The sequence below is a fragment of the Dermacentor andersoni genome, chromosome 11 (assembly GCF_023375885.2).
Source record: "Dermacentor andersoni chromosome 11, qqDerAnde1_hic_scaffold, whole genome shotgun sequence".
In the NCBI taxonomy this organism is placed as follows: domain Eukaryota; kingdom Metazoa; phylum Arthropoda; class Arachnida; order Ixodida; family Ixodidae; genus Dermacentor; species Dermacentor andersoni.
The window spans coordinates 81,653,694-81,797,872 of NC_092824.1; the positions used below are offsets into that span (position 1 = coordinate 81,653,694).

A 144,179-nucleotide genomic window follows, 5' to 3' on the forward strand; every position below is an offset into this window, starting at 1 on the left:
GGGTGTTCGGACCTTTAAGGCCCCCCGGCGGAGGCAACACACCTCTTTGGCCTCTGCTTCACGTAGACGGCACCCCCGGACTGACCCACCCGGGGAAAATCGGTAGTTGCCTTTTCCTGTCTCTCTCTCTCTCTCTCTCTCCCTACAACCTTTGTCTTTTCCTTACTTTCCACCTTTCCTGTTTCCTTCTCATTTCTTTATTACTTCCGACCTTCCTGGCAGCAAGGGTTAACCTTGTGTGAGTAGCCAACCTTGGTTATGTCATATTGGGTTATAGTGGCAACGTACAGCTGGCGTTTGCAGGCCCTGTTTTTCAGGCCCTGCAGCGTCCCCTTGTTGGACTCCATGGTGGGTGGCTGGCGTTGCTGCCGAAAAGTACACTTCCACACATGGCTACTTCCTTCCCTCCGCTACCTGATCGCCCTCAGAAAAGAGGGCGCACCGATGAAGTCTTCCAATTTTTTGGCCGCCAAAAAGAATCCTTCCCGCGTTTCCATGTCATCCATTCTGCAAAACCAGATAAACCAGTAAGAACTATCTCACCCTTCGTTGTTTCGAAGTCACTGACTGAAGCCTTTGGTCCTGGATATAAGGCGTCGAGGATGTCTAGCGGTGATCTCCTCTTGGAGCTCCGCGATCAAAAACAATATGAAAAATTGTCAGCACTAGTGCCATTTGGGGAAACCCAAATAATTATAACCCCGCACCGCACGATGAACACCACCCGTGGTGTCTCTGACGATGACTTGATGGAGCTCACTGAGGCTGAACTTTTGGAGGGCTTCAGTGACCAGAATGTTATCAATGTTAAACGAATTAAGATGAGAAGAGATGGAAAAGAAATCAAGACGAAACACCTGATACTCACTTTCGGTTCAAGTGTCCTTCCCGAGTCCATCGAGGCTGGTTATATCAAACTTCGTGTTCGGCCATACGTTCCCAATCCTCTCAGATGCTTTAAGTGCCAACGTTACGGCCACAGTTCCCAGAACTGTCGAGGCCGGCTGACTTGTGCCAAGTACAGTGACAATGAACATTCCTCCGAAACGTGCCAGAACACTCCACACTGTATAAACTGTGATGCCGAGCATGCCGCATACTCGCGCGCCTGCCCGTCCTGGAAAAGATAAACAGAGATTGTGACAATCAAAGTCAAAGAAAACATATCTTTCAAGGAGGCACGTAGGCGGGTGTCATACCTGTCTAAGAGCAGCTTTGCCGATGTGGCGCGTAAGGGGGCAGCGTCACAACGGACTCCGGCGGCTGTCCGACCCACAGGCAGTGAGTCGGCAGTTACGCCATCTGCCCCCGCGGCGGTTGTAGTTAGCGCTGCTCCGTCAACACAGCAAGGGGGACTATCGACTCCGAAGGTGGGTGCAGCCGAGGCTGCCCCAACGTCCCCGGCCCCTTCCAGCGCTGGCAACAGCCGGCGCAGCCAAATCCCGCAGGGGGCCCCATCGACCTCCGGGCTGGTGGGCGCAGGGGTCTTGCCCTCCAAGGCAGGACTCTCCCTTATAACTTCTCGCTCGCAAGAGCACGTGTCCGGCGCCTCACAAGAGGCAATGGACACTACACCTATCCTCAAGGGGCGCCAAGCGCCTAAGGAGCGGCGAGGTTCCCTCGAACGCTTCAAAAACAGCAAAACCCCGGTTACAGGGCCTCGAAAGAGCTCTGTAACCTAAGGCATCACCTCCGTTTTCATACACACAGCACTTATTTACTTCCGATATGGATACACAAATAATCCAATGGAACGTCAGAGGTCTTCTTAGGAAGCTTGATGACGTGCAAGAACATATCCAAAAACACAATCCAAAAGTGCTGTGCCTACAGGAAACACACTTAAAACCACAACACACAAACTTTCTCCGACCGTATGTCAAGTTTCGCAAAGATCGCGATGATGCTGTCGTATCATCAGGCGGTGTTGCCATTTTTATTCATAAAAGCATTTCCTGTCAGCGTTTACAGCTACAAACGCCCCTTGAAGCAGTGGCGGTTCGAGCTGTTCTTCTAAACAACCTCATCACAATTTGCTCGCTTTACGTACCCCCACACTACAAATTAAACAAACATGAATTTCAGTCATTTATAGACGAATTGCCAGAACCTTATGTTGTTCTTGGCGATTTCAATGCGCACAGCTCCCTGTGGGGCGACTCTCGTATAGATGCGCGAGGTCGTCTTGTTGAACAGTTCCTTTTTTCTTGTGGTGCGTGCCTTCTGAATAAAAAGGAACCCACATGTTACTCTCTAGCAAACAGAACGTTTTCTTCAATCGATCTCAGCATAGTTTCTCCTTCTATTCTGCCTGAACTTGAATGGGAAGTTACAAAGAACCCTTACGGAAGCGATCACTTCCCCATACTACTACGAAGACCTAAAGAAAACGAGTATCCACCACAGGCACCTCGGTGGAAGATTGAGACAGCTGATAGGGACAAATTTCGAACTCTTACTGGTATCTCATGGCATGACATCTCCTCGTTAGAAATTGATGCTGCTGTGGAGTATTTTACAGCCTTTATAATAGATGCCGCATCTAAATGCATATCACAAGTAAATGGCCTGTCGTGCAAACGGCGTGTCCGGTGGTGGACCGACGATTGCAGGATCGCACGTAAAAAACAGAACAAAGCGTGGGGTTTGCTACGCGCTTCTCCCACTGCAGAAAATCTTATCAACTTTAAAAAAGTGAAATCCGAAGGCAGGCGAACCCGCCGACAGGCCAGAAGAGAAAGCTGGCAGAAGTTTTTATCGGGCATCAACTCGTACACAGATGAGGCCAAAGTCTGGAATAGTGTTCTTTGGATAATAGGGCGACAAGCACAATCACTCCCTCTGGTAAACACACAAGGCGATACCCTGCAAGATCAGGCAGACTCACTTGGGGAGCACTTTGAGAGCGTCTCGAGCTCAACCCATTATTCTCAGTCCTTTCTCAAATATAAACAAACACCAGAATGTAAGCCAATAATTAGAAAATCCAGACAGAATGAACCCTATAACAGGCCTTTCAGTATTGCCGAGTTGAGAGCTGTCTTGAATACATGCAAAAGCACTGCACCGGGACCTGACAGAGTCATGTATGACATGATCAGAAACTTACATACTGACACGCAAGTTACACTACTTACACTTTTCAACACTCTGTGGGCTGCGGGATACCTCCCATCTACATGGAAAGAGGCAATTGTGGTTCCTGTCCTGAAGCAGGGAAAAGACCCCTCCTTGGCAGCAAGTTATCGTCCGATAGCGCTTACCAACTGTCTGTGTAAGCTCTTTGAAAAATGATTAATCGCAGACTCGTACACTTCCTTGAACTCAACAATATACTCGATCCCTATCAGTGTGGCTTCAGACAAGGGCGGTCAACAACCGATCACCTTGTGCGCATTGAAAGAAATATCCGGGATGCATTTATACATAAACAGTATTTCCTATCGATATTCCTTGACATGGAAAAAGCTTATGACACGGCATGGCGTTACGGGATTTTGCGAGACCTGTCGGAAATGGGCATCCGTGTAAATATGCTGAACATAATCGAAAGCTATCTGTCAAATCGTACCTTCCGTGTAAAAGTCGGTAATGCACTGTCACGTCCTTTTACGCAGGAAACTGGTGTACCCCAGGGAGGCGTGCTTAGCTGCACTCTCTTTATCGTTAAGATGAATACACTTCGTTCTTCACTGCCCCCAGCCATTTTTTATTCCGTCTACGTAGACGATATACAGATGGGCTTCAAATCCTGCAACCTTACAGTATGTGAAAGACAGGTACAGCAGGGCTTAAACAAGGTGTCCAAGTGGGCATGCAGACCAAAATGGATTTAAAATTAACTCGCACAAAAGTTATTGTGTTCTCTTCTCAAGAAAGAGAGGCCACGTACATGATCCCTGTGTAGAACTGGGTGGACAACAAATTCCTGTTAACAAAGAACACAAATTTCTAGGTGTTATCCTTGACTCCAGTTTTACCTTCATTTCACACATAAGATGTCTTAAAGCAAAATGTCTAAAAACCATGAACTTACTTAAAGTTCTATCCCACACTACATGGGGTAGCGACAGGAGGTGCCTGTTGAATCTTTACAGGAGCCTAGTTAGATCACGGTTAGATTATGGTGCCGTAGTATATCACTCTGCTGCACCGAGTGCGCTAAAAATGTTAGACCCCGTTCATCATCTGGGTATCCGCCTCGCCACTGGCGCATTTAGAACAAGCCCCGTCGAAAGTCTATATGCAGAGTCAGACGAGTGGTCACTACATATTCAGAGAACATACATCAGCTTCACCTACTTTCTTAAAGTGCGCTCTAATAAGGAACATCCGTGTTTCACGACAGTAAACGACTTCACGTGTGAAACACTTTTCCGTAACAGACCCTCCATGAGACTTCCTTTGTCGCTGCGTGTAAGAGAACTTAGTGAAGAAATGGATGTCCCAATACTCGAACATCGCCTAATGGCTCCTGCTAATCTATTACCGCCCTGGGAGTGGAAGGTGATAGAATGTGACACATCCTTTGTAGAGGTCTCGAAGCACGCTCCTGAGCTTGAAATTGCTATGCATTTCCGAGAGCTTCAATCGAAGTACTCCTGCTACGAATTTTACACAGACGCGTCCAAATCCCATGCTGGCGTATCCTACGCTGCTGTTGGTCACTCTCTTTCTGAATCTGACGTGTTGAACCCCCTAATAAGTATTTTCACTGCAGAAGCCTATGCAGTACTGTCTGCAGTAAAACATATAAAGACACTGAAACTTGACAGAGAAATAATATTCACAGACTCGTTAAGTCTTGTAAACGCACTCGTTTCTTTACAAAAGCATACAAATCCTGTCTTCAATGAACTCTACACACACTTATGTAACATCTACTCATCACACAGACATGTTGTAATATGCTGGGTTCCTGGCCATAGAGGAATCCAGGGAAATGTGCTTGCTGACGAGATGGCCAAATCAATGGCATCGCAGGGTACTTGTTCTGCTGCAGTCCCTGCCACAGACATGAAGCCTTTCCTCAGAAACAAACTGCGAAGCCACTGGCAACGCTTGTGGGACGCAGAAACGAGCAATAAGCTTAACGTAATTAAGCCTAAGTTAGGTTTCTGGCAGCCAACAACGAAAACACGAAGAACAGACGTCCTATTCACTAGACTGAGAATAGGACACACATTTGGCACATAATTTTCTGTTGACCGGTAACGAGCCTCCAACCTGTGGTAGATGTGGCGACCGGCTGACCGTCCTCCATGTCTTCCTGGAGTGCCGGGAAGCCGAAAAAGACAGGAGAAAACATTTTCCTTTTGCATACAGCCATCACGTCCCTCTGGATCCGGCCATGTTTCTTGGTGTAGAACCGCTTTTTGATACCAAAACAGTCCTCGATTTCTTGAGAAATGTTGTACTACATGTTACAAGCCCATTCATTTCTTAGCGCATCCTCTTTCCAGAGGATATCGCTAGGATAGATTCTCTGTATAGCACATGCATCTAGGCCCTTGCGTTTCAAGGGCCCCAGTGAGGCAGTAGTGCTCTAGACAATATTATACATCTAGACAATCACATATTTTATATATTGCATCATCCTTTCTCAATCCATTTTAATGTTCATAGTACACGCCAATAGTCATTCCCATAATTTTATTACTCGTACATTTTATGAATTTGCATCAACTCTTTTAGGCCCCTTTACAGCCACGGTGCATTAAGACCATAAACCCATCAGGCACTGTGAAGTCATTAATCATTAGTATGGCGCTCTTTGGCCACATCTGGCCCTTGCGCCATTAAACATCAAATATTCATTCATTCATTCAAATGGGCTGATGATCACGATGACTAGCAATTGTTTTTTTTTTTTCATTATAAGTGAAAGGTTTAAAAGAGAAAGGAACGAAAATAGCATAAGTTCGCGCTCTGTTTGAAGCTGACTGAGAGATCAGCGCACTGTGACTGCACAAACGAAGCCATGACTCCTTGCGTCACTTTCAATTTCCCATCTCATATTTGTAGTGAAAGCCTGTGAAATCGAGAAGCAGAGTTCTATTTTATCTCAACCTCTCAGCAGAAAAATTTGAAATGTAAATCATTACGCCATCGATGAAAGTGTCACGCCTTTAGGATGCCAGAAACTCCAGCAATGCTTCGGGGAGGACACGAACAACTACACCGTCACGACAGAAGACCAAGACAGTATGGCACGTCAATATTCCACGAACCTACCAAATGGAACATGCACATTTAAAACTGGTACGGTATGTGTGCGCGCTCCATGAATTTTAATAAAGCCAATGACCATATACTCACTATGTATTGAAGACACGTCGACACCGTCATCTCCATCATTCCTCAGCCAGCCCCGGGTGCGACGACATTCACGTTCCTTCCCAGGTAGACAGCGAATACCTCACCTCTCAACACAATCACACCCTGTGGAAGGCCGCACACTGTTGGCACCTAAATTTTGTTGCAGCGGCTTTAAAGCGTGTTCATACGAAGCGATGGAGCTCTCTGAAAACACGGGTCTATAAGCTGGCATGAAATACTGCTGCCTTGCTCCAAGGCACTTAAAACGGCGCATTTTGATAGATTCCCTCTCTTATCGCCTATAGCGCTCACGAGTGCCCCATCGTCGTTACAACGTAGGCGGGCTGCCACTCGCCAATGACGAAGCACGGAAAGGAAGATCGGAATACAGGGTCACGGTCACATTTGCGAAAACCACGCCACGTCATGCCACGGGCAACGCAAAGTGACGGCTTTTGCACCGCGTGAGAGGACCACCAAGTTTAACCGAAAAGCTCGATTGCTTGTCCATGCAGGTGCAGGCATTCTGATGCCTGGTTCTGCAATTCTCCTCGTCGCCTTTCTTTAGACGTCCCAAAGCGGCGGCGCGTTCGCGCCCAGACTAACCATCTCCGTGACGTAGCCCTTAGATAGGACCGCGGAAGCTCCATTCTAGCCCACATGCTCTGGGAGTGCGGGTGGAGATGTCCCAAGTTCAGCAAGGAGTGGGACTCGCATCTGCGTAGCCCCGCTCTAGACAAGCAAATACTGGCTGTCCGGCGGGCCCGCGACCGGGCCGGTGGGCTACACCTGCTGGTCCCGACGTGGGGCTAGCCGGATGTGCGACGAGTTCGCGTCCTCGCCGGACTTCCAATAAAGTTTTTTTCAGTCACTTGTCAGCGTCGCCATTCTCGCTGGCGCGCGCACGAAACGCCTTTCGAACATTATTGCCATCGAAATTTGGCGCGATGTGGCCAAATTTCGATGGCAATGATGGTGCAGCCGTAAGTGACACACGAAATGTCATGTGTCGCTTACGGCTGCGCCTCCCGTGACCATGCCAGCAGGACAGAGCGGTTTTTCCGATTCCCGCCGGTAAAACGCGATCGACAGCTCCGTGAAGCCTGGATTAGGGCTGTGAAGGGGCAAGATGCGCAAGGGCGTCCATAGCAGCCGTTAGCAGCATCTCAACTGTGCGGGGAGCACTTTGTGACAGGTCTGCATTGGCATATGTAGTTCCCCCCCCCTCTCTCTCTCTTGTTCTTTTTATTTTTATTTTTATTTATTTTAATTTTTTTTTTGTCGTTACCGGCTTATTCGAATAATCTAGACAAAGATGCAAACGTATGTTTGAGCTAGCGAAACAAACGTTCTCTGAGCTTGCGCGAGCCGGCTGAGGGAAACGCAGTGTGTTCCTTCTCTCTCTCTCTCTCTCTCTCTCTCTCTCTCTCTCTTTCTTTCTTTCTTTCTTTCTTTTTTTTTTTTTCGTCTCTATGCGGCCGCCGCTAGAACGCCGTCATTGCGCAACTTCACACCGTGCACACTTACAGCTTTATAAACGCTCAGCGAACACTCGTGATGTCGGCGTGGCTCGGTGAGCCACGTGACTCGGCGTGAGCCAAGCGCACCTGCACTGCCGGGTTGACGTGGGAAACGGCGTGCACTGTGGCAGTAGCTGATGGACCTTGTTAGCAATCGTTGCCAGTTGTCGTTTCGTCATTCTTGTCGGCCCGAAGTAGTATTTACTTGTAGAAGGTTTATGTTCGTTTAGCGAATCGTCATGTAGTACGGTGTGTACTAAGGCTCATTTTCCCGTGCGGCGTCTTCTGGAGTCGAGCGGCGCGTCTTACTTTGTAAATGACACATTTCAGGGGCGCCGTCGCTGTCGCCCAGATATCTGGACTTCATACCGACGCTGTTTGTTTACACGGCCACGCTCTCCGCTATGTTAGTACCGCGGCGTGTTTTAACAGGAAAACAGTGCCTCGAAAATAGGAGGTAAATCCTGGGCATTCTGACCATTTTTTTGGCAATTTTGTAGATGTACATGCATTTTATGTGGGTAAACACGTATGCAAATTGGCATTCTGTTGGCCTCCCCACTGCCTGTGTGTGCATGTACGCCTTGCACTATGACACACCATCAAGCAAGACGTGCAGTGCTGAAACGTGATATTTGCCCAAAGAACTACACCACATCTCTTATTGGAGTCATGTGTTTTTGTGCGTACTCAAACTGTTTTATTACTTATTCACTTTACGCCACAGGTGCAGTGGTTTATGACCAAGGAGGAGCTTGTTGAGCGTTGCCGAAGCTGTTCTTCCAGCCGTACGTCACGCCGAAGAAACCTCCAGGCACAAAGCATTCGCCAGCAGTCTCCGTGGCTAGCTGAGGATGACAAAATATTACGGCGCGTACACGTTGTTTCGGCCTTGTCTCACACGCTGCTTGTTTGGTCACGAGCCTCGCGTAGGGCGGCTGTCGCGGCGCGCAGCGGCGCCTGCCAAATCTTTTCTCGTCGCCACCGCACGATGGCGCCACAATGCATCGCAAGATATCGCAAAAGGGAGATTCTTATTACGACGACGTTAAAGAGAGTAGGGCAGATGACCTACCCCAGTGGGACTTTTGCAGCGTGTAAGACCGTCCAATGTCTGGCAAAATGACCTGGAGTTGCTAAAATTCGTAACTCCAATCCTTTAAAAATGTACTGGCAGTGTGCGACAGTTACTTACATGTATAAACGAATACCAGGTCGTTAACGCACGCCTGTCAGTGAATCAAGCAACTGAAAGACTTCGCGGTACAGCAGCACTTCCGACAGACAGAAACGGCAAAACGAGTAGCATGGCCTTTGAGATTAAACAACGCGCACAGTTGACATCATAGAGGCCAGCCGTGAGGAAAGGAAAATATGTTGTTAGTAAAAAACGGAATTGCCATGTCGTGCCTTAAGTCTTCTCTCACCAGATCCTGCATGCACAAAATGAGTGCCAGTTTTAATGGGCAGGTCCGGCGCCTATTAGAAGCAGGTTATCCTAGTGTAGCAGTGGCCACTGTGGCTGAGCGCCTAAAGAAGTCGGTATTGGGGGGGACGGACGTGATTACAGAAAGCAGTAATAGCAAAAAAGGAATAGTGGCTATTCCGTACATTCATTCAGTGTCGCACAGGCTTAAAAAAGTTGCAAGTACATATGATGTTAATGTTGCTTTCACTGCTACCAATAAGCTAGGTAAGATATGCGCTGCCGTACAGAGGAAAAAGGAGCAGGTAAAAGGCAAGAAAAGAACAGATATTTGTCCAGTGAAACACAATAAGAACAACAGTTTTACTTACTGTCGTATGGGTGTGGTTTATAAAATTCACCTTAGCTGTGGCCAGTTCTACGTAGGGCAAAAGGGACGGTGTATCAATCAGAGGCTAATGGAACATAAAAGGTCGTTAACCGATGGATCGCCTTCTAATCTTTCCCCACATTGCCAAGATTGTAACTGCACGCCAGAGTTAGATGAATGCACGATATTGTACAGGCATAAGAATGAAGATACGCGTCTTATGGTAGAGGCATGACATATCTATAATGGTGGAAGTGCGTGCGTGAGTCAGCCTTCGATTACTTTACATAAGGAAGAGATTAAGTGCCTTAACAGTTATCTCTCACGTAGACCGGCACATGTACCCGACTGACACGTGCTGATACCATTCCTGAGCTTGCGCAGATGAGTATTGTGTCTTTCTTTTTTCGCCTCAGTGCTCCCTTCAGTTGATAGTCGGCGTTCGTGTTGTCCACTGCTCTACTCTTGCGTGCTGTCTGCACGCCTCACCTCTTTTCTGCATAATGTTTTCAGAGTCACGAAAGAAGACAGCAGGTCTCACGCAGATGACCGATCCAGGCAATATCAGTGTGGGAGATGGAAATTGACCAAGACCTGAGGCCCTCCCACAGTGTGTACGCGGGTGCAATGCGTGGTTGAATGACCTTGAGTTGCTAAAATTCGCAAGTGCTGTCTTTCAAGAATGTATTGATAAAGTGGGGCAGTTATTTACGCATGCAAACGAGCACCAGGTCGCTAACACACGCCTGTGACTGAATCAAGCAAATGAAAGACTTCCCAGAGCAGCAGCACTTCTGACAAAAAAAAAAAAGCAAAGTCGAGTAGCATGGCCTTAGAGATAAAACAACGCGCGCCGTTGTCATCTTGGAGGCCCGCCACGAGGCAAAGAAAACAACGTTTTCAGAGTCACAAATGACGGCAGCACTTCCCACACATGACCGATCCATGCGAGATGAGAGTGGGAGTTGCGATTTGAACGACAGCTGTGGGATTCCTATAGCGTGTACGCCCGTGCATTCCCTGGCTAAATGACCTTGTGTTTCTAAATTTCGTACCTCCTCTCTTTTGGGAATAACTTAAAAAAGTACAACCGCTATTAACATGTGTAAACGACCACCACGTCGTTAACGCACGCCCGTGAGTGAATCAAGACTCTAAACTTCGCGGAACAACAGCACGTCTGAGAGAAACGGCAATACCGAGTAGCATTGCCTTTGAAATTAAACAACGCGCGCCGCATTCCTATTGAAGGCCAGCGGTGAGGAAAAGAAAATATGTTTTCAGAGTCACAAAAGATGGCAGCACTTCCCACGCAGATGACCGATTCATGCGATATCAGTGTGGGCACAGCTGTTCTACTCCTTCATCATTGTACTATCAGCGTCAATTGAAACATGAACAGCGGAGCGCGTGGCTCAAGCATACGTAAAGGTATAGTGCGCTCCCTCCCGTCATCGCCATTGACAGGCGCGCACATCCGGTTTGGCCGCACTGCGCGATCCCCCTCTTGTGAGATAATTTCGCTTCTGTTATGCTTCTTACATTTGAAAGGGGAAAAATGAAAAATAAAAGTGAAGATCAAATATTGCAGTTGTCACGGCGAGTTGTCGCACAGATCGCCGAAACCACAAGGGCTCTTGGCGCGAACAGCGGTGCGCGTGGTGCAGTTTGCACCGTAATCGCAAGATAGATTCGCCCGCGTGGTTTGCGGCTTCTGCGCTACATTCGTTGTTTCGATCGGCAAACTTGCGCTGCGCGGTATCGCTGGCAGCCGCGACGGCGGCTGGCGTGGGCGTGCCGAGACCGTTTGGCCGTTTGACATGATTTCACTCCCAAACCTGCAGAGCTTCGCTTTTACCACAGCGTCGCAGCGTTATCGGCGTCTGTGCATGAGTCAAAGGATGAGCAAATGTCACCGGGTTGTGGTTGATGTCCAACGATAGTCGTTTCTGATTCGCCTGTCTACAGTGGTCAGCACAACCTTTTCTCCACCCTTAAGACAATACGGAGATAGACCTGCGTCACATGAACTGGAAATGCCGAGTGTTTCGTCCGAAGAGAGAGTGCGAATCGTTTCGCTTTACCGGCACCAAGAGCATCCGCGTGAAATTGCTAGGATCCCGAATCGTTCTTTGCCTACACTTAATAGAATTTGCCAGGCATTCCGTGATGATGGACGCCCCTGGAACCTTCCCCGCGGCCACAGGCAGCGGGTGACGGACAGCGAGAAGGACTTACTTGTCATACAAGCTGCGGAAGACAGTTCCTTACATCTCGAGAGATCAAAGACAGTTTGAACCTCTCCGCCAGCCCATCAACAATCAGACGTCAACTGCACGAGGCTCGCCCGCGAAGCCGGGTCCCGCCATGAAAACCTGCGCTTTCGGAAGCCAATAAGCACGGAAGACTTGTGTTTGCCCAAGACCACGCAACATGGACTGCGGAAGACTGGCGCTGTGTGATATTCTCCGACGAATCGACATTTTCCACCCGCTTGGACCAGCGTCAGCGAATTTGGAGCACTGACAACACCAGGTTTGACATTCACCCCATTTGATCATGTCGGCTCTCTCGTTTTTTGCATGATTAGAATAACTGAATGCAGATTACTTATTGCTATTGCGATTCGAAAACGAGCCCATATTTTGATATATTGAATATGATTTGGTATATTTTACTGGCCATTGTTATTAAGCTTGCCATTTTTCGCCATCTCTGGTGGTGACATAAGATACCGCAAGTCACCTAATTCCGGTTTACAATTTTTCTTCAGATATGGGCCCTGGAACTTATAGCGTGTGGCTAGCAGCGAGCGCTGCTCCGTCAGCATGTGGGGTGCCCTGTCCAAGGAGGGCCTTGCACCCCTGGTTCGTCTACAGGGCAAATTCAACGCTGCCGCATATCGCGATGTAATCGAGATCGTCGTTGTGCCCTGTGCTCTCGACGGCCCGTTCCCTGACGGCATCTACTTCTTCCAACGGGACCCCTGCCCCATCCACATGGCCAAATCAATAGCGTGCTTGTTTGAACAGCTGGGAGTGATGCTGGTGGAGTGGCCTCCACAAGGCGCCGATATCAACATACGCGAGAATGTGTGGGATGCAATGAAGAAGGCACACTCGCGACGGCCAATAGAGCGCGGCTCCCAGGACGCACCTTGGGTCGCCATACAAGAGGAGTGGGAGCGCCTACGGGCAACGGACTTTGCGACCCATATCTTCCACAGTCTTCCTCGAAGAATGGAAGCCGTTGTGGCCGCTGGAGGTGACTTTATTAAGTACTAAACTTCAAATAGCGTTAAAATTTTATCGCGGAAACCATCGTGCCTTCACCTCGGCAAGGTCTCGCCGAAGTTGTTTATAAGAAGCCCGATGCTTATATTTGGCAGATTCCTGCAATCGCCTGCAATAAAGCTTTTTTTTTTTCTCATTAGTCTTTTCCTCTTTTGCTGTCTGATTATGATCATTTGGGCCCTTATACTCACTTCAGTGCACCTTTGTTTCCAGGTACAATTATAATGCGCATGGCTTCGCTGCCTCGGCAGCCTTATACTCCAGTTTACTTTAATACTCGTGATCATAACCAGTCAGATTCAATATTTGTACATCGTCCAGGCGCCGATAACGCTGCGACGCAGTGGTAAAAGCGAAGCGCCGCAGGTTTGGGAGTGAAACGATGTCAAACGGCCAAACGCGCTCGGCACCCCGGCCGCCGTCGCGGCTGCCAGCGATACACTCTTAGACAAAAAAGTACACCCTTTAGGGTGTATATCTGACACACAACGATAATCGTCATCTGCCTTGCTTGCGTTTCCTTTCTTGAAAACGCTGCGCCCGCTACTTTCCTGTCGGGAATGCTGTGCCATGCTAATAACGCGCCTGCCGTTCGTTACTGGAAGTACCGGGCTCGCCGCGTTCAAGGAAGGAAATGCCAACAAGACAGATGATGATTATCGTTGTGTGGACAAAGGGTGTAACAGCGCTTCTGAGAGAAAGAGCAAATCCGAGTGGTATGGCGTGTGAGATTAAACAACGCGCGCGGTGGGCATCTTGGAGGCCAGGCGTAAGGAAACGAAAACAATATTTCAGAGTCACGAAAGATGGCAGCACATCCCACGTATCACCGATTCATAAGAGATCAGACTGGGAGATGGGATTTGACCGAAAGCTGTGTGACCTTGAAATTCACCTCCTGCAGGGCACAACCACTCCAAGCTTGGAGTGACGCTTGTCACCGGCAAAAGATGCCGAGAGCGAGTGGGGCTATACTAATCCAGGTACAACCAAATTAGGAAGGTGCACTAAGCTTCAACAAGACACTCCCTCACCAGAACAGGAATTGGCTTCCCTGGGGCAGTGTTCGGCAACTCCCTTTGAAATGGTTCACTCAATTACCCAATGACCCTCCGTCCCCAGCAGCTGCGGAGCACCAGACCAAGGCGGCGGTCAAACCTGTAACGCAGCAGAGGGTGCTAAAAATCTCTGGGTCAGGACAGGCCGCCAATGGAAACTGACCCTTGTACCGTTGAACACCCGAACCCTCTCAAGTGAGGCTAGCTTAGCAGGACTCTTTGAGGAACTATCAGACATTGTTTGGGATATCATCGGCCTTACTTAGATTAGAAGAAGTGGTGAGGCTTATACATTGCTGCATAACGGACATGTCCTCTCCTATAGAGGTCTCCTAGATAAGAAGCAATACGGGGTAGGATTCCTACCCCGTATACGGGGTAGTGACGGCTAGGATTCACGTCAATTTGAAAAAAGAAAGAGTAAAATTGGTCAAGAAGAAACACGGTCAACCTAGAGGCAGAAAGGGTAAAAGCTGACTAATTCAGGCTGGTACTTGCAAACAAATATGCAGCCTAACTAGGCTGGCTTCAGAGGCAGCAATTGAAATGGGAGGCAGCGCACCAAGGCAACCAGTGGGCACGCTCTCCCAAGTAACAAAGGACCTAATAAAGAAACGACAAAGAATTAAAGTGTCCAACTCAAGGGATAAGATAGAATTCGCGGAACTGTCAAAACTTATCAACAAGGCGAAAGTAAGTGACATTGGAAACTATAACTTGAGAAATATTGACAAAGCCCTAAAAATGGACGCAGCCTGAAATCAGTGAGAAAGAAACTTGGGAAACAACGCGCGCGATTGGCATCCTGGAGGCCACACGTAGGGAAACGAAAACAATCTTTCGAAAGTGAAGAAAGATGGAGGCACTTCTTTTACAGACGACTGATCTCTGCAAGATTACTGTCTAACATGGGAGTTGACCGACACTTGCGCTGCTCCTGCAGGGTGTAAATACCTGCTATGCGGGGCTGGATGAACTCGAGTTGCTAAAACTCGCATGTGCTGTCTTTTAAGCATGTATTGACAAAGTGTGACCGTTATTGACGCGTCTAATTAAACGAGCACCAGATCGTTAACGCACGTCTGGGTGTGAATGAAGCAACTGAAAGACTTCGCGGAACGACAGCACTAATGAGAGAAACAGCAAAGCAGAGTAGCATTGCCCATGAGATTGAACAACGCGCGCGGTTGAAATCTTGGAGGCCAGGTGTGGAGGAAATGAAAACAATATTTCAGAGTAACGAAAGATGGCAGCACTTCCTACGCATCACCGTCCTAGGAGAGATCAGATTGGGAGATGGGGATTTGACCGAAAGCTGTGGGACCGTGTGTTGCTAAAATTAGTAACTCGTCGCTTTAAGGAATGGTTTAACACAGTGCGTTCGCTATTAACGTGTGTAAACGACCACCACGTCGTTACTGCACGCCAGTGAGTAAATTAAGGAACTGCAAAGCTTCGCGGAACAACAGCACTTCTGAGAGCAACATCAAAGCCGAGCAGCATGGCCCATGAGATTAAACAACGCGCGCGGTTGACATCTTTGAGGCCAGCCGTAGTGAAACGAAAACAACCTTTTGAAAGTCACGATAGATGGAAGCACTTCCTTGACAGATGACTAATTTGTGCGAGGTTACTGTGTAGACGTGGGAGTTGACCGACACTTATGCTACTCCTGCAGAGTACGCGCCTGCTATGCGCAGCTGGATGACCTCGAGTTGCTAAAAGTCGCACGTGCTGTCTTTTAAGCATGTATTGGCAAAGTGTGACCGTTATTTACGCGTGCAAACGAGCACCAGATCGTTAACGAACGCCTGTGAGTGAATGAAGCAACTGAGACTTCACGGAACACACCGCTTCCGAGAGAAACAGCAAAGCAGAGTAGTGTGGCCCATGAGATTAAACAACGCGTGCAGTTGACATCTTTGAGGCCAGCCACGGTGAAACGAAAATAACATTTTGAAAGTAACGATAGATGGAAGCACTTCCTTGACAGATGACTAATTTGTGCGAGGTTACTGTGTAGACGTGGGAGTTCACTGACACTTATGCTACTCCTGCAGAGTACGCGCCTGCTATGCGCGGCTGGATGACCTCGAGTTGCTAAAAGTCGCACGTGCTGTCTTCTAAGCATGTATTGGCAAAGTGTGACCGTTATTTACGTGTGTAAACGAGCACCAGATCGTTAACGCACGCCTGTGAGTGAATGAAGCAACTGAGACTTCACGGAACACACCGCTTCCGAGAGAAACAGCAAAGCAGAGTAGCATGGCCCATGAGATTAAACAACGCGTGCGGTTGACATCTTTGAGGCCAGCCACAGTGAAGCGAAAATAACCTTTTGAAAGTCACGATAGATGGAAGCACTTCCTTGACAGATGACTAATTTGTGCGAGGTTACTGTGTAGACGTGGGAGTTCACTGACACTTATGCTACTCCTGCAGAGTACGCGCCTGCTATGCGCGGCTGGATGACCTCGAGTTGCTAAAAGTCGCACGTGCTGTCTTCTAAGCATGTATTGGCAAAGTGTGACCGTTATTTACGTGTGTAAACGAGCACCAGATCGTTAACGCACGCCTGTGAGTGAATGAAGCAACTGAGACTTCACGGAACACACCGCTTCCGAGAGAAACAGCAAAGCAGAGTAGCATGGCCCATGAGATTAAACAACGCGTGCGGTTGACATCTTTGAGGCCAGCCACAGTGAAGCGAAAATAACCTTTTGAAAGTCACGATAGATGGAAGCACTTCCTTGACAGATGACTAATTTGTGCGAGGTTACTGTGTAGACGTGGGTGTTCACCGACACTTATGCTACTCCTGCAGAGTACGCGCCTGCTATGCGCGGCTGGATGACCTCGAGTTGCTAAAAGTCGCACGTGCTGTCTTTTAAGCATGTATTGGCAAAGTGTGACCGTTATTTACGTGTGCAAACGAGCACCAGATCGTTAACGCACGCCTGTGAGTGAATGAAGCAACTGAGACTTCACGGAACACACCGCTTCCGAGAGAAACAGCAAAGCAGAGTAGCATGGCCCATGAGATTAAACAACGCGTCCAGTTGACATCTTTGAGGCCAGCCATAGTGAAACGAAAATAACCTTTTGAAAGTCACGATAGATGGAAGCGCACTTCCTTGACAGATGACTATAATCCGTGCGAGGTTACTGTGTAGACGTGGGAGTTGACCGACACTTATGCTACTCCTGCAGAGTACGCGCCTGCTATGCGCGACTGGATGACCTCGAGTTGCTAAAAGTCGCACGTGCTGTGTGTTAAGCATGTATTGACAAAGTGTGACCGTTATTTACGCGTGTAAACGAGCACCAGATCGTTAACGCACGCCTGTGAGTGAATTAAGCAACTGAGACATCACGTACGGAACACACCGCTTCCGAGAGAAACAGCAAAGCAGAGTAGCATGGCCCATGAGATTAAACAACGCGCGCGGTTGGCATCTTGAAGGCCAGCTGTAGGGAAACGAAAGCAACATTTCCATAGTCACGAAAGATGACAGCACTTCCCACAGAAATGACCTAAGGTTAATTCAAATTGGTCCCGAATGGTCCCGAAGCTTCGGGCTCAGCCTTCGGCGAAATTCTGCCTAGTGCATAATGCCTAGCCGACGTCCGCGAGGATGCTGCTTTCTTTCTTTTTTTTCTTTTCTTTTTTTTGCTCTCTTGAGTTCGTGCATCGTAACGCAAAAAACAAATAAAGAAAATGCGGAGTAGTTCTTTATTAGTGGCCAAATGGCGCTAGGATTTTCGTAAACGCCATAGAGTTTCTCACTATAGCACAATATAGTAAGAAACGCTCTGGTGGCGGGGCATTCAAAACCATCGATCCATAGTGATCGATGCTCTATGGCGCGGTAATGAAAGAGTTTTAAATGGCGTCGGGTAAATGAACGACTCCTGTGGGACTCTTGCAGCGTGTGAAGCGCCTGGCTAAATAAGTGGGAATTAGCTGACATTCATATTTCCTGTCCTTACGCCTTCACAAAATTGAACCGTCATAAGCGCGTGTAAGCGAGCAACAGCTTTAAAAGCACGCCTGTGAGTGAGTCAAGCTTCTTTAGCAACAAAAAGGCACTTCGCGGAACAGCAGCATCTCAGCAGAAGAGGAAAAGCAGAGTATAGCATGGCCTTTGAGATTGAACAACGCGTGCACTTTAAATCTTGGAGGCCACAAGAAAAAGGAAACAAGATTTTTTTAACGTCACAAAAGATGGCAGCACTTCCCGGGTAGATGACCGTTTCATGCCGTGCTGCGGGATTTCTACAGCGGGCGAAAGTGTGAAATGTCGACTAAAGCCTTTCTGTAGTGCAACCGTACGTGTGAACTATTTCCTGAAATAAATGGCTGACAAAGACGCGGCGATAGTAGTCACACAGAATAGCTATGTAATCGTGTACCTGTGAAAGGTTATGTGGTTGACTGCGGACGCGGAATGTCATGGGGACTACGCAGTGAATGCGTTTCTGTGAATACCAGCGTTTTTTCTTCTCTTCGCTCCTACCTTTATTACTATTTTTATTTCTTTTAAGACCGCGCTTTCCGGGACGTTAGCTATATGCGTGCACTTTGCAGTGACCAGATAACGACTGCACCTATAACGCTGCACAACTGTCCACACGTGTTACATCGTAACAGTTCTTGGACGGTGCGCGGGCACCAAAGCCCTCGATCATGTCCTCGATTGGGGCGTGGTGTAAGCGAGGTGCAGGGAACTTCTGCACCTGCTTGCGAAGTGGTTCAGCCCAACCTTTATAGAATACCTTTGGTTCAGCCGAGGTGCATATGGTGTCATGCAGACGACGCTCGCAGAGGTCATGTTTGTGGACACAGCTATAGCTGGCGCCTCCACGGTGGAAGTGGGATTAAACGCTCCCTATAAACTCTTCGAAGAAGTTTCAACGCAGTGGGAATAGTGTTTGACACGTCGAACTTATTTGCAGGCATTGCGCTATAGTGGTCTTTTGTTCCAGCTCTTGTCGGATTTGCTTGATTATCGGCGCTATCAGGCGCTGTCAAATGAAGAAAACACAAGTACACAGATCGACTGCATGCGCAGATATTTCCCACCGGGAAATATATAAACGTCTGATAGCTCGAATAATGCTGGAACAATTGTTTGTGAGCAAAAGAACGTGTCAAAAGGAGCTGTACTCGCAAATGACAAAACTCGAAGGTTCTCGCACATCCAAACCAAAATGTGCGCACGGCGTCGACCGTTAAATTAGTACACCTCTATCGCTTCCTGCACGCTAATGCACAGTCGAGACTGTGGTGCAGCAATTTTCACCTGGGACACAACACAAGTACACCTAGACAAGCAGAGGCGGAAAACTCACTGAAATGCACCAAGACGTTGTTCGACGATGAACGACCGCACTGAAGATCAAGGTCCAAAAGCTAGTTCGGTAGGTTGTTTCTTCATTCAGTGGCGGGGAGGCATATTAAATTTTCCTTCGTAATTATCAGGGGCAAGAGTAATACAGAATCGGCAAGAGCTAGTTGTGCCACAGTAACATTGCGCGTTACAAGGTCGTTTTGCGACGGAATACGTAAGCGCATGGGCTCACGCCGCTAGCAGACGACAGAAAATGGTGACCGCTACGATAATGAAGATGAACTGTAGCGATGCTCTTTGCATCTGAAAGGCATTTTTAAATGCCCTAATAATCGAAATTTAAAATAAAATGAAAAAAGATGTAAACTAAAGGAAGAAAAAAAAAAACTACAGAGACACTGCAGCGCTCTTGCCGGCAAAGGAGAAAGCGCGAGCAGAGTGCTAGTAGAGCCAGCTCGCTCTGCAGAGAGATGGCGCCATTGAGACGCCTCTCTTTTCCAGTGACTCTAGCCTCTCTTAGAGTTACTGTATATGCTACCACAGGTAGCATGTTACCTGAGTTACTGTATATGCTACCTGTGGTAGCATATACAGTAACTCTAGTCTCTCTTTTAACCTGTCAATTCTTCTACCGCCGACGCAGTTGACGCATCCAGCAGAATATCCTTGGCATTTTATCGCACACACTGCCGTCGTTTACATGGGTAAGCGAGCGTCAGGTCATAAGTACGAGCCTGTGAGAGAATCAGGCTTGCGAACATCAAACCAAAAGTAGCATGGCCTTAGAGATTAAACGGCGAGCTGGCTATCTTGGAGGTGGTAAAAAAAATAAAAAATAACTTTTTAATGTCACAAAAGATGGCAGCACTTCCTAAGATGCTTTTGTTTCTCTTCGGGGAAAAAAAAAAAGCGCACCATAAACCTTTTTATTTAGAATCATTTGTTAAAGTATTTTATTGTTCATTTTAATTTTTACCACCTGAAATATAAAACGAAACTTTCTTTTCCTTTCTTGTGTTAATTTCTTCACGCCAGTGGAGACATTACATGATGCCGATTGCCTTTAGCTTTTTGCTTGTTAGTAGTAGCTGTGCGCTACCGCCCTTGTATCCTCCAAGGTTCTTGCTAACTTAATTACCATAGATCGCTTTAAACTATCCAAGGTAAGGCAATGCAACATCACCAAGTAATTTAACGACAACATTCAAGGCTGTCTGCAACGTTCGTGCATCTGCTATCACAATCGCTGGTTCGTCAGATGCAAACGTTGTTGACGCTTACTGAAGCTAAAGGGGTTAAATAGTAGGTATGTGTACGGGTTACACAGGCGCCTCTGGTGATTCACTCATGGTCGCAGGTCGCTACTGAGCGCGGCATGGCCTCGTTGGATTCGCTCTTCAGCCTCTTCATTTGTTGGCTGTGTGATGCTTGTGCCTTTCGCGACTAGCATTCGTGCGCTCCACTGCTCGATTGAGCGTTTCCTGCCTGCGGCGGGATTGTTGACACGTGTCATCAGCGGCGAGGCGTGGTTCGTGATACCTCATTCATTCGCATGGCATCGCCGTCCCGGTCGCCCCCGTGTCCGCTGCATTTCTCTTTCCAGCTTTCGGCCCAACTTATCTTGCGAATGTGAGCCAATTCAGTGTGTGAAACGTAGTCAGCCCGTGTTTCGCTTGCCGATCAGAGCGGGTGTAGCTAGGTATGTGTAGTGTTTTGGACGTAGCGCATAGTAAACGGTGTATATTTTTGGCGTTCTAGTGGGGCCGGTTCTCTGCAGTGCATGTTTTTTTTTTCTTTTTTTGTTTTTCCGCTAGCCGTATTCGAGTTAAAAACGCATGCTTTCGTTTTCAGTGGGACGATCTCTCACCTTTGACCTTTGTGACGCGCTTACGACTGTGTCCTTTCCTTACAGGGGTCCTCTAAAAGCTATGTCTGGTCCCAAGCCAAACGTGGTCTTCGTTCTGGGGCCGCCGGGTTCGGGCAAAGGGACGCAGTGCCAGAAACTAGTCGAGGTATGCGGCACTTTCGGTGCAGCACGCCACTGTACGTAGCGCCATGCTTAACAGTTCCTAATGTGCTTGCATAGTACGTTTTTTTTTACAATGTCATACGTTCCGTGGACAGTGCATTGTTATGTCGTAAATAAAGTAAACAAAACGGCCGTGAAGCTTGGCACAAATGTGCCTCGCTTATGACGAAATATGCGGACGCATTACTTGTAAGTGTAGGTTGTAATTCCCCTGCGAGTTTGTCTTCGCTTTTGTCAGTTCGTGCTTTAACACTCACTCAGCATAATGTTTAAGCACTATGTGCGGCTGGTTGTACCTTGCTTTTGCTCCTAGATGATGCTTCCAGTCTTTTGTAGCTGCCTGTGGGCGCATGACCTAGGCACTTATAGGTTGTATATTGCCACGGCCTTGTCAAGAGCACTCAAGCATTGCGAAACAGAAAAGGGGATATGTAAATGCTGGATTTAAGAGCGCAGTTCCATGCGGGTGTAGCTACATGTAACTTCCGTACTGAGGCCTGAACTGAGCAGGTGCTGTGAAATTGCCCTCCCTCCACTATGCAACATGCCTTTACTCATGCAGTAGTGTAGTAATTTGCTGTGCTGGCACCAACAGCAGCACTTTGAGAAAGGCTATGGGCAGGCTCATGTCTTTATTCACTTAGCACTTAAAATCTACTCCATATAAAGTGGCAGTAAAACCACTTTTGAGCGCTATTGACTGGTCATGGTCAATAGTTTTTTAGAAGTTAATGAGAACACGTCTTACTCTTTCAGCATCATATGTTTAGAGGAAATGTGAAGTGGCTGTTGGTGTCAATTAATGGTTCGCGTAAACGAAAGCAGCTGGAAGATGTAGCAACAAGAAACTTGCATTGCACTGGAAGTGAAATCCAGTTTATTGTTCTTGCCTGTAATGCCAGTGAGAACACTTATATATGAAGCAGTCTCTGGCCCACTACTCGTAATGATTATTTTCCCAATCCATCCTTTTCATGCATCATCATTGGGTCATTTGCAGCATCATGTAATTGTGAGCTTCATTCTCTCAGCGGGATGTGTAATGGGAATAAAATGAAAGGCAAATAATTATTACAAAATATGGCCTCTGTTTATTTCACCGTACAGACGGAACCATACTTGTTTAAAGTGACCAATTGGTTGAGTTGTCAGCCAGCTTTCGCAAAAAAAAAAAGCACAGGCTGACACTGCAACGAGATTACACATGGTCATGCCGCATGCTGGGTCCAAGGTCTATAGGAGAAACATATGTGAAACATAAGAGCCACCGCTAGGTAGCAGCTATGGACGTTCGCATAGTCCACAGCCAACCACTGGACCACTCTAGACAAGTCTGATTTCATCCATACGTATTGTGCGTGACGTTTACTGCTAAAGAAAAACGAGAACAGCAAAAGAAACTCGGATGATGACATGGATGATGCAGTGCATGTTTCATTTACATTCCATGTCTTTAGTGGTAAATGTGTTGTGTAATAAATGCCGACTAGGACAAGTTCTAAATTAAATATTGTGCTCCATCTTAACACGCAATGTGTGTTACCTTGTTTTCCTTAATTCCGTGTGTGTTCAGAGATTTGGCTACAAGCACCTGTCAGCAGGAGACCTTCTGCGGGAAGAGAAAGGCACCCCGGGTTCCCAGTTCGGCGAGGTCATTGACCACCACATTCGCAATGGCACTATTGTGCCTGTGGAGATAACTTGCCGCTTACTGGATCGGGTGGGTTGAACTGTACTCCCATTCTGCTTGTTTTCTTGTGATACTTTCAGTATACAAGTACACTTGTTTACCACTTGTGTTCCAAATGAAGTGTGCTATTTTTGGAAGTGTCTCGCAAAGTTATAATACATGCAAGGCAAGTCTGCTCAGCAGAGGGAAAAAGAAAATTTTAAAGAAAGGCTTGCATTAATGCACTGTTCTTTCTTTTTCACACATTTTTATTTGATATCTGAGGTTGAATAAAACACATTACTAAACAGAATTATACATCATTAAGAATACAGACTTGCCACACATGTTCAAGTAATAAAATATATCCAATGAGAACAGGTATACAAATAGAAATATATGTATGTGGATCAAGTTGCTTTCATGGTGGCTAAGCCAATGCCACCAATTTATAATGGCACCTGTCAGCATACTCAGCAGCCTGAATGCCAAACATTCTCATGTTTTGTCGACAATAGTCAGACATTGTCCCCACTGAGCTTTCATACCTTGGCTGAGGCCAATCTTCTTCATTTACACCAGCAGAACTAAGAATGATGTCCTGTCCTATTTTGTCTATAAAGATGCTAAAGAGGGCAGCAAGGAGGTCCATCATTTAATATACTTAGCGCTTCTACACAGACATTAGCCCCACTCGAAGCTGCTAGAAACCTCACCTAACTGCTATTTGTGTAGCAGCACTGGTACAGTGGAAAACGAGGCAAAATTTGTCAGAGTATATTTCAGCCTAATTGCACTAGGAGGAACCATTTTAGATTGACAAGCAGTAATAGAGAGATGCTCACCTACTGCCCAGGCGATGCAGTCGAGTGGGAAGAGTCACTTCCTAATTGACGGCTTCCCACGCAACAAAGACAACCTGGACGGCTGGAACCGGGAGATGTCAGACCGGGTCAACCTGCAGTTTGTGCTTTTTCTCGAGTGCCCAGAGGAGGTGAGAACGCTCGGAGTCCTAGCTGCACCTTGCCATGACTGTGTGTACACTGTACTGTAAAGTCTGTCGTCATTTATCACTAATGCGAGGCCAAAGAGCTTTATCACTAATGCGAGGCCAAAGAGCTTGATGTACAGCCTGGTTTGCACCTTTTTTTTCCTTTTTGAAGGCACTGGCTGTTATTAAAATTGGGATATTGGCAGGTCAACATACTTGTTTAATTTTTGTTAATACTTGCATATTTTTGTGCATGCAACCCAATGTGACCAGATGTCCCAATTTAGGCGGGACATGTTCCACTTCTTAGCGTTTGGGACTGCTGTCTCAATAAGGCTGTGATTTGGCCCGCTTCCTTGCCATCATTTCCTAGCTAGAATAATGAAGCTTGGCACTGCCAAGACTGGCCTGCTTCTGCAGTACCCGATAGGACGCTGGCGCTGAGCGGTGCTTGAAGTAGGTGGTGGCATCATTTGATGTCGGCAACCCAAAGCATGTGAAAGGTGTCTCTTAATCAGCTTGCAGAAGCCCCATGAAAAACCATACACCAGCTCTTTTACAGAAGCTGCATACATGTCAAGACGGGAGCGAATCAGATGCTTCTGTGTGTGCGTGCACAGCCGTAGCTGTTCCAACACATTTCACAAGCTACGGTTTGACTCTGTTCTTGCTAAGGGTCCGGCATGAAGGGGCGCCCCCTGCTGCGGATACCTGACTGTGTCAGTCCTAGAACAGCAAAACATTGATACCAAACCGCAGAGCAGCAATCAGCTTACTGCTTGTACAACATGGTCCGCAATACGATTTCACCTTCTTTGTCCTCATTGTAATGCACATTTTATCCCACCTTGTAGTCTTGGAGATGTGGTCACTTAAATACAGCCTGCCTGCGTGTTTAATGCACATCACCAAGTACTGCCCACGGTATAGGGAAAAAGAAATGTGCGCCTAAATTCATGGCAATAACCTTGTGCCCGACTTTGATCATCTGTGCGGATGGGCACAGGGACCGTCCTTCTTTTTGCAAGGTGATCATGAACCTTATATCAGTGGTTGATTTAATTTAGACTGTACACGTGTAACTTGTTTTAACAGTTTGTCTGTTTGTATCATCTCCACTGGTTGTTGTCCACCCATGTTTTACTTAGCGCCAGATTATTCAAACGAAAATCTGCAATGCCTCGGAGCTTGAATTTAACGCAAGCATTTTGCAGGTCTGTGTGCAGCGATGTCTCAGCAGAGGCCAGGCAGGCAGTGGCCGCACGGACGACAACATAGAGAGTCTCCGCAAAAGGTGAGCACAATCGATAAATTTTGTCTCAGCATAACTGCTACTATGGACAGAATGTCTGTCCTTCTTCCCCCAGTCCTTGTTTCTTTTCCTTTGTTTTTAACATGTGTATGTGTGATTGCAGTAACTGAAGAATGGAACAGTAGGAAACAAAGAGAGCTTTTGCGGGCTACATATTATTTGCACTGGCTGTCATAAGAAATAGTATGACAATCACTGTTACGTTACTAGAATTACCTAAGCATTCTCTTGATTATATTGAAGAGCTGGTCGGATCACAACGACACAGCAGCTTACATGTTGCAAGTGCAGGATGGAACCCTGAGTAAGGACAAATTGCTCCCTACATTTGCCGCTGCAAGAGTTCTTTCTGGAGGATGTTCCTTGAAGACATTAGATAGCCTAAATTCAGCTTGAAAGCCTTTCAACTATGCATTTGGAACCCTTCTATAGACCTGAAAACTGATGAACCGGTCATCAAAGGATCACAAGTCGTAAAATGCACTGAGATTATTTCTTCAGTTGCTGTGTCTATCACTCTAAGAAAGGTTTGCACGCTTTGGGGCTTATGTTGTCCTTAAACAGTAATCGTCATCTATCTTGCTTGCCTTTTCTTTCTCTAACACAGCGCACCCAGAATGTGTGTTATCAGCTTGACTTGCATTCTTGACAAGAAAGTGACAACACAGATTTTTCAAGAAAGGAAACACAAGCAAGGCAGATAACAATTCTTTGAGGACAATTAATGCTCCAAAGGGTGTACTTTTTTTGAGGTACAGAGGTCTGATGAAGTTGTGCTTAACAGTTGCAAGCACTTATGATAAGCACATTGAAAATACAATGCATACACCACAAGATTTCTCTGACTCAAACTATGCAACAAAATGTATCATACTGTGTGGAGTGCATTAGAAAAACGTGTTGAGATAGGTGTGCCAGTGGCTTTCAGTTTTTGCATTTATGCATTCATGTCGTGCATTTCCTTCTAGTTTTGTCTATAATGATTTGCGTCAGGCAGGTTCATGATTTCTGAAAGGGTTAGGAACCACTGTCAGAAGCGTCTGCTGCACACTTGATAGATCAGTCACTCAAATGACAATGTGGGCCCATTGCGTTGGCTGCAAAGTCAAATGTGATCTCATGTGCAGGTTTAAGACGTACACAAATGACACGCTTCCTATTGTGGAATACTACGACAAGCAGAATTTGGTCAGGCGGGCCGACACAAGCTGCAATGACCCCAACGAGGTAGGCAGTTCTTGTTCCTGTCCGCAAGAATGTGAGACATAATGCTATGCATTGCTTTACTGGTAGCATTGTATGTATATTTAATTACTTTGTGTAGAGCAAACACGTCTAACTTGCTAACACACGATCTTCGAATGTTGTTTTCATGTGGTGCACCATTTCTGTCTTGCTTGCATTGTTTGTCAGGCATGATGTATTGGTAAAATTCGTTAGTCCAAATTGTGAATATCAGAAAAAAATTGCCATTAATGTAGTGCAACCTTGTTATAGTGAATCAATCAATCAATCATTTATTTCAGTATCAAAGACACTTGGTGGGCACAGACAAAAAGCTATCAGGCTTGACGAGGTCTGCACCCTCGAGTACTGGAAGACAAGGCGCACAGCAAATACAGCACGCCAACATAAATAAACCGAACAGTGTACAGAAGACAGGTGTATTTTTTGTACGGTCTTAAATCAGCTGCTATTGTCATAAATACTAGTAAAAGAAGCATAATAACAAATTATTGTGTAAAAAAAGAAATAATACAATAAAAACGAAATATGCTTGAACACACGATAGGTTCACATGAGTACATGAAATACTGCATGAGATTACACATTATGTTGCGGAAGCAAAAAACACTAAAAAACAGAACATCACAGCAAAACAAATAAGACAATTAGGTGTGGCATTGTATTATACTTGGAACTCTGAATTGTTAAGCAGCACAGGTATCTGGTATTTTAACATCCGAGTGCCGTACTTTGTACGGGTTCTAGGCACCTTCCAAAGTTCACGCATTCTCAATGTACAGACATGCTCAAGCCAGCATAGTCCGGACAATTCAGTTAGAAATGAATTGTTATTTTTCAATTCCAATTTATAGCGTTTATTTAACATTATAGGGTAAAGCCCATTCACTGGTAATAGATTTAGAGCCTTCAAGATTGATTTAGTGTGTGCAACGTATGCAGCATTAACAATGTCGGGAAGGGCTTTCTTTTGAAGTTTATGTATTTTCTGAGTGTTAATTTTGTGTTGTCGTGCCACATACTAAATAGCAGTATGATAATTCCAACAAAAACAGGTATTTGTAAATTAACAATTTTATGTTCTGAGGCAGGATGTAGCGATATTTGCACAAAAGCCCTACAGTTTTTGAGAGGTTATTTAATGTTTCATTTACTTGAACTGTCCACGTCATGTGTTCTTGAAAAACGACACCAAGACTTTTAGCTTCGCGCGATATTGGTATATATGATGACCCCATCTTTAGACTGTGGTTACATTGCGTGCTTAAAGCATTGAGTGCTTTATGTTGAGGGCGAAATAAAACAAAAAAATAAAACTGCTTTCGTCTTTGCAGCATTTAAGTTTAATGAGTTAGCGACACTCCAAGCGTGAAGTTTATATTATACCATGTTGCCTTTTTCTATGAGGCTAGAAGGATCACACCCTGTTATGAAAATACTTGTATCATCTGCGTATATAATAAATTTTGTGTTAGTGTCTATGTCTACTATATCGTTCGCATATGTGTTGAAGAGTAATGGGTCTAAGATGCTGCCATGAGGCACACCAGCATGCATTGGCTTTACTTCAGACAGAATACCGTTGACAGTGGTTTGCTGCCGACGATGATGAAAGTACGATGTGAGAAGTGTTAGAAAAGTGCCTCTAAAGCCTTAATGTTCCAGTTTCTCAAGTAAGGACTGGTAATTAATTGAGTCAAATGCTTTAGAGTAATCAATAAATATGCCTAGAGTGCATAGTCGATTTTCAAGGGACTGCAAAATGTGTTCTTTTTGGCTGAGGAGGGCCGTTTCGGTTGAGCAACCTCTTCTGAAACCGTACTGACATGGCGTGATTATGCTGTGCTTTATTGAAAAGTTGGACATGTGTTCATATACCAACCTTTCAATGTATATTGAAAACACGGGAATAATTGAAATTGGCCTATAATTAGAGAAGTCGTTGGTATCACCGCCCTTGAAAATCACTGATACTTTTGATGTCTGAAGTCCTATGGCGAAAGTGCCGATGGAAAACATAAGGTTGACTCCATGTTCTAAAATGGGCGCGATTATATTGATGGCATATTTTACAGGTTGTACCTGGAAGTAATCAGCATCGGTACACATACTGTTCCGCAGGGACATGACGGAACTTACAATTTCGTGCACTGTAGTGGAAAACAAAAAATGCACTATCCATTATTCGTGTTGTTAAGTACTCAAGGCAATTGGGGTCGTGCTTACTATTGACTAATGATGTGAAGTACTCGTTAATGGAGTCCGCTAATCGGGTATCTGTTAATGTCTCGCCTCTAAAATTGATTGATTCCTCTTTGGAGTCACCTTGCAGTACGGCATTTAGTAGTTTCCAGACTAGGTGGGGTCTCCTACACAATTCAGGAGAAAAAAAGATTGGTCATGTATATCCGTTTTGCTTCTCAGAGGTGTTTGTTTAGATTGTTTCAGAAACGCTTAGAAACATGCAAGTCAGTCGGGTGTCTTGTTTTCATGAAACGCTGGTAGAGCTTATGTTTTTCTTTCATACTCTGCAAGCGTTCCCATGTGACTCATGGCTTACAGGCTTTCCGAGCTCGTTTTCTTAACTTACATGGAAAACTTTGGTCATACACCGCCTTAAAGACCTTTATGAACTTAGTATAGGATTTATTCTGGTTCAGTAGAATCTATGACTTGGCTCCAATCAGCGAGACACAGATTACAGCAAAATGATTCCAGTGTACAAGAATTTATCTGTCTCTAATTTTAGGGAGGCCAGGGTTTTAATGTGTTTGATGGTTTAGCGCACTGCGTTAAAAGAAAAATGGGGAAGTGATCCCTCATGACGCCAGCAATGAGATGCTCAGAGGTAATATTGGTAATAAAGATGTCAAGCAGAGTCGATGAATTTGGTTGCACTCGTGTCGGTATGCTAATTACGTTGATGTAGTTGTTTGCATGCAAGATTCTACAAAATTCGTTATGATTTGATTGTTGATGCAAGCAGTCGATGTTCATGTCACCTCCCTCCAAGGATCACAGTGTCGGCCATATCGTTAAAATAGCTTAGGGAGGTTTCCAGAAATGTAAAGAAATTGAAAACATTCGCATTAGGTGGACGATACGTTACGCTTTACACTCTTAACAGCGCTTTTGATGGTGAGTATTTCGAAGTCGGGGGTAATTTTCGAAAATGCCTCTACAATAACACAGCTGATGTTACATTTAACTAGCATCATAACTCCACCCCCATTTTTAAAGCCGTGGTTTAAAAAGTCAGAAGTATATCCTGGAATTTGCAACACTTCTGTAGCATCTCGATACCATGTCTCAGTCAGCATCACATCAAACTGAAAAGCACTACGCAAAAACAAACATTGTATTTCTTCCTCTTTATTTCTAGCGGACTGGGTATTAATGTGAAGCAAAGATAAATATTTCTTGTTTCGCAGCATGTGCGCAATTCTGAAACCGATAAAAGGCGGTGTTCCATGTTGTCGAAATGAAAGGTGTACACATGCGTGACTTACTCTATCTTATATAGGTCGCTGAGCTTTGTGACACGAAGAACATGTGACGACTCAGTTTTCCTCACGAATATTTTGCCCTCTTTTGTCCAGCAGAAACGCCAGCTCTTCTAGTCTTTTTTTTTTTTGGCAACTGTCCTTGCGAGTTTTTGGCTACTGTCTTTGCAAGCAGCAATTTCAATGCAGGGCAAAGGTGCTCGTTTATGCATATGGGTTGGGAATTTTGGTGTCCAATGTCAGCGGTGGTAATGCGCTTTTTTCGTGCCTTTTCAAGCAGCACATTCCGTTTATAATGGCTATGAAACTGGACAACAATATTCTCTCGTGAGGCGTCCTGAGTTGGTACACGGTGGCATATCTCAATGTCGCTCTCTGAAATTCGTTCGTTCATTGTATACCCATAGCCCTAAGTATGCTGTCGAGGTTTTCGTTCGTTGCCGTAGGAATACCCTTTATGTCAGTGTTCCTGTTTCTCGAGTATTGCTCCAGTTGAATGATTCTCAGTTCATTTTCGGACACCTTATCCTTCAAGATGGCGCATTCACCCGAGAGGGAGCTGTTTTCGGCCTTCAATTTAGTATTTTCTGTTTCAATTTCTTACAGTCAGTTTGTAATGTCTTCAAAGGTTTTGTTCATGAAATCAAGAGAAGCCTTGACCTCGCGGAGCTCTTTCCACAGTTCCCTCTCGAGCGACTGGCGCATTTCAGACAGGTCATGCTTTAGATCCTTTACAAGTTTGTTTTCTTCTGAGCGTGTCAGGTTCATGGCAAAACAAAGGACAGTACACTTCAGTGGCAGCAGCAGCAGCAATGAAAGCTATGTATGCTAATAAATCATGGTTACAAAGAAAATGCAGACCTGCAATCAGTAGAAGGATGAACGTGAGCGACGCTGTAGGTTAGCTGCCGCTGCTGCCAGGTGAAGTATGCCAGCCTCTTGTTCCTGTTAATATAGTGATGTCCCCTGGTAGCACAGTCGCTTCTCGGAATGACATCACAGATGACCGTTGCCGATCACCAGAAAAAATGAACGATGTTTCCACCAAGGTGAATTGCTTCACGGGCGTATTGGTGATGTCAGTATCTGCAATCAGTAGAAGGATGAACGTGACCGGCGCTGTAAGTTAGCTGCCGCAGCTTCCAAGTCCAACACAAAAATAACTTCGTTATACCCAATATTCGTTACAAGCACACAGTTAAACCTCAATATTATTGTACTTTTGGTAACAGCGCAAGAGCACCGCGGCCAAAAGGAAGAAAAATGCGACAACATGGCGCCATGTTATATATTTCTAGGGTTTGTCCATATTGCTTTTGCGCTGTTACCAAAAGTACTATGATGAATCCTAACCAACTCGTCCACCTTGCTATCTTGTTAAACCTCGATACAGTTAAACCTCTACATACAAACTAGGTCAAATCGGCAATTTGCTTCGTTATATCGAAATTTCGTCGCATTGAAATTTGACCTTTTATGCAAATAAGTACAGTCGCCGATCAATTTTTCTCACAAGGACTGGGGCGGCAGAATTTTCTGAATTATTAGGCGATCAAAAAAAGCAAATTGGACTTCAGAAAACTATTCATCTTGATAAATTTGGGAGCCGGTGATGAATTATACAGTTTCATGCCACGTACATCGACAATATCTTCACATTGTCGATACAAATTAAGCGAAGCCAGCCATTATTTCAGGCGCACTCTGCCCTCACTGGAACGACGCTGTCGTGAAAAACGCCGGTAGTGGGAAGTGAATGCTTTGTCTGCATCTCGCTCTGACGAGTCACTGAAACTCGAGATTACGCAACCTCCGATACTAAACACGCGGGAAGACAGCTAGGGAAGACAGCTAATGTGATGCCACGCTGTCTCGGCGTGCCCACTCTTCACACACACAGCAGATTACCTTTAAAGCAGGGTGCGCGGCTGCACGCGCGCTCATCCGCTATTACAGCCGTGCACAGCCCAGAGGCGTGTCTGAAATCGCCAAGCGCCAAACTTACACCCACCCTCCCCCTCCTTGATCGCGTTACCGCAAGCGAGCTCCCCTCCCCCTCTTTCCCCTTGCTTGCGTGGCACTCGTGAAGCCACCATCTTTCTTGTCTCACCCTCGCACACTTTCACTCGCCCCAAAAGCACAAGGTGCACAGGCCCTGACAGAATCTCACCGCGCTTGGACTTCTATGTGGACGGCTCCACATTGGCAGTTGCTCTTGTCACATCGTCTCGAGCAATTTGAGAGGTTTGTTTGCAAGCAGCTGCTTGTAATTCAACTCATTTGACCATCTGTGTCATCCGCAGAAGTTTCCATTTATTGTCTCTGCATTCCTTTACAGAGGGAGCGAAATTTCGTTATATTGAAATTGCATGTTAACACACTTTGTTATGTTGAGTTTCTAAGTACATGGTGTTCTATGAACAAAAGGTTATGAAAAGGTAAATACTTTGTCATATCAAGAAGTTGAGGTTTAACTATATAACGCAGTTGCTAAAATCTGCAATTTGCCTCGTTACATTGAAATTTCGAAGCACAGTCATCAATAGATTTTTCTTAGACAGAAGGACAGAATTTTACGGATTATTGATCAATCAAATTCAAATTTTAATGAGAAAAAAAAATCATTTTGTTGAATTTGAGAGTTGTCGACTAAAAATACTATTTCATGCTGTGTCATAATATTTTCACATCGACGGTACAAATTAAGCGAAGTCAGCCTTTGGTGTCCCCTGTGGCTGGCTGTGTTGCCCGCATTTGAACAACTCTATCATGAAAAGCGCTGGCGGCAGGGATCGAATGCCTTGTCTCCGAATGCACCTCCGAAACTCGAGGTTAGACTATCTCCAGTACAAAGAGTGTCGGAAAGCAGCGCACATAATGCCACGCCATCTCGAAACGCCCACCTTTGCACAGATTACCTCTAACACAGATTACCTCTAAAACAGGGTGTGTGGCTGGCCTATGTGATGGCAGCCATTCGCAGCCACGGCTGCGCTAGAAAAGGCGACACACCAATCTGATCCCTCAAGCACCTGACCATGTTGTTAGAGTGATCACACTTTCCAAAGTATGCACAGCTTTTGTTCGCCGTTCCCTGTGTGCGTGTGGCATTATTTTTCTTTTTTTTTTCCAACGTGCCCAAGCTGCCGCTCTGGGGAGCTGTCTAAACTCTCAGGAATACACCCGTCAATCATTCGCAATGCTGTTTTTAAGCACTTTTTCTCTACTTGGGGGTAATGTCTCTTTTTTTTTTCTTCTTCTTCTTCGGGTCCTTCCCACACGTGGCCTCAGCCTTGCCATCACGGCGGCAACCAGTTTTCCTTTTCGTTCTTGGATGGCGTCTTTTCCAACGACAATTCAACGTCTCCAGAATGGCGTCAGTCAACTCTCTCTGATAATGTTCAGGCCACCTGTCAAAATTACAAGTGCACTTGGGGGGGGGGGATAAACCACTCCCCCACACTTCTCGTGCTCAGTTTGCTTGAAGCTCAATGGGGTTCAGTGCAGCATCATTAGGTCAACAATTCCTGCTGTCTCGCACAAAATCTTTGGAATTTGGTTGTGACGGTGGGTAATAGCATTCAGAGGAGGCTTTATCTCGGGGACTCCCATCTAAATAGTGGGAAAGGAGAAATCATTTTTCTCAGCTATGAGTGCACCAAATTTGATGAGATTTGTTGCATTTAAAAGTGATACTAGTTCTAATCTAATGACTGTTGGCTGTGCATTTTTTATTTGGATCGTCAATTTTTTAATAAATGTTGGCAAAAATTGTCAGAGTATGAAACTATGAAGTTTGTAACTCTGTAACTCAACAATGAAAGACGATATCACAATCCTGTAAAATGCACCTAATAGTACATCTAAGCGGACAAAGTTGATATAATATACATGGCTCTCAAGTAAACCACGTATGTGCGAGTAGAAGCTTTTTAAAACTCTTGTAAACGATGTAAGCAATTCACGAAAGATATCAATCGACATATCAAATTTGTCCGCTTTGGATGCTCTAACAGATGTAGTTTGGCCCGAGCTAAAGCTTCCTCTTAAGGCACCAACCACGCCAGGTGTTTCACCAAACGTGCAGATTATTGGAAAAATCTAATAGTAATATTCGATTCGGTGACATCCAGGTACTCTCACACCCCGCATTTTTTTTATTTGTTTGCTTTCTATTTGAACAGTTTAGAAAAATTGCATATTGGCGAGGTAGTGCAATTTGACCCCTTGATGTGACTTACTGAAATAGGTGTGCATTACCTATTTTAAAAATATGAGTGTTCACTTATCAGGTGATATGTCTCTAATTAAGGTCTGAAGTTATACACTTAAAAGAGTAGCAGAGGACTGTTGCTCACTTAAGATGTGCTTTAATTACATCCTTGTACTATGCTCTGGTTTCATTTTAACTAGTCAAAACTTGATATAATGAACAATGATACAACTTATAGGATATAACAAAGAATATCTGAGATGTTTGTTGTCATTATCACCATGTAACAAATACTATATGCTTGTGATGAATATTGTATATGACCCGCCGTGGTTGCTCAGTGGCTATGGTGTTAGGCTGCTGAGCACGAGGTCGCGGGATCGAATCCCGGCCACGGCGGCCGCATTTCGATGTGGGCGAAATGCGAAAACACCCATGTACTTAGATTTAGGTGCACGTTAAAGAACCCCAGGTGGTCGAAATTTCCGGAGCCCTCCACTACGGCGTGCCTCATAATCAAAAGTGGTTTTGGCACGTAAAACCCCATAATGTCATTTTTTTTTTTTTAATATTGTATATAACAGGTATCTTCCTGTCGAATGCAGCTTCATTATAATGAGGTTAATTGTACTGTGCAATTCAGGAATCACACATCTGTAATCTTAGGACATCCTGTACCCCCCCTTTTAAGTGTGCAATGTACTTCTCTCTCTCTTTTTCAGGTCTTTGAAGGCGTTGCAAAGCATTTTGAGCCTTTCGAATCGACCAAGTGAACAGAAGCAGCTCGTAACTGCACATGTCCCACTGTCTGCATAGTTGAGATTACTACGTGTATGTGAAAGGATTACGAGTATCTTTTAGCCTTTTCTGGACAAATATTGTGACATTCTTGCTGTAAACTGGACTGTGTGGGAGCTCTGCTTCAATTAATGGCTTAGCATGGCATTTACAGTGTTTTCTGCCTTCCCGAGTCGCTCGTTTCTCTCTGTGCGTGCTTAGCACTTCTGTACCCTGCATTGCGCACTGGACCAATCACTATATGAAGCATGCTTGTGAAGATGTTTTTTCACTGCTGGAGGCATTCTTTAGGCTTGCCCGGAGTGTACAAAAACTGTGGACTCTTTTAGACAAGATGAATTGGCGTATGTTGTCTGCTGACAATGTCTTATTGGTGGCCCAGTCAGGCTAGAGCATCAGCAAATGTCAGGTTATGTGTTCTTTTCGTGTACACGACAGCCTTTGATGCTTCAGTGTGACAGAGATGCCTACAATGTGTTTGCGGGCAACAATGTTTGCCAACTTGTTTCCCGGTGTAACAGGGCCTTCAAAAGTCAGAAGAGCAAAATATATGTGTGGGTGCATCAGGAAAAGCACCAAGTCATTCACCTTTCTTTTTATTGAAGACAAGAACAGTGCAAGACGGGGTGTATACTTTCTGCGATACATTGTTAGTGCAGGAAAGGGCATTTTCAGCTTTCTGTTATTATTAAGGCAGCCCACCAGAACATAGAACTCTGTAGTTTGAGTTTGGAAAAGTGTAGTAAGGTGTCCTTGTACGTGGTAGCTTAGGGAGGTTCAGCTTTTTGTACAGGCCTTCAAACTAAATGGATAACAAATGTTGTGCCATGAAAAGGCAGCAGTAAAATGCTAGGCGATGCTATCAGTGGGGAAGAGATCAAAGGTCACTTTTAAGAAATCGCAAGGCAAACGGGAAGATTTGCGACAAACCAGAAGCGAACAGTAGTGGAAACTCGGGGCATCTACAAGTGGACTTGCCCCTATTGAGGTAGAACAGCAGGGCCTTCCAAATTTTTCAGTCTTGGCGATTCTCACCAGGTTTAAAGCTTTGACAGGGAACTGAACAATTGCAGATGGTTACACGTGGTACGTTGCCACAGATTCGAAGCAGCACAGGCATCACAGCTGTCAGGCAGTTGGAAGCAATAGACGCAATATGAGAAGCAGCATACCGGGTGCGGATACATTGATTTTGATGTTCTCAGAGAAATGAGATATACCATCTGTGGAAACCACAAGTTTTGGACAACACATTTCGGAAATTTCTTGCACAGGTTAAGTCCACTTGGCTAAACAACAGAGTTAGGTATGAGGCTGCCCTTGCTCACTTCTGGGTTCTGCCTCAAAAAGGTGCGTGCATCTTGCGGAATTTCCCCATATTTACTGTTGTCAACAACAAATGTGGTCACCTTTCTTTGCTAACCCATTCAAATTTATAGTTCCATGCTAGTATTAGGAATACAATTCGTTTTTGGTTAAAAGTGATGGTACAGATCACTTGCAGGGCCAGCTGAAAGAATATTATAATGTGATCTTCCTATTTAATAAAATGAGCTGCATGGGTCACTTCATTTTAGTTTGATTATTAGGACTAAAGTGATCACCAACATAACGTGTGCAACTGTGTGAGATGTCCTAAACTTAGCTGAAACAGACAAATGTTTTGCTCAAATATTGTATTAGCACTGTAGATAATACAGAAACATAAGACAAGCCGAGAGCTGTCTCTACCATCTTCTCACTTGCTGCTGGACAAATGCATTTGTGCATGGCAAAAACGGCTTGAACTGTCTCTGCCACCCGAAAACTTGTGTTCATTGCTTGAAAGCTACAGTTATTGGTCAAGAATGTATTGCCTTTCTTGGCAGAAGGATCTGAATCTCTGTTTTCGTTGAGTCTCTTGGTGCCCGTTTTAACTGTGTGTGGTGCAACGGAAGCTGAACGTGTTTCAAAATACTTTGTTGATTACAAAAGTATGGGTTCGTCAGTGAGCAAAGTGTAAGCTAATGGTCACGGCTTTTATTGCCATAGCAAACAAACAAAAATAAAGCTGTTCATTGAACAAATCAAGTTCTCAACGTATGGTAAATTGCATTTCCATCATGCCGTGATACATCAATTTTAGTGAACGAGAAGAAAGGGGGTTAATCGAGGGGCCAGATTTTTATTAGTCATATCATATGACTAGTTGCAAGCAATACTGCTTGCAACTAGACAAGGTCTTCAGGGTGTGCATGGTTGATGCCATGTGAAAACGCTATTTTATATTGTAGTGTAGTCTACAGCCACGTCTGCTGCACCGAGATCAGCGTACTGCATTTTTGTTCACATAATTTGCAGCCATAGAGAAAGTTTGGTTTCGGTTGGGTTTGGGCGCATACCCAGGTGTACCGGTTATGCACAAAGTACTGTCTTCAAGCACGACTTTTTGGCAGCGTGACTTTCATTGCTGCAAAAGACAGATTTGCCGGTGAAAGGACACACAAAAAAAGGAAGACAAGAGGAACAGTCTGTTTGTATCTTATTAGAGGTAAACATGTATTTTGGGCAACTAAGCCAAGAAGCGGTCCTTTTGGCAACGACTTACAGATACGCACCTGAGCTGCAAATCTCAACTCGTCAACAGAGAGCTGTAATTCAGGTGGTAATGACATGACATACGTAAGCATAATGTTTAAAGAGCATTTTTTGTGTAGGCAGAATGTTGGCTTACTTTTATAGAAAGATGTATAAACATAGACCCCATATGCACTTTTAGCACAACTCTTTCCTTCTGAACTGTTTCCTTAAATACGTACAGCTGCGATACTTGACCGGTGTTTAATGCTCTTGCAGCTTTTTATATTATACAGCCGAAAGCAAGGAGCATGACACTGCTATATAGGCTCGCCATGTCTTGGGACTTTTGAATTTGTGGTACAAAAGTAGGAGGCATTGATTATATTACCAGTATTGCTCTGTTTATGATGCGATTAATTTTTGTCTGTGCTGTAGGTCATATGTATTGCTTGTACAATAAACCTCTTGTGCTGCATAGAACTGATTATCCTGAGCCCAGTGTGTTTTTCACCTGTGGATACCACGAACAGCCGAACCTAGCTGCAAGTGGACAAACTGTCAAGATGGCTTCGTCATGTATAATGCATGCGCTATGGCATTTGAATTTTTGAACGGCAGTAGAGCTGATCTGTAGCCAGACAGCGTGGTACTTAAATGGTGCAAACACCCTCCATGCACGAACAGGAGAAATACAAGATACGTGAGAAGCTTGGTGCCGTACACATTTTATTAAACCCATATATCAGTTACAAGTCCAGTTATTTACAGTTCATTAGCACATGCACAGTGATTGAAAGGGGGATGCATGCTCGTTAAATAATGAAATGCTTACATCAGAAATATTCACTAACAGAGGCACCATTGTGACAAATGTCAAAATTTCCACGCAAATGAGCGACTTCGTATTTGTAGCCCACAACAACAACATACCTACTCGGTAGAGAGTCGGCGGGTGTCGTAAGCACAACATGCAATACAGATCTCTAGCCACACTGTCTTTAACAAACGATTCCATGACGTCTCCTCGTGGCATACAAGTTTTTCATGCTGTACAAATAAACGGATATATAAATTACATCTCCCATGCTCAACATGAGAAGCGTAATGCAAGCGGATGTATTGCGAAGCCCCCTTTCGTTTTGTCGAAACAAGCACAATTTTTGGCTCCACTATCCATAAAGCAACAGTTACCTATTCTACGCAATGTTCACCTGCCCCGCTTGGCAAAGCTTGCAGGGCAGGATGTGGGAGGGCAATTTTATTACACACTATGTACAGTGTGCACCATAAGTTCACCAGCGCACACACACACGCAGATACGTCGTCCGTCTCCAGCCGCTGCAATATTCACCACATGTTGTAGTCGACCTCGTCATTATCGAAGGCCAGGAAGAAGCCAAGGATGGTGATGAACACAACGACGTTACCCGCAAGTACCAGGCCGCAGGCACTCCACTGTATCTGCATTAAAAGTAGGGCTTTTTTTTGTCAAAACGTGCACAAACTCTCAAAACAAGTTTATTTCGAGCATAAATAAAATGTAGGCAAAGGCCAGCAGTGCCTTCAGAATGTGCAGGTGCTAAATAAAAGCACTACCTCCTGGTAGCAGTAGTGCATACTAGGGCTCTTTGTGAAACAATCATAAACCTGCACTGAGGTGAACGAATTTGAGGAATGCTAGAGGCAAAAAAATTAACAGGACAGGAAAGAGGAGAAAGGTTTGGTTTTCTGATGCTTGTCTGCACATCGCAATAGACATTTTCCGCAACTGACAACATGTGAAACAATGTGACTACTACTGCACATAATGTACTGTCACTAGTTTACCAACAGTAAAGTCAAAGAAACATTTTAGTTATATTGGTGATTCTGTACTTTCAACAGGTTGCAGGAAAGAAGGTCGCAACTGATCCCACACATAGAAGCCTCTGCAGTTACCAATGCCGTTCCCGCCTGCGGAATGAAAGCTGTATGAATTAATATAGCCTGCAAGGCCACCAACTCTGCCGTACGCAAAGAGTACTTACTGATTCTCATGCAAAACGAAACCGTCTTACCTAAAAATTAAAGCTTGTGAAATCTGAGGAAACAGCGGTGCTGTGTTTCCCTTGTGATTTTCTTTTGTGTGTCTGTTCTTTTCTTGTGATTATCTATTCTGTTGAGTAATTACTGGTTTCGTGTGATTATCCTCTCAATTTATTGCCTAATGTTTATTACTCAGATCCTGTCATTTGTAATTTTTATCGCTGCGTTGAGCTAGGATCTGCAGTTCATGTCTCCCTAGCGCAAAGTGAGTGATTACTCACTCTTTGACGACACTGGCGCTCCCGGGCAAGTGAGTGCTGACGTTCTAGCAATTCGGCATCCGCTGTTTCTGGAGCGGGTACAAGCTAGAGTTCACCGGCGAGCACACTGGGACCTCCCAACCATTCGGCATCCATGGCGTGAAAGGCCTTCTGATGGGCGCACTTTCTCTTATATACCACTCCTCTCCCACCATCTGGTGCACGCTCCCTCACGGACGCTCGCTGTGGCGCCACCTGTCGGCCCAGCGGGGAACCCTCGCCTGGCGTGACAGACGCGCGCTCTGCCAACAACAACCACGGTGAATGGACATTGCAAGCCCCTAAACAGCTCCGCTGTTAAAAATAATCTTCCCATCAACTTCTACACCTCCTAGCCATTCCATGAGCCACTCTTCACCTTCCTGTCTTAGCCTCGTTATATACCATTGTCCCTTTGATTTTTAATCTATGGATGCAGCTACCTTTGCATGCAAAGGAGCATCATGCAGGTGAGAGCAGAGTGCCTCGTCACTGTGGGTGAACTGCCAACAATGTGACATAACAGAATTAGCTTCTCATTGTGCAAGATCCTTGCAAACCAAATCTGCTTGCCTTGATCTTGTTCTCCCGGTGACTTAACAAGCCAATTTTCTCTGTTCTAATCCCAGTTTGACAGTCCCATACCTGCCAACTTGTGAACATTAAAATTCGTAAAAGTCTTGCGGACAAGGCACCAAGAGTGGGGGTGCAGGAATAGCACGCATTTTTTAAGCTTCCCCTGAGCACATGCCTTTCGCGAGATATGCATATGTACTTCATTCACAGTGATTTACTGTTGTACATAGCAGACAAGTAGCAGAAAACCTTGAACAGCGAGGACTGACAAGCAACAAACTGTTTTTAGATCGCAATGACTTTTTTCACAGCTTTGCTGTAGCCCATTTCACATGCTTCAGGTAAATTTACCGAAAATTCAGCAGGGTTGGCAGGTATGCAACCACATCTTTCCATTTGGGAAGCATGGCCACCTTATCAATAAAATTTGTCTCACGTGCAGAAGATGTTTGTTTGCCAAAGGAAGGAATCTCTTACCACAGCGTGGGGTGCTGCGGGTGACCGTGCCAACACCAGGGGCAGGCCAAAGGCCGAGATGACGATGCCGGTGGTGATGAAGTAAGCCAGCTCCTGCGCTGCGCTGGAGCTCGCCACATCCTCTTTGAAGCGGCGCGCTATCAACGTGGGCAGCGGCGACAGCACGTAAAACAGCACCACGAAGAAGGGGTACCAATTGCTGCACATGACAATTGTACCACATGTCTCAGTCCTACTCGTGACAGTAGCATCTATAACGTTTCTAGCCAATATCGGCACATAACCAATACATGCTTATAATGAAGCCATTATGACGTCGGATGCGACTTATAAGATGATTCAACGGTAGCTGTTCAATCCACTTAGTATGTGGTCGCCCATACTGAAGGGCTGCAGCTAGATCATTATCTGCACACAGAAGGCACGCTGCAAGAGGACAGCCACTTCAAGCAACATTCTGTGTCTCATTTAGCAGTACCATTGCCATCTGCTGCAGAAGTGAAACTGAATTCTCACGTAACAACCTTAAAAGCCAACTGCAATGGAATGTCACTTCTGCTAAATTGGTAATAAGTGAGTAGTACGTATGAAGCAATCACGAAAATGCTGGAGGGCTGGTAATTGTTTTGTTTTCTTATCATCAGCCTTTACATAGCACATAAGCAAAGAACACATGAATCTCGTGGTCAGTGGATATGTCACAATTCCCAGCGCGCTGCCTCCGAAATTTTACAGCACGCCACAAGCAGCTGCGGGCGGCACCCAGCCTTCGAGGTCATGCCAAAGAATCGGGAGCTCGGAGTCATTTGTTGCCTCCAGCAAGCAGTAATGGCATTTTCTCCGGTTTCAGTATCAGAACTGTGCGGATCCGCAATTTTTCTGAGACGCATCCACTCACACTTCAAACATAATATATTGCATAGAGGCTACTCTGTATCTACAATATCCTAAGCTGGGGTTTTTTATGCAGCCTAGCTTTTTCTGCAGTTGGCCTACAATAAACAGCAGCATGAAATACCGAAGAGGCCCATCAGCCTCATTGACTATGGCCCTGAATGGCACACAAAGACTGTGAGCTTCAAATTATGCTCTCTTACGAGAAGCAGAAGACAAAGGGTGATTAGAAGCCAGCCCTCATCTAGTAAAGGTACCTTTTTGTCACTTAAAGGGACACTAAAGCAAAACAGTAAATCAGTTTAGACTAATAAAGCATTGTTTAAGAACCCTGCAGGCAGTCATTTCAAAATAATAGTTTGATTATTGGGTGAGAAAATGAAGGTCGAAGTATCAGTATTTGAATTTCGCGCCGAAACCCAGACGCCGGTACGTCACTGTGACGTCGGGGATTCCAAAGTATGTTTTCGCATTTGGACAGCGTTGGCTGAGTAAAGGTTTCCGAAACTTGCCATGCTGAATATTTGGTTCCTTTAGAACACAATGTAGTCAATCTGTACCGCTATATATAATTAGTAGGCCCTAGAAGATGCCATCAAAATCCAAGACGTCACAGCCCCCAGGTGTGGGAACTTGAAGGAGGCGTCGCCACCCTTCTTTCGTTTGTGCGCTTTTTCTGGCTTACCAAGCGTCGTATCATGGTAAGAGTGGTGTTTTTGGTGTCCTAGAAAGGTAATTTACTGATGCAGAAGAAATCATTTTTCACTTTAGTGTCCCTTTAAAGAATGATCCACATATATAGAAATGCATCTTAACTTTTAAGACCACACTTGACTTGATCTAAATGATGCCTGGCGTGAACGTGCCCAAGATGCTCATTGTGTTTGTTTCAGCAAGTTCACAACAGACATTATTTAGATCAAGTCGAGCATGAGCTTCAAGTTAAGATGTGTTTTTAATATGAAGGTCAGCCTTGGTTTCTTATATTCAACTGCAACAAACTCAATGTTTTTGTGCAACACAACATTTCTCGTAGGATAATGTGAAACAGAGAAGCAAGACAGATCCATAACTTTAAAATAATCTTGTTTATGAAGGTTGCCTTGCTGCTCGGGAGAATAAGAACTCTACACACTTTGTTTGAACAAAGCATTACAAGATGCCACCACCAGTACTGCAGCCTCACTCCGATATTTCAGGCAGAGCTGAACCTTCAGTATGGTAAGCAATTTGAATGAAAGCTTATTTTCATGCACACAGCATGTTGAGGACAAGGCAGTAACTTGCAAAATAATAATAAATTACAAGGACAAGCCAACACACTCTCACTACAAACACGGCAACTAATATACAAGATACGCATGGTAAACAATCCCACTGCTTGCTGCAACAATAACTCTAAAAACACTGATGATCACTGATGGCTTTTAATGGCACCAGGACATCTTGGTCGAACCGGATTGTGGGGCTTAACATCCCAAGGGCACGTTCCAATTCAGCAAAGACAGTCTATGTTAACAGCTAATAAGACAGCTTGAAGCCCAAGTAATGAAACACATCTGGGATACATCTCTGTGACTTGATGCTGCATCACATCAACAAGAAAAAGCCAAGGAAAGCACATACCGCAAGTGTTTAACTTTATCTTTTCATGTGCAAACCTATGAGTAGCACAAAGCGTGACAAGCCCAGCCCGTCCACCACGCAGTGGCAATCGCGTCTGCGAAGTATCCAATGGCTGCAGCGTGCGAAAGCAGCTGAAATTTCAAATGAAACCTTGCGCGCCCTTTCCCTCAAGGGCATCCCGCTTCTGGCCACATAGTCAAGGTCACATGCACAAGTGCTTCTATGCAAGACTTGCAATGTCGCTGAATAGGGCATGCGACTTCGATAAACCATGCAATACGGAACGCACAATATCACCCCATGCAGCAATAAAGGAAGAGAAAAAAGAAGAGTAACCGCGCTCGCAGCACAAATGAGACCTGGCCCCTCGGCTCTGGTGCGAGAGAAAGCAGAGAAGCAAAGCCACTTGCAGATGCTAGTTGAGGCAGGAGAGAGAGTGTTGGCAACGCAGCATTTCATTTCTCCTACCTCTTTTAATAATGAACATAAAAAAAAATCCTTGTGGTAAAACACTCGCTAAACGACGCCTCACAACTTCCTGCACATAACCAAAATTTCCAATGGGGCCTGGTGAGGGGTCCTTTAGAGTGTACCCAAATCGTTTTGAGGGGCTTCTGCAAATGCGCGCACGACTTATAAACAAATACGCCTCAGTCTTGTGGATAAGTATGAGATTACCATGATACCAATTATAGACATGCAATAAAATTCTGCTTATATGAGTGCCTGGTGTCTCTCTGGCATTTTTTATATTGTACTGACCAGAGCAACTTCACATCAAGATAATGAACTTTTACCAGCCTTTGCACTGGTGATTCAGGGCTAAAAATTAAATTAAATTCTGGGGTTTTACGTGCCAACACCATGATCCGATTACGGGGCACACCGTAGTTAGGGACTCTGGATTCATTTTGACCACCTGGAGTTCTTTAATGTGCACCTAAATCTAAGCACACAAGTGTTCTCGCACTTGGGCCCCCATCGAAATGCGGCCGCCGCGACCAGGGTGAAACCTGTGACCTCGAACTCAGTTGTGCAACACCACAGTCGCTAATCTACCACAGCAGCTGGTAAAGTTGGATTTATCGGAGCATGGTGTAATGTTGGAATCGCTGCCTGATAAGTGCGGCTACCAGTGCTCCCTCAACCGATTGACCGCCATGCTTTCTACAGGAAGACAAGCGCCGATTTTCAATCTGTTCCATGAAGCTGGAGCCCAGTGTGTTCCGGCTTGTGGAATCACACAGCATTCCGTTTCGCACTCACCTGGGCTGTGGCAGGGCACATCCCAGCACCAGTAGGGTCATGCCCACTGACCCCGAAAAGGCAAGGGCAACAAGCCTGGAAAAAGAAAAAGCACACACCTCCATGTACAGCTCATTCCTCTGGATTTCTTTTAGTGTTAAGTTAAAAAAAAAAAACAATGTCCACTAAACCAGACAAATGTTCTTAAATGCAGGTAATGTCGCTTAAAAAAGTCATGACACACATATTTTGAACTTGAAGAAATTCTACCACGCGCTTTGTGTGCGTAAAATCGTGACGCTTGGGAAGTGTGAAGGTAGTGAAACAATCAAAAGACATTTAATTTCATAGTGAAGTTGGTCACGAAATACGGGACTTAGCATTCACATTACTGTGATGTCATAACACAGCAACATCCCTGACATTGTGTAGCAATAACATTATGCACGAGGTTGCTTACAAAGAAAAATCCTTTACACATGTATGCCAATCTGAGAAAATTATACCTTAAAAAAAAAAAAAAAAAGAGAGAGAGGCAAAGCTGTATAAGCGAGTTCTATGTACTAGGGGTCTGTTTGATGGCTGCTTTTAGTGATGATTCATCACCGACGCCCTGGTCACACTCGTGGGGGGCTCCAATGCAGGCTGTATTGCTGGACCACACAGTTACTTTTCCAATGCCTGTGCAATACAAATTCCTAGCGATCACTAACACGTAGCCAGTAAAATGTGACATAAGAAACAAGAGTTACAGGTGACTGCATCCATAAAAACCCCACAAGGAAGTTGTTTGTTCTAGTGAAATATACACAAGATAACTTATATGTTAGAATCATTGACAATTCGTTTTAAAGCAAAAATGTGGGATTCTGCCATCGGGTGTTTGCTAGTTGTTGATACCAAGTACAGTGTCTTTCACAACAGAAAAAGAGTGCTGCATGCATTTCGTCCAGCTGCTCTCGCCCGTAGCAGCGACAGCTATGGCAGGTATGGAACAAAGCAGAGTATCGTGTCATGGTGCATCCACCAAGTATGCACCAAAACTTAAACTGCGTCAGAAACAAATGGTAAGTAAACTAATTAGGGTACTCTGATGCTTATCAATAACTTTGTAGGTTTTGAAGGGTTTCGACCTTTATATAATGCAAAAAGAAAATAATTACAAGTTGAAAATATCACGTCGGTACTTCTTCAATAGCACTGTGTACGCAACTTGCAGAGCTAGCCAGTTCATTTATTTCTTGCAGCACAAGAGCTTTTTTGGTTATTTTCAACGTAAGTTACCGCTACATTCCGATTTACTGGCTTTCTGCAAATGACAGGCTCGGCGAGTGATGCCAAGCCTTTTACAATGCATTTCCTCAGTTTTCAATGCATGCTACATGCAAACACTCATTAACAGTCAAAACTTCTGAAGATGAAACGTTTCTTGGGCTTTTCCTTGCACAAAATCATTTTGTATACGAAAGCGTTGTCCAGTTCGGTGCTAGTTATTTAATCAATGCGCCAATGACAGCTTGGTACATTTGATCCCCCGACTGAATTGAACGGGATTCTTTCCTGTGGCAATCTGCAATTGTTGCAAGGCGAAATGGTTTGCGTCGGCTTTTTCACTCACACTCCTTATGGCCGCCTGTTGTTTCAAAGTAAAAGGCAACTCTTAAAAAGAAGTATCCAATTTTACGATAATCTACTAGCCAAAGCAGACAATAGGTGCTGGATACTGCGCACAAGCATCATGATTTAAACAAACAGTCCATAGTATGGGTAGTAGTGTACAAAACAAGCAACAGGTGCCCTGAGCCAAATTAGCGGCGCGTAAATTGTAGCTTGACTGCAAGCTGTGTATTCGCTACCATAGCCAAAGTGCACTGTCACTTTCCTGTCAAGCACGGAATAATAATGACCCGCCCATTGCACAAACATCGCAGTGCAACCAGGGGGGTAATATCCTTGTCTTTCTCAGTGGCAAGATTACGCGCCACAAGATAACTTTCTGCGCAGCAAAATGTCTCTATCTTCAACATCGGAAAGTTCCCTCTCGCAACATATGCGCAACAACCACACAAACAAAACAAACGGATTACTCACGCTGTGGTGGGCGCCCGGTGGAGAAGACCATGGGTGGCGCAAGGACAGAAAGGAAGTTCTAAATCAGTAACACCGTCACTGGACAAATTTGTGTTATGTGGGCTTTTTGATGTGAAGAGCGTTTGCCTGCCTAAGGACAACCTCAGCACCGAATAGATTTCAATGTCACAAAACAATACAGCGCGGGTTAGTAAGAAAATAGCGCACACGCTGTGCGACACTAGAGCAAGACGCAGCTCGAGTGGCGCATTCACATTCTTTTAAACACTTTCCTCCAACTAAACAAAAATAGTTTTATTGATCTGCTTTAACTAGCGAAAGCACGGCAGCGCAGGCACGAATATAAAATTTTCGCATTTTTCCCGACATACAGTCGTCTTGCAAAGTCATCTGTCGAGAAAAGCTGGCTCAGAACCACGCAATAAACGCGCAAATCGCTAAAAATACGATAGTTCTAATGAAAAATTACAAAACGACAGCGATTCCCACTCGCATCATACCTTTGATGCCCGCCATGATGGTAGCAAACTTCGATCGGCGCTCCGCAGTTTGTCATTTTCTGAAATTATTTATAAAACTAAACTTTAAATTAAATATTTTGCACTTCAATAATTGCATCTAAGTTTACCACAGTGTAATAATAATAGATATTATTAAATTAAGCTACATTTAAGTGCGATTCTGTAATGTCGTGTCGTTCCGTTCATTGGCGTTGTTGGCGTAGAGGGCCGTAGTTCTGTGTCTCTGTGCTGGGCTTGGGGTAAGGAAGCTTTGTTCATCGTCGTCAGCATCGGGAAAAGTCGCAATGGCCGCGAAAAAGTACGTATTACTCTGTTTCTGTGTGCATGCCTAAATTTGATTGTGTGTCGTTAATCAAAGGTCATAGGCGCTAGACGAAGGATGCTAGTTTGTCGCCTAAGTTAGGCTTAAATGCCGGCTTCTATTTTTCGCCAGTCATCGTTCCGTTTCTGAAGGTTGACGCCGCTATTTCGTTGAATATGATCGTTAATGCGATACGAAACTCACAAGTGATGTTAGAGCTATCTTTGCGGACGCATATTGTGCGCTTAATGGTCACTTTTTTCAGTAAAAGCCTGCAGGAGCGCAGTATCGTAACTGACGCGCACTAGGAGCGCTATCACCTTGGATGTGCTTATTAATACGCTTTCCTGTAGATTTTGATTGTTGGAAACCGCAAGTTAGAATGACGTGTCTGACAGTGCTTCGCGCGTAGAACCGCACCTTGGCTGCGTGTTAAACAGTGCAGTCTGTCTCTCATTTGAAGGCACGCGATATTTGCGCCAGCAACTGTTTACGTCAGCTGATATGAGGTTTCATCAATCAAATCGCAATGATTGCACAGCGTGTCGTCAGGATCTATAGCCGACTTAAACGAAATTTACATGAAACGTCAACTGGCGACTCGAATGCGCCACTATGGTTCTTTGAATTATCTGTATGGCATTGTCTTCTCGTTCGCGGGTCACAATGCACAACAAGCACTTGCGCGTTCGATGCTATTTGGGGTTTGCCCCCCATTTAGCCTCTTCTGACGTAACTACAGCAAGTCCGAAGGAACTGCTACCCCACTGGTCTGTGAGGTAGCCTACCATCTGTCCACTTCACCATGGCCAAAAAGAACGGGGTAGCCATTTTATTGTGGCCACGAGACTGAACCATTGCGGACGGAAACTATCGAGGTGCTCTACGTGTAGCGCGAAATGCGATGAGCTGTCTTCGAGGCCATGCGAAACAAACCATACTTCTTTACGTTTCTCGACGCTACGGAGCGTAGCGTTTTTCTGGCCGTGCGTAAACCGTGACAAAGTTCGATGTAGACACATACTGGCAGCAACTGGCGGTTCTAACGAGTTTATCCTGTTCTTGCGCGGCGGCCTTAAAATATTACTTCGTGTGTTCTCGGAAAGCGCATAAGCAACATGTGCAAGCCCACGTTCTAAATGTGAAATCACTCCAGTCCCTCTGTTTCCTTTGCTTGAACTCTCACCATGTGTCAGGTAAAGCCGAAATTTACATTTTTGAAAGAATTGCTTTGGTGGCATAGAATGGCTCCAACATTTGTGCCCGTGGTTGTGCTATGGAATTGAAAAAATCATTTGAATTTTCATAATTTCAGATTTCGTGCAGTACTGACTTTGGCTCTTTTGTTAAATATACACTGCAACAAATGCCACATAATAGTGAGGTAAAGCCCCTGTAGGTTCAGTGTTAATCATTTTTATTTTTTTTAATATTCTCAGAAAGTCGCTGCACGCATTTGAGGCTGGGCATCATTTATCTGTATTGGTGATGATAGTGGCATTTCCTCATATGTACGGGTGGGCCTGTGACCCACATAAATGGGCTGGGAGCTGCCATTATGTAGGGAACCTAATACAGTATTAAGCAGAGTTAGACTGATTATTCATCTAGAAGTCTATCATTTTTCCCTGTGTGCCAATTTATGTGTGGCCTTGCTGCATAAAAAATTGCAATCGAAGGTCCTGCAACTACTCGGTATGAATTGCCTCTGCCAAGACAAACGAGTTGATGTAATCCCCACGCTACCTCCCTCTCTGCCACACACTGATGAATTGGCCAGTGCCGACGCCACACGAGGTACTGTAGTGTGAAATAGGTGCCGCTACTTCGATTTTTCATTTTTCTCATTTACAAAAGCTCCACTCCTGCTACAGATGACACATTCCTTATTGCAGATGCCTCATCCTTCAAGGTAGCTTGACTTAATATTTTCCTTTAGTGCTTACCGCTGGTAAGAGACATGTTGAGAGAATTTGGCGAGTTGTGGGAAATTTCAGATCACCAGTCGAATCGTGTGTTGTAGGCTAGGTAGGCAAGGCAGAGTACACACAAAAGCGATGTACTGATGGCATCACTGCCTTGAGTTCCAACATCAGTTTTCTGTGCGACTTCATGAATTATGGTAGCATGCTAGAGGCCAGCAGTGAACACAACCCAGCAAGTCCGATGATTTTCCTGTACAAAAGGGACTCAAATGTGAAATGAAGCCATAGATAGTGACTAAGTGACCTTATTTTGGATGTGTGGTTCAAGAAATGAACATTTTGATTTAATTTCTTCAACTAATAAGCAGCACCTTTCTGCAAAGGAAATTATTTTGAGAGTAGCTTCCATGGCCAGACCTTTTGTGTGAATTTGTTAGTTCATCAAAGTGAGCCTACATATCAGGAGCTGCATCTTCTAAATTGCATAAACCTAGCCTTGAAGCTGCAGTATTGTCCGGAGTTCTTAAATAAGGCAAAACATAAGAATGCCGTTTTATTTGGCAAAATACTGGGCTTGATACAAAATAAAGAAAACCATCACCTTCATCCTAACTTTTTCTGAATCGAATCACTTAGTGACAGTATATTTGAAATAAAGGAATACAGTATAGATTCACTCATACTGAGCTTCTGGTTTTGTGTCTGCAGTCCAGAAGATTTGGCCACAGCCATCCTTAAGACTAAGCAGAAGCCAAACCGCCTGCTTGTGGAGGAGGCCATCAACGATGACAACTCTGTCGTCTCCCTGTCCCAGGTAAGTCCGACTGCTCAGAATTGACATTTTCTTTTCTCTAATTCTTTAAAAGCACCTAATAAATGTAATACATAAGTACTCCACAGTGTTCAAACCTTCACGTTTGCAAACAGACCTTTTGTACACGACAAAGTGACAAAACATAAGAGTCCAACTCAATTAGCAGTGTGTTTTGTTTATAGTTGGTAAGCTGTAGCCAGCCACTCAGTGATAATAGAAATGTTGTGAAGTGTATTACATCCAACCACAAAGGAAACTGCAGCTTCGCCAGTGTCCAACCATGGGGCTGTGTCGACTGACATTTTTTGCCATACCACATGGCCACCACCTCAGATTTCTGCGGTGCAATCCAGTGGCCCTGCTTCAGGCTCAAACCCACATGGCATTTCTTGCATGTTTTGAACTGTCTTCGACAAAAAAGAAATGCAGGCAATGTTTTGCATGCTCAACAACAGACCGCGGGCCATACTTTTGGAATGGCTAGCTCTGAAGTTCAGGACCCAATATTTAGGTGCCAGTGGTCCCTTTGATATTGGGATATAGTCAACATTTTCAGCCTGTTGTACCTCATTGACACCGTTAGTTAACTATACAGGTATTCTTATATTTGCTGAACTACACAGAGTAGTGTTATTTTTCCCTCCAACTCTGCATTAACAAGCTCTGCGATAACCTGAGCAATGTGCCGCTGGTTGACTATTCAAAAGTATGCAGTAGTATTTGCCAGGATGCTGAAGTGTTAAATTAGGAAGCCATATATGTAAAGGCCTTTTCTTCTTATTATTGATTTGATTTTGTTTATTTGTGCTGTTTTGTATTACATAAATCTCTTGTATCTGGTTTCTCTTACTTCTCCTGCTGCAATATATAACGTCAATTTGGGGAATAAATGAAGAGGTTGCAAAAAACAACTCTTTTTTTTTTTTTTTTTTTTAATCCATCATCTTTTGCTTGTGCTGATAATTTGTTATCTAGTCGAAGTGTGCAAATAAAGGCCTGCGTTGTCTTTATTATTACACACCCCTGAAATCCTTGGGAACTGTCCTTGGAATTATAAATCGGAACATTTTGTACGAGCCATGTTTCCAATGTCCAGGGCAAGATGGATGAGCTGATGCTCTTCCGAGGTGACACAGTCCTGCTGAAGGGCAAGAAGCGACGCGAGACGGTGTGCATCGTGCTCTCGGACGACACCTGCCCCTCTGAGAAGATCCGCATGAATCGCTGCATCCGCAACAACCTGCGCGTGCGCCTAGGAGACGTGGTGAGGTGAGACGGACACATTGCAGCTAGTTTGGGCAGGAGCGCATCGTAATGCCACCTGCTGTTTTGCATTTCCCGCCTGTGCTCACCGTCTTTGGGCTTGCACTCTGAAATATAGGACTCATGCGTAGTTGTAGACTGCTTTTAATTCTTCCATGTAGAAAGTTTTTTTGTTTAGGAAGAGCTCGGTATTATTAGTGACTTAGCAAGGTGCTGTTCAATCACGAAGAGTTGGACTGTTTGATAAGTGGACCTCGGCAAAGTGGTTCTTTTCTGAAACCGTGGGCAACATTGTAACTTATACACATACATGTTGCTTGTGATGGCCTGTTCTGTCTTCTATATATACATTGTGGTATCTTGTTAATGGGGGGACACGAGCCAGCTCTCTGGGACGAAAAAAATAGCAAGAAAAGTCGACTTTTGGAAAATAGTATTTTTGAAATCTGCAGCTATTGTTCCGCAACTACACAACTTTCTTGACTCTTGAATCAATATTTTAGGCACAAGATTGCTTTAATTTGTCGATACCTGCAGAATTTCAACCAAAGTTATTGCAAAAACTGTACTTTACTTTGCGAAGCGCAGCTGCCGTTTCACACATCGTAGCGCGGACAGCTTGGTGTCATTTGAAAGAGCGATCTTTCTTCTTAAAATTCGCGCCACCTCCAGCTCCATGCTGCCATTGGCTTCCTCAAATTTCCGCACCAGAAGAGAATCTCAGCGCGGCCCCTTATTGGTTGTTTAGCGCATGTGACCTGTGCTTGGCATATGATTGGCGGGATTCCTTTCGCGTCATCTGCATCGCACTCATCCGCACAGCGGGCTGTGCGCGATATTGTCAGAGCGTCGAGTCATTGTGAGTGTTATGCGATGGCCCGTAAGAAATTTCATACACGAAATAAGTTTGGTGCAAGAAAGATGCGATGTGCGCTTATCGACAACTTCAATAAGCGTAGCGCGACAGATCCGGATGTTGAAGTCGTCGTGGCCCCCTCCGCACCCGTGTCTGCTGATGCCGCCGATGTAGGTCTAGGCCTAACAAGCCCGTCGCCGTGCGAAGGTGCCAAAGTCGCATTTGTCGCGATACGAAGTTCCTGAAGCCCACAGAATTGGAAGAGGGAAAAAAAAGAACCCAAGAAAAGCTCCAGCAGCTGTCGTCCCCTCCTGCGACGGAAAGGAAGCAAGATCTTCTGTCTGATAACACCGATGCCACAGCTGAACCTGTTGAACCACTTGGTGGGACCGTGTTTACTATTGTAAGTTTATATGCGGGGAACATTCTGCTTGCGCGAATGAAGTGCAAGGTATGCAATGGCGGGGACATGAAAATCATCAGAGGTGTGCGAAAACTGTGGTGATGTGACGTCGACGTGGAGCTCGCCGCGCATACGCAGTGAACAAAAATTAAACCCGTTCGCTGTGAACATTCTCACCGCTTGTGCAATGCAAGCAACTGAAACCCGGCAAACAGCCCTGAATGATGTGTTTTCCACGATGCACATTAGCCATCGCGGACTTCACACGAAGATGTGGCAACTCTACGTGAAGGAAAAGCTGACTCCCGCCCCCGATCGTTCTGCCCGAAACGTGACAAGTGAGTGTGTGCGTTCGGTTCGCATACTTTACAATGAATTGTCTCGACAACCCCTGGAGCATCACAGTGTCGTACAATTGGTCATGGATGACCCACGGACACATCTCGCACATCGGCGTCGGCGCCGTGATTGAACTGTTTACGGACCTTCGTTTAGATTACGTTGTATTGAGTAATTTCTGCGCGGGATGCGAGACGGGCCCAAATGAAAATGATCCTGGTTTTGGAAACTGGAAGAAGAATCACCAGTGTCAGAAAAAGACTGAGAAAAAAATCGGGAGAAATGGAAGTGGAGGCCGCCCTCATTCTATTCAAGAGGTCCCTAGAACGGCACAACCTTCGTTATACCAATATATTGAGTGATGGGGATAGCCATACTTATCTTGCACTGCAAGAGGAAAATGTTTGCGGTTATATGAAAATAGACAAGGGGACTGTGTAAACCACATCCAGAAGCTCATGGGTACGGCATTGCACAACCTCGTTTCAAAAAACAAACTTCTGGCCTTCAGAGCCTCGGTGGAAAGGGTCGGCTCACAGCAGACCTTATTACAAGACAGCTCATATTACGTATGGGCGCTAAAAGCGCACAAGGGAGATGTGGATGCCATGCACAAGGCAATGATGGCGACTTACTATCATATCACCTCCAATTGAATGAAACCACACATTTTGCCCAGCAGGCCCCAAATCGTGGTGCCGTCAAAATGCCGCAGAGGCTAGGGGTGAGCCAGCACCAAAGCATCCTCGCAACCTGCCCCCTCATGTTTGCCAGGCCTTGCTGCCCATTTACGAGCGTTTGAGTGACAAGAAGTGACTGAAAGACCCAAAACAGCAATGAGAGCCTCCACTCGGTTATCTAGTCTCTTGCATCAAAGGATCGCCATGCCTCTCTGTTCACCATACAGGCAGCTGTGGCGGAGGCAGTGCTGAAGTTTAATGCAGGGAACGTCAAAGCTTCTGCATCTATAATGCAAGAGCTGAGCCTCAACTCCAGCTCATTATGCAGTGATCGCATGGCTGAAAAAGATCAGCGGGCATTGAAAGCTTCAGCTCGAAAGCGTGCATCAGCTGAAAACATGCATCAAGCCCTCAAAAAACGCCACACAGGCAACAATTCTCAAACTATGTGCCAGGGGAATACTAACCAGTTACAGCTGGTAACTTGTAAAGATTTTACAATATTTTTTAATAAATCGAGCTGTTCATTTTTCTTGATTTTCTCAAAACAAGCTTTTTACTCACCCTCCCTATTCAGAGCCATGATATCTCAATCTGTAGGACAGCTATAGCTGTAATTCTTTTTGTAATTTCTTTCCCATCATTACATGGGAAAGAAACAAACTAATTTTGACGATAAAATTGCGATCATTGCGATAAATTGCGATAAGTGCGATCATTACACAAATGCGATCATTATGCAAGTAAATATGGTAGGCATCATGCAGTTCTTTTAAGGCGAACACCAGGCTGTTTTGCATTCCTGTTTACAGCTGCATTAGTATGTAAATGCAAACACATACTATGTGAGCAGGAATTGGAACAGTAGTATCTACAGAATTAGTCTGTGGTTACCATGACCTCATGATGGCGCACCCTTACTTTTATGACCAGCATCCAGCCCTGCCCAGACGTCAAGTATGGCAAACGGATCCACGTGCTGCCCATTGATGACACCGTCGAGGGCCTTTCAGGGTAAGTGAACCGTGCCATATATTGCACCGTGGATAGTTCTGTCTTTTGAAATTTTCTTGTGCATGCACCTTGTTCAGCTATCGCTCCATCACAAAGATAAAATGACAACACTTCCAAAGCTAGGGATGAGAGTATCCGCAGTGCTCGGTGAGCCAATGTATTATCACTCCTCGAAAAAAGGAAATGCCTGTTGGTGAAATGGCAAAGCGCTCCACTTGTTTCAGTAGAGACTAACGTCGATGCCAGCAGCCCAACCAGGAGATCGCTTTAGCACACATACTTTAGCAAACAGTACAAATAACGGGACACAGAAAAGGGGCAGACGACACAGGTGCTATGCAGCACTAGTACATGCAGCCTTTATTTAACCTGTGTTTTGTTTATTGAATGAAATTTACTGAACAGAACTTTTCACTTTCCATCCCATCTGCTGCACTATTACAGTCTGTTCAGTAAGGACCACCCCAAATTCTTTGTTTAACTTTCTGGCTGAGCAAGTGCACTGCTTCATTTATTGCACCGACCTTTGCGACATTTAGTGCAGCCGAAAATTAACCTCCACACTTGTTCACACAAATGGATCTGCGCAGCCTCTTGCAAATTCTCTATTCGGATTTTTCTCTTTGTAGGGGGGCAAATAGTTTCTCTACGGCTCTTCACTAAAGCAGTACCTACGAATTCCTCTGCATTTTTTGTAAGCTTCATAAGTCTGGCCTCGTTTGCCAATGTTCTTTCGGTATTTAAAAAAAATAAACTTTGTGAAAAAATTGGCTCTTCGCTACCCGAACCTCTTGTTGCAAGTCTTCCTATGGTGGACGGATGCCAGGAAGGTGCTCAGAACAAATTTATACCAGCAAATTGCTTAAGCAGGTGAAATTGGCAATAAATGTCACCAAAAGCTCAATTAAAAAATATGTTGCTTGCCGGTCTGTACTGTTCCACATTTGCTGCTGTTGTATGCTACACCTAGTGTAGCATACAACAGCAGCAAAAGAAGAGAAAAAAAATGCGTACTTCAAGTGACATCTTCTCAGTGCAAACTTCAAAAAAAGAAAGATGCACCACGAGTTGGCAGGTATGTATGGCATCTCTGCGGAGTGCGCCGTGCGGATCTTGGGCGTAGAACTCCCATCGAATGCTGTCAGTAACTTGTAATGCGCAACGCTGTCCCTGCAGGAGCCTATTTGAGGTCTACCTGAAGCCATACTTCCTGGAGGCCTACCGGCCCATTCACAAGGGCGACCTCTTCCTTGTCCGCGGTGGCATGCGGGCAGTCGAATTCAAGGTTGTTGAAACAGACCCATCGCCCTACTGCATCGTGGCGCCAGACACTGTCATACACTGCGATGGAGAGCCTATCAAGCGTGAGGTATGTGACAGGCCTTCCCTTGGTCGTTTCCGCTCGCAGTGTGGGCCTTGTGTGAAAGTGAAGATGCCGCTGTATTGTCTGTTTGTAGCATCAGATTTTGTACATGGGCTTATAAATATTTTTTTATTATCGATGACATGTTGATCAATTTTTCATTGCTTGTGTGTTCTGACTTGCTGATTTCAAATATGCAAGTGGTCTTCCTCTACAGCAAGGAGTTTTTAAAATATTTGGAAATTTGTTTTTTGTGTGGACTAGTTTGGAGAGGAGTCCTCTGTGAAATGCTGGTAAGTCCTGTGGGAAGGCCTGGGTTAGTTGCAGGGTGTCTACCAATTGGGAAAACCGAGAATTCTGAGAGAATTTGTGCTTCTATCAGGGAAAATTAGCTGTAATTTTATTGAAAGGGAACGAAAGTTTCACTAATGCTGGTTTCGAGTAACAGAGAGGGATCGTAACGAATAGTCTTTGATGCAGTGTTGTCGGCTGGAGGACTTGCCAGTGTACAGTCGACAGATTTTCCAGGCGGCCGATTTTTGGGACAAGCCCGATAATTTGGATGGCTTTGCGGCACCACCACGTACCCAATAGAGTTAATTTATAGAAACGTCTAAAATTTTAGAACGCAAGAACCCTTCGGCGTCAGTTTCCTGACTTTTTGCCGTTACCGCAGGCCCCAAACTGCATTAATCAAAGCCGCCGTCATTTTGATTATCTCGCCGCCTAGAACCGGTGCTCTCTCGCGCAAATCCGCTGGCAGCCGTAGCCACCACCGCGGCAACGCTATGCCTAGCTGCTTCGACATTCACTATTAAGCTACTTGCCTGAGCATTTTCAGGCGTGCCTGGGACGTTTTGAGCTGTTAAGGACAGTAAAAGACATACATTCATTTTTTCCGATTGCCCGATTGCGGCCCCTAGGGAGTCTGAAAAATCGGGCATTGACTACAACTGTCCAAGAGGATGCTTCATATGGTCCGTGGCACAAACACACGGTGAAAGGAGGATGAGAATAGAGAGGACCGACACATTGAGGAATGAACGAGAAAGTCTGCTGCCACTTCTTTGAAGGAGCTTGAGCTCAAAAAACAGTGTTGGCTGATGCCGAGATGCAGGCGTCCCTTATCCAAACCAATATAAACCCCTTAAAGCAGTGAAACGCAACACTGAGGTATTGTGCACGGGTTGAGAGTATGTCAGCGCAGTTTAGGTTGACTATCCAGCTGCTGAGAGAGAATCCCACTTGTGACAAAGTTCGGGCCTCATACCAATGAGCTTGCCATCATTTGATAGAAATAGCTCATATTCGAAAATATTTGCTTCAGTATGCATCTTTTTATTCTTATTTGAAAATGTTTGACTCAAATTGCAATAGGCGTTCTTTTTTTTTTTTTTTTTTTCCCTCAAAGATATCTTATTTACTGTGCATTTCACTAAGCCCTCCCTTCAGTTTTCTTTTTGGGTAAAATAAATAGTACGCCTTACTATTCAAACTGATTAAGTCGTTAATTTATTTTTGAACATGCTTACTAGAGAGTGACAGTATCGGGCGACATGGTGTCAGCTCGTCTTGATATGAACAAAGTGCTGTGTCGCTCAAGAAATTTTGCAAAGGCACTCGGGGAATTTGGAGTTGGCAAAAGTAGTGTCCTTCACGAACCTTTTGTGTGCTTTCATATTTTGCACTAAACTTCTGGATCATGTGTGTGTGTGTGTGTGTGCAAACATTACAGGAGGAAGAGGAGTCCCTGAACGAGGTTGGCTATGACGACATCGGTGGCTGCCGCAAGCAGCTGGCACAGATCAAAGAGATGGTTGAGCTACCATTGCGACATCCGAGCCTATTCCGTGCGATCGGTGTCAAGCCTCCACGTGGAATTCTTCTCTATGGTCCACCTGGCACAGGGAAGACGCTCATTGCCCGTGCAGTCGCCAACGAGACTGGTGCTTTCTTCTTCCTTATCAATGGTACGTACAGATGTCCATTGTTCACGCAGCAAATTTGGGTTGACTAACTGGATGCTTGCAGCTAAACTTGATTGGACCTTGAGAATCTTCTCAGCTAATAAGTCTGGCTTCACATAACACTGCTTATATCGGAAGCTAAGAAAAGGCTCCTGTGATCCTCAGGTTACGAGTTAATTCTTATATCATATCATAATATCATTTTTATTGGATTGTATTGGAATGTGAAAGTATTCCTTGCTAGGGGATAACCTTTTAAAAAGTGTGGATAATCAAAGAAATGAAGAAATATCAGCACTATCGGCTTAAAATTGCATGCTGTCTTTGTGGTGTGCCATAACTTTGCATCTATTGGTGACTGCAATGATAGGTTGACCCGATGACGTAGGTGGCTTCGTTAGCAACTAAAGGTACAATGCTCAGAGATCCAAACATAATAATCAGGCTGCAGGATGGCCGGTGCTTTTTGTGCCACCGGTGAGCGCTGCGCGCTCGCTGGAGATCAGTTGCAGTCACAGTGTGTCATGAGGGCCCTCGCTTTCATGTATACCATTATGCATCAGCGCAGTGTAAGGATATCTGACGTGGAAATACTCGCACATACACATTTTCGTTGAGCGAGGATATGCTCAGCATTGTTCGACATCATTGAAGGGGACTTTTCCTGATGCAGTGATGCATTCCCCCCTTTTTGTTTTCTGACAGGGCCTGAGATAATGAGCAAACTGGCTGGCGAGTCCGAGAGCAACCTGCGCAAGGCCTTTGAAGAGGCCGAGAAGAATGCACCATCTATCATCTTCATTGATGAGCTGGACGCCATTGCCCCGAAGCGCGAGAAGACACACGGTGAGGTGGAGCGCCGGATCGTGTCTCAGCTCCTGACACTTATGGACGGTTTGAAGCAGCGCGCCCACGTCATCGTCATGGCTGCCACCAACCGACCGAACAGCATCGACGCTGCCCTTCGGCGATTCGGTCAGTTTGCGTTCCCTTCACCGCTGTTATTATGAGAAATCCGAGTACATCATGTGTCACCAATGCTGCACAAAGTTTAGTTTACTTGTTATACCCATGTTTATTGTTTGGACGTTGACCCATGCCTCTATAACAAGGTTTTTTTAATTGTAAGCCAGTGTTTTGGTGGGGATCTTGGTTGTACCATGACAGTGTGGCAACAATTGTTGCAGGCCGCTTTGACCGAGAGGTGGACATTGGCATTCCTGATGCAACCGGCCGTCTAGAGATCCTGCGCATCCACACCAAGAACATGAAGCTGGCTGAAAATGTCGACCTGGACAAGATAGCGGCTGAGACGCACGGTTTCGTGGGCTCCGATTTGGCTGCACTCTGCTCCGAGGCTGCTCTGCAGCAGATCCGTGAGAAAATGGACCTCATTGACCTTGAGGACGACCAGATTGACGCTGAGGTGCTCAACTCATTGGCCGTTACCATGGACAATTTCAGGGTGAGTTCTAAATACGTTTTGGCTAGGTCCTTGCAGCCTGGCCTGATATTGTACAGCTTGGCAGCGTCGCATTAGTGATTCATCTGGATAATCACACGTTGTTACCACATGTGATGATCCAGTGAAAAAGGTTTGTTATATCCAAATTCATTCTGTCCAAAATTAGGGTAGCATATAGGGTTACACAGTCAAACCTCGATATGTAGAACAGGGATATATCGAGCAGCTTCTATATCCTCTGGAAAATCGCTTGCATTTCTTTCTTTCTTTTTTTTTTTTTTTTTTCAATTATTTAGAGCAAAGTCAGGTGTAAAATGGATATATCGAACTCCGCCACCCCAGACCACACCTGTTCAGTTGACAGGCGGCGAGCTTTCTCACAACACCCTCAAAGATAGCGGTGGCGCAATGGGTGTTCCCGAGGACACCAATTGAACGCAGCGGTGTACGCATGCGGTGGCTTGGCTAGTTCACCAAAGTCACTGACGCATTGCATTTGCTGCACTGACTCCTCCTTCATGCTGCATTCTGCGCCTGCCACGCGTCACGAGGATATGCCACTTAATACTTTGTTATTGATAGTATTTCAAAATGCTTCAATTGACGGGTGCGGAGATCACAGCTGAAGTAGCGGCCAAACAAAGTCGCTGCCGTGGTTGATACTACAAGTGCTGATGCTGCCCCACTCTAAACTTCAACTGAGGCAGTAGCTGCTATGGCCCTTCTACGCCGTTATTGCTGCGCAATGGAAGGCACCAGCCTGTCACTTCTGGATAGTTTAACCTATGTTGAAGGCGCCATGGTTGAGCATGCAGCTGCTAATAAGAAGCAGACTACACTGCTGCAATACATTCAGCCACAGAAATACTTTGTGTGAAGCTTCAAGTGCGTATTTACTGCACCACGATGGTTCAGTGATTGATTTGTACATGTTTCTTTATGCATTATTTTGCGATTTTATATATTGAATTCTGACTGTAGCGAACTATTTCACGGTCACTATGCTGTTTGATATATTGAGGTTCTACTGTAGAGCTGTTATTCTTTCCAGAAGTTGTAGGAAGTGTTTGGGATCATAAACGTGGCTTGCACAGCGTATGTGTTTGCCGTGCAAGAAAAGGTGGCATGAATGATACTCAGCATTACCGTCATCAGTATGCTGCCAGCTGTAACAGCTAAAAGCTGCGAGCTATTATTTTTTAATCATTGGTTTTGCAAACTGGTGAGGTGGTTCCATTCATCAGCAAATGCATTTGGTTAAATATGTACTACAACAAACGTGACCTGTGTTCTAGCATTGTGCACTCGTGTCATGGTGTCTTGCATTGCAGTGGGCCATGGGCAAGTGCAGCCCCAGTGCACTACGCGAGACTGTTGTCGAGGTGCCCAACGTGACATGGATGGACATTGGAGGGCTGGAAAACGTCAAGAAGGAGCTGCAGGAGATGATCCAGGTCTGTGTATATTAGATTTGATACTTCGCTTTCACAGTGAAACCCTGTTACTGTGAACACCATGTTAATGAAGGACGCAGCTTTCATATCGCAAGAAATTACAAAAAAAAAAAAAAAATCACTTTAAAGAAGAACACGTATTCAATTTCTGTAACTTTATTTATCTGATTCCGAAATATGAGCACTAAGAACCGTGTAGAACTGCTAAAAAAATTTTACATCAGCCACTGTGGCAAAAAAATTCCACAAACTTACTTTCAAGCCACGATATCTCCGCAGTGGCGCAACCGAGCACCGCCATTCTGCCCTTGTTGGAAAATGCGTTTCTTCATCTTTAGATTTGCCGCTTCAGCCATCTCCTCCATTCAGAAACAAGTGCACAAAAAGCAAATGATTCAAGGCCGCTCCGAGGCCCCCCGATTAGCCACACCCATCACATGGCCAATCGGAGCTTTGCCATTGGTCTCGTTGGCGGTGTGTGTCTTCTGCTACCGCTCCGCCACTCCTCTCAGCGTGCTATGGTCGTCTGTATGTGTGGTGCATAGTTTAGAAGGCAGTGGACTCCACAAGTGATTCGTGTCTCTTGGCATCTCGGATCGCCAGTAGTTTCGGAAGCCGATTTGTGTTGTGATATGCTACTCTGGACATAAAAGCTCGACGCATTCATCAATGCTTGTGGCGCGTAATTTTGAAAGTTCACTGGTGACCATGGGTCGGCGACTGCTGAAATACAAGACTGCTCATGCTTACGGCACTCGTAAGCAAAAATTGCCAATTGTAAAAAACGCTGCTTCAAGGTCGCCTGGCAGAGAGAGCTGTGCCGCATAGCGCAGAAGTCTCAGATGCGCAGCCGAAGACTTCATACTGTACATGCCCTCTCCCCGCTACTCTCCGCGAGCGCACACGTGATTATCGCGTGTTAACCGCGTGGCCGCTCCGGAGATATCGGGATGCATGTGCGATCCCACAAGTGGCAACTGAGAAGCTGGTGAGTTGATGGCTGAAATGGTTCATTTGGGGGCTTTCACTGTCCCGACCTTTCACAATAAACAATTTGCCGCAGTCCGCTGTTGTTTATTGTACTGAGACTTCACTGTACTTCCGAAAGCAAGTTGTACTTGGTGCTTGCATTGCTTTGTAAAGCCTTTCTTGTGCGACAAGTGCCTTTGAGATTTCCAGTCACTCACAGAATTTCCAGTCACAGAATTTTACCTGTTAAACAACTTATTCTACAGTCAGAACCTGCGATACAGAAATCACGCTACTACGAAATATTTTTCTTCCTTCTCAACAGCGAAATGTCACTATACTACAATTCCGCATCAACGAAATTTGCCGCAACGTAACACCGCATTTTACCTACTCACGCAAGGCTAGTGAGACTCCAAAATGTGCTCAAATGCAATTGCTTTGCACTAAAATTGCATAAAGTAACACCACATTACACTTGCCATTTTCGTTTACAAAAACAACCAAGTGCCGGAAGCAATTGCGCCAGAAACACGTCATGTCTGCCATCTTGTTTGTTCATCGCTCATTTGAAATCGCAGCATGTTGCTACCGACATGTGACCACGATTTTTGCGTAGCTAAGGCAGTGCGTAATATGGGCCTCGGCGAGAAAAATGCAGCAAAAGGAAGGAGATCCACGTCCTACCCACGTGGAATTATTTATGGCGCTTGAGATGGCGGTCGCAGCATGATGTTTCATGCATCAGGCCGTGATTGCACGATTGTCTGGGAATACGCATTCTCCTTACTTCAAGAATGCTAGCTTTAGTGCCACCCGACAAGTATCGCGTGTGGATTCAGCACTGGACGTAGATTTGTGCGAAGGGGCCGCAATCTCAATTGACTGCCTTCAGGTATACAGATATGATCACTTTCGCACTCGGCACTGGCCGCGTCGGCACCTGTGGGCGACAGTGTGCATTGGAGAAATGCTGTTGCGCTGCGTCCGGTGCCCAGTCACGCAAAATCTCACAAAAGTGATCGTATCCGAAAGCAAGTGACCGAGGCTACAGCTCCACGGCAGGGCTGCCACAGCTGATTGATGCATCGGACACTGTACTGTCGTCAATGCGGTCCTATATCCTCACAAGCTTTGCCAAAGTAGGCTAAGGGAGTTTTGACTGTAAAGTTTCGTTCTGCGACATATTACCCATCAGTGCTGCTTCATTTCACAACAATGAAATTCTCGCAATCTGCGTACCCCGCCGATTTCGTTGTTGAAAGGCTCAACTGTATTTGCTCTTGTCTTGTCTGAAGCCCTTTGTATGTCAAGTGTCTAATCGTGCAAGAAACGTGTTCTTTGGATAGAGACAGCAGCTGTCAGTAGCCAGATGGCACCACATTACCAAGCTGCTGCTAACCAAGGCCACGCAGCTTTTTAAGCAACATTTTAAATTGCGCTTAGCAGATGAATTCTAATTTCTGTGTTCGCTTCTTGTGCTCTCTTCTCCACACAGTACCCTGTAGAGTACCCAGACAAGTTCCTCAAGTTTGGCATGACCCCATCAAGGGGTGTACTCTTCTACGGACCACCTGGCTGTGGTAAGACGCTATTGGCCAAGGCTATTGCCAACGAATGCCAGGCCAACTTCATCTCAATCAAGGGCCCCGAGCTACTGACCATGTGGTTTGGAGAGTCTGAGGCCAACGTGCGAGACGTCTTTGACAAGGTGTGTGCACACTGATGGATGTCACTTGTTGTCATAAAGGAAAGCATCGGCCATAAATAGGACTCAAGATTATGCTGAGATATCGCATTAGAACACTCACTGCAATCACCTGACCAACTCTGTACATTAGTATTGCATCATGGATTTGAGTTGTAACATGCGAAGCTTCCATGCTTCATTTCAGCATAATAATATGCATGCCATTATTTGAATAGGCATTGTAAGCAATTTGTGGCAGTTATAATTGTCTCCTGAAGTGACTTGGATAATGTGAAAAAGAATGCCAGCTTGGATCCGTTTATCCACGTAACTTTTAACACGGTGCACACCATGCACATTCACTGTTCTCGTCTATTCAGAATATCTAACTGATAAATATTCCTATGTCAACCTTCAGCACGTAGTGACTTGTATTGCTAACCCCGTGCGAACCGTTTGCAGGCACGAGCAGCAGCCCCGTGTGTGCTCTTCTTCGATGAGCTCGATTCCATCGCAAAAGCCAGAGGTGGCAACGTCGGCGATGCTGGTGAGTTCAGGTGCATTTGGTAATTACACCAGTAGTATGGAAGTCCAAAAGATAAATCCTAGCATTGGAGAAACGTCAGGGTGTGGAGGGTGGCAGGGTTGACACGCTCCAGGCATCCAAATGTTGCTGGCCTGCTTGGCAAACATGGTTTCGGTCAATCTCGAAGCACCACTGTAGGGCAGTTGGTTCACTGTCATACTGTCAGTTATTATACTTGTGACTAGCACTTCACGCAGGCTAGCTAGCTATAAGTATCAAGTTATTCCTAGAAAAGAATACAGTGAAACCTCGTTAAACCGTAGTCGGCCGGAGCTCGGAAAAACTACGTACTAAACAGTAGTACTGTTTAACCGAAATAGCATGAGATCGCCCACTTACCTGTCGAAAACGTAGCTCAGAGAGAGTGTGATGAAAGGGTAAAAAAAACATGCAGTATTTATTCACTTCGTGCGACAAAAATGTTATTTTCGTTTGATGCCGCGGCGGCCTAGCACGATGACAGTGGCCTCAAACTTACTGAAGCTGCGTGCCAGCTTCTCAGCCAGCCCCCTCCTCTCGACAAACACTCGCACGGCAGATTCCTTGTTGGCGTTACGTATTCTCCGTGCACGCGCGCAGTAGTGCTGCATAAGTCCCGGGGCGCCTTTATCATTGCCGGGTGCCGGAGTTCGGAAAACTTTTGGTTTGGAATAGTTACGTTATCGCGCCCCTGTTCTCGTTGCAACGATTGCATTCATGAGGCTGACATAGCGCGCAGCTTATGCCACTGTCGGGCCTGAATCGCCCGTGCTGTCGCTTTCCGTGTCGTCCTCATCACTGTCGCTAGTCGACACTTCGGCAACAACAGAGGCAACGATGGTGAAAAGTCGAACCTCGTAGCCGACATCTCTTCGCGGTCGCAGCAGCGCTGCCGAGCAACTTCGCATTCTAAATGCCACACACTGTAGTCAGCAGCAGATCCATGTGGCGGGCCAGCGCCGACTTCATCGTGTCACGTTCGATAGCACGGACGATGTCTAATTTTTCTTCTATGCTGAGCACGCGGCGTCTTCTTTATCCGAGCTTCGGCATGAAGCGAGTCCTCGCTTGCACGACGCCACAACGCTCTCTGGCACGGCGTCGAAATGGTGTTGATGCGGCTTCACGTGCAAACGCACAGGGCGCTTGGAGGCCGTTGTACCGATCTCCGAGGCTCGTTGTTCTGCTGGGCCGCCCGATGGAGACGACGCACCGCCGTGTTTGCGCGACGAAAAGTGGAAACGCTACGTTTTAACCGATGCGTGCGCAATAAGCTGGTACGGTTTATGCGGATACAAAATACATTATGTTCAATGGCCGCTGAGTCGGGGAATTGACTTTACTACTTTTAAACCGAAACTACTGTTTAAGCGGGTACGGTTTAACGAGGTTTTACTGTATACTGTATTTACTCTAATCTAGGCCATCCCCGATTCAAAGCCGATCCCCCCCCCCCCCCCCAAATGTCCGAAGCCAGAAAAAAATTAAAAAACTTCCCTGGTATGTAGGCCAAACAAAAATGGGAGGACAGCGTTCACAACATAACAGCATTTGTTTAAGGGGGGACACGGGTTGTGGCGACCAAAAATCGCGAAAAAAACTCGATTTTTTTTCTTGCATTTTTGGAATGTACAGCTATTATTGCATCTATATTGTTAATTTCATACCGATAACATCAGTATTTTAGCCGCAGTGTCGCCTTATACGACATGTACTAGCTGAATTTCAGGCGGAACTTGCGCTGAAATGGCATATTTTCCGAAACGCGCGCCTGCTCTTCCACGTGTGCTAGCGCGGACATCTTGGTCTCATTTGAAAGAGGTGACTTTTCCCTTCAAATTCCCGCCAGAACGGGCCCCATTCAGCCGTTGGCCACTTATAAAATGCGCGGCAAAGAAAGGTACTAGAACGCCCTCCTATTCGTCACTCGGTGCACGTGACTTGGGCTTGCCTCCCGATTGGCGGAACTGCATGGCCATCGTCTGCTCCGCGCTTGGAGCCGCGTACTGAGGTGCGCCATCTTGCCCCAGTGTCAACGCGATATCTGAAACGGAACGCAAATTTCGAACACGGCACAAGTTTGGTGCTCAAAAAGTGGGACGGACACTCATCGAAAACTTCAAAAAACGCTGCTCAACACTGCAAAACGCTCAGGATGCCACAACCTCAGCGACCGATGCCGAAATCGTCGATGCAGCAATGGCAGGCCTAACAACCGGATCGGCTGCTGCGGATACTGTGACAAGTCCGCCTGCCGTTGACACTTCGACCCAGCGCTCGCGTACGGCAAGATACGATCTACCGGCAACCCTCCAAGCGGGAGGAGGAGGAAGCGAAAGCCAAAGCAAAGCTATCGGAGTTGTCTTCAGCTCCAGCGACGGAGAGGAAACGCGAGTGTGGGTGACAGTACAGACGATGCACTTCGCCCGCCTGATGGGACTACGTTTACGATTGTGGATTTGAGTGCCGTGAACACTTTATTTACATTTGCGAACTGCAACATCTGCAGTGGTGCCTTATAAATCGTCCGAGACGAGCGGGAATACGGACTCGCTGTGATGCTGCGTTTTATGTGCGCAAATTCTGGAGAGATTGCGTCGGTGTGGAGCTCGCCGCGCGTCCACAGTGCTGAACGAATGAAACCCTTTGCTGCGAACGTTTTGGCTACGCGTGCCATGCAGGCAACGGAGAACCGACAGACCGCGCTCAATGACGTTTGTCTCGTTGATGGGCATCAGCCGTCGGGCTGATGCCGCGACGGGAGGACAGAACTCACTGTCATTCTGGGAGGCATGACGTCAACACTTCAGCCACTGGACGTCGTGCTCAACAAGCCCTTTAAAGACCGTGTCCGTGAACAATATAATCAGTGGATGGCCGGCGACAACCCGACGATCCCAATCGGCCGGCTGCGCAGGCTGCCTCTCGTCACTGTGGCCACATGGGTGTCGCAGGTTGCACTCGCTGCCCGACGATATGGTGGTGCGGGTATTCAAGAAGCGTTGCATTAGCAACTCCTTAGACGGCACCGAGGATGACATGTTGTGGGATGCAGCCAGTGAAATGTAGTAGTCTTCGGATGAGAGTTCAGACATCTCAAACGAATGAGCAGGTGACAAGTGTGGCGGCACCACTAAATAAAACGAAGTTTTGGGCCTTATAATTTTTATGTTGACTTCTTTGATTCAATGTAAGGGGGTCGACCTACATTCCGCATTATACGGTACTAGGGTGTGTGTCATGGCAGATAATTACCCAAGTGTAGGTAAAGGTTGAAGTAAGTGGCAGTGAATAAGGTTCCAAAGACAGCCTAGTGAAGTCATTGAGGATTCCATGTGACTAGAGGACTCGCACAAGCCAAACTGTCTCGTGCGAGTCTGCTATGATTTATGCATCTACGTTAAGTTCTGTGGCTAGTGGTGTTCCTGTTTAGCCGTGCGCTTGTATGGAAGATGGCCTTTTGGTGTCTGGGTACAGATGTCACATTAAAACGTGTTTACTGTTGTACCTTTTTCACAAACCAGGCGGTGCTGCTGACCGGGTGATAAACCAGATTTTGACAGAGATGGACGGCATGAGCAGCAAGAAGAACGTGTTCATCATTGGCGCCACCAACCGGCCTGACATCATCGACCCGGCCATTCTGCGACCCGGCCGCCTTGACCAGCTCATCTACATCCCCCTCCCAGACGAAAAGTCGCGCGTTGCCATCCTCAAGGCCAACCTGCGCAAGTCCCCGCTCGCACCCGTGAGTCTTGGCGCGTTTGCTTATTGCTTCTGTACCTGCGTCCTAGCATGTTCGTGGCTCTCATGTGAATGCCAACATTGCTTTCAGGATGTGGACTTGAACTACATAGCCAGTGTCAGTCCAGGGTTCAGTGGTGCCGACCTCACAGAGATTTGCCAGCGAGCTTGCAAGTTGGCCATTCGGGAGTCCATCGAGCAGGAAATCCGCAGAGAAAAAGAGCGTTCCCAGAACCCTGATGCAAACATGGTAAGGAGTGGGTTGACTCTCCCTCTCTTTTATCTGCCATCCCCACAAATGTATGCAACTTTGTCATGACACTTTCGCAGCCACCATGTAAATCCAAAGCTAGTTGTAATCATGGGTTGCTCGAAGCTACAAAACGAGGCCAAAGTGCATCTGCGAGCAACGTCTGGAGCGAGAGGTCGCCACACTGTAAATATGGCGGCCGTGAACAACTCTATTGGCATTTTGTGCACTCGTTTTCATTTGCAAAGTGGTCTGTTGCCTTTCCAAGTGTTGCGCATGTACTGTGAATAGATCTGCATCAATTCAGCACCAAACCGTAACTGGCGCCCAATAAAGCAGCACTGGTTAGGCGTAGGCATTGCGGCTGTGACGACACTGGTAACGGATTAATGGTGTGGTAACGGGCTGGGAGCCGTCGTGGAATGTTTGCCATTAGTATTTTCGTACAGGTAGATCAGTGATTGGTCCCGAGTACATGCACACAGGTTAGTCTGACGGCTGCTGGAGCAGCGTGGAGTTCATCGCCACGGAGCAACGTGAAGCGGAAATGTGGCGTGAATCGCCACATATCGAACGTGATTGGTGGCTAATCAGCTTGAACTTCACACATGCTTTTGCACTTTATGAAATATGTGCTGTTATTGTCGCCATTCTTTCCGCCTGAGTCGTATTATCATTTAAATCGGTCTTGTCGAACCGGACAAACCTTGTAGGCAGCCCCAACCGACACTGTGCTGTTTTGCAAATTGCGGCGTTTGGGCGCAGTGTGTGCAGTCTCCATGTTGAGCCAATGTTTGGGAGCCTTGCAGTAACGAAAAGCCTTGCAGTGATGGAAGTCCGCCACTCATTAACTCGGGTGGCCCTTCTGCAGCACGCTCTGCGCTCCATTTGCACTGAAAACGAAGTTAAACGCTCGCTTGGGCAGCATCGAGCACGTGGGGCTTCACGGCACACACAACATAGGGCACAAAAATAATCCTGAGGGACCATGTTTTGTAGCATTCTTTTCTCCTCAAGGATGATAACAGTGGAAGATGGTTGTTACATATTTACCTTTCACAGCCTCAGTGCTCTTCGGCAAGCTCTGCCTCTGGTGGAAATGCTTTCAGGTTGCACGTCACCAATGTTCATTGCCTGCCTCATAGGCAAAATATGGGCTTGGCCTCATTCACGCAGTCGTTCTCTGTCCAAACTCATCATTGTTGCAACATGGGTTCTATTTATTCTGGGTAGGGACTAAGACTGATTCAAATTACGATAGCACAGTGACTGGACCATGCCCCATCTGTCGGATGTGCTTCAGGCTCACGTATACGGCAGGGGTGTACGAATACTGGGCTTCCCAATTTGAGAACTCTTTATTGTCAGCGCCAATGACCGCATGGAGTGTTGCTAATTGACATGATGTGCATTCCCTACGTTTTTGTCTGGCAGATTGGCATGAACGAGCTGACAATAACCCTCGGAAACCACCTGCCATAAAAAGGGGACAATCCACTTGTTTTCTGGAACGGGAAAGCAATACTTTCTAACCAATAGACTATTGCTATTAAGCACAGTGTGGCCCACTAATAAACTGAAAGCCCCATTGACATTTAGGACAGCTTCGCTATTTATTCAGCTTTAGAGGGGGAAAACATTTAGTTCTACTCGACAGACATATCAGTGAAAATGTTTTCCACACCTTCGTATGTCAACTGTGTTATCAGTGCTGGCACACTATTTTTTTATTGCTGTTAGTAAGATAAGAGCGTACTACACATTTTGATTCCTAGATACCCGAGTTACTGATACCTACTAAAATTCTTGTTAAGTGTTGCGATTAGCCTCGGCATGTACAGCACTGCTGTACAAGTTTTGGTAGCTTAAAAGTTTATGTTGAATTTCCTTGTATTCGGTTCGATATGCAGCTTTTCTTTCTTGATTTGATCTGATGTACAATTCAAGATCTGCTATTCAGTATTCACACGCCCCTAGTGTATGGTTATACATTTGTTGACCGAGGTGCATCAGAAATGTCTAAACTGCCCAATCAAAGAGAAATATGTGTGCAGGTTGTTGTCAAAAACAATCTTTAATAGCCTTTCCTGGGTTTGCTGAAAAACCAGAGGGAAAAAATTGGTTGAATCTATCTTCATTCCATTCACTTAATGTTGGGCCATATTGCCTGTGACATCCTTCTTGCCATGACAGTGTTCTGATGGTGCAGAATACGCATGTCGGAACTGTCTTGAGAGAACAGCTAGAATGCCGCAAGGCTTCAGGAGGGCTACGGTGCCTCTCTGCTTGTTTCAGTGGCAGTGGATCTGTGGCTGTTATCGGGTCCCTGTAAGTCGGTGGCGCCCCTCACCGCCTAAGTCAGTGGGAAAGAAACCGCCCAACCACATTAAGGAGTTTTAGCGGGATCATTGGTCTAGCCATTTTTGTGGAATGTTGGGACTGAGTCACAAGCTGGAGTTCTGGTGATGAATCTTACATTGCTGTACTCAATGAAACCTTTCAAGCTTGTTGCATGCTGTGGCATAAAGCTTTCCATGGTGGCACAAACTTTTGATGCTGTGCTTTCTTTCTAAAATGGTGTGGCACAACAGAACATTTTCATGCAATCCATGGTTTTTTGTTGTTATTGTTCTTTTTAACATTGTGTCAACGGGTGCCAACACTTGTGCTGCTGTTAGTGTTTCTGTCCCAATATTCCGCCAAAATGGTACTGCTAAAGCGTTGATGTACCGGCTAACACTCCGTAATGTTGGTGTGGGCTCCCTTGTGTAGAACAGTTGCCAAGATTCTATGCGCCCTTCCTTGCAGGATGTTGAGGAACACGACCCTGTGCCTGAGATCCGCAAGGACCACTTTGAGGAGGCCATGAAGTTTGCCAGGCGTTCGGTGAGCGAGAACGACATCCGCAAGTACGAGATGTTTGCCCAGACACTGCAGCAGAGCCGAGGATTCGGCACAAATTTCAGGTGAGCCGCCTCCGTCCAGCTTAGATTGCAGGTACATAGCATGTTGCTTTGCATGCGTGTCATTGGTCGTTGACTTAGCAGAGCTAGATTCAATCAACTTGGCTTGGAATTCTTTCTTCCCACACATAGTGATTTTCATGCCCCATCATTGTGGTGTTGCACATGGGCTGTGTTTGCACACAGCTTCGTTTAGCATTGCAGGACAAGTGGCACATTCCTGAAGTGGCGTGACAAATGCCATGCAGGAAAGGGCAAAGCTAGAAACAAATTTTTTCCTCCTTGGCCCTAACTTAACGTTAGTAACAGAACAATAAAGGTCTGCTAGTGATATGCGCTAGCAACCCTTGGTGCCAGAATTCCTTCACCCTACACGTACAGCAGTAAATGTGCTTGTTTGCCCAACACTGTTTTATCTTGAGTATCCTTGCTGCACCACTGGTGTCATACTACAAGCAGCCACGCAAAAAAACCACACGTCATTGTTCAGTGTAATGAACAGCTGCATGAAGTCAATGGTGGTGTTCTTATTCTGCAGATTCCCACCATCCCAGCCGGCTGGGACAGGCGGCACCAGTGGGAACAATCCAAATCCGGCGTCGAACTTCCAGGAAGACGACGACGACCTCTACAGCTAATGGGGATTTGGGAGGCAAGAGAGAAGCCACACGGTGTACATATAAGCAGCGGGCCCTTGTATTTAACCTGCGCCCTTGGGATAAAAAAAAAGTGGGGGGACCGCCACATGCAGCCACGCGCAGTCTCAATAAAACAGGAGTATTTTCACTCGTTGCCCAAGTGCCCGGCTCCAACCTTGCTTGGTTGTGGTACTGTCTGTCTTTTGGGTACGCTACAATTTTAATGGCCTGTTGGTCGTAGTTTCCTACTTAGTTTACTAGTGGAAACTGTGGCGCTGTTATTGTTCAGCTGCGATGGGAACGGATTTCTCTGAGCTTCATGCTTATGACTTTCTTTACTATGCTTTGTCTGCCTTTATTGGCCTAAATTTTGAAATAATACTCTTTTTGCATATGCGCAAGGCAACAAGACTGCAAATGCACATAATTGCTCTAAATTTGCATAGCTCAATAGGCACTTCGTAAACATGGCTGCCATTAAGCCCTAGGCATGCATGAATTTAACTTGTATGTCCACAAAGCTTAGGAATGAAGGGCAATGGTGAAAATCTCAACAGCCTTCTATTTGCAGTTCAGAAACACTGAAGATGAATTGCAACAAATGGTTGAGTACCTTAACCAAAAAAGTGCAAGAGCAGGGTTGAAAATTAAAATGCAGAAGGCAAAGGTGATGTTCACTAGTCTAGCAAGGAAACAATTCATTATCACCAGTCAGCCTCTATGTCTGTGCAGGCATACATTTATCTAGGTCAATTGTTTGCCCAGACTCTTGAAGAGGAAATTTCAAGGATAAAAATAAATTTCAGTGCATGCGGCAGGCATTGCCAAACCTTGACTGGGAACTTGCCGCAGTCATTGAAAAGTGTTTAGTCGTTGCATTTTACCAGAGGTTAACAAAGAAGGGCCGCTTTTCGATGGATCGAAAAATTCAAAACGTGACGTCAAGATGTTAAAAGAGAGCGGTGTGGATCAAAGCAAATGGGGGTTTCCGATATCCTAGTTGACATGAGAAAAATGTGTAGCTGGGCAGGCCATGTAATGGGTTGGTCAGAAAACTGATGGACCATTGGAATTGCAGAATAGATGCCAGAAGAAGGGAAGTGCAGTCTAGGATGGCAGAAAATTGGGTGAGGTGATGAAATTAGGAAATTTGCAGGCACAAGTTAGAATCTGATTGCGCAAGACGGGGTAATTGGAGATCGCTTGAAGAGGCTTTCGTATCGCAGTAAACGTAAAAATAGGCTGGTGATGATGCCTATAAGAAATGTCAATGGTGCATCTGTGAAGCCGAGCACTCTAGATTGTAGCTGTCTCCAACTTTCTGGCTTATCAATAGGTGCCAATTTTCCTGCTCCGGAATCTCTTCCAGCACATGCAGCTTGTAAAAACATCACAAGATCGGTTTTTATTCAGAGGCTCCGCACGGTGTAAATTGCACAGGATCGGCACATTGACTTACTAGAGTTCCCTTTGCCACCGAGAAACTCGTTTCCCTTCATTCTGAGCTTATTTTAGATGTAGAAACATGGGAAGGTAGGCTACGTTTTTATGTTCCGTTGAGTTTCTATATCCTGAGGTGTGCCTAAATAAGTGGTGCAGTATATCTAATAACATTCCCCGCAGGGGCGTCTGCGGAAGCAGGCGTTTGGTGTGTTGCGACACCACGGACCCGAGCACACGAGGGTTGGACCCTCCCGCGTGTAGCCGTGCGCGGCTTAGCCGTGTCTGGGGAAAGGGGGATCCTGGAGGTTGAGCCGATGCTGGGTGTTTGGACCTTTAAGGCCCCCCGGCGGAGGCAACACACCTCTTCGGCCTCGGCTTCACATAGACGGCACCTCCAGGCTGACCCACCTGGAGGAAATCGGCAGTCACCTTTTCCTGTCCTTCTCTTCAATCTTCGTCTTTCTCTCTCACTTTCAATCTTTCCTGTCTTCTCTTCGCTTCTTATTACTTCCAGACTTCCAGGTGGCGAGGGTTAACCTGGTGTAGTTATCCAACCTTGGGTATCGTATATTAGGTTATAGCGGCGATGCATGGCTGGCGTCTGCAGGTATTTTCCCGACCTTGTAGCGTCCCCTTGTTGGGCTCGGTGGTGGGTGGCCACCATCGCCGCCGAATTTTTCATTTTTTTATGGCTGAAGCTTTTCCCCTATTGCCTGATCGCTCCCTGAAGAGGGGGCGCACCGATGAACCTTTCAGCTTTTTTATGCAACCAAAAGAGTCCTTCCCGAAATACCACGTCGTTCACAGCCAACACGAAACTAAGACAGTCCGAATGATATCACCTTTTCTTGTAGCGAAATCCCTGACTGAAGCAATAGGCCCAGGGTATAAAGTAACAAAGATGGGAAGCGGTGATCTTCTTCTCGAAGTCCGCGACAAGCCACAGTACGACAGACTCTCAAAACTTGTAGCGTTTGGGGACATTCCCGTCTCAGTAGGCCCACACAGGACGATGAATACAGTGCGCGGGGTCATCTCGGAAGATGACCTTCTGGAACTTAGTGAAAGTGAATTACTAGAAGGATGGCAAGAACAGAACGTTGTCAAGGTGCAAAGGATTAAAATAAGACGAGATGACAAAGAAATACCAACTAGGCACATTATCATAACTTTTGGAACCAGCATTCTTCCTGAATCAATCGAGACCGGTTACTGCAAGCTACGTGTCAGGCCATACATTCCAAACCCACGTCGATGTTTTAAGTGTCAACGTTTTGGGCACGGGTCCCAAACCTGCAGAGGGCGTGCTACTTGTGCCAAGTGTAGCTCCATCGAACACTCTTCTGACGTTTGCAGTTCAGCAACCCACTGTGCCAACTGTGAAGGAGACCACCCTGCTTACTCGAGATCCTGCCCTTCGTGGAAAAAAGAAAAACAAATAATAGAACTCAAGGTGAAACTAAACCTGACTTTCCCAGAGGCCCGCAAGCGTTTCCATTCCAACAATCAGACCAGTCCTTCTTACACCGATGTGGCACGCCGGGGGGCAGCGCCACATCGTTCGGCGGCCGCCCAAGTCACTCGTAGAGTGACGGCGGTCACGCCATCCGCCCCCCTGACTGGAACAGCCAGCGCTGTTCCGTCTCCCGCAAATGAGAGCCAGCAGGCCTCTGGGCCTGTTGAACCCAGGGCCACTGCCGATGCAGATCGGCCCACCACTCCCGCGAAAGTGCCCGCTCCGCGGGCAGTATCCACCGCCTCAGAAGAGGTGATGGATACGAGCACAAACCTGGCGTCTCAGACGCCCAAGGAGCGGCGCAGCTCCCTCGAGCGCGCCCGCAAGATAGAGAGATCTCGTTTCACGGGGCCTGGAAAGGTCTCGTGAGATAATCTAATCTATTATTCTTAGACACACAGCACAAAACACATACATTATGGATACACAGATAATACAATGGAATGTCAGGGGTTTACTCCACAACCTAGACGACATTAAGGAACTTTTAAATAAGTATAATCCAAAGGTGCTGTGTGTCCAAGAAACACATCTCAACGCTTCACACACGAACTTTCTCCGGCAGTATGCCATATACCGAAAAGACCGCAACGACGCCCTTGCCTCGTCTGGCGGTGTGGCAATAATTGTAGAGAAGGGTGTTGCTTGCCGGCAATTACAACTTAAAACACCCCTAGAGGCAGTTGCCGTCCGTGCGATACTCTTTAATAAACTAGTAACAATTTCCTCACTATACATCCCCCCGAACTGCCATCTTTCAAAAACAGAATTCCAAAGCTTTTTTAATGAACTGCCCGAACCTTATATTGTCGTCGGAGATTTCAATGCACACAACCCTCTTTGGGGAGGCTGTCGTTGTGATGCCAGGGGACGCTTAGTAGAAAGCTTCCTCTTTACTACAGGTGCCTGCTTACTAAATAATAAAGAGCCTACATTCTATAGCGTGGCAAACAAAACATTTTCATCGATCGATTTAAGTATTGCATCTGGTACACTCGTACCGTATCTAGAGTGGAACGTGCATAAAAATCCATATGGCAGCGACCATTTTCCCATTGTCATAAAATCAACAAAACGTGATGAATGCTCTTCATGCGTCCCCCACTGGAAAGTCGAGTCAGCCGACTGGAAACGCTATAAAGAACTCACCCGCATGGCTTGGGAAGACATCTCTACACTTTCTATTGATGACGCAGTGGCATATCTGACAGCATTTATTGTTGATGCGGCGTCACTATGTATCTCTGAATCAAATAGATCGCCCTTCAAACGACGTGTTCCCTGGTGGAATGCGGAGTGCAAAGAAGCTCGTAAAGATCAAAATAAGGCGTGGAGTCTCCTTCGCGAATCTCCAACTGCCGAGAATCTGATAAATTTCAAGAAAGTAAAGTCACTAGGCAGAAGAACACGCCGCCGTGCCAAGCGGGAAAGTTGGCAAAAATACATCAGTAGCATCAACTCGTATACAGACGAACAGAAAGCCTGGAATAGGGTCAACAAAATAAAAGGCCGCGAAACTCACCCTCTACCTTTAGTAAACACACAAGGAGACACTATTGAGGACCAAGCTGATTCGCTAGGGGCACATTTCCAGTACATCTCGAGTTCATCCCATTACTCAGATACATTTCTAAGATATCAGCGACAAGCGGAGCGACAACCTCTGAACCGGAAAGGAAATAAAAACGAACCTTACAACCGGCCATTTAACATGGTGGAATTTCAGGCTGCACTGCACTGTTGCAATAAATCAGCTCCTGGAGGCGATCGAATAGTTTATGAGATGATTGAACACCTACACGCCGAAACACACAAAACACTGCTATTACTCTTTAATTCCATATTCTCTGCCAGTTACATTCCATCTGCCTGGAAGCAAGCAGTCGTAATTCCTATTCTCAAAGAGGGCAAGGATCCAACTTCGGTCTGCAGCTACAGGCCTATAGCCCTCACAAGCTGCCTATGCAAACTCTTTGAGAAAATGGTAAACAGACGCCTAATTCATTATCTTGAGAGCAACAAAATACTAGACCCCTTGCAATGTGGTTTTAGGGAGGGTAGATGTACAACAGATCACCTTGTCCGCATGGAGGCGAATATCCGAGATGCCTTCGTGCACAAGCAGTTTTTATTAGCGGTATTTTTAGACATGGAAAAGGCATACGACACAGCCTGGCGTTTTGGAATTCTTCGTGATCTGGCTGGTATGGGCGTCAGAGGCAATCTGTTGAACCTGATTCAAAGCTACCTCTCCAACCGTACGTTCCGTGTGAGGGTTGGCCAGGTGCTGTCTCGTCAGTTTACGCAGGAAACAGGCGTGCCACAAGGTGGTGTGCTGAGCTGCACGCTATTCATCGTAAAAATGAATTCCCTCCATAGGGTCATACCACGAACAATGTTTTATTCAGTGTATGTGGATGATGTACAGATAGGATTTAAATCATGCAATATTTCTATCTGTGAGCGACATGTACAGCTTTGCCTAAACAACATATCTAAGTGGGCTGACGAGAATGGATTTAAGTTAAACCCGCAAAAAAGCACGTGCGTTCTATTCTCTAAAAAGAGAGGTATATTACCTGACCCTGTTGTCCATCTTAATGGACAGCCGCTATCTGTCAGCCACGAACATAAATTTTTAGGAATCATCTTAGACTCTAAACTAACATTTGTCCCTCACCTTAAATATCTGAGAGCGAGATGTCTGAAGACAATGAATTTACTAAAGCTCCTGTCCCGTACATCTTGGGGAAGTGACAGGAGATGCCTTTTGAGCCTCTACAAAAGCCTTATACGGTCCCGCCTCGACTATGGAGCAATAGTATACAGCTCTGCTGCGCCTAGTGCTTTAAAGATGCTAGATCCCATTCACCACTTGGGTATACGCCTGGCTACAGGCGCTTTTAGGACAAGTCCCGTAGAAAGCCTGTATGTGGAGTGTAATGAATGGTCATTACATCTCCAAAGGACATATTTAATTTTTTCCTATGCTCTCAAGGTTAAATCAGACGTGCAACATCCATGTCACTCATCTATTCGTGAAGTGTCTACAGCCAGGTTATTTCGTAACCGCCCAACTATTAGAGCTCCGTTGAACCTTCGTTTGATAACACTGGCAGAAGAAACGGGTGTCTTAGTCCCGGAGAATTTCCTAATGGCACCCACTCGCCTGCTCCCACCATGGGAATGGCAGACTATTGAATGCGACGTCTCTTTCGTAGAAATATCCAAGAGGGCACCAGAAGCACATATACAATTCCATTTTCGTGAACTTCAGGAGAAGTACTCCTGTACAGAATATTATACAGACGCTTCCAAGTCCTCTAAAGGAGTTTCCTACGCAGCTCTGGGACCTTCATTTTCAGTATCCGGAGCACTAAATCCACACACAAGTATATTTACAGCTGAAGCCTACGCTATACTGTCGGCAGTTCAAAACATAAGGCTCACAAAACTTCCTAGGGCTATTGTATTTACAGATTCACTAAGTGTAGTCCGAGCCCTACTTAGTCCAAGAAAATATAAGAACTCAGTTTTTAGCGAGCTGTTCAGTCTGTTGTGCTCCCTCTATATGTGCAATCAAGTGATTGTCATATGCTGGGTACCTGGTCACAAAGGTATAAAAGGCAACGAAGCTGCTGACGAAAGCGCTGGGTCAGTAACATTTAGCCATGCAGATTCAAATATCCCCATCCCTGCCACAGACCTAAAGCTCTTTCTACGCAGTAAATTGAGGAATCATTGGCAAGGCGAATGGGATAAACAAGCAATGAATAAGCTTCACATAATAAAACCAAAACTGGGGAACTGGATAAATGGGAAAATAGCAAGATACAAGGAAGTACTTCTTTGCCGATTAAGGATAGGTCACACGTACGGCACCCACTCTCATCTCTTGACCGGGGGCGATCCTCCTACTTGTGTTAACTGCGGCAATAATCTCACAGTCCTCCATGTTCTTATTCAGTGCCCTGCAATAGAAACAGAGAGGAAAAAGTATTTCCCTGCTGCATATCGCGAGAATTTACCCCTTCACCCTGCACTTTTTCTTAGCGATCAACCGCTTTTTAATCTGCAAACAGTCTTAGAGTTTTTAGCCGAAACGGACACCCTGAAAATCATCTGGCCAGGCAACTTTTAAGCACACGACTAACCGCCCTGCATTCAAAGGCTCTCCTGAAACTCTGGTGTCAGTGTTATGTTTTATTGCATCATCGTTTAACGAAAGCCCATTGCCATAGCCCACATCACATCGTAGTCACCGTCATGATTTTAGCACTTATATATCCCACTCCACTTACAGCGTCAGTTTTTTAGGCCCTTTTACAGCCATATCACAGCTACCATGATGAGTTCATTGTGCATCTCATCCAGAATACATCGTCAACATTACCACATGTCATGGCGCTCTTTGGCCAAACCTGGCCCTTGCGCCATAAAACACCACACATCATCATATCTAATAACATATACTGTGTATCTGAGTCATTGCACACATGAAATTTTCAGCAACATTGTTCTTGGAGCAATGTGCCAACCCCATGCAAAGAGAATCCATCCATACAGAGCTTTCGAACATAGCACTGTTATCCACCACAGCAACTTGGTAATGTAGGGATTTGGACAGTGGACCCAATGTCGCACTGTGCTGAAACAATCGTACTCCAATTTTATTACTATATGTAAAGTTATTACGAAATCCAATATACAGGAGGAGGTCCCGGAGTCTGAGACATTGCATCAGCTCTTCCTGCTCGAGGCACGCGCAATTGTTCCATGTCGACAAGGAATGTGGTCGGGGGTGAGTATTTAAAGCCAAGCACTCGAGATTGTAGCCTGCAGATTTTAGTCTTATAGGTGCCGATTTTGACTTTAGCCGATGTCCTAAAAGACGCCAGCTTTTGAATGTTGTATAAACTGAACATCTAACGATTGATGCCAGAAGCAGTGGGCACCACTAGCAAACAATATCATTTGATCTTCCAATAGAATCCTGGGTGGAACTAAGTAGGGGTGTATGAACATTTGAGATAATCAAATATCAAATTAATAGTCGCCGTTGGAAGATCTGGAGATTTCTAATACACGTCAACTATGCGCTGTCAGACTTGCAATTGAAGCAAGAGTTGCAATAGCTTTGCTACCATCCATAGTAGACAACGCACTGGAGCAAGCTGCATTGCTTGAGGGCCAGTCTTTTCTGGCTAAAACAGTCTGCATGCTATATTTTCTTTTTTCTTTTTTAGATGTAGCATGCGGCAGTGGAGATTGTGTGGTGCTTCATATAGATGCATTACATTTGTCTTTGGTTGAATTAAATATGAATATGTACGATCTTCCGGGACCATCCGAACTAGCGAAATAAACGCACATTTCTGGTTTTGCTTACCTAGTTTTACACAGATGTTAATACTATATATCGTAGCGCATATGCTTGGAAGAGCCTCAACTTTCCAAACAAACTGCTTAGTTGCACTACTCCCTTTGTGTTTCATAATGAACTGCATAGTGCCAAACTAATGTGAATACCAGGATGGTAGGCGTAATTGTGAGAAGGCTGTACATTGTTTGCAAACTACTTAACGAACACTATCCTCACCAAATGACACTTTGCAGCCAAGCTGACTGCATGCATGCCATTGTCGTGATGTCGCAACATTAGAAATGCGGAACCGGCAGCAGTTCCTAAATGTCCGAACAAGCGAAATGTGTGGGCAGGGCGGACCGTAAGCGACGCTCATCGCGCTGTAACAAGAATAAAATTGGTTCCCCTCCTTTTTACGTTGCAGATATATTTTTCTAACGTTCTGTCAGTTTCAATTTAAAGCAGCAGCGCCACGTGTTCTGCATCGCTTACCGTGTCTCACTGACGAAACTCCTTTTGGTAAAGGATCGTCGAGTACAACGGAAAGCAGGTTTCATCAAAACATGTATCAACGGTCTCCTGTCGGGCTTGTTGCCGTTTAAGGTTCCTGTCGCGTCTCACTTGGGGCCTTTTCAATAATAGGCACGTGTCTGGTGGAGGGATTTGGACCATAATCCCCAGCACAGTGGCCCGGTGCTCTCTCTACCCGCTGCCCCATAGATGCATGCATGGTACGAGACTTTGCTGCACTTCTTCCCTCGTGCAAGCTAGCACATTGGGACTATTGGGACACGCGCCTCATAGCAGCGATTGGCACACTTCAGTTCATAATATCGGTTGATTTTATTGGCAGTATAAGGTAGATATAATTGGAGCGGGAAAAAGAGCACAAAAATATCTACTTACGGTCGATTTTTACATTTCTTTTATTCGAGCTCGGCATTTCGTGTTTTCGGCCAAACATGTAAAACCTGGAATAATTCCCCATTATGTTTTCGAAAGCGCGTTCTCATATTAAAGCTTGCATGTTGTGACAATGCGAGCTGTAAAGCGGGACAAATATGCGGGCTGTTGGCGGAAATCGCGAAAATTCTGTCATGCAGCGATATAAAGTCTGATGACGAAATTTATACATTGCGTACCCTGTCAAAAAACGCCCTTCCAGGTTCGCTTCCCCCACTAACTCAGCATCCATCCGCAGGTTGTTGTCCCGTGTAGCCAACTTCTGACGCGACCTTGGTCGTAGAAATCCAGCTTTCGACCTGTCCACCGTTGATAAGCCTGGACTCGCGTATGCGCCATTCACAGCTTTCAGTTGCCACGCGCAGTACACGAACTTCACTGCTCGACGCTATAACACTGTCCAGAGAACTCCCGAAGGGATTTGTGTACAAGTAGGCCAAGCAGCAAGTAACCAGTCTTCCATGAATCTAAATTCCCCTACGATTACGATACTCCCTAATGCAAAATTTCAGGGCAGCTGCGTACGTGTTTTCGTTTTGCGATATATTGGCTGGCGTCGACAATCTGTCTCTTGCGGCACGTGGCAAACGGAGCGAAGTGTGCGCGACTGCCTCTCTAATCGGAAGATCGCGAGAGGCAGCGCGTGGGTGACGCGTGAGCGGGATTCACAGTAGCCGGCGCCGACAAACTCCCAGACGGCGCGAACTACTCTGGCGCCATCTCGTAGCCTCCGTCGCCGCACTACGCCTTTCCCACGCTTTTGCCATACCTTCCTCCGCTTTCCTCCTCGCGCCTCCCCTCTCTCACCGCTTTTTCGCCTCCCGCTGTGCGCAGCGTCCGCTCTCATCTTTCGCTGTGCTAGTTCGCTCAGTTACGCCGGGAACGCCGATGCTCGCCGCAGGAGGGGGGCGCCAAGAGCTGCGCTTTAAAAGGAATGGCCCTAGCTCGCTGCTTGCACTTGGTACATTTTTCGTCGCTTACGCAACGATAGCGCTGGGGTCAGTCGTCGATCTGCTGTCCACTAGTTGCGACCGCATCAGAATGGTGCCGCATATCTTCAGCAGCATTTCTGTCATGCTCCCATCTACAAAGATGGACGCCTTGATTCGGGGTGCCATGTAGAATAGTTATCGCACCACGAGCGGCAGAAATACGGTATAAGCCCATGCTAACCAGCAGCGGGGCTTTTCGTGTTCACGAAGAATGCACGACCTGAAGTCTGCAGGATGTTGGGAACAACACGGCCTCTTCTCGGCAAGGAATGCATTTATAAAAGCCTGAACTACAAGATGCTCGCACTTTCACGCTATATACAGACGAGGAGAAAAAAAAAGGAAGCACCGTTTCGCGGCCACCGGCAGCCAGTTTGAGGAAGTATGGAACGCACAGCGGCATCACATCCACGAGTACAGACAAGTTCTTCCACCACAAGTAATGCCAAAACAACAACAACGCCACGGCTCGAAACGGGAAAGAAGTTCCATCGGCTCGTATGCGCCGAAGAAAGCGAGTCACGTGACGCTTTTGTCACGCCGCCGACGCCTGGAGGGCGCCGGTCAACCCTCGTTGGACTGTCCACCATCACCACCACCGCAGCAGAACAGGGCCGCGTACGCCCGCCGGTAGTCCCGGCTCATGGCCACGTAGACGAGCGGGTTGATGCAGGGCGCCGCGTAGAACAGGCCGTGCACAACGAGCGGCGGCGTCTGGTTCAGTCCGACGCTGATCAGCAGCGGCAGGTAGCAGATGCAGAAGGAACACAGGATGGCGCCCAGCACCCCGAGCAGCTGACGCTCGCGACCTCGGCCGGCGCAGATCGAGTTCGAGCGCGTCGGCTGCATCGGCTCCCGGCTCAAGTCTGGAGCGCTGGTCGAAGGCTGCAGCGCTATGGACCTGCAAGCGTGCGCGGCGGAAAAAGAGTTCCGCTGTCACCTAATGTAGAATATGGCACTCCAGTATAACGATTTTCGAACTCGAAAAACTTCAAAACGCAATAGGGTGTAATGCCGTACAAAAGGCGCCGGGCCTGCAGGCGCACCTTCATTTTCGGCATTAACTTTGTTATGGGGCGCGTAACTCCGGCGAAAACCTCGGTGTTGCACCATTAACTGATCCGAGAGTGCACGAAAGGCACGTCATTACATGTGCCTTACGAATGTGTAGGAGTGCCTTATTTTGCTGATGCAATAACACTGATTGTTACATTATTTCTGCGAGCACCTCTATGTATATAATCCTAAATTAACAATTACGTATTAACCAGCACACGAAAGCGTGTACAATAGATAGCGGGAATATGGACAGATGGCGGTGTAGTTGCATCAAACGCACATGTGCTCAGCGTTCGGTGCCCTCGAGAGCATGGCTAAAATACCGATTCGGTGGCTAGTGCCACTTGTAGTCTACATGATGTGCGTCGTAAAATGCCGTACGTCGTTACCGTATTATAAACTTGGTGACTGCACAAACTGCCTAGATCTTTGACCGAACCAGCGCAAGAGACGCGACTCGGCGAGTGGCAAGCAGACACACAGTGCTTACTTCCGTCTATTTTATTGTCAGCAGGTGACGTGTTTAAAGGGACACTAAAGGCAAATACTAAGTCGACGTAGACTGTTTAAATGCCATTCCAGAAACCTCGCAACGCTTGCTTCGTGCCAAGGAAATAGTTTACGAGAAAATTGCATCTGAAGGGTCCGAATACGTTTATCGCAATTCAAATCTCCCGCCACCCAACCGGGGGAGTGGTGACGTTGCATACGCCATCACCACCTTTTTCTCCCTCACGGGTTGCAGAATCAAGCGTCTTTCCTTTCTTTAGATCGCTATCGTCATTAACAGACGGCGGTACCGAGCCAAGACAGAGTTATAGTGAACTAGAATACTTGAAGATATTCTAGTACACTGTAACAGAGTGGCGAATTCACCGCTGCAGCTGCTCTTTGGTCAAGTGGCGTAGACCGTTCGGGCATCCCACGACATCGCATGGAAGTTGAATTCTGTGCTACTTGCACTTTGTGCGAGTTTCGTAAGCCAGCAAAACTAGTGCCGCACTACGTGATAACGAAACTACTCAAAGGTCAAAGCGTTGGTGGCGCGGAGTCGATCGAAAACGAAACCTTTCGCCCGCCCGCGTCGTTGTCAGGGTTATTTCAATGAGTTCTTTCTTCTAAATGTGAAATGGAACATGACAAGTAGCATTTTATTTCGTCCTATACAATACAAGGATGTTTTGTGCAACGTTATAGTCACATTGAGTCACATTGAGTCATTGAGTCACATTGAGTCACAGACTGAAATAACCAGAAGAATAAGAATGGGTTGGGGTGCGTTTGGCAGGCATTCTCAAATCATGAACAGTAGGTTGCCACTATCCCTCAAAAGGAAAGTGTACAACAGCTGTGTGTTACCAGTACTCACATATGGGGCAGAAACCTGGAGGCTTACGAAAAGGGTTCTGCTGAAATTGAGAACGACGCAACGAGCTATGGAAAGAAGAATGATGGGTGTAACGTTAAGGGATAAGAAAAGAGCAGATTGGGTGAGGCAACAAACGCGGGTAAACGACATCTTAGTTGAAATCAAGAAAAAGAAATGGGCATGGGCCGGACATGTAATGAGGAGGGAAGATAACCGATGGTCACTACGAGCTACGGACTGGATTCCAAGAGAAGGGAAGCGTAGCAGGGGGCGGCAGAAAGTTAGGTGGGCAGATGACATTAAGACGTTTGCAGGGACAACATGGCCACAATTAGTACATGACCGGGGTAGTTGGAGAAGTATGGGAGAGGCCTTTGCCCTGCAGTGGGCGTAACTAGGCTGATGATGATGATGATGATGATGATGATGATAGTCACATAATTTAACTGAGGAGTGCTTTCGTCATCAGGCAAGTACTGGAATGCTCCGGGGGAATCTAATCATGTCCTGCATTTACCTCTGTTTCTCGATAATTCAGGCTCTGTTCGCGATAATATTGACGCCTTAGAGATTCTCGAGGACTAACCTATCACTTTAGCTTGACTTATTATTTGCCTTTAGTGTCCCTTTAAAAGCCACTGCGCATGCTTACAATTATTTGTTTTTTGCAGTGTACAGTCACTTGTCAAGTCACTGTAAGATTTATTAACGCTCGGGCAGATTTAACAGAATAGGAGGACCTTGATAAAAACTGGAGATGGTAAAAGAAAAAAGGAAATCATAAATAGCTTAAAAACGGAAGAGCGTCAGAATGTAAAGCTCACAATGAAAGAGAGAGAAAGAGAAAGCAAATAATTTTGTTCTGGTTGTCGTCGTTTTTGAGCAGCTAAGCAGAACGTCGCAGCGTGTGTCGGCCCCGAGGTGCGCTGCTCGCAGTCTCTTTTCAATTCATGTTTACGTACTTAACGTTTACGGCTATATTTTTTTTAAAGCTATGTCAACAGTTCTGACTAGGCCCATAATCCTCTACAAGCCCTCATTGTAGTGAACAACGCGAAAGATGGGACTAGCAAGCAAGTGGCAATCACATACTTAAGGGGCTTACAATTCCCAAGAGTTGGAAGTCGGAGGTCTATATAGTATACGTTTAACTGTCTGCCACTCGCTTATCGCGTCTTTTGCGTTGGTTCTTTCAACAGCGTTGCCTTATAACTATAGCTCGGATTCAGACCTTAGCGCGCCCCACAAGGCAGTATATACAAGGTCGTGTCTCTGTAGTAAACTTAACGGAGTGATATCTTAGAATGACAGAAAGCTGAGCTAGTTGGTAAGGATTCATTATACATAAAAAAGGCGAGGCGTGCAAACAGGACACAAGAGAAGTGGACAACACGAAAGCTGAGCTAGTTGGTAAGGATTCATTATGCATAAAAAAGGTGAGGCGTGCAGACAAGACACAAGGGAAGTGGACAACTCGTGTTGTCCACTTAATTCTCTTCTCTTGTGTCCTGTCTGCACGCCTCACTTTCTTTTTTTTTTTTTTGCATGAGGAGTGATATCGCAGGGTATAATTACACACTCACTGCAGCGTCCCCAGGTGCGAGGTGAGCCTCCGGCGGGAGTGGCGCAGCGCCAGGAAGAGCCGCGGGTAGCAGGCGGCGAACAGCAGCAGCGGCAGCAGCGCCGAGCCCAGGTAGAGCACGGGCCGGTACACGAGGCTGGGCATCACCGTGCAGCTCTCGAGCCGCTCGTCCCAGCCCAGGCTGGCGCCGGGCACCGACAGCGCCGCGGGGAGCAGCAGCCCCGCCGGCAGGACCCAGCAGAGGGCCGCCAGCAGGAGGCAGCTGCCGGGGCTGAAGATGCGAGCGTAGGACCTCGGCCGCACCACGCTGGTGTACCGGTTGAGCGTGATGAGCTGGATGCTGGCCAGCGAGCTGCCCACGGCGACGTGGCGCATTAGGGCGGCCGCGACGCAGAGCCGGTCACCGTGCGACCAGCCGCCTGGCGGTGTTGAAAAACTGTTTATTTCTCTCAGAAGAGAAGCACATGGAGGTACGCATGGGCCGGTCCTCAACGGCCCGGCCCTTAAAATACAAGGTGGGTTCCCTAGTACGGGACCCCAGTCCATGGCGCGGGCTCCGCCCGGGCGCGCTCGACCAAGGCCCTTTGGGCCTGCAGGTCATAGCAACCGAGCATGGCCGCCTCTCAGTCTTTCCGAGTGGGGCTGGGGTGAGGGGCAATAGCTGGGTTGGGTTGGCAGGCCCACACCATGTGGTAGATGTCCAAAGACTTCTCCGCACAGTGCGGACACATGCCCGTGAAGGAAGGATCAAAATGTTTGGGTGGCCGAAGGCCGATAATGGAGAAATGGATAGGCAGTACGTGCATAACAGGTGAACGGAGCGAATAAAATGGGAGGAACCAGTAGCGGTTCGGTTCGCTACACTGCACGGGAAGAGAACGTGCGCAAGGATTGAGGGGTGAAGGAAGACCGGAAGAGAGATATTAAAAAAAAGGGGGTGGTTTGGAGGGGGGAGTTATTGCGGGCATGATGGGAAGAGGCGCGCAACACAATCAAAATCTGGCAAGAGTGTCGCGTTGTCCTCGAAAAGCGCAACACCGCTTTTAAGAGCCATGCAGTGTGGAAGCCGGTCACAATCGACGTTACAGAAAAGACCTACTCTGAATGTGGATATAGTTATCCGGCTCATCAAGCACGATGGAGAGCACTTGTCCCTGCACAGGTAATTGGACGAACCTCGCATACGTGATCGTGACGAATAGCCGAGTACATTGTGTACCGATAACTGAGCGGCAAATTTTTAAAGTTACACGTCCACATTTTAGCACGAAAAGAAAATATATAAAGAAACAAATCTGTCCGGCTTGCGCTAAACTACACAGTGGCCAGAATCGAGTCCTTCCAGGCTCGCAAGGAAAAAAAGAAAAGCCCGTTGTTTTGAATCCTTGGCTACGTTCGAGAATCGGGGACATCGGTGCCCGGTTCAAAAGCCTGGACAGAGCCGGGCATCGATCCTTACGGTAGAAGCAGAGTAAGCTGGCGGATTATTTCATGAGGGATTTTCATGAAGTATACTCGGGTCGACCCACTCGCGAGTATACTGGCGCACCACGTTCGACAAAATGAACAACGCACTGTGCACCTATGCTGTGTACACGGCGCCTCATCATGGCACTCGTGCACATCCCATGCAGACTGTGACAAAAACTCCGAAAACTCGGGAAACACCTCGACACGTACAACGTCAAAGCCTGTTTACGCAGGAGCTTCGGAATAACCACATAGCGGCTTAATAGCATTTCACTTGTGAACCTTCGTTTCACACTACGCTTTAGACTCGTTTCACACTACGCTTTAGACTTAGAAATATATCTTTATGACTAAGTGAACAAAGCAGGCGAGCAGACATGGTCCTCTTCCGATTTCGTGTCGCAGCATGCTCGGGCGAAATGTGCTTTCGCGGAGCTAAACGGCATATGCGGAATTATCTCGTCAGCTGCATCTGTAGCGGCACTGAAGAATGCATATTGCTTTCTGTCTACAGGCCGTTGCTGACGTAAATGTCTGTTTTCCTTTTTCATTTCCTTCTAACCGGTTACGGTCTTCCGCATCTCTTTGTCCATGCATGCTGTGTGCCGCGTTAAGTTCTCGGATGACTAACAAGTGACCCATCTCTCGTTACAGGTCCGCAACCTTGGCCTTCGCATCCGGCGCGAGCTGCATTCCTACACGACACGTGCCATGTGCGTCACATACTATGCTGCCCATGTTGTTCCCGATGGGACGTTTAGACCCGATCCTCCTGGGGCATACCGTGTTCACTAACTTGCTCATGTCTTGCGCCAACGGCGTCCAGATGCGGTAACGGAATTTTGTCGCGCAGCCTCGTACTACCTCGACTGCATATATCGCATACCTCCGACAAATACCCCTACGGTTTTAGTCCGATGACTAACAAGTGGTCCGTCCATCGTTTCAGGTCCCCAATCTTTGTCTTCCTATCTGGTGCACGCGTGGGATGTTAGTCCCTGTGCGCGCGCATATACGTAACGGACCGTCTTGACTGCATACTGGGGCGCTAAATAACATCCACCACAGATCATCCTGCGGCAGACCGTGTATCCGCCAAACTTTCTTTTCGGGCTGCTGCTTCCGCAGGTTTCGTTCTGTAGCAAAAGTACTTCGCTGGCACGCTCTGCGCCATGCTGTCTCGACTGCGGGCAGTTGTATATTGCGTTGTATGGGACTGCGTGTAGTTGCCGTGCCGCTGTGCTTCGGACAGTGTCACCGTAGTTTTTGACCGTGTATGGTTGTCCAAATGCTCCCGTTCTTATACCGTCGCGATCAGACGGCGCGGGAACTTCGCTGAAATGCGGTGCATTTCCAATTCATGCGTTAAAATTCGGCGGCGTGGGATTATATATATATATATATATATATATATATATATATATATATATATATATATATATATATATATATGTGTGTGTGTGTGTGTGTGTGTGTGTGTGTGTGTGTGTGTGTGTGTGTGTGTGTGTGTGTGTGTGTGTGTGTGTGTGTGTGTGACGTTCAGAAGCTTCTTTGATGGTTTAAGCGGCGATGTTCGCGGCATAGCATTGACATAGACAACACAAATCACGCGGTGTGAATGAATGATGCCATGTTCGCCAACAAATAAGTTCCGTATTATAGCTCGTGGTGGTGATTAAACCACCACTCGTTGCCTTCGAAAAGCGCCTGGGAGCATGGTGGCGCATAAGCTTGATATATTTACGTTTCCGCTGTCCCCTAGTCATTAAACGCTTACATAATACCAGTACAATCATCTGCCTGGCGGCGGAATAGCATATCTTATTTTGTTATAGCGCAAGCTTGACACGGACAATAGAAGGCACATATGACACACACAGCGCTACTTTCAACAACAGGGCTACTTTCCTGTTGTTGAAAGTAGCGCTGTGTGTGTGTCAGATGTGCCTTCTATTGTCCATGTCAAGCTTGCGCTATAACAAAATAATATATGCCGTACCAACAAGCCCCTATTGCTATCCTCATCGGCGGAGTAGCGTATGCACGATTCGTAATACAGATGCAACGCAGTGTGTTTTTTCTAACTTTTGAGTCACCCGTCATATGTTCATCGGACAATGATATACCTCACACGCCTGTCTTTACTGCTGTGTGTTCATAGAGTAATCCACGCATTCTAATACTAGTTATACAGCGCAAAAGCACGCGGTTTGCGACGGCTACAAATTGGCTCTCCCGGAAACATTGGTGAAATTTTTCGAGACCAGGGCCACGGACGGTACAAGGATTCGAGGGATTCCGGCCGGTGCAAAGATTTCTTTTCCTCGATTCGATTCGTTTCTCATCGTTCACGTTTATTTATTTATTTATTTATTTATTTATTTATTTATTTACTTATTTATTTATAGATACTGCGATCTTTTACAAGATCTTAGCAGGGTGGGAACATACAAGTATATTCATACAAACATACAGTTCAAGCAATCATGCCGACGCTTGAATTCAACATGGCAAAAGGACAAAATGCATGAGGAAAGGAGCAAATAAACTATTTGCGGTTGAGTCTTGAATGCAGGTGCGCCTGTAAACGGGGTAAGGAATTTTGTGTAACGACTTCATCAGGAAGTTTATTCCAATCAACTATTGTTCTTGTAAAATAAGAGTATTTGAAGCAGTTGTTGTGCGGTGTTAGCGGGGTTACTGCTTGGGAGTGTTTATGACGAGTAGCATAACCGGTTAAAGGTGTTAAGATGTGTGAGGTATGAATATGTTAGTGGCCATTCATTAGCTGAAAAAATAATTTTAATCGGGAAACACGATTTTGTTCTGTAATCGAAGAGAAACCACTACGTTTAAGGAGATCTGTTATAGAAGTTCGACCGTAAGAATTGTAGATAAATCGGTCAGCTTTCTTTTGAATTCTTTCAAATTTTTAAATATTTGTTTTTGTGTAGGGGTCCCAAATGATCATAGCATATTCTAAAGTAGGACGAACTATTGTATTATATGACAGGATGCGGACAGCTGGTGTGGAGAATTTTAGCGACCGTCTGAGGGTGAACAATTTGCGAAGACAATTAGCCATTACAGTGTCAGTATGTTCTGACCAGGAAAGATTGTGGGATATGTGTATACCGAGATTTTAATAGTGAGATACTTCGGAGACATAAGTGTTCTGGGCAAAATAGTGGAAGAGAAGGGGGCTTTTTCCTTACTGTTATTCTCATAAAGATGGTTTTTTTATAGTTAATAGCCATTTGCCATTGATGGCAAACCATGCAACTATTTTGCCTAAGTCACTATTTAGCCTGATTTGATCTTGGGGTGAGTCAATTTCGCCATATAGTATACAGTCATCCGCGTAAAGTTTAATTTTTACAGATAGATTATTGCCAATGTCATTGATATAAAGCAAGAACAAAAGAGGACCCAGCACGGATCCCTGCGGAACGCCAGAGGCAACAGGTAATGTGTTGGAGGAAGTCTGGTTTATTCTAACGAATTGGAAACGGTTAGGTTACGCCTGTATCCATCTTGGGCGCCGTTCCGGCTGAATCCGGTGATACGTGGTGCGGAGCACAGCTCAGACGCCTGACGGAGTGCGAAAGGGTACTACGTCTTCGCCTGGTCGAGTACTGATACGTTCCCTGCGTCATCCTTTTCGTTCTTGTACCAGCGTTGCAATTTAGTAGCGTATAACTGATCGAGCTAGTTAATGTTGAAGCATCACCTCGCGTCTCTTCCTGCCTTGCAGTTAAACGCTCGCGCTATCGCACGAGACGAAACGTTGTAGTGCTCTCTTTTAATTAACCGGCAGGTGAACCAGGTTCTATGCCTAAGCCTCTTTATCAAACTAGCAGCTCCTTCCCTTTCGGCGGCGCCCACCCCAGCGGACAGGGCTCCCAACAATGCGCCGACGAGATTCGAGAAGCAATCGGCTTGCGCGATCGTTGTCGTTCGTTCGTGGCCCGCTGGGGCGTTCCTAGAACGCGGCACTCATCCATCCACCGTCACGGCGACTTGGGGGTCCTGTTTTTTTTCCCCAGAAACGGCGACAAAGCAGGGCTGCCGGGTATACGCGTCGGAGAATGGCAGCAGAAAGGGGGGGGAGGAGTGGGGGGGGTTGGACTGTACGCGTGCGCGGCACTGGTTGACGGGCTCTTTCGCGTCTTGTGTATGACAACCCGTTAAAAATTTTTCAATGGCCGCGAAAGAATTGTCGAAGTGCGCGCACACTTCGGACCCCAACCTCGCCCGCAAGCACCGAGACTTTTCGAGTGCCGTATTCAGGGGTCACCGACCCGACCTCGCCGCGGTGCAGCGACCAAACAGGCCGTCAAAGAGGTACAGCCACTGTGTCTTGGCCCGTGGCGCAGCTGCGCTATTGCTTCGACACCGTGTTTCCTGCACTTCTTTTTTTTTTTTTACCTCCCCAACGTGAGACAGGTTGAAAAACCACGAAGGCATTAGTCGCGAAACGGGCTTTCTTGGAAGGAACACCACCGGGTCTCTTTGAAGTACACGTTTCTCGCCCCCTACGAGGATCACACTTTTTGGCAATCATGGCACGAGCACAAAATTTGCTGATGCAGTGTAGAAACACAGGTGCAGTGTATGATGACGAGCCAGAGCTGTTTCGTGGAAACAAGTATCGTGATAAGTCAATCAGGGCACTACGATATGTCGTTCGTTAGGTCCACAAACTGTCACTGATTACAGTCGGGTACAACTCAAGTCTGCAGTGAAGCCCCGCCCACGCCCTCATAACCGCCGGCCACTGTTCCCAGCAAGGCTGAAACTAGTTCGTACTCCAAACTTTCCCTGTTACCTAAATAAGGAGCTAACCACAAAAATAAAATTATAAGCGTGTAATTTTATACGTTTTCACTCGTCTATCATAGAGGAATGGCGAAAACCTAATTCTTTATTGAGCGGAAATAAAACGCTTGCTTCGCTGCAACTATTTATTGTCAAGTTTTGCTTCAGTTGGCAGTGAACTTTCATGAGTAAAACAGGGTCAGGAGTGAAGTGAACATCACCGCATACTATTGAAGAGTGAAATGCTCTGACTCCATACACTGTGTCCATGTCTGTTGCACACCTCATCGCTTCCGCCGATGAAAAGACTCTTCAAGAACAGCAGCTCCGGAGGTATCAAGTACGACGCCATGCCGAAGAATAATGAATCGAAGCAAAAACGTTGCAACGGCCGCAGCTGTTGAAGATGGTACGGCCGCCGTTTCCGCGTAACGGGTCAGATGGTCGACACATACGATCACTCATCGGTTGTCGTTAGATGATCGGGGAAATGGGCCCAGAAGATCAATACCCACTTGTTCAAATGGCAGGCGAGGCGGCGGCAGAGGTTGGGGAAGACCTGGCGCATATATCGCATGTTAACGTACATCATAGAGTACTGAACGATGTGCAACTGATTAGAAAACAAAATGGGCAAATTATCGTAGTAGTTGCGTTGGCCTTGATGCGCCACGATCCGACATCTTTGCGTGCACCTGTTCAATGCAGAATTTCAAATTCCTACTGAAATTTGTTTACACAACGCTCGATTAAGCACACGTTTGCAGTTCGTGATATGCACAGGTAAAGAAGCCATTGAAGACCTATAATGGCTACAACGCACCAACACATTTGCCCGCAATAGTACACCCTTAAACGGGAGTAAGGATGTAAATCGGCCTATTACTCGCACCCTTATACCCTTTTTTGGTATAAGGGTATATTATAAACCGATTTACACATCTTGTTCAATTTAATGTCTGCAAATTATTTTACAGTGCAGGCCGCGGTTTCGATTCCCATCCGCGGACAACCGACAGGGACAACTGAGTACAAATTGTGTAGGAAGGCCGGAAAGGCGATGAATTTGAGGCAATTCACCGAGGACTGAAGCAAGGATACCCTGAGTCTCCATTGTTGTCCACGCTTTCTGTTAAGCGCATATGAAAGACGATTTGGAAACAGTGAATTATCTTTTGATTAGACGCGTACATCCGTAATGGGACGAAGCGTGCAACAGGAGGTCATTGGGCTGATGCAGACGGATGCCATAGCGCTACTGTGTCCACATGCGCTATGTGTACACAACCAAAAACCAACATGCGGGGTTTTTTTTAGCTGTGTGCCTCTTCTATAGCTGATACCTGTTGATGATACTGATTTCACCTTATATATCGGGAAATGGCTCTTGCCTAAACTGTAATTTCCATCAACAGTTTATAGAGACAGCGTCCTTCTTTAACGCGAGTTTCACACCGAACCACCTTATATATCGGGAAATGGCTCTTGCCTAAACTGTAATTTCCATCAACAGTTTATAGAGACAGCGTCCTTCTTTAACGCGAGTTTCACACCGAACATGGTTCGTGTTAGATTATACCGACATGCAGCTTGTACCCGAAACCTTCTCTCTCAGCTCAGACTGAGAACCCGCGCGTTACGGAAAGCGTCAGTTATATGTGCTTCGCTTTTGGTTGGTTGTGTGTATACGCGTGGGAGAAAAACATCAACAACACGTAAATATACGTTAGCACACGGGCGGTCAGTGCCCTTGCGCGCAGTGTAAATAAAAGAAACACTTTCCAGCACGGAAACCGTGGGATCGCACCTCCCGTCGAGGCATCCGGCGTCGTATAATGAGTTCTCCGCGCACGCAGCCCGTGTATTCTAATGAGGCGGTCGCGCCGGGCACCGCGTGCCGCCAAGCTAAACGAGTAACTCTGATATGGCCGAATTTCACGGAGCGAGAAACCATAAGGTATACGTCCGTATGTGTGTTATCGTCCGATCGCTATCGGTGACCAAGTTTTCCCCGCACGCGGTGTCCCGCTGGACTCGTTCGAGAAGGTGCACAGATATCAGCGCAGCCTCTATACTTTCCCGCGGTAATAAAATACGTTCGCGCGGGAAAGATACGCTCGCATTCCTGCTGGGCTTCATTGAATATATAACAAAATATGTACAGTGTAATATATGCTTACTTTCCACAGGGCAAAGTTTTCAATAAAAGAAGAGAAAGGAAAACACACATTCGGCGATGTTCCTTCGAAGTGCGCTACTGAAGTATGCACAGAATAACCGATCTTTGGATGCCGCGGAGGAGTCTTAATTATATGCTCTTAACGGTGTTTTGCCCTATGCTGCACAAATTGACGTTTCAGTCTTGAACAGGCGTTAGTCGATAATCTGTGCTGACTTCGGTTAGCCTATAAGCCGCATTCACCTGCATACGAGCTGTGAAGAGTCGGTGCTGACAACTCGTATATACCCGCATTCGTTAAACCACTTGCCAAGTGTGACGCAGTCACAGCCCATGGAGAGCAGAAACTCATTACGTTTCTTGGCAAAGTTCCTCGCGGGTCTCGCACGTCTGTTATCAGCGCACGCCACATTTATTGATAATTAAGTCACACCCGAAGCAACAGAAAACGGTTGCCAATGGGCTGCGGACATATATGACTGATTGTATGAGGCTTGAAGCAGCTGTGTCGTTTGGCTCTCCCTGCAGGGTATACATTAGCCAGTAAGGAAGTCCATCGCGTATATAATATACGTGTAGCGTGCAAACTTGTATCGTGGCCTTGTCGGCAGTACTTTCTCTCTCTCTCACACACACACACACATCCTGCGGAAAGGCTAATGCGTCCATGACTAAATGAGCGGCAAGGAGTTCGAGGTGACACAATGATTGAGAAACACAGCCGCCCGATGCCAGCAGCTTCGTCGCCGTTGGCCGGTTCGTTCTGTGAGAATAAGAGCCCAACAAGTTTCCCGCAGCCTCTCTGAACCCTTACTCTCAGATCTACTTGCAAAACTGTGTAAGCAATTAAAGACCCCTTCATTTATAAGGATTAGAGGCTGGGGGGTGGAAGGGAGCGGGAGGAGCTTGCTTTTCACAACCATTTGTTTTGCTGTGGTTGGGAACAAAGTGTCATATATGGCAATTATCTGTAGCGATTACACTTGTGCTCTTTCCGTAACAGACACACAATCCCTAGCTATCAGGACTGCACTATACGCGAAAGCGCCACTGAAACGTTCCATGTGCAAAATCGTAATTTCGTATCTTTGCCATGCTAATCAAGCGGCAAAGATGTGAAAGGAATTGATGTTTAATCCGTCTAATTACATTATATACTGCTTCGGAAGTACGGAATACGCATGCGAAATATTTTCGCATGCACCCAGCTCGCTCGCGCACGAATTTACGACGCAAATACGACAGGGCCGAGAATATAAAACAAACACAGAAAAAAAATAACGAGCGGTTAGCTCTGAATTGTTTCGTTGGTAATGAACAACCGTGAAGAACGACAGCTCACGATCGAGGCAAGACGTCTCACCGTAGTAGAAGACGGCCGAATCCAGGGGTCCGTTGAACAGACTGAACGCCAGGTCCGCCAGGGACAGGTTGACCAGGAAGCAACTAGTCGCCCGACCGCGCAGTCTCGCGTCTCGGAGTAAGGCCCAAGCCGTGGCCAGGTTCACCACACTGCCCAGCACCGACAGGAAGGCCAGCAAGGAAAATTGCACCGGGTTCGCAGGCGAAGGCATGTCCAACCTTTGCACTTGCACCGCGCCAGTTCAACGCCATCGAAGCTCAGCTTGCGCCATTTTGATTTCTCTGTCGACGGGGATATGTGTTTATTGGCTGCAGCGCTACCCCGTTCGACGGTTTACAAAAGCTTCTTGGATTGCCGTGACGCCGCGTTGTATGACTGTAGCACGCTCCAGCTGTTCACCAAGTGCCCGAAGGCCAAAGTTCCAAATCCAGAGTTGGATGTCACGTACGCAGAAGGATGTGTACGGAGATGTTTAATAAAAACGAACGGTGGAGATGCTGCGAGGAGGGTTAGGCGAAGCCTTCGTAGCCTATACGGCTTGTTTGGTCGTGCTGAAGGACTTGAAGTTTCGTATAGGTTCTTTTTGCAACGTCGCGTGGGCCACTATACTTTGCCACAGAAGCTAGGGATCGAGTTCCTCAAGTATACTTGCAGCTATGCCGGTACAGCCTTCTGCGATTCCTTTGCTGGCTTCCTCAGCTATACTTCCACGGCCCGTTTGCAGAGTCGAGTGGTACGTGTACGAGACGTTGCACAAACTCGGTCGAGCTCCTCCGATTCTCGTTGCCACGCGCTCGCGGCTTCTGTGTGCTTCCGAACTTCGGCGTTTCCCCAACCGGGCGCCCGTCGATCTCGCGCGTTCCGGTGGAATCGACCCCTGGAAACAGCGCTCGCGTAACGCCGCCCCTTTCGACATGCAGCATCGCGGGCTGTATAGGAACGTCGTCGGGCGGCGGTATATGGGACCTGCATGCAGGCCTTCCTGGGACGTGTGTGTGTGTCACGTAAGGAGATCGCGGTGGCCGGATGCTCCCGGGTTCTGCAGGCCGATTACGTTCACCCCGGCCGTATGACGTGGTGTCGCCGGCGCGATACCGTGGCGTCCGCTTCCCGTGGAGGGCGGCGGGCGACGTGGGCCTGCAAAGCCGGAAGAAAGAACGCTCGGCTGCGATCACGTCGCGAGCGCCCGCCGATCCGCCCCGAGCCGCCGCGCGGTCGCCGAAGGTGCGGTGCCATACGATGAGTGTGCTCCCGCGTATTTTAGAAACTCGGAAGCAGCTCATATGTATGGAAGGGCACACCACATTTTACGTGGAACGTCGTGTTCGTTTTTAGACGAGGTCTGCGCGTTTCTCGAAGAACGACTGCAGCGGCGGAAGACACAAAAGAAGGAAAGTGTGTCGAACGGAGATGTAATAACGCGGCTTTAATTTGTTTTCATGCCGTTCCGCGCAAATGTGTGAATCTTAACGGCAAGCACGTATAGGACGCATCTATGACGTGCGCTGGGCATGACGTCGCCTGGCGACACTTAGACGGTACAATAATTCCTTCCCAAGTGTGCCAGGACTGATGCCTTGACAGAGGGGCGGGTGCGTGCTACAGGAAAGTGGGTGGCGTTGATGCCAGGCGACTTTGAGCAAGAAATACCTCGGAAGTGCACGAGGTTGGTACACGTCTGGTTGCCTCTATACAGGGTTTCGGAAATGATTATTGGACCATGGCCGCACGCGTCGATGGCACAGAAAACTACGAAGGCGTTGCTGCACTACCTCAAGTCGACGGGTCTTGGCGACCGTGTGTAGACTCGGTGCGAAACTTTAAATGTGCTTTCTCTCTCTTCATCCCTATACCCCTTCCCCCAGTGCAGGGTAGCAAACCGAACGCGCGTCTGGTTAACCACCCTTTCTTTACCCCCTCTGTCTCTCTCACGTAACTTGAGCCAAACTTTAAAAATATGCAAATGCCTGGACCGAACCAAAGTAATGTTATTTGCCGTCGCTTCGAGACAGATTATTTTTTGCATCCGCCTAATTACACAACATTTTTAATTAGTTCATAATCTTCTCAATTACTATAATTAGATTAAGGGTTCAATGAGAAAATTGTAGAGCAACGTGAAAAGCTCTATACAACTTCTTTCTGCTGCTCAATACGGGCTACATAGAAGTGTTGTCTTTTTTTTTCTTTTTTTTTTTTGTGCGTGAAAGAAGCCCGCCAATGCACGCGAAATAACCGCGCGACTGCCCGCTCGAGGCGCTTTGCGTGTATTCGCGAGCTTCTTTCACGCTCGGAAAAACACTTTTACGTAACAGGTATTGCGAAACACAAGCTGTATCGGCAGTTCCTCATGTTGTTCTACCATTTTCTCATCTACACTTATAATATAATTATAATTGCGAAGTTGATTAACTGATTAAGACTAATTGTCAAATTAGGTGGAATGCAAAAACATTCATCTGCGTGTCTGCAAGCGACGGCAAACAACATTACCTTGGTTCTGTCCAGCTACGTAGCACTTGCGAATTTTTAAAGTTTGGCTCACGTTATAAGTGAAACACGCTTTATATTCGCTGTCCATGGTTCCAGTGGCGTCAAAAGTGAGTGTAGGGAACGCGCAACGGGAGCAAAGAAAGAAAAGAAAGACAAAAGAGTGCGCATGTACACGTACGTTAGCATTAAATGTCTTCGCACGTATTGCTAATATATCGCACATATTGCTAATACCAGGAGAAAGTGAGCAGAATTCATTAATTGATGACATAGACGCGAGGACAACTTAATGTGGTCATGGCACAGTCGAGAGAGCATATGTGACCAATAGCGGCATCGCATGCATGACAGTTCGAAGCTTCTTGGCAGACACCGGTCCTCTAACAGTGAGCAAAGTACCTGGACTGTGGTAGTGCCCTGATGAACAGAATCATGCAGTCCATGGCCGCCCTTCGCGACTTCTTAGTGGACAGCGATCTCATAAATTGCCTCTGATCAGTGCCATATCAGTGTTGTTCCACCTATTAGCTTCCACATTCCACTTGTGAAGTTTATGTGCAAGTTTGGATGTGGGATTCTCCCCGCGTTATGTGGTGCCTGCACCAAATTACTGGGCTGTACTTACGGTGTTGATGCCTTAGATGGCATTATACTTCATGGTTGTGAGTCGTGTTATAAAAAAATTACATTCTGGGGGTTTCCGTGCCAAAACTACGATAGCATTATAAGACACGCCGTAGTGGGAGACTCCGGATTAATTTTGATCGCTGGGGTCATTTAACGCGCGCTCGAAATACGCGGTATACACGGGCGTTTTTGCATTTCGAACTCCAACGAAATGCGGCCGCCGTGGTCGGGATGCGATCCCGCTTCCACTAGCCGAAGAGTCGTACCCGCCGTGATAGTGTATTGCACTACGCTATCACGGCGGGTATGAATTGTGCATATTGTGTGTGCAGTGTTTGTTTTATTGTATTGTTATTTCAACTCGCTTTTTTTTTTCTTTCTGAGTAGTGTTTGGGACTTTGGGATAGCCGGTCCTAGAGACACCTGCCTTCCCAGTTTTATTATTACCTTACCAGTTCACATACCTACCCATTTTACTTATTAATTAGTAAATCAGTTCGACAGGTATGGACTGAACCCCGTCTGGCGACGGGTTACATGTTTAATAATTTACACCAGTAGGTTAGCGTGGCAGTCCTCTTTTTTTTCTCTCTTCTTGTTGTTGTTACTCTTGTTTTTTGTATGATCGAAGTCGTACCAACAGTGTTGTCTTTCAAAAAGGCTGCCCCTGCAGTTACTTGACAGTGTTGTCTTTCAAAAAGGCTGCCCCTGCAGTTACTTGAGCTGGGTGTTACGACCGCGAGTACCGCCATCTCGCAATAGCATTGTAGAAGCGAAACTGATAACCGCCTCAGTGAGATCAGTTTCCTCATCCCAACGTATACGCTCGAGAACTCTACGTTCCAGCAAGCGCGCACATTTGAACGCGGCGCAAGGAAAAACAAATAAAAATCTGAACAGGCAATGTCGACTGTTTGAGAGACTCCGGCATGTTGCCCGTTGTGTTTGACGTAGCGCTATCTTAATCTCACTTTAAACCTTCTAATCTGGCAACTGAAAGCTTTTTTTTTTTCAAAAAATTCTCAGGCGCTTTGACGTGCGTGCGCGCCGTACATACGCAATGAAACACCGTCCTAAATATTGTGTACAGATCCCATACTCTGTAGCTACTTTGGAGGCGTAAGCAAACACGCAGTAAAAAGCACAGTAAAATAGAGCCCCCCATCCCCCTTTCTTCTTCGCACTCTTCGTGTATATCTACCCGGCGCTGGGGAATCGTTCTCCTCTAACGACAAAGACCACCACTGTCCAAGAAGATGCGAGCGAGTTGCAGCAGGCTTCAACAGAAACGCCCAATGCTCCTCGAGAAAGGGATCAATATGAAAACGGCTCTCCGTGCTCAGAATTTAAGGAGTCCCATCCGAGTGCCGACGTGGATTACGGGCTTTACTTTCAACAGCGTGTAGATAACGATAAGCGTATATATATATTATATGCGTGTTTCATCTATACCCAGAGCAACGCCCCGGTGCAAATGCGCGGCTCGCGCATCGGCGGTCCGCCAACGAGACCGTGTAATCTCGCCATCTCCAGAGCGCTGGCATGTGCTGCACCAACGAGACGTACACACCAAAGTACGGAACTTGCTTCTTCTTCGACGGGTGTTGCAGGGCTTGTCCGCGTATATCGCGATTCGCTTATACCTATGCGACCCGCCGAATCTTTCACTTGTGTGGTCGCTGACTGTACCTCTTCTCACAAAAAAGAAGAAGAAGAAGAAGAAGAAGAAGAAGAAGAAGAGAAGGAGGAGGAGGAGGAGGAATGAAGTTACCGCATTCATTCCCTTAAAATTTACGCCGCCCTGGCCATACCGCAGTGCCTGACGGCTCCACATGAGGAAAATAATCTCGCGTAGACGGTTCGTCGAGGCGGTATACAGACACGGACCCGATACGCGCCTCGCAGTGAGGCGACAACCACTTGCGCGCAGCGTATTTTTTGCGTATTTTTGGCGCTGCACCGACGTTCGCATTTGGCGCCATTCGATGTCCGCGCTTCAATCGGGGCTGAACGGACCGATTTCGCAACGAGTTTCACTATATACCACCTCGGCCGCGAAGCATGCCGGTAGTGTAGTGTAGTGTGACCGGGCTTAGCGGCAACTCTGCTAAGAACCGTGTTGCGTTCGTATACCGTGCACGGATGCTGTAAACTTTATTCTAACAACCATGCGCGTGCTGGCCTAAGTGGGCGGCCTCCTTATTTCAGGGAGCTATGGCTTTCTGCCGACAGCCTGGGTTCACTAGCCGAAGCTGGTCGTCAAGTACACACCAACGTTCAGAAGACCAGTGGGATGTTCAGCTGATGTTCCAGGGAGGAGTGATTAAAATATCTTCTGCAATATGAGCAGGATTGATGAGACGTACAGCCCGATTTCTTCCTAAAATTCGCTGAAAAAAATCCACGATGGCATTCTCATCTGTCCTGTTACCTATAGAAACCGAGTACAGCAGGAAAACGTCGAGGACTATATATACTGTCACCATGTCTCCTACAAGGCCCCTGTGCGCATGCGTTGCGTACGGGGTGAAATCGCGGTCTCGGGTGTCGCTGTAAGACGGCGACCACTGTCAGTTCGGGTGATAGAAACTTTATTTTACAGGAAAATATTTCAAGGTGGGCCCCAGAGCTCCGCTGGCCTCTGACGCCTGCCTGACCTGGCTAATTAAGGACTTTTGTCCTGCCGAGTCGGAATGAACGAGCTGTGTCTCCCACTAATCCATTGTATTATTGCTGTTTCGCCTATGAGGGTGCATAGTGCACTCCCATGTTACATATGTTATAGGGTAGGTATGCCACCGCACCAAGGGCAGTTGGCTCTATATATGGCGAGTGGGACACATGGCGTTTAGCATTTCTAGACGGGGGAATACACCGGTCTGCATTTTGCGCCAATCGGCGGCCTCTTCCCCGCTAAGTTGCGGGTGCGTTCAGGTGATAACTTTCGAAAACGCGATTGTAACCTTCCGTATACAGCGCGGCTCGAAGTAGACGCGTTGCATAAACGAGGGGGACTCGTGGCATGCTGTTGCGATTTAAGACGAGTGACCTGGCCAGTTTCTTTTGGTGGGCTATGCAATAAACAACAACAAAGTACTGCAGTGGTGTTCGGAACTGCAAAAGACCGCAGCAATGGCCCAGCTGTTTCACTGATGAGCACGGTGTCGCTGGTTCGATACCTGATCGTGGTGGCCTTATTCCTATGGCGCACGTTCATGAAGCGAGATATGGGCGTACGTTAAATTAATCCGAAACTTTGCTTTATGGCGCTTCTTATATAGTCTTTGGTGTCTCTGACGCGTAAAGAATCTAGAATATCATTGTTACTGTCGTTTCAGACTTCTAGAAGAAGAAGTACACACGGCGGATGCAGATGCTTGACAAAGGGAGCCTCACCAGGCCGCATAGCAAATTTTGGTTGTACGCTGGAAGTTGTTAGGTGCCCTCTAAGGGGTGTCCTACCGCAATAATTTTTCAAATTAGTTCATTCATAGCAGAGATAGAAATATTTGAAGGGGCGCGACATTTTCCCATCTACTACTACTACTGCTTCTTGAAGGGGCGCGAACCCACGATTTCAGGAGGCGAACGTCACCGCCAACATAGACACTCTCACCACTTGCCCCGTCTAGCATCCGCAAGCAAAATTCCTTCTCTGCGTTTTCTCATACCGGAGCCGGAAGGATCGCATGACAAATACGTCATTGGTCTCTCTCTCTCTCTCTCCTCATTAAAAAAAAAATTTTTACGCGCAAGCGTACATGCTTCGTCTGTGAAATCGGCGAAATGATGTGTCGCCGCGAGAAAAGCGATCGCCGGAGGAAGAAAGCGCCTGAAGGACGCGAGCATGCTGGGGTGCGTGAATGGTCTCCGCGGTTGCCAGATGGCCCCAACAAGAAATAGCCAAATAATCTCAAAATGTAGCCCAAGAATAGCCAGACCCAAATTTTTCTTGAGCGAAAAATAGCCCAAAACACAGCCAAAATGTCTGATGATGTTCTGCAGGTGTCTTATAGATAGTGTATATAGATGTCCAAATCTCATGCTGTATTTCTGGCTCCAAAATTACTTCCGCCGCATGCAAACAGCACAACACTGGCCTCAATTAGATCTGCGCAAAGAATTCAATTGTGAGAGGTGCTACTCAGACGTGGATTTGGACACCACTTATGATTACAATGAGCCGAAGGATTTCTTTTCCAATTTACTCATGACGTTCTTGGTATTTACTGAGCCACGTTCTGAGCTAACTTTACTTCACGCCTCGCTTTACCCGAGGCATTTCCCTATAAGAGTCGGGCAAAACAGTGTCTGCTCCAACGTTGAGGATGAGCTTCGGCTGGTCGTGATCGAGTGCCCAAGAGGAGGCCCGAGCTCAAGGTATTTGGAATAGGGATGCCTTCCCTAAGCTTGATTCATGAAATAAACATGTTATTTCTGTCCCGCTGTTTCTCTCTCCATTTTGTAAGTTCTACGCGAAAGCAGCTCGACGTTGAGTTAGCAAATGCTGCGCTGCCCCTTGGAGGCCCACTTTACTCAGGGAAAACCTTGAAACTTTCTCGCATTTTCCTTGTGCGAAAAAGCGGCAGTTGGGACTGCAATTCGCCTTTGAGTTGGGAACAAGCAGAACGACCTGCTGGCCCATAACAGAAGAGTTGAATTAAAGTTTATAGTTTTCATTGTCACCTGGATTACGGTGCTGCAGCAACAGTCCAGGTGGTATACAAGTATAGAAAAGAGTTGAACGGCGCAATGTTTAAACAGGGATTCGCTGGCAAGATTCGTGCAATATGAAAACGTGCACGTAAGTTTCTCTGAATGCAGGTACGAATGCGCGTGGTGCCAAATTTCCGAGGGGAGCTGTGTACCTTACTTTAAGTGCGACATGAAAAAAAAATATGCAGTTCCACCAGGGAACACGAAAAATCGATTGCATTACGGCTGCCATGAAGTACAAAGTAAACCCCTCTGCGCCTTTCTGCCATTAAATATTATCCCTCTCCTTTGTCTGACGAATTCAAGCACTATACATCAGAATAGGAAGTCAGTAGGAATGAAGAATGTTAGGCGTAACCTTAATAGACAGGAAGTGAGCGCTGTGGATCAGAGAGCAAACGGGGACAGCCGATATTCTAATTGGCATTAAGAGAAAAAAAATGGAGCTGGGCAGGGTATGTAATGCGTAGGATAGGTAACTGGTGGACCATTAGAGTCACAGAATGGGTGACAAGAGAACGGAAGCGCAGTCGAGGACGACAGAAAACTAGGTGGTGAGGAAATTAGGAAATTCGCCGGCGCCATGTGGAATCGGTTGGCGCAGGACAGGGGTAATCGGAGATCGCAGGGAGAGGTCTTCGTTCTGCAGTAGACATAAGATAGGCTGATGATGATAATGAGAAAACTATATATACCTTTACAAACTGACAATAACTGTTTCATAACCACGACTGCGATGTGCGCAAAAACAATAAAATATGGACGTAACAGCACCAGAAGCACCTATTATGTATTTCGAACGCCATTCCTTTTTTTTTTTCTATCACAGCTGGAAAATGCGCCACAAAGATGAGAGCTTAGCACTGGAATGGTTTATAAACGTGGCAGCCATGACTTAACGCCATCCTCCCCGCGCCGACATTGCCTAAAAACACAGCCCTCAGGATTGTGTGCACTTCTTTGTAGCATGCAGTGACCTTTGGGTTTTCATAAACCGGCGATCCCGAATTTTGTCAGTGTTGACGCGGTCCTGCGGACTCGGAAGCCCAGGACCACGCCAATAATATAGCCCAACTATATCCATGCAGCCAACTCAGAATTTTCGACGCCAACCCGCACAAAAAGCACCCCAATTTGACTATTAGTAGCCCAATCTGGCAACCCTGATTTGGTCTCTCCTTCGGCACCTTAAAGCGCGCGGCAAAACAACCCCGAAAGTCCACGTGGCGTTGAGCGAAGCGGGGAAGGAGAAAGGAGGAGGGTAGGTGGAGGCGCGCTGTTGACCTCCTCTGGTAGTTGCTGCGGGTTCTGCCGGCGCTATGAACGTACCAGATTTCGGGATCGAGAGGCCGAGCGAGAAGGACGTAGACAGGGGGTTGTCACGCTTGACTCAAGCTGGCGCGTCTTGATTCCAGAGCTGACACCGCAGTCAGCTGCCGCGTGTGTCAAACGACCGTGACGATTACGGGAGTCCCTGGGGGAGCGCCGTAGGACAATTTTTCTCAGGAGTTTTCTTGCTCCAATTGGTCCGGGAAGGCGACAGCGAACCAGCCGACAATACTCGGTCCGCCAGACGTGTCTAGCCTCACTGGCGCCGTAGCGCTGTCCGAAGGGGCGCTCTGTTGGCTTCACGAAACAGTTCGTCGCAGCGGGTTGGGAGAGGTTAGAGGGTCACTACCCCCGCTGGCCGATCGTATCAGGGTGCCCAGGAAACTTCAAAGAGGAAGAAGCAGAAGATGAATAGCCTGAAAACTATACATTACCAAATCGCTTGAAATAATAAAGACTGTGCATTTCCCCACAGTGCCTCACCAGCTTTCCTAATGGCATTTTACGCTTTATAAAAATCGAAATACGGACGTAAAGCATACAAAATTAAAAATAAGCCTTGAAAAAGTTACTCGCTCTCTCGTAATCGAGAGTATATGTAAGCATGAAATGGCAACCGGCAAAGCAGATTGACTGGGGATGGTACTAGCCACAATCTTAAAGTGGGTGTAGTGCATGTTCGCAATGGCACACCCCACCACACCACACCGCACCTCGTCATACTGTGTATGGTCCATATGCGCGCAGTGTACTTTCCTGTCACAGACAGGACCTCATTGCAAGTATCGTCTCGGTCAAACAGCCATCCGCGGTGCGCCGGACGTGTCGCTGGCCTCACAGATCACTGGCGTTGAAAAGAGCACAGGCAACTCCGTCTCAGTGCCAAAAGATGATAATCAACTGTATAGTGCCCTGCATCTGCCTTCTGAAATGTCACTATTGGAAACGACAAATAAAACTTCAACGTACTAGAATTTACAGCTTGAGGGATATTGTGCACATACATTAGGAAGAACTCGGAAGCAATATTTTTTGTAAGTTGTTTGGGAGTAACTTGAGTATGTAATGCGGTCCTGTACAAAGGGGGGAGGGGAGACAGAGAGAGAGAGAGAGAGAGTAAACATTTATTTATCAGGAGTTTGGGCGACTTCCTCGCAGGGTGGAGCCCTTAGTTCAGGGCCCCATTGGCTCGCGCCACTCCGCGTGCCCGCCGGATCAGCCGTCGCTGCTCTTGCGGCTCTGAGCTGGCCAGCGCAGTCTCCCGGGAGGAAGGGGAAGGTGAAGGAATGAGGGAGTAGCCCGGAGGGTGTAGGCACTCCCAGGTGCAATGATATACTGTGGGCGTTGCTCCACAATAGGGACAGTCTGAGGGATATTGTGTGGGGTGGAAGAGGTGAAGACAAAAGAGGCAGGGAAATGAATTAGTTTGAGGCTGTCGCCACGCGGCGGCATCTTCTCGATTAAGGGAAATATGTGGTGGAGGGAAGTGTCTCCTGGTATCTCTGTAATATTGTAGAGTTTCAGTGTAGTTCAGTGGTTCTGTCGGTGCGTCATCTGGGTCGGACAGCTCTTCCAATGGCGCCCGGTTAGCGAGCACTCGGGCTACCGCATTAGCGCGTTCATTACCATGGAGAGTGGCGTGTCCAGGTGTCCAGACGATACGCACCCTGTGTAACGCTGTGGGGTGTAATGATGTAAGGATGCGGTGTGTGTATGGTGTCATTCTCGTTCTCGCAACTTGCCTGGACGTTCTCGTTTGGGTGCCCGGATGCTGCTGTGTCTTTTGGCTCAACATCACTTGAAGGTCGCTGGCAACTGGAGCTAAAAGTACTTTGATGCTTAAAAACCGCCACACTTACTCGCAATCAAAATATTTTTTAGAACATTCTTCGCGTGATGCACAAAAGGGAGTAGCACCCTTACGCTTGCGCATAACCCGGGGTCACGAAGTGAGGCGCACTGTAAGTTTTGTCGTTTGCTTATTCATCAATTACAGTCACTCTTTAAGACGAAGCTTGAGCTCGGGTGCTCCTATCTAAATACATGTAAAAGGGGAATTCGTTTTTCTTGGCAACTACTGCACCAAAATTGACGAGGTTTGTTGCATATAAAAGAAAAACTTAAAATCTAGTGACTGTTGGTATCGAATTTTTTATTTAGTTCGCCAATTTGTTATTAAGAAGTAGCAAGAATTGAAAATTTTCAGAAAACTAAACTATCAAGTTTACAATGGCCCACTCAGCAATGAAAAATGATATCATAATTATGTGAATTGCATCTAATAGTACGTCTAAAGCGATTTTTGAGATCCATGTTACACATGGATCTCAAAAAATTTTGTGATATGAAAATACAACTTTTGCGGAGCCATTGTGCACAACGTAACAAATTCACGTAAGATATAGAATGGCATATCAAATTTGTCTGCTTCAAGCATATAGTGGATACCGTTTACAGAACCGTGATATCTGTAACTGATGCAGAGCTAAGAATTTATAAAATTCGTGCTTCTATTTTTCAAACTTTCGAATGTTTGAAGATCTTTTTAACAAAATTCAGGCTCTAAATCAACAGTCAATAGAATTGAACTTTCTTTCTCAAATGCAACAAATTTCATTAAAACGGGCCCAGGGGTTATCTCAGAAAATCGTCTTTGCGTTTTACATGTGTTTCAACAGGCCGTGTCTGAGTTCGGCCCGAACCAAAGCTTCCTCTTACGACTATTCGATGTGTTTGATTATATGGTCATGTTCCGGGACGAAAGTCTGTGAGAACAGCAAGCGTCGACGGTCTGCTTATGAAGCCGAATTAAATGAGCGCCGCTAACTTTTTCTATCTTAACAAAGCCTCTATGCATGCTCCGGTTATTCTGCGTATTTGGCCAACACATATAATTATGATTAAAAGCGATCTTAAAATAAATGTGTCTTGCTAAGATTCTTCACTTTCTCTTTAGATCCTTTAAGCTACTATGATCGAGAGGGAAACAAGCGCTGGAGGAGGAATACGCCTGGAGATGGAGAAGAGAATCGCCGGCCAGTGTAACAGGCGTGGCACCATCGAGAGAAAGAGTGTGTGCGTGATTGTCAAGAAGATGAGGTGTTATTTTCTGCAGATCTTTACGGAGCACGACTCAGCGCCTTGGGTAAGGGGAGAGGCCATAAAGCAGAAAGAGAGAAGGTCGAGGCGATTGCAGAGCCCGGTACCGCTAGGTACCGCTGTCAGAGGTAGCCATGCGGCTCATTCACAGTTTAGACGACAGCCCCGGCCGCGTCCTCCAGGAACGTAAGAAGGTGCCTGAAGCCGGAGCCGTGGTGCCGGCCGGGAAACAGCAGCTGGGATGCCGGGACCGCTTGGAGTCCGAGGCGTCTAAATGAGACGTAAAGAGAAGACCTCTCTTTGGGGAAGGCGGGGCAGGAACAAAGTAGACGGTCGATTGTTTCGTCCTCGCCGCACGTTAAGCAGGCCGGGGATGAAGCCAGGCCTTTTCTGTACCTCCGGGATGCCATCGAGGAGCAGCCGATCCGCAGACGCAACAGGAGAGACCACCCCTGCCTTGTGAGACCGCGATCAGGAAGTGGAAAGGGGGGGAGGCGACCGCTGCCGACGCGCTGATCCGGTTGGAGCGCTGAGGTGCCGCTGCAACGTGTGCCTTGTATAGTCGAAGGTCGTTACAGTGGTGCTGACTGGTACAGTGGCATGGTGTGCTGCCTTTGCCAGGGCGTCGGCCTCCACGTTGCCCTGGACGACGACGTGAGAAGGAAGCCACTGTAGCGGCAGCTTCAAGCCACCCGAAACAAGGGCGCGAAGCTTTTCCGCCAGCAGGGCAACGCCAAGGCCGGCGGTCTCCGGTCGATGAAGAGTGAGTCCCAGAGGATCACAACCGAAGAATCCGGGGATCCTCCGACAGCATGTCTGCAGCCAGATGGAGGCCAGCCACCTCAGCAGCGGTGGAGCTTGCCGCGAAAGGGAACCAGCACGCTCCCGAGCGCCGAAGGGCAGGGATCACGCAGGAGGCAGTGGCAGATCCGGAGTCTGCATGGACAGAGACGTCGGTGACGTGAGCTTGCTCTTCCTGCAGGCTTGAACTTTGACACTCTAGTGCTACGCTCTCATTGAGCTGGTCAGCTGGCAGGCTCTCCTCGACTGATTTTTCATCCCTCGAGCCTAGCTCGGATTCGGGTATTGAAGTTATCCCTTTTTCTGCTTCTGCTGGAGCAGCTTGTACATTTTCAGCCGAAAGCGACGCGATTTTACGAGCTTGGCCTCGCGTCAATGCCTGTACTATGCCCTCTCCCAGTTTAGGCCCTTTGTCACGCAGTAACTGATTCGAACGATTCGAAAAGATGTAAGGGTACTGCAGTGATAAAAATTTGGAAACTGCAGCCTCAGTCTCTAGCTCCCCGAAGGGTCCACTGATTTTGACTTTAGCCATGGGCAGACACACGCTGTGTTCTTGTACAACCGGTTTGATCCATGCTACTCCTCCGGTGACGCCATCTACCGTCACGTAAGACGGATGGACAATGTCCATCGTGGCGGCACTGTCTCTTAGCACTCGGCATGGTTTGCCATTAACTTGCAGGTCGTGAAGATAGGGGCTGAAAAGTTCCATATTGTCGTCTTTTTCCTCTACGTAGGAAAAAACTACGCTAGGCTTCCCGCAGTTTACAGCTATATATCCCAGTTTGTGGCATTTATAACAGCGGATCGGCCTAAAAGATTCGAATTTTCTTTTCTGTTCCTTTAGTGCGGTTTCCCCGTTAAGTTTCTCATCGCTCTTTTCTGCGGGCTTTTCCTCCGCGTCTACAGGCTCCGATCGTCTAGTCTGCGAACACTTTTTGAACGGAAATGGTTTCCGCGGTCCATTTCCACCGTCCCAATTTCCGTCCTCGGCGTTCAACCTTCTACGGGTTGCGTACTCTTCGGCTAATTCAGCCGCCCTTTCCACAGTGTTTACATTCCCTGTGTCTTGCACCCACAGTTTCACAGCTTGGGGGATGGTTTTGTAAAACTGCTCTAGACACATGTATTCAATGATCATGTCTCTGCTGCCGTACGTTTCCGCGCTTTTAAGCCACTCGACTAGGTTGGCCTTTAAGCCGTATGCAAACTCCGGATACCCCTCGCTATCTTTCTTGCCTGTGCTCCTAAACCTTTGCCGAAAAGCTTCGGCTGAAAGGCGGTATTTCTTCAGGAGACTAGCTTTAACATTTTCGTAATCATATGCATCCTGTGCACTCAGTCTGGCGATTACTTCCGCCCCCTCACACGGCAACATAGACAGCAACCGCTGTGGCCATGTACTCGGGCCGAAGTTCATCTTCTCGCAAGTCCTTTCAAAATTGCTTAGGGAGAAGCCTATGTCGGTCCCGACCTCAAATGGCTTTAATAGAGTGTTTTAGTTGAGCGTGTTTACGCTCCGCTAAGAAGTTAAGCGGAGCGGAAGCGCGAATGCGCATGCGCCGTCCGCTTAGCACCAAGCGGGATAGCGGAGCGAGGAACACGGTCCGCTTAGAAGCTGCCTGAGCGGAGCGTGCCGCGCAGCACTTTGGCTAGCGTTGGCGTCAGAACGGATTGGATTGGATGCAGAAAGCAAGCGCGCTGGCTAACACGTGGCGTTCCCCAAGACGGCGCTTTATTTTCCATTGGAGAAAATGGACCGGTAACGCATTACAAGCGCACGTCTAGATACTTCATGGATAAATAAGTTATATATATGCATATATACGTTTTACTGTATAAGAGTGATCATAAGATGTTTTTATTTTCTTTCATTACCCTGGATTTAGCCAGGGGGCGCTGCAACTACGAAAGGTCCGCTCCGCTACGCTAAACGTAAAGCTAAAACGTGAAAATCGCCCGCCGCTCCGCTGTGGCTTAGCGGGGCAGCTCGGAGCGGAGCGTACCGTAAATACGCTCAACTAAAACACTCTAATAGCTTGTCCATGCGGTATGATTCTGCCTCACTTGATCGTTCCAGAGCCCCTTCACTTCCTTGAGACAACTCCAAACGTTTGCTTTCAAGTTCAACTTTCATTTTTCTTAACTCGCGATCTTTATCGCGTTCCTCTCTCTCTTGTTCTTTTATCTCTCGTTCTTCTCTCTTTTTCAGAAGTTCAAACCCCATTTCAATTTCTTCCTCACTGGCCTGTTCGGAAATTAGGTGCAATAATTCCGATTTTAGCATTTCCTTGCGTACATCTAGGCCCAGTTCCTCACCAACAATCAACAACTCGTCTCTCAGCAGTGTCCTTAACTCCACGATTGCTGCTTTACTGCCTTGGTCCTGCTCGCTAAATATAGCTAGGAAAATACAACCTAGCTAACACTCAACAGTCTAGCTTCCCTACTGTTCTAAACAGAACAACCACTAAATGAAGCCTAGATAGTCAAAGCTAGAACCAAGCACTTACAGCAGACACAGCACCACGTCGCAAAGTCCATCCCACCGCTGCCACCAGCTGTCAGGATTGGGGGCTCAATGCCATCGCTCGTGATCCGTTGTCAAGATTGGAGTCGGGCATGACTTAGAAGGTGGCTGGCCCATGCCGTCGTCCAACTTATCCACGCTGAGGACGTTGATGAAGGGAAGGACTGCTTCTCATCGAGAATGAGGAATATGGGTTTATTTACAGTATTTATATCAGTCTAACTTGACTGTTTGAGAAAGTACATCAGTCTAACATGACTGCTTGAGAGAGAGTCTCAGTCTAACATGACAACTTAAGAAAGTGTCTCGGTCTAACATGACTGCGTAATAAAGTGTATCGAGCATCCGCACAACAGCCGTTTATAAACACTCGGTCCTCCCCCGATTCCAAGGTGGCGGAAACGTTCGTCCAGTCATCGTAAACACGCCGCCTCTCCGCCGGACGGTTTACACACACACACACACACACACACACACGCACACGCACACGCACACGCACACGCACACACACACACACACACACACACACACACACACACACACACACAGGGTCTCGGTCCGAAACCGACATCACACGAATTTCGTAGAACTCGGAGCGGACCCGGGTAGCGCGTCCAGGTAGCACATTGTCTTGCGTCTTGGTCGGCGCGTGGGAAGGGGTGTCCGACGACGTTCCCGCGACTCATAGCGGATCAGGTCCGCGTTGGGGAGTTCTGTAACAATAATTGGCCCGCCGAACTCATTCAGTCACAACGGCGCCGAGGCTAGAGCGTAACGGTGGCGGTTTCAGCACAAAGCCTGCTTCGTCAAACGCATCCGATAGCTGAAGCGACGGAGAGTGGAGGACGCGCGTATTGTTCCCTACACAAAGTCGACTTAGTCACGCCGTGGCTAGAGGTTGGTGGCGGCGCTCCAGGAAAAGATGATGCCCGCGGTCACAACTGGTTGGCAAAACTTGCATTGCAGCTGGCCGTTCTTAACAAGGCCCGCTGTCCGGAAGTTGGAAACAACTTCGTTCAGGGCTCGCTGGAAGCAGCATCGAACGGCTGGAAGGCTTATAGTAGGACCCCGAGTCCACAGAGCCACATCATCAGCGTATACGGAGATGTGGACGAGATATTGTAGGTCTGCTGGGATGGCAGACGGAAGAGAAGCCAGCGCCAAGTTGAAAAGGAATGTACTTAGGACGGATCCCTCCAGAACAGACTGCCGGTGGGGAACTCAGTCTTTCTCATCCTTACGCAAAGGGAGCGCCCTGTGAGAAAGGCCGGGATGAAACGCCGGAGACATCCCGTATTCCCAAGATCGTCCATAGATCGCTCAATGACCGGGTAAGGCAAGCCATCAGAGGCGCTTTCCACATCAAGAAGCACAAGGAGTGCCACTTCGCGAGAGCCTCTGGTGCCCTCCAGGGATGATACGACGTCCGCGATGGAGTCGGCAATCTAGCGTTGACGACGGAACCCAGTGTGCTGTTCCGGGAAGAAGTCGAAAGCTCGCGAGATCCACTCGAGGCACGCCAGTGCTTTACAGACTCCAACACCTTGCAGGCCGCTGAGGTGAGGGATACGGGCCTGTAGGAGGTGAGTGCCTTAGCAGACTTTCTCGCTTTCAAGACTGGCACAACGACAGCCATCAGCCATGCCTCTGGAAGGCAGCCGGACCGTCAGATGTAGTCTAGCAGCCTGCCCTCCTGGTGAGCCAGGTTCCGCAGCATTTGAAATGGGATACCGTCCAACCCCGGTGCATTATGTCGCTTCGTGCGGCTCGAGAGCGGGCAAGAGTTTGTGGCTAGTGATCGGCTGGTCGCACAGGGCTCCAATCTGCTCCGTTGTCTAGGAAGGGCGGTGACTCAGCAGGCAGCAGGAAGTTCCGGTTTGGGGTCTGCTCCGGTCCACGGGTGAAACAAGAGTCGGCCGGGAAGTACCGGTGTGAGAAGAGGTCCTGAATAAGTCCAGCAAAAGGCGAGGACTTGGTGTGCCCGGGAGATTCCAGAAGAGAGAGAAGGGGAAACTTAATAGTACAAATAGTACATTGCCTAAATGCTTGAAATAATAAAGAGTGCATTTCCTTATAGTGCCTTACTGTCTTTCCTAATGACACTTCACACTTTATAAAAATCTAGAAATGAAACGTACAAAATAAAGAAATACGCCTTAAGAAGACCGCCACACCTATACACAATGAAATAATTTTTTAAGCATTCTACGCGCAATGCACACAAATGTAATAGCAACCATACGCTTGCGCGTAACCCGCGTTCGCGAAGTGAACTGTGACTAAGTTTTGTCGTTTAATTGTTCATGAATTGCGGCGGCTGTCTGAAGAATACAGCCATAACGCAAAAGTTATACTTTAAAGGCATTTGGGGAATGACATTGGAAGTCTGCTAATGGTACGATGTCACGCAGGCGCTGCTAACATGACTTGATGTTGAAAAGCCTCCGCGCTTGCTATCGTTACTCTGCGGATTTTTTCTTCATATACTATCATGACTAGAAGCTACCTTAAAATAAATATGCTCTGATGAGATTCTTTATCTTCTCTTTAGATCCTTTAAGCTAATATCACCGAAAGCAAAGTAAGTATATGCGTTACGCTTTATATTTACACTTTTAAAAATTCTAAATATGGACATACAACTTACAAAATAAAAAATAGGCCTTGAAAGAAACCGTCACACTAGCACACTACCAAAGCATTTTTAAAACATTCTACGCGCTATGCACGAAAAGGAAATATCATCTATAGACTTGCGCGTAACCCACTTTCACGAAGGGAAACGTCACTGTAACTTTCTATTGTGAATATAGAAGGTTTCTCCGTGTTGTAAAAAGACACATAGACACTGATTTAATTTCTTTTTCAGCTTTTCAAAGACAGTTTAACTATTTTAACAAAATTAGACCCTATAGCCTAAAGAGAAAATATTGTCATGAATAACATGAGAAAAAATAATTTTTGTTCATTTCTTACTTTTCTTTCTTTACAAGGCAGACAGAACTCACATGCGTGAGCCAATTAGCCTTATTTTCTGAAAAAAATAAATAGTTGCTTAACGGGCCAGTTATGCGACTCAGAGTACGGCTATATGTATACTGGTATCGTAGTACAGGGTGTCTTGTCGCTCGTATGTTCTATCTAGCGCGGTTATCTGCAGTCGTATCAACTCTCACAACCACATCGCAACATTTAATTCTTTTGTGCTCCCCGAAATGTGCAGTCACGAGGTGAGTAAAGATACTCTCATAAGGAGTAAGCTGTGCGGCATTTTTTTTTTATTTCTGTGACAGTACGGAAAAAATTCATCAACAGAAAATGTTAATGAAACTACAGGAAACGTGAGAAACAGGAGATACACGTCACTAAGGTTGCGATACCTTTCCAGCTTATATCACACTGTTTTTTTTTTTTGCGATATGCGTATTTCAAGTGTGCCCAGTGCGCGTATTGCGTCACAATACCCGCTCTCGTTAGATAGAAAGTTTATTAATAAGTGAAGGGGTTAGCACAGCTACAGGCTTTCTACACTATAGTGCAAATGTACCAAGACGAGCAATGAGGCAGGCGTGAGAGGATGAAAGAGCGTGATCGCTGCTTTCGAACGCGGTAGAAAAACGAGATCGTTTCGTTCTCTGCGCGCGCGACTGCCCGACGTGGGAACAAGCGGACGAAACGGAAGTGTACATCTCTCTTGCTACGGCATACGAAGTAAAAAAACAAGAACACGCAGACATTCGGTGTATATGTTTTATTATTTCGCTGGAGGACGCTCGCATTTGGCGGCGCCTCCAGGGAAACAAATATACATCACCATATTGGATCTACTTAATTCAGACGAGGGACTATAACGACGCCCTCTGGAAAATTTATAAGGAGAAAGGTACGCTAGACCGTGTAGTAAAGACCCCTTGGCTCCCCAGGAGTCAAGGAAAAGACTGACAGTAGAGAAGCCTCGGAGGCCTTGCTCCAGAGCGAGGCCGTGAAGACTCGCCGTCCTCAACGCGTGGGGCCTGCTTCGTCCTCCCCCCATACCTACGTGTAGGGTAAGAGGGGGGGGGGGGGCACCCCAGCTCGGTGGAATAATAAAGCTTTCAATCAATCAATTATTATTTCGCCAAACGTTAATTCGTCAACTGAAGCAACAGACTAAACAAATAACTGATGTTGCCTCGAATAATTCTCGAAGTCACGTGACACTACGAGCAACGTCACAGCACTGCCGTGTACGTCACACCTGCGCGATATATACGTCGACTCTCCGACTGGGAGCGCGGTCCCTGCGAGGAGAAGGGCAAACGGCGGTTGGTCTGAAATGTAAGCTCTTCGCGAGCCGCGTAGAGGGATGTAATACTTAGCAGACACGATCGTGAGCGCGCATTGTATGCGCTGCGCTTGTCAGTTCAAAATTACCAGACCTGGTGAGGGGCCCATTAAAAGAGTGCGGGTGCGGAAAGAGTGTCGGCTTCGAAAGCACTTTCCGATACCCTCGACGCAAGCGGCACACTTAAGCGGTATACATTTTGCTTTCCTTCAAAGACGTCGACACTAACGCGACGGACAATTTGCCTCGACGTGCAGGCGATCTTTTGTGTCCGTTGACGACAGAGGCATGGAAAGGTTAGACGTGGAAGGAGCACGCTTACGCGATTACGTCTGGTCGTCACACGATTACGTCTGGTCGTCGAATGAACTCCGCGCATCCTCGCTCTGATCGGTCCCTTATATAGTAGCGAGGCGTCGACTCCGCACTAAACACCCCTAATTCCTACCCGGGCCGTCCCGAAGAACGGCGCTCGGCAGGCTGTGTATAATCACCGTGCATGCAAATCGCCAGCCACGTGCGTCGACTTTTTTGCAGGGTTTCCCGGCGAACACTGTCATTTGACACGCATACAACCGTCGTCCCTTCGTCGTCATCCTCGAAACTTCCCTCCATTAGGCTATTGTTTCAATTCAACCCCCTCTAATCGGTGATGACTTTGATAGAAGCTGCAGGGTGGCGTTGTGCGTGTGTCGACGAGTAGAACGTGCCTGGGAGTCCACCTGTGGGGCCTCGCATACCAGTTTAGCGCTGTTACTTTTCGAAACATGAAATACCTTTCCACATAAAAAATTAAAGAAAACGACTTAGAGCTGGCTTGAGGACGCGAACGGCCACTCCGCGCACAATCGTGCAGGCCAAGATGGTTTATCAGAAGCGAAAGCACTAATGAAAATAGTGACGGTGCATCATTAAAACGTGTCGCATACATTTTGAAACACATTTTGTTTGACCTTTGCTGCAAATGTGAGTAACGTGCGCGAACTGTTGTAGTGACATGATTGTTGCAAATGAAACATCTGGGTCTTAGCTCGCGGTGCCAGTACGTCGTGTTGTAGAGCGTACAGTTAGTTATTTCATTGTTTCTGAATATATTTTACATCGGACACATGTTGTCAAGTGGCGCTGGATGGTTTCTTTCAAAGTACAATGGGGCACGAAATATTGTCACGTGGTCGTGACGTCAAAGAACACAGTAGCAGTACTGTGAAAAGCAAAACTCATGACGGAGTAATCGGCTCCTGTGTCCACTAAAGCGGTGACTGCGTGGCCGTCGAGAAGCACATCGAGGTCGGTGGTTCTTTGTCTGGCATTGCAATTAGGTCTTGGCGTCGGATCACGGCTGCGTCGTGTTGAACTGAAGCTAGAACGTTGCGTCGTCAAGTTGCCTTTCGTCGTCATACTCTTTGCTTCCACATTTCGTCGGAACGGCGGCGTGTCGTTGTGTCGTCGAAGTAGTCTATTCGGCGTCTTCGTCGGCGGCGGAGGATCTTCGTCAGTTCGACGAACAGCAACCGCACCTCCATCGGTTGCTGCTTTTAGTTTTCCGGATATGGGCTGACGGACCGGCCCCGGGCTGGGCCAGTGTATGGTCGGCGCTGCGGCGACAGGTAGCGGCCTGGCGACGGTGAACGGGAAGGTCGTCGAGGGCTCCATTGAGTGGCGGCGAGGTAGTCGGCGATATCGCGAGGTCGTTCGCCAATCTGTGGCCGCGGCGCGTTAACGGCGAAACCTCGCAGTCCCATCTCCCGGTATGGGCATCGGCGGTACACATGGCCGGCTTCTCCGCAGTGGTAGCAGAGCGGGCGGTGGTCAGGGGCGCGCCAAACGTCAGCCTTCCTTGGAATGCCACGTGGCTTGACGGGTTGGCGTGCTGGCGGCGGGGGTGGTGGTGGACGACGGAACTGTGTCGTCACTGGGCTCTGCCGTGGGCGCGGAGGGGGAACGTGACGGCGGGCTACAGCGGCGTATGTCATCGCTTGCGGCTGAGGTTGCGGCGATTCAGGGGCTACTCCAAGTTGTTGTTGGAGCTCCTCACGCACGGCGTCGGCAATCGAAGCCACTTGAGGCTGCGGTGACGGGAACAGCTTTTGTAGTTCCTCCCGCACGACCGCTCGGATAGTCTCGCGCAGGTCGTCGGTGGCCAGTGACTGAATTCCTGTGTAGTTGGTAGAGTTCGTGCGGCGGTTGAATTGCCGGTTCCGCATTTCGAGTGTCTTCTCGATGCTGGTTGCCTCATGAAGAAACTCTTCTACGGTCTTCGGTGGACTTCGTATCATTGCGCCGAAAAGTTCTTCCTTCACGCCACGCATGAGAAGGCGGACTTTCTTCTCTTCGGGCATATCCGGGTCGGCGTGGCGGAACAGGCGGTTCATTTCTTCCGTGAATATGGCGACGTTCTCGTTAGGTAGCTGCACTCGGGCGTCCAGCATAGCTTCGGCCCTTTCCTTGCGCACAACGCTTGTAAAGGTGCGCAGGAAGCCGGTACGGAACAGGTCCCATGTTGTCAATGTCGACTCCCTGTTCTCGAACCACGTTCTGGCGGCGTCTTCTAGGGCGAAGTATACATGCCGCAACTTGTCGTCGGAGTTCCAGTTGTTGAAAGTCGCGATTCGCTCGTACGTCTCCAGCCAGGATTCCGGGTCTTCAGTTGCTGCTCCATGGAAGGTCGGTGGGTCCCGAGGTTGTTGCAGGACAACGGGGGTCGCTGGGGCAGCCATAGGGGTTGTCTTGGCCACGATCTTCTTGGTCTTCTCAGGTAGAAGTCCGTGTTCCGGGGGCAGCTGTTGTAGACGACGGCTTACGCGATGGTCCGTGACTACGTTGGTGCTCTCTTTATGGTCCGGGCTTGGATCACGGCTTGTCGGGGGCGTCCGGTACATGGACAAAAAGCACCTCCACCAGATGTCACGTGGTCGTGACGTCAAAGAACACAGTAGCAGTACTGTGAAAAGCAAAACTAGCTTTTATTGGGCGAACCTGTGCCCACAAAACAGGCTACACTTATAGCACAACGATAGCGGCGAACACGCTCGGCGATCGTCGAAAATCTGATCAGCGGGTCAAGCGCGTCGGCTTTTAAAGAACAGTCGTCGAATGGTCCAGACTAATCGTTCGGACCCGCGTGCCTTCCACAAAGTTCTACACCATTCGCGTCAGGTGATGAAATCAGATAACACAAGGTTCGGCGACAACAGATAGCCGGGTAGAAGCATCGATAACTTTCCAGAAACTTCGGATACATGCAGGCGCGTCCCGCGCTGTGCGATTACATTTGTTAGGCGGCGAAATGTGGTTGCCCGATAAAGATAAGTACACGTGCCAATATTTTATTTCCTCGTACCTCACGTTCCTGTAGAGAATGCACGCAAGGCACCCACGTTTCGCGAACTCGACGAAACTCACTGAAGAATAAAAAAAAAAATTTCTTCATCTGTCCTGCTGCAGTAATCAGTTTATAATTATTCTGAAGATGCAAGAAATGCGGCGGAACTAAATTTAGACGGACGGAAATAATTGGTGTCTTAAAGGGCTACACCGATTCAAATTATTGCGTCATGCCGTAACAAATAATGTTATCCTTTCTCGAAAAATTTCAAATGAATTTTTTTTGTGTGGTCAGTTGCTTTATTCACCCTGATACGTGGCCAATCCCCCATTGCGAATTTGAGCCATAACACGAGAACAATACGAACGCTCGAACTTTCAAGTCTTCGGACGAACGTGTATACTGTGGTAACGCGTCACGGGGGCCAGCCTTTCCACTGCGATATTTGTTGGGATTATTGCTATGATTCCATGCCGGACATCTCTGTTCGCCGCCAGTGTCGTTACAGGACCGAAGGAGGACGTCTGCTATTTCCTGGGCAGCGCGTTGTTCGAACCGCTGTCGGGGTGGTCTGCATGGCCTGGAACGCACTCGACGAAGCTTAAGAGCGATACATCCGCGTTGTACGTAAGTCACAGCAGGGCTCTCCACTCTGCACTGGACTGCTATACTCTCGGTCCTCTCTTTGTTCGGAGACGTATTGCCAACCAAAACACCGTCTCGCGAAAGTACGAGGCGTTTCTTCGGCGCCTTCTGTCGTGCTGCGAAGCCTGAGGCGCCTCGACACCATACCGGCACACGCCAAGCTGAACTGCTCATCTCTCCCCCCTGCCTGCCCCCTCCAAAAAGAATGTCAGGCTTAATGCAATCCATTACGCGACCCATGCGTTCTCGCCGCACCGAATCCCTTTCCTTCCGGTTCGCCAGGAACTACACACACACTCGACCGGCTACGAGCTCGAAAGCTCGCAAATCACGGCCGCGAGCGCGTGCTAGCGAGCGCGCATCTTTCCGATGACCTCTCTTGTCCTGGTATGTCAGAGACTGCCGTCCCCCCGTCGCGTCGCCGATGTCTCAAACTTATCCCACCCCCGCCCTTCACTCTGCTCCCCCTCCCTTCCCTTCGGGAGCAACTCTGGACCCTCCACAGGGTGGCACGTGCCAAGTTGAAAGTATATTGACAAGTCCCTCTTGTAGAGTCTCTTATCAGTTCCCGACTTTTTAGGTTCACGTGCGCGGCCGCGTGCCTCGGAGCAGGCCTCGGACCGTCAACTGCGCGAGCATCAGATCCCGAAGCCTCCCCGCTTGGCTGTCCGCTCTCTCTCTCTCTCGCGATCGGAGACGTATTGCCGTTGGAGCTGCGTCTCTCGCGGGGCCTACGCGGCGGGCGCCAGTCAGATATACGTATACCGGGCTCGCTGTCAACCGGACCACCCGCGTGGGGGGGCGGCGCAACAGCAATGGCCTCGTGTTGTTTTCGCTTCGTTTATATTTATCTCTCTCTCTTTTTTTTTTTTTTTTATTATTCTGCTTTGCTTTCTTCCTTCTCTCGATAACGAGGAAGCCTCGGGCCCCTGAGGAGAAACGTAGCACGACGTCCCTCGAGCTTCGTGTGCGCGCGCTTCAGTTGAGTGCAGTGACGTTCGCCTTCGTGGACCTGTTTGCGCTCCGCGCGCGAGACCCCCCCTCCCCCCCCCCCAAAAAAAAAGAATAATAATAATAACGCGTGCCAGTTTTTTTTTTTTTTTTTTTTGCTTCCCTCCAGAAAGAACGTGTACGACGTAGAACTTACGCAGTCAACCAGCGCCATTCCGACGACTGTATTACGGCGTAACTTCCTCGCTTTCTTTTTCGCGGACACTAATATGGGAACGCGATAATTGGTGGGGGGAACTGCCGTTGTTTTAAGCGACGACCACATACAATGTCTTAACTTCGTTCCCTGGACAGCCGGTCGCTGGAAGGCGACACGTGAAATTAGGAGCGTTATCAGCGCACTTAATTTTTTCGCGGAACTGTCGTGATTGTTGTTGTTCTGAGTGATGGAAGCGAGGTAAAGCTTTATTTCTTTCTTTTTTTTGGTCACGCACCTTTAGTTCATTTTCCCACCAGCGATTCATATGTAGTAGAGCTGTAACCACAGAGAGCATATATATATCCTGGCGCCGTCAGGCGTCGGCCTCTTCACTTAGCGCCGCGCGAAGAAAAGTGTATTCCACTTCTAAATGCAGCTCCCCGCTATTACCGCGATAAAAGCGGCAGCCCCTGGGGTGCGCGTTTTGGCTGTGAATGCGTCACTGTTATCGAGCGTTGTAAAACGGATGCGTCGACGCCGGAAGACGACGAGCCGGAAATGGGCTCCGCGTGGTGTAACAGATTAAAGTGTTTCGAGATGAAGATTCACAAAGACGATATAAGTAAGGCCTGAGCGGGGCTTGACTTTCAAGAACACAAAGGCGGTGTGATGCACTACTATACCGCTACATCGCGGTGCTTCAAAGGTCGACGACAGACTACACCTTGCGTTAAACAAAGTATGCCTCAAACATCCGTCCCACTTGCTTTCAAAGTGGTCAATCGGACAGTGACAGACTACACGGGCAAAGTACACAGGAGCTCTTTAATCGTACAGGTTGTGAAAATCCACTCATGCACCGTATCCTTTCACACACACACACACACACACACACACACACACACACACACACACACACACACACACACACACACACACACACACACACACACGCACGCACGCACGCACGCACGCACGCACGCACGCACGCACGCACACCTCTATGTATACATCTAATACTAAATGACGCGAAGATTGAGTTCGCAAAGTATAACAGCGATAGTGATTGACACGCGCAAGGTCTCGCCTCGTCGCCTATCTGTTATATATAGCTCTCTCTTCCGCGAGGACGAAGGCCTCGTATGATGCTTGTCTGGGGTAGAATGTTTGCGAGAGTTGTACTCGACAGATATGCAAACACACTTAACGCTTGTGTCACAGTGGCACACGCACATTCTGGTGGAGTGGCCAAGAACGGGCCCGATTTGTCTATTCGGGCACGTACCTAGTGTGACATATACGAGCGTATACCCAGAGGCACCTACCAGGTTGCCCGAATTCTACTATAAGCGAGGAAACAACAACGAACGCCACCCCAGCGAAGAGGCAAAGAAAGCTTTGCTTTGAAAATCTGGGTATATATAAAGTTCTGACAGAGCCAAGAAGATCGGAGTCTACGAATAACAATGCATTGATGTGAAGGTGTCGGTTTCGTAACATACGCATGTAGGTGAATTCTGATCGAGGCATACTGCATCTGGCATGACTGGGACGCTATTAACACAGACGGCGTCAGCCGCCACGAACGAATGACCTATGTTTCGAAACGACATATTGCATGATCGACGAAACATGTAGCATACACTATATGGCGCGAAGCGAAAGTAATTGTGTAAGTGTATAAGAAGTGCGTAAGAAGTGCATAACAGCACTAGCTGCTGTTGGCCTTCCGCATCACAGACTTTCAGCGCTATATATAGGTTAGCTGTCAATTTCTTACCAAGCCGCAGGCCCCCGCATTGGTGACTACAGCAATGACATACGCAATCAGCCTATACATTTTGAGAAATTATGCACAAAATTACGAATTAACAGGAACAGCGAAATATCCGAGTTCAAGTTATCGGAAGCCGACCGTGTACGCTGCTCATACTTATTGTTTCGTTGCCTAATGGTCGTTGACAAACGTTATTAGTAGATATATTGCGAGATCTGTCCAAACCAGTAGATTGGCGAAACGGTACATGGTCATTTTTGTGAACTGCGTGGAGCAGACAGGGTTGGTGTGAAGAGCACGGGTAACGCGGTTCTTGTCTCTTCTACGCTGTTCAGAAAGAGCAACTATTACAAGTTCGTCCAGCTCCCTCGCCCTTATTCCTCAAAGCCGGTGAGGCTCTGCGACAGCTTGGCCGTATAAGTTCTTCGGCGCAGCCTGTGAGCATCTCATGGCTAAAGAAACGTACCAGAAGTGTATTACGACGCTGTCAACAGGTGTGTGATGCAATGCATGGTACGGAAATCCATGCATACAAGTATAGACACAAGTATAGAACGAAGAGGACAACTGTGTGCTTGTGTCGGTAAGTTGCACTGCGGTCTTTCCGTTCCATGAATCTCTTTGAACTTGTTCAAGCTTCGTCCGGAAGCAGTGTCAGCTTCTAGTCGTGTGCTGTTGTAGTATGGCATCCACCTTTCTTCCTGCTCGTGAACTGCTCTTCTATATTTCGGATCCCAAACCGACTAGACTAGTCAGCGGCGCAGCAAGAAATGCGGTTTCCAATAACCCGAAACTCGAATTCAAGCGGATATTTTAAAGCCGCGCTTGCTTGCCCGTTGGCCCTCCTGGGCCCGTCAGTCGGATTACAAGGATCGTCGAATTAACCGATTTTGTTTCACTGCAGCCCAAGGCAGCTCTTCTGCGATCCGAACGTCTGTCCGCGTCAACGTCTTTGCGTGGGTCGTCCTCACTGCACGACCTGCTTAATTCAAGCGGATCTTTTAAATCTGCGCTTGCTTGCTCGTTGGCTCTCTCGAACCCGTCAGTCGGACTACACGGGACGTCGAATTAACCGACTACGTTCAACTGAGGCCGAAGTCGGCTCTGCTACGATCCGAACGTCTGTGCGCGTCGACTTCTTTCCGTGGGTCGTGCTCACTCCGGGACCCTGCTGATTGGTTGTTCGGTCGCACGTCGCCGGGGCGGGCAGCGGCAGCCTTCGGCCCGCGCTGCGCGCAACTTCCTCGAGGCGGCGGCGGGAAACCGCGCTGAGTGAGCGAGCAGGACTGTCGCGGTGGCGGCGCGGGGCACATCGAAGAAGAAGGAGCTCCGGCGGCCGACATGTTTGTCTGTCGCGCGAAGGGGAAGGGACAAAAGGGGCCAGGCGACCACCCACGACGCCGACGGAGAGCGCAGTTTTATGGCGCAGTAATTACGGGGCGCCTTCGCTGCGGTCGTTACACGTGTCGGGGCGGCGTGCACGCGACGCCACCACCGCCGTGCCTGCAGAGAAGAGCTGCGTCGGTTGCGCCACGCCGGCGGCAGCAGCGTCTGCGGACCCCCCCCCCCCCCCCCGTCCCCTTACCCCCACCGACGCGCGCCGAACCGCCCAGGGGCCACCGACGGCAACGCGATATCGGCGTATCGATACCGGCGCCGCAAGAGAAGAAAAGAGGAAAAGCTCGCATAGCGTGTGTACTATCTTGAACGCAGTGAAATGAGGCGGTCGGGGGCTATCGGCTTTGGAGTAAACGATGCGGCGAACGCTGCCGCGAGTGACCGTCGGAATTAGATGCCCCGAGATGCATCTGCATTAGTCGGCGCCAAAGTGCGGCGATATCAAACGCCAATGGAACACGTTGAATATGCATATGGACCAGCCGAAGCGAATTGGGCCGATATGAAAAATCACTGGAGCGGGACGAAAGTGCCTTCGGACTGGCCGAAGATAATGCCGTGCTGTGAAACCCGCTAGAACATGCGCATGTCCGGTCTCTTCTCTCCTACTTCGTATCCGTCGTGTCGCACTTCCTATAATCTATGAATTCGCATGCCCTCGCCCACTTATCTACCTTTTTGAAACAGGTTAAGTAACCCTTTATGCCACTTGAACCTTATGGGTTGGTGCTAAACACACTGCAACGTATACGTGCCTGCAGGCTGGGTGACGATTATGCCATAGTGTGAAATCCATGGAAGCCTATCGTTTCTGCACTCCTCGGCGGTCATGCGCTAGGCCAGCTCCTGAGGATGTCTTCGAGTTTTCAGGCATGCATACGCCTAGCTACACTACATTCAAAGCCTGGGCCATCACTCAGGCCGACCATCCGACCTTCAACAACGCAGTGGACGAGCGTTTTTCCGCACCGCCCCTTCTTGGATGCGATCCAGGAGACGGGCCTCAGCAGTTTCGAGGTATGCCGTAAGGCGTGCTGGCGCAGTAGAACAATAAAGAGCAAGCGTTACAAATTCTTTGAATTAGCTAAAGCGAATGCTATGACATGAAAACTACCAAAACACAGCGAAGGAGCCGTCAACAGCACTGACTTCAGATAATAACCCACTTGAAACTGCTAGATAATAATCCGATATAGGAAACCCGTATTTTCACACCATCACTGGAGGAAAACGTGTTTGAAAAAAACTTCCACTTGGAAAACTTGCATATACTGGTGCCGAGGAAAGCATATGTTGCCTTGAAAAAGACAACAGTCACCTTATCGAAACGTTGGCTCCCGCTTTTACCTTGTCCTGGTTTTGCTCATGATTATACATAGAGCGACATTCATAACTGTTTCTTGTGCATGTTTAAGGTACTAATTATTGTGCATTTCTTGTGCGACGACGCCAAGAAAACATGCACACACGTACACACAATGCGCTTGTGTACGTGTTCATGTCTTGCACGACTTCGCGTTGTTCCGAAGGTGCATAGAAGACAGTTGCAACTTTCCTGGCTTCCAAACCGAGGTGAGGCAACAGTTATACGAGCTTTCTAAAAAAAAGTGTGTGGGGGGGGGGGGGGGTGTTGCATGTCAAAACCACGATGTGATTATGAGGCAAGCCGTAGTGGGGCACTTCGGATTAATTTTGATCTTTCCCCAGTGCACGGGACCGGGTGCTTTTGCATTTCGCCCCCATGGAAATGCGGCCCCCGCGGCCGGTATTTGATTCCGCGACCTCGTGCTTAGCAGCGCAACACCGCAGCTGCTATAAGCCACCGCGGCTGGCATGGTTATACGAGCTGCCTTTGGGACAAACTCTATGCATGGGCATTTCTCAGCACCAGGGAGTAGCGTCTGACACTGACATTGTGAAGATGAGGTCCGGGCTATCATCAGAAGGTCGGCGCACGTCTCTGCGAATTGGAAGCTCTTGCGGTAGATGAGCGCACATCATCATCATCATCATCATCATCATCATCATCATCATCGTCGTCGTCGTCGTCGTCGTCGTCGTCATCATCATCATCATCATCATCAGCCTGGTTATGCCCACTGCAGGGCAAAGGCCTCTCCCATACTTCTCCAACTACCCCGGTCATGTACTAATTGTGGCCATGTTGTCCCTGCAAACTTCTTAATCTCATCCGCCCACCTAACTTTCTGCCGCCCTCTGCTACGCTTTCCTTCGCTTGGAATCCATTCCGTAACTCTTAATGACCATCGGTTATCTTCCCTCCTCATTACGCGTCCTGCCCATGCCCATTTATTTTTCTTGGTTTCAACTAAGATATCATTAACTCGCGTTTGCTCCCTCACCCAATCTGCACTTTTCTTATCCCTTAACGTTACACCTATCATTCTTCTTCCCATAGCTCGTTGCGTGGTCCTCAACTTAAGTAGAACCCTTTTCGTAAGCCTCCAGGTTTCTGCACCGTACGTGAGTACTGGATGAGCGCACAACGAAATGACAATTAACAGTCGCCGACAGACACTATCGACACTGGCGATGGGCCAAGGCAGAAAAAAAAAAGTGAGTTTCTACGGGGGGAGGAAAATTGAAGTTCTCTCCCCGAAGTCTATTTCAAAATGTTTCGCAGGTCTTGAACAGCCGTTTTTCGACGCTCTATAATAGTGGACACAAGCAGCTTCAACGTTTCACTAAATATATAGTGGCGGGCTACTTGGTTTGAGGCTATTGTTCTAAAGGCAGCGCACTTGTTGAAACATGGACGGACACTAAATCACACAAAGGCGAGCGTTTTCTTGTCACTGGTCTCTACGAGAAAGGACTATAAGTAAGAACTTGATTTCTTTTTTGTCCCCCAGTACGTTCTTTACACGCGTCAGCGAATTACTTGAAATTGCACTTGGGATAGAGTAGTAGTTCGTAGACGGAATATTTTTATTGGAGGAGAGCCTATGGAGTAGCCGACTCCCAGACTCAGAGAAAAAAGAAAGATTAATAAAGAAGTAAGGGAAAAAAGCAAGTCATGTATGTGGAGTGTCTAAGTTACACCTCTTGTATTGCGCGGATGTATATATAGATGGCCTTTCTTTGAGCGAGGGGCTTTCTAGGAAGAAAGTAGACATTGATAGTAATGATCTAGCGTCCGCAACCCTGATAGGCAGCTTTACTGCGAGGGGGATAGTTTCGTACATGTTCATAGCCAATGGTACTCTGAGGCTAGCTCGCTCCTGTGTACATAACTTTTATTGTATGTAATTTTTCATTGAAGTTTCTGACAGTAAGTTCTGACTTTAGATCATGTGTTTCTTAGGTCTTGGCTCGGTATTTTACATATAGTTTGGTGAAATCATGCTCCTAAAAAAAAAAAAATAACAGAAGGACCGGTTGCGAAGCCGTGATGTCTTGCGCAGATCTGCGATAGCTTTCATGTAAAAGATTTTAATCACATACCAGTACGTCCAAGCCAGACGTGTCTCTTGTCTCACACTAGTCTTTCGTTGAACTAACGTTCTAAACTTATTTATGTTGGCAAATATTGATTGATTGATTGATTGATTTTCTATTCATATAATCATGTGAGTACGTCCAATCCAGACGTGTCGCCTGTCTCCAACTCGTCTTTTGTTTAGTAAACGTTGGTTGACTGATTGATCGATCGATCGATTACATTTAACGTTCTAAAGCAGCACAGGGGCTATCAGAATTAACGTTGACACCACCCAGCGACACTGTACCCAGGCATTCTTTCGCTTCGTCGCCATCTAAATGCTGCCGCCGCGGCCGGGACCGCACGCGCGAGCGCCGTAACCACAGGCGTTGGAACTGCAAATTGAAGAAGGAGAGGCCATATAGCGCGCAAGTTCCCGCGCACTTTCGGTAACCACCACTCAACTAAGTCGTCGCTTTCAGCTGAATGGACCAGCTCGCCAAGTACGCCCCAAGCTCCTCCCCTCCGTCCCGCTTATACTTTCGTTTTTGGTCCGTGATTTCGCCTAACGTAGCGAAACAGAATACAGTCATAAAAAAATAATACACCGAGGAAAGAAAAACGACAACCAGGAGCTCCGAGGAAGTGCGTGTGGACATAAATCTGTCATGTTGCCGCAAGAGAAGAGCTTAAGAAGGCCGGGGCGGAGCGAGGGTGTGGGGGAGGGGGGGGGGGGGGGCGAGGTGGCTCTCGCCTGGTACTTTGCGGTAATTGCCGCAGTAGATAACCACCACCGCTGCCACGCTTCTTCATTCTCGGTTATACTTTAATTTGCGTGCTTGTGAGCGAGTGTTTTAGCCTCGAGTCTGCGGCCTCCCTAACTATACCTTACCTCACAATACGAGTACCGTACAGCGTGGCGGGAGCTGCGTCTGGAGTGAGCCAGTGAAGGGGCCCGAACGCGCGACGAACTCGGTAGGAGAGCCTACTGATTGGTCTGTTCCTCGGCCATCGTGCCTCTCGCTATTGTTGATTGGCCGAATATACCCGCGCGCCGGCAAATCGCGAAGCGTCCCCGCGATGTGACCAGCTTTGCGAACTGAGCCCCTGACTAGCCGAAGCGTCCCGTGTGCACGACTTCACACTTTGCGCGCCCGCTTGTAGAACTTACGCAAATGGCACGGCCATAAATATTGTGTATTACTCCACGTTTTCCTTGCCTTAGCTCTTAGCAGCCTATACGTACAGTAATTCTGGTCCTTAGCTGTTTACAGTGCCGTCTATAGGGTACAGGGGTGGAAGCAAATGTATGGCGCTTTTTTTTCTTTCTTCTTCAAGTTCATTTCGACAGAAATGCAGGAAGCACCTCTCTGCTGCGCAAGGCGCACTGCTTATTATAGACTTTGACGCAACCACGGCAAAGTCACGCTGGGCTTCACAGCGTTGCACGCTAATTATGAAAGGGAGCATGCCTTACACAGTGCTGCCCGGCTTTAGCGAGCTCTCCGCTCTCCCGACCGATGATGCACGTGGAGAAGCAGCGCGGGTGAAATAAGGGCCGAGAAGATAGAATGTATTTCTTTGATATACTGGCTTGATTGCTCTAGCGGCTGCAGCTGCTATAGAGCAATTATTCGCTCTTCCATTCTAGCATTAACATTTACTCTCTTCGTGTCCAACGTAAGACAAAAAAAAAATCGTGATAGCAATAACGCAAATGTCGACCGCATTAACGGAAGACTGAAAGAATCCTTAGACGTTTATCTTTTATTTTATTTACAATTTATTTATTTACAAATACGGCTATCCCATGTCATTGGGGCATTGCAGGAGTGGTACAGAAGGTTTCACAGGGAACTATATTATAAGGAACGTGCATGATTGCAAATGTGAGTGCGAAAATTAACACAGAAGACGGTACAGTATCATTCGGAAAATACATGATTAGGTAATTCTCGCACAAAGCGATCAACAAACATCATACGCAATGTGCTATCTAAATCGTTCCATAGTTCGACTGTGAAAGGAAAGAAAGAAAATTTTAAGCAGTCTCTATAGAAACGGCATAAACGGCACGACGTTAAGCGGGTTAGTACGGCGATTGACACGTGCTGAAGAACTGGCGAAAGAAAAGGATGCGTCAACATAAATTTGCCTCTTGACGATCTTGCATAGAAGAATAATGCGATCGCATGTGCGTCTGTGTTGAAGTGTGTCAAGTGATAAGGTGCGGGCGTGAACTGTTGGAGAGAAGTGTCGGTCACAACGCTTATAAATGAATCTTATTGCTTTTTTTCTGCACATCTTCAAGTTTATGTCTTCAGCGAAGTGCGGTGACCAGACCGCTGAAGCATGTTCAAGCACAGGCCTTACTAGAGATTTGTACGCCCTCAGCTTACAGTTTTTGGTTCCGTCTTTCAACGTACGTTTTTAAAAACCCGACTTTCTTAAGTGCCATGAAGCAAGTTAAATCTATATGCTTGGACCAATTCAAGTTTGAACAGAATGTTACACCTATGTACTTAAACTCGTTTACCTGCGTTAGTTGATGTGTGTCGTTACCATACGAAAAACGAAAGGGATTTTTCTTGTTAGTGAATGTAATCGATACAGTTTTGCTAAAATTTATCTTCATCTGCCATGTGTTGCTCCAATCACAGAATGAAGAAAACACATTATTTAGAATAAGCTGGTCACACGGATTATTTATATTTGAATACAGAACGCAGTCATCTGCATATAAGCGAATTTTAACTGATGTGTTTTGAGTTATCTGGACGACGTCATTAATGTAAATGAGAAATAAATGTGGCCTTAGAACTGATCCCTGCGGTATGCCAGATGTTATATAGACAGACGTTGATTGAGAGTGATTGAAGGTGACAAACTGTGGTCTTAAATGTAAGTAGTCCTTGATCTAGCCTAGTAGTCGGACCCCGTGTATTCCCTTGAAAACGGCACAAAGTTTAGTGACGAGCTTATTATGACAAACCAAATCGAATGCTTTTGAGTAGTCGATGAAAATCGCGTCTATCTGACCACGAAGACTTAAGCATGATGCAATGTCGTGTGTGAATTCAATTAACTGTGCGAGGGTACAGTACCCAGCCCGGAAACCATGCTGGTTATTAACAAGATTGCTGTTAGACAGGTACAGGAAAATATGTTTATGAATAATGTGCTCTAAAACCTTGCAACAGGGGCATGTTAACGAACTTGGCCTATAATTGGAGAGATTTTGTTTGTTACCGGACTTAAGTACCGGCACTGCATTAGCCATTTTCCAGGTTTGTGGAACGGTTTCAGATTGGAGGGATTTTTGGAAGATAACAGTCACATACTGGGCACACCGCTCAGAATATTTTTTTTTTTTTTTTAGAAAACATGTGAGGTATATCGTCGGCTCCATCACTTTTGATGGTGTCAATTTGTAACAAAAGATTACGAACACCGTTATAACTTGCGTCTAACTTCGGGAAGGGTGGCAACTCAGCGACTAAACTAAACATCGGTCTACTGCCATTGTCGCTGTCAAATGCCGATCTAAAATATTTATTAAAAGCTTCAGAGATAACAGATGGGTTAGAACATAGTTGACCATCAACAATATACGATGAAGAACAGCAATCGGATGGAATAATTGTTTTCCAAAATTTGGATGGGTTGGTTTTCGTAAATGTTGTCAGTGTATGCTAGCAATAAAATTTCCTAGCGTCATGCATTTTAGTTCGCAGAGCAGTTTTCAAGGAACCTAGAAGCGCATCGTCACTTTTATGCTGTGCCTTACATCGTTTGCGAAGTCTCCTTATGCTGCGGGTAAGTTGGATAATTTCCCTGCTGTACCAGATATGCTTGGCATTTCTTTTAACACACTTTTTGGGCACGAAGTTACACAGATAGTCATGTACAACTTCATAAAATCGTTCGACCAAACTATCAACATTGCAGTGTTCGCTACTAAATAAATAAGTCATCAAAATGTGACGCCAAAGCACCAAGTATCATGTTGTCATCAGCACGCGTGAAGTCAGTAATCATCCTGTATTCTGTTTTTTTTTTTATGTTCAGGTGCAATATTCAATTTAAGAACGACTGCTTTATGATCGGACAGACCATCACCAGCATCACATTCGAACCCGCATTGTAACAACTGCTCATTCAAAAATGCAAGATCCAGCAAAGAGTCACCACGCGTAGGAGAGTGAACAACTTGTGAGAAATCAAAAGAAACTGCTTTATCAATGAGGGAGTCACACTGTGCCTTGTCGCGACCAGTCGATACAAGTGAGGCCCAATTTATGCATGCTAAATTGAAGTCGCCACACAAAACCAATTTATAGTTATATAATCTATGCGCTGCGATACAATCGTTCAGAACGGGAAACACACTGTAATCTGCATTTGGAGGACGATGTATTTGGACACCTATAACTAACGTTGAGAAGGAAATATTAATTTTGCACCAAACTGACTCAGTTTCTGGACGCTCGGGTAACGAAGAAAAGTTGGTGCAGTTTTTAAGAAATAAAGCTACACCGCCACCGCGTCCGGACGACCTATCTTTTCTCGAGACGAAATAACCAGGTGGTACGAATTCTTCATCTAAGATTGAGTTGTTGAGCCATGTTTCAGTCACACAAATTATGGAAGCGTGGTGAGTTTCTATAAGTTAAAATTAACAATTTTGTTCAGTAAACTGCGAGACTTCACATTTAAAAGCGTGATGCAAGGTATTTCACTTCGGAGGTTTACGTTCAATAATCTGGCTCAATAATCTCCGCGATTTCTACCTTCGAGATGTTCAGAAAAACTGGAAATGGTTTACAGTCAAATAACACGAACTGATTCAAGCGTTAAATACTTGTTAGGCAAATAATATCCCACAATAATGCACCACGGTTCACCAAACACCTGGACGACTCTGTATTAAAAAGCAGTGACTTTTTCGTGTAGCAAAGCTGCGGAACACTATTCAACGCTGTTAGACGTATCAGTCTTTCTATAATCTACATTGCCTAACTTATTATGTCATAACCCAAAAAATTCTGCGATGCTGTCAAAAGACGAACGGAGCCATGTTATTTCCCTGAACGATGACTCACTATGAACCCATACCGCCTGATCAGCACCCTTCGAGATTAAAGTGTTTTGTCTAACAACTTTTGCTCTCGTCCCTGGTGATTGTGCTGCTTCTCATCACAATTTTCCTCCGATGTCTCCTGTTACAAGACAGACGTCTGCGATTGTTAAGCCAATTGACTCATTGAAATTGCTGTCTTCTTGTGGTGTTAAAAGCATTAACTCAAAGTTTCTAAAATAAAGATATATTCTGCTCTAATAAACAAAGATATATTCTGCCTGTCTGCCGGAAGCCCCGCAGTGTACAGCCTTTTGTGTGTGTGTGTGTCTGTGCGAGTTTAGAGAGGCCCTTTCCTCGAATTGGACCTAGAAGAGAACTTCCACGAACCCGCAAAGCGCAGAAGAGGCGGACAGGCGTCTACAATTCTGGGAGGCGGGACGACTTCTTCCTTTCAGCAGGCTTGGCATAAACCGAGGAGGAGGGGCCCTCTTCCCGTCCCGGTCACGTGACATCGACGGAAGCAAGATCCCGCCCACGATTGTAGAGAGCCTATTTAAGGGGCTCCGAAATGTACTTTTAATCACTTCATGCTCTTCTCATTTTCTTTCAACTACCTTTGAATAAACCGTGCAAGTTTCGCACTAGAAATCCTCTCGCCCTTGCTTGGTCGCCATGGTCTACCGGGTGCCTGCAGCCCGCCGACAACGCCACGCTACCCAATAGGTAACGTCGGTCGAGCTTCGATAGGCAGGCGCCGCTACTTCTCGGCAGCAGTACGATACGCTACCCTGGAGTACGCAACAACGTACACGTATCTACACCTTCTCTCTCCCTTCTCTCGCTTTCCCTTCCCCCAGCGTAGGGTAGCCAACCAGACTATTGACTGGTTAAGATCCCTGCCTTCCTCTATTACTCTCTCTCTCTTTCTCTCTTTCTTTCCTGTCTCATATCCTGTAAACATTTTATAAGGGCTTCTTCGTCTCTTCGATCTACTCCGTCTCCCGTCTCTTCGTCCACCAAGTCGCAACAGCGACGATGGCGTTGCGCTGTTAAGCACGAGGTGAAATGATCAAATCCAGGTCACGACGGTCGCGTATCGGTGAAGGGAAATGCAGAAACGCCCGCGTACCCTGCATTAGTCAAAGAAACCCAGGTGGTCAAAATTATTCCGGAGTCCCCCACTACGGCGCGCCTCGTAATTAGATAGTGGTTTTATCAGGTAAAGCCCCACAATTTAATTTTAATTTTTATGATCAAATTTTGAGCGCTTAAACCTAGGGTTTTAAACTGCTATCCTAGAATTTTCTTACTGATCGCCCTCAGTACGTAACGGTTAACGGTCGCTATCCTAGTCACATCCGGTGTGCCTCAGGGTTCTGTTCAGGCCCGCTTCTCTTTCTCGTCTATATTAACGATTTACCATGTTGTGTTTCCTCTAATATACGAGGTCTGTCTGAAATGTAACGGGACTGGGCCTGCTGTGAGCCTGCTATGAGCGAAATAGAGATAAGCTTATTAATTAGTCGAGCAATGTGACGTCTTTGTAGTATATGACTGCAATCTCAGCGTTGTGCGGCCATTGACATTTTCTTTAATCGTACTTTTTTTTAGACCATTGTCTTTGCAAGCAGTTCAGCTGTAAAAACTGAGGAATGAACCATGAGCGTGGAGCAACGAAGCAACTTCGTTTCGGGAAAACTCCGTCAGTAGCGCTTCAGATGTTTCGGAAAGTGTACGGAGCTGACACCACGTGACGCACACGTGGGTTCGAATGGCGCAAGAGTTCAAACAGGCACGCGAGGAAGTGCAAGATGACCCGAGAAGCGGGGAGGCCTTCGACTAGCAGGACTGGCGGTGACGTCGACCGTGTAAGGCAGATGTGTTCTAATCTGCGGTATTTCATACCGAGAAGTATGAAATATTTTGTCGCACTGAAGGGCGATCACTCTGAAGGGGACATCACACAGTTTGCTAAATGGCGCAAAAAAAAAAATTGTTTGTGACATCAGTCCCGCTACTTTTCAGACAGATCTCGTGCATCTTTACGCTGACGGCTGTGTTGTGTATCGGAGAGATTTGCACGGTTGGACCTAAATTCTTTAACAGACTCATGTGAAAAATGGCTAATGGAATTAAGCATGAACAAATGCAAACTAGTGCGCGCCTCTCGTAAACATTGATGTCATTCATCCCGTAAACTTAACAGTACTTTTCTTGACAGCGCCCACAGAAACAGTTCTGTATTGTATTGTGCGTGTGTGTGCTTGTGTGTGTTCTTTTTCTCTCATCTATCACATCCCTTTGCCTCTTCCCCGGTACAGGGTAGCCAACCGGAGATATTATCTGGTTAACCTCCCTGTCGTTTCTCTCTCCCTCCCTGTCATTTCTCTCTTTCTCTCTCTGTCGTCTCTCTCTCTCTCTCTCTTCTTTCTCTTTTGAACATGTTTCGTGTTTCAACAGAACTGTTTGTTGCCCTAGTTTATGTTAACTGAAGGACATGTTTTTTTGCCGCAAACTAAGACACACACAAAAGGAAAAAACATGTACGATGGCACGGGCGGCAATGAACTAGAAGTGTGTTTCAACAAAACTGTTTGTTGGGCCAGCTGGTGTTTGCTGAACGACAATTTGTGGAAAGGAAAACATGTCCTTCGTGTTTCGTGTCATCGATATATTGGCGTCACTCTAACCTCTGATCTAACGGGGAATACTCACATCAAAATGATAGTTAATGGTGCTAAGCGAATAATAGGATGACTACGTCGAAGCGTTCAGTAAAGCCCCAACCGCTCTAGAACTGCTTCTATACGAAAGCTTTGTTGGCTCTAAACCTGAATACACCACCGCTATTTGGGATACTAACTGATTAGTGTGGTTGGACTTGTTCGGATTACTGTCACTTCTTTTATCGTAGCTAATTACAGTAGAGTCTCGGTACACGGAAATCGCCTAAACAGAACAGCCTCTACACATGATTGATTTGGTATTTGGATAATGCAAAAAAAAAAAAGAAATACTCTCGTTAATCCGAACCAAGATTTTCGCAACTGAGTAAAACAGAACCACAGAACCAAACTCTAAAGACTTCTTAAAAAAAAAAAAAACGTAATCTGATTTTTATTTTGTGACACTTGTTTTCAACGGACAATGTCGTCCTTAAAGAGCAGTGGCAAAGACTCAAGCAAGCAAAACAATTGATATATATTTAATGCATAGCACGTGAAGGCCGGACTGATTGGTAGCACCGCCACTCGCCCCATAGACGACCGAAATAAGAACAAGCGAAATTTCGGGCAACTTTCACAGCGCCGTTCGATAATTTTGTCGCCGCCAGCACGACCTCGGTCTAATTCCGCCACCGAGTCGAACAGTAAGAGCGATGCTTTTGCTTTGATACGTGCACTAGTGCCTCCTATAAATCGAAACTATAGCAAAGCCTATAGTCAATCCAGAAGTCGCGTATCCTGCTCAAATCACGAGACAAACTAGCTGCTATATATATATATATATATATATATATATATATATATATATATATTCACTTCTTTGTTGTTAACATATTTCACAGTGTTAAGAGTGCGCACGACATACAGTGATACACCTCTCCACCATCTCCCTCGGTAAACAAAACTCCTGCGAATCGAAGCATACATTTGTCCGGTCCCTTCAGGCTCTGTTTAACGAGATTCTACAGTACTGTCGCCCATCTATAGCAGAACATTGACGAAATTCAGTTTATAACTGTCCCCTTTATCTCTACGCAGAAAAGTTCTCTTTTTTGGCATTTGTGCATATTTTGTTAGGTCTATTATCATCATCTTTTACACGCGGATCAACTCATCCCTGCACCTATACATACCATCCATCGCGCTTTGATCACGACAACGAAGTTGGGTGTGCATCCTGTCGTACGAGCACCTTTATTGCTTTATTTCATTCAGCACACGTACATACGTCACGATGCTGGAACCAGCTATACTCTCAAGCATTGCTTCTATCGCGGATTGTCGCTTGTTTCCGCCATTTCGTCCGTCTGTCGCCTGTACGCCGAAAACTCCTCCGGCGCAACCCCAAGCGCATGCGCGAAAAAAAAAAAAGAGAAAGTGAGGCGCGCGATTGGCTGCGCCAGTAGTGACGCCGCTGCTCTCCGTCGCAACGGAGCGAGCGCACAGGAGTTTCTCTCCGGTTCCGAAATGGGTAGTTTACGCGTCGTACGTACTCCTGAGGAGCAGGCAGCTTTCGATCAGCAATGCCGCCAGCAGAACCGGGAACGAGCTCGTCTACGCCTTGCAGATGCTGCAGCCCGGGCGCAAGAACAGGCTCGTGCAGCCGAGCGCAAGCAGAAAGTGCGTACCGAGGATCCGGCAGTCTGCCAAGCCGTCGTTTAATGAACCGCCAGGATTAACCCAGTGATGAATCCCCGGGCCTCATGTTTCAGCTTCGGTGGTTAACCATCTGTACAGAGGGCGTGGGCGGCGATTTTTTTTTTTTTTACATTGCAATCGATGTACCACATTACCGTGTCTTTCAAGTATATGTGTTTTCCGCTTTACTCTTTGGATTGTTTATTGCTTTGTGAGTGTGCGATATTATTCTTGTTCTATTTTGCCCTTTGGTAAGTTTTCGTTCGTGCATCACCTTGCTCTAATTTATATTTCTATTGTATACCTTGCCATATTTGCGCAGTTGGTGTTCGAGAAACTGTAACCCCCTCCCCATACAATGCCTTAGTATTTGAAGGTATATATACAATAAATAAATAAATAAATCTTGCCAAGCGGGTTGGGACAGCCAACCCACCCCTTGCAGACGGGCTGCTCGCTCAACTCAACCTTCTCGCGTTCACATGAACCCGACGACCGGTGTGACAAGCCGACTCGACCCGTCTTTATCTGGTTCATGTGTAAGCGTCTACCTGGCTACCTGGCGCTCGAACGCGAACGTGCAGCGATTACGAAATTGTAACCGCTGCACTTGATAGCGCACGCATTGTCGCTGTGACGCCCGGGAATCGACGCGACCGTGAAAATTGCTCACTCGAACAGCCATGCTCCAAAAGATACGTATATATAGAACGTGGGAGCGGTGCGTTGAGAGTTGCGCATTTGTGCCTCTTGTTTGCCGCACACATAAAGGCGACTGGTCTGAGGCAACTTGTTGTCAGCACACCTTGCCAGGTGGGCCACACACGGCACCCGTAGCTCGTTCTCCTCGCTATATCAAGTTGACGATCTGGCTGATCCATTTCACCGACGATACACCGCATCACGCCAAGCGACCTTCAACATCGGCCAACATGTAAAGCGACGACACGTCTTATAGTTACGCGTGATGTATCGCTCGTTATACTTGCAAGCGGCTGTTTTCGTTGCACAGAGGGCATCGCGGGTCGTGGTGGCCTAGGGAGCTATACGCGGCTGCCAATAAGAAACCGCTTGGCGCTTGCCGCAACAAGGAAACTGTCGTGACCCAGGCGACCTTCCACTATAGGCGGCGCACACGTATACTTGGCTATATACGTACACATTGTTGAAGGTGGTCCTGTGACACCCACGCTGGCGCTCTCCCTGTGCATGCTGGGTGCTGTATAAAAACGTCCGCCACTGCTCGAGCGCGTGGCTGCTGAGCAAATAGAGAAAATATATAATATCACAGTTGCTGCTAGCTAGGTTCCAGATACCGGTCTGCACACTGCAGGTGTATTTCGGGAGACCTGGTCACTGTAACGTAGCCTTTCAAACGTAACCCACGGCCATCGACTTCCTCGCGTCTCAGAGCACCGATTCAGCGCGCTCTATAGAATGAAGTGTGAACGACTGTATATACGAGCGCTTTACGAGTCGGAATGAAGCAACTCCGCCTGCGATTTAAGCTTTGCTGTCGCTCTTCGCCGACAAAAAGAGGCTGCGTGCACAGTGTTTGCTAGAAGGGCCGGACTTTGTATGTCTACCAGCAACATTCTGCAGCGAGAATAGGCCCCGAGTGCACGGTTTGTTGCAAGTTGTTGCCCGCACTGAACGGACCATTGTCCTGCGCTGCGAAAAAATAGCAGTTCGCCAAGTGGTGGTAGAGCCCTTTGGAATTTGGATACAGCACCACATCATACCACCGCGGTATATATATTTTTTATTTAGAGTTTTGTTGTTATAGTGACTAGGGAGGGGGGGGGGGGGAGCACTTTGGAGGCACATTCTCAACCGCAGGGAGCCTCTGAAATGCGGTTGGAGCACGTCCCAGGCTTTTGGCCTTCGCTCGATGGCTGTGCGCTGCGCGCAGCTGTCAGCCGCCTAATGGATAACGCCGAGCGCACGTAGACAAAGGCTGTTGCTGTACTGCACGTTCACGTATTCTGCTGGTTCCTTGACGCGAACCGCGTTCATGCTTTGACGCACTAAAAACCGTTGAGATCATTGAGGCAGCGGTAGCGATCTCTCAATATAGATGTCGAAACGACTGGAATGTTTGAACCTTTACAGAGAGACGGTCTGCTGAATTTTGTAGGGGGGATGAAGGCGTCAGGAGGACATCGGGCATCGTGGATCTGCTCGTCTGAATGACGCATTCGCAGGTGCTCTCTTTAGGGAATCCCATCTTCATACCTAATCGTTATATATCTGAAAATAGCATATGGAGATACAGCAAAAGTTGTTACTAGTTGTAAAAAGTATACGTAACTATACGCATATTTGCTACCGTTTGTATTACGGAATGGTGGCAGGATGGACAAAACTGCAGTTCGGACTCGAGATCGACTGCGATTTGTCGCTCGATATTCATCGGTATCTTATCAGCTAGAGGTCTAGTGCACCCATGAGCGCGTTTATGTGCACGATTTCAACTAGCTTTCTCGCTTGTCGCTTTCTTGTGTCCGAATAGTTTGTTGTGCCTATATATGTTGATGGTGCCGTCCGGTTCTTTGCAAACAGATTTGTCAACTGGTGCGTAAGACGCTCCGCTTCTCATAGATATATTAATTTACCTTAAAACAAACGATTGTTTCAGACTCGCGCAGTGCGATTGCGCGGTCGGCTTTGCGAATAATCGGTTTCAGATTCACATTCTACTGGTGCAGTAGAGTCAAACATATTTGGATGGATGTTATATACCGGAGGAGGTTCCATAGTCTGAGACTGTACGGGGACCTCTTACAACGATAAACATGTTGTAGAAAGAATAAATTGGCAACATATATTAAGAAATGAAGTTATCTGTTACAGCGTGCAGTTTAACTGTAACCATGGCAAGTGCTAATAGCAAGGGCACTATACGATGTTAACTGAAAGTTTCAATCAAAAAGCAATATAAGATACAAAACAAATGTAGACAAGAAGCCAAGAAAGACTTCTCGTTAGGCTAGCATGGAGTTGTTTGTTCCGTTGTTCCGGTTCAGTAAATCACAACTTTATACTTGTGATTACCACTTTTAATCGGCCGATTAGTTTATCATTCCATCTAATCCCAACGCCGGTGACTCGGCTGATGCTGTACTGTGATAGCTGGGAATCTCTGGGAAAGCCCTAGCTGGCAAGAGGGCCCCTATAAGCCCTCAGTCCTCCAATGGGCTTGAGCATATATATAGGGTCGTGGCGGCGATAATGGTGGTGATTCTGAAATAGGCCTTTAATATACACTTGAGCCAAATGAGCCAAGCGATGAGCACCAAGAATTGTGCGTGCCGTTGTCGGTCAGTAGGTTTCGCATTAAAATAACTCCCTGCGATAGGAGAGAAGATTTAAGGGGACGGAGCTAGGGTCACAATTTATTGTCGATTGCAACCACACAAAGTCAACAGACGTTGCAGCAAGGAGAACTATAACAAATATGTATTGTTCTTTTTCATTTAAATGTAGAAATAAAAAATTCGCTGAAGAATTCGATGCTCCCTCATGCAAAATTTGAGCGCAGCTCTGCGTGTTCTCATTTCGCGATACATTGGCTGGCGCGGACAGTCTGTCTCGTGTGGCACGTTGCAAGCGGAGCTAAGTGTGGCGCGACTGCTTCGCTAATGGGGAGATAGCAAGAGGCAGCGCGTGGGTGACGCGTGGGCACGATTCACAGCTGCCACCGCATATAGACCTCCGCTCATGCACCGCTTTGTTTCCAAATGTGGTATAGGTGGCGTCATCGGTGAACAGATGGCGTGCGCTACTCTGGCGCCATCTCGTAGCCATCGTCGCCTCAAAGCCCGTCTTGCGCGGCACTACGCTTTGCTTCTTACGCTTCCGTCATTCCCCCCGGCTCCGTTTTCCTCCTCGTGGTCTTCTAAAGCGAAAGCTTTACTGGCCGCGAACTTGCGATTTCGCCGTGGTGGTGCTCCGAGGAGGCACATGACGTCATAACGCGCGCCTCGCCGCGGATATTTCTCTCTCTCTCGCTCGCTCGCTAGTAACTACTGCGCATGCGCCACTAGTTGCACCGAGCCACAGGTGTTCCGCCGCTGCGCAGCGCCGCGCCTTTCCGCACCCGCCGTTTGGTATGACGTCACACCGCGTTCCTCGTCGTTGCGCTCGCCTCCGCTCGCTTCGCCAGCTGCGTCGCATGTCTGATAACTTGTCGGAGGATTGAAAATGAGAGCTCGCGTGCCCCGCAACCACAGTTGAGGCGGCAGTATGGACGGCGACAATTCTGATAAGCAGGAGGAGGCCTGGAACCGATATCGGAACGAGATGAAGAGGAAGCGAATCGCCCAGGAAACAGATGAACAGCGCGCCGAACGACTGGCTAAGCGCCGCAACATAGCTAGACAACGGGACTAACCTGGACTTGCAATCAAGATTAGCCAAGGCTAACCATGCTATGCCTTAGCTTTCGCTACGTATATCCTGGCATAGCCGAGCTAAGCCACGGCCAATTTTTTTGCTATAGCGGTATTTCATTCCCTGCTGCGCTCCGCGTTCGCTCTTTGATCCTTCGCCGTGCTCGTTCGCTCGGTTACGCCGAGGACGCCGAGGGACGCCGGCGCTCGCCGCAGCAACGGCTGCCTAAGAGCTGTGCTCCAAAATTGTGCAGATCCCGCACACTGTGGGAATCGGTGTACACGTGAAGCGTACACGAGCCAGCAAGGCAGAACGGCGCATGACAAGAGACACGCGCTGCAGATTTCAGAGACGAACGCGGCAATCAGCCGCCATGGTGGATCGTGCAAGGCGAGTGGAAGTTTTCATCATCATGATCATCATCATCATCATCAGCCTGGTTACGCCCACTGCAGGGCAAAGGCCTCTCCCATACTTCTCCAACTGCCCCGGTCATGTACTAATTGTGGCCATGTCGTTCCTGCAAACTTCTTAATCTCATCCGCCCACCTAACTTTCTGCCTCCCCCTGCTACGCTTCCCTTCCCTTGGAATCCAGTCTGTAACCCTCAATGACCACCGGTTATCTTCCCTCCTCATTACATGTCCTCGTAGTGGAAGTTTTAGTCAGCATTAACTTGAACGTGTTGAATCGCAAGACATGACGGGCTTGAATTCCGAGAAACGCGCTCGCCAAGTGCGACAGCAAAACTAGAAACGCGCAGCGAAGTTCGGCTATAAGGTTCTCAACTTATTTGTTGCAAGTCATTTCCAGCGTTGTTGAACAGGTCAGTGTCATCTGTAGATCGCAGGTGGCTGAGATATTCGTCGTTGATCCTCACTACTAATCCTTCCCAGTCCATGATAACTTGAATACTTACTTCTAAGCTTGCAGCGAATAGCATCGGAGAGATTGTGTCCCCTTGCCGGACCGCTTTCACGTTCGGTATTTTTCCGCTTTTCTTGTGAAGGATTAAGGTAGCTGTGGAATCTTTGTAGATTTTTGCTAGTATATTCACGTGTGCTCTCCTGTATTCCTTGACTGTTGCTATCTCTACTGAATCAAACATATTTCGTAAACTATGATAACCTTATTGATTGGTGTTACTCCGCAGATGCCTCAATGACCTGATTGATGACGTGGATACGATCCATTGTCAAATACCCCTTCTTAAAGACCGCCTATCTTTCGGGTTACCTGAAGTTAAGTGCTGCACTGATTCTGTTAAGAATTACCTTGATGAATGTTTTGTGCAATCCTGAAAGCGAGCTATTAAGCCTTTAATTCTTCATTTCTTTAACGTCTCTCTTCTTAAGGATAAATATGGTGATGACAGTCTTGCGATTCTCTGGTATCCTTGAAGGCTTGAGGCATTGCGAATAATGAGTTGCAAGCTATTCTTGTATAATATCCCCTCCATCTTTGATCATGATGAACTGTTATTTCATCTTCTTCTGCTGCTCTTTCCCAGAGAATGTCTTACCTATTATCTACCTATTCTTACCTATTATAGCTAGTTACGCGTGCAACTTCTGTATTCTGTTCGTCACTACTTCCAATAAAGGTTGTGTGCTTGCTCTGGGTACTGTACAGTTCAGTACAGAAGTTGTCTGGCGCTTTTACTACGTCATAGAAATTTCTGATGACATTACCCTGCTTACCTTTCACATTCACGTACACCGTGCTCTTTCCTATGCATGCCAAATTTCCTTCTCACAGATTTCGTGCCTGCCAAATTTTTCAATACTTCCTCAATATTTCCGATGTTATAATTTTGAATATTACTTTCTTCTTGCCCATCAGGTTTGACAGTTCAGCCAATTGAGCCTGATCTCTGGAGATCTTGCCCTTTCTTTATTAGGTCCTTCGTTATTTGGGCGCTATTGATACGGCCCCAGAATGTTTGATTACGAAACGGTAACACCTAAGTAGCTCACACAAGAGGCTAGGCGACTTTGTTGCCGATTAAACGGCATGTCATCTGCAATACTCAACATCTGATGGCGCCGACACCCTTTCGACTTGAACCTGAAACGCGCCATGTATTGGTTCCTTGCGCTTACCTCCTGGCGTGGGTTGCTGTCGTTAAAACGTTTATTAAAATAACCATAGAAAGTTTCCGCACGCAGGAAGTGGATCCATCAAGGCGGGGGAGGGACAAAAGAGGAGGTCAGTTCAGATATTATCGACCATTTTTTAGTCTTGTAGCGGGTATATCGCACTTTTGTAGACCAGGGGGGGGGGGGGGGGGGGCGTATTTACAAACAGTTCTTACGCTAGAGTTGTTCGTAAGAGCGAGTTCCAGCCAATCCTGATGGTGTACATATTATTAGCGGAGTCGGCCAACAAGTCCAAACAGCACTTACGAACGAGAAGCTTTGTGAATACGGCGCTAGGTGTTTTCTTAATCTTGACAAAATTTAAAAAAAGATAGTGCCTGTGGGAGATAAA

General features: G+C 46.9%; 4 protein-coding genes across 7 annotated transcripts; 2 read left to right on the forward strand and 2 right to left on the reverse strand.

The window, feature by feature from the left end:
• The first annotated feature begins 20,387 nt into the window (after window positions 1-20,387).
• On the forward strand, window positions 20,388-38,140 carry Cmpk (cytidine/uridine monophosphate kinase Dak1). 4 transcript variants are annotated; one of them, XM_050167240.3, is made up of 7 exons: window positions 20,388-20,499; window positions 21,249-21,348; window positions 22,939-23,085; window positions 23,891-24,028; window positions 25,240-25,319; window positions 26,465-26,564; window positions 35,021-38,140. In XM_050167240.3, the coding sequence occupies exons 2-7, from the start codon at window positions 21,265-21,267 to the stop codon at window positions 35,069-35,071; spliced, it is 600 nt and encodes a 199-aa protein (XP_050023197.1). In that variant the 5' UTR covers window positions 20,388-20,499; window positions 21,249-21,264; the 3' UTR covers window positions 35,072-38,140. The 4 variants fall into 4 exon arrangements, with proteins under 4 accessions (XP_050023197.1, XP_050023195.1, XP_050023196.1 ...); XM_050167238.3 differs by lacking the exon at window positions 20,388-20,499 and adding an exon at window positions 20,661-20,864; XM_050167239.3 differs by lacking the exon at window positions 20,388-20,499 and adding an exon at window positions 20,871-20,965.
• A 223-nt stretch (window positions 38,141-38,363) lies between these two features.
• LOC126517511 (leptin receptor gene-related protein) lies at window positions 38,364-46,967 on the reverse strand. The gene is made up of 4 exons (XM_050167243.3): window positions 46,889-46,967; window positions 44,819-44,893; window positions 41,033-41,231; window positions 38,364-39,116 (listed from the first exon to the last, which is right to left on the reverse strand). The coding sequence occupies exons 2-4, from the start codon at window positions 44,857-44,859 to the stop codon at window positions 39,003-39,005; spliced, it is 354 nt and encodes a 117-aa protein (XP_050023200.2). The 5' UTR covers window positions 44,860-44,893; window positions 46,889-46,967; the 3' UTR covers window positions 38,364-39,002.
• A 615-nt stretch (window positions 46,968-47,582) lies between these two features.
• Window positions 47,583-72,226, forward strand: TER94 (Transitional endoplasmic reticulum ATPase TER94). Its single transcript, XM_050167235.3, has 15 exons — window positions 47,583-47,707; window positions 50,344-50,449; window positions 51,546-51,718; window positions 54,924-55,004; window positions 56,181-56,373; window positions 58,103-58,337; window positions 59,040-59,309; window positions 59,522-59,799; window positions 61,131-61,253; window positions 63,721-63,933; window positions 64,375-64,459; window positions 68,002-68,225; window positions 68,313-68,471; window positions 71,280-71,437; window positions 71,973-72,226. Exons 1-15 carry the CDS (start codon window positions 47,694-47,696, stop codon window positions 72,070-72,072), a joined length of 2,412 nt encoding a protein of 803 aa, XP_050023192.1. The 5' UTR covers window positions 47,583-47,693; the 3' UTR covers window positions 72,073-72,226.
• A 9,072-nt stretch (window positions 72,227-81,298) lies between these two features.
• LOC126518296 (G-protein coupled receptor moody-like) lies at window positions 81,299-97,293 on the reverse strand. The gene is made up of 3 exons (XM_050168140.3): window positions 96,192-97,293; window positions 86,363-86,780; window positions 81,299-83,252 (listed from the first exon to the last, which is right to left on the reverse strand). The coding sequence occupies exons 1-3, from the start codon at window positions 96,400-96,402 to the stop codon at window positions 82,916-82,918; spliced, it is 966 nt and encodes a 321-aa protein (XP_050024097.2). The 5' UTR covers window positions 96,403-97,293; the 3' UTR covers window positions 81,299-82,915.
• Between the last annotated feature and the right edge of the window lie 46,886 nt (window positions 97,294-144,179).

Coding starts and splice junctions, on each gene's coding strand:
- LOC126518296 (XM_050168140.3), bottom strand. CDS start 96,402: ATGCCTTCGCCTGCGAACCCGGTGCAATTTTCCTTGCTGGCCTTCCTG. Junction 86,781..96,191: donor TTCGGCCGTCTTCTACTACG/GTGAGACGTCTT, acceptor CAACACCGCCAG/GCGGCTGGTCGCACGGTGAC. Junction 83,253..86,362: donor TCGCACCTGGGGACGCTGCA/GTGAGTGTGTAA, acceptor GCACGCTTGCAG/GTCCATAGCGCTGCAGCCTT.
- Cmpk (XM_050167238.3), top strand. CDS start 20,761: ATGCTTGTGCCTTTCGCGACTAGCATTCGTGCGCTCCACTGCTCGATT. Junction 21,349..22,938: donor AGTGCCAGAAACTAGTCGAG/GTATGCGGCACT, acceptor GTGTGTGTTCAG/AGATTTGGCTACAAGCACCT. Junction 23,086..23,890: donor CTTGCCGCTTACTGGATCGG/GTGGGTTGAACT, acceptor CCTACTGCCCAG/GCGATGCAGTCGAGTGGGAA.
- LOC126517511 (XM_050167243.3), bottom strand. CDS start 44,859: ATGACCCTACTGGTGCTGGGATGTGCCCTGCCACAGCCCAG. Junction 41,232..44,818: donor TGTGCCCTGCCACAGCCCAG/GTGAGTGCGAAA, acceptor TGTCATGTGCAG/CAATTGGTACCCCTTCTTCG. Junction 39,117..41,032: donor CCGCAGCACCCCACGCTGTG/GTAAGAGATTCC, acceptor CTTTTAATGCAG/ATACAGTGGAGTGCCTGCGG.
- TER94 (XM_050167235.3), top strand. Junction 59,310..59,521: donor CGCTGCCCTTCGGCGATTCG/GTCAGTTTGCGT, acceptor CAATTGTTGCAG/GCCGCTTTGACCGAGAGGTG. Junction 64,460..68,001: donor TGGCAACGTCGGCGATGCTG/GTGAGTTCAGGT, acceptor TTCACAAACCAG/GCGGTGCTGCTGACCGGGTG.